A 144179-nucleotide genomic window follows, 5' to 3' on the forward strand; every position below is an offset into this window, starting at 1 on the left:
CCAACTACAAAGATACTTCTCCCTTAAGGAAATTGTGGACACGTTAGCCAAACATGCTCTGAAACATAAATAAATCATGGACATTACACTCAGTAAAACTGAAGCCAAAGGAATAATCAAAAGAAGCATAATTAAGGAGTGGCAACACAGTTGCGATACAGGAAACACAGGACGACAACTTTACGCATTACAGCGAGAAGTGTTCACAGTGAGGACAGCTAGAAGGAGCACTAAAGAGGAGAACAGCTTAACAAGGCTGAGAGTAGGACATACCAGACTTAATAAAACACTGCACTTCATAAAGAAATCTCCCTCAGGATTATGTGAGCACTGTCAAGTATAGGAATCAGTGGAGCATGTCATTTCTCACTGCCAAAAATACCGTTGAGAGTGAGAAAGAGTAAAGAGAGAAATCAGGAAGCTTGGAGGGAAATAACTGAGTCTTAAACATGTATTGGACATTGGGTTAGGGAGACTAGTCCAATATTTGAAATAAACTGAGCTTATCAATAGAATTTAATTTACAGTGAAGTGTATTCTTCTTCTTTCTTTCATATTAAGTGGATAGATGATTGTAGTCCACCCTCCAACACAGTAGGTGGCGGTAATTCATTTTAACGCTGGTTGCCACCCGCCGTAAAACCAACGAAGAAGAAAAAGCCGTGCAGTGGAAGTAAACAGTACAGGCACTATTAGCGTTAGCTCAGCTCTCTGGATGTATGAAACTAGCAGGGAAACGATGTTGTAGTCGTTGCGTGGATGAATATTTTACTTCTAGTTAAGCAACAATGTCTTCAGTTGAGGTTTTTAGAGAGTTTGTCAACGAGCGACTAAATGCTGCTGCTGAAGAAATATTCGGAGTTTTCCAAGAAGCTGTCGTCGAGTACGAGGCAGAGATCCATCGTCAGCGCAGACTGCTGGATGTCGTTTGGAAACCGGAAATAAAGTTACACAGGATAGGTGTGTAAAACGTAATAACACAAAACGGAGGAATTGTATGTATATTTAACCCCATGTGTTTTAATAGGTTACGTTACTGGTACTAATTTGCTCGCATGTCTGCAGTAGTATCCTATTCCTTTTGTTCTCTGTCCCTCCAGAGCTCCCACAGCAACATGTCTGTAAGGAGGAGGAGGTCCTCTCTGACCAGCAGCTCTGTATTCAGGAGAGGAACTCCAGTCTGGACCAAGAGGACCCAGAGCCTCCACAGATTAAAGAGGAGCAGGAGGAACTCTGCACCAGTCAGGAGGGAGAGCAGCTTGTACTGAAGCAGGAGACTGATACCTTTATGTTGACTCCTACTGTTGAGGAAAGTGACCACCAGCTCCTCTCTCACAACTCTCATGTAGCTGAGAGCCAAGATCAGAAAGGAGGCAAGCATGGAGACTCAGGCTCAACTAGAACTGCAGAGCCAAATGAACAGAGTCTACATCACGAAAGCACAAGTCACAGTAACAATGTAGACAACCCTCACCTGTCAGAGATGCACTGTGATACTCACACAGGTAAACAGCCTTTCAAATTTGACACATGTGGAAAAGACTTTAAGTATGAATCATCACTAGAGAGACATCTGAGAAGCTGTTTGCGTGCAAAACATGAGGGAGAGCTTTTAGTATTCGTAGTAACTTGAAATGCCACATCAGATGCCACACAGTTGAGTAGCCATATTCCTGCAACACGTATGGGAAAAGATTCACTCACAAATCAGCATTGACGTCTCATCATACAAGAATCCACACACGTGAGAAGCCATATTGAACTCAACTTCATTTATATTGCACCTTTCATACATACAGTACATTCATACATAGCGCCCAAAGTGCTTCACAGAGCAACACAGCACAGACAAGAAAAATTAAATGTATGCAACAATAAATATATTTTTTCAGTCTGAAAATGACAACAATAAACAAATGCATGTTAAAATAAATTAAATTCACCCGAATAAAAAGCACAAAAGACAAAATTAGTATGAAAAACAAATTTTAAGACTTAAAAACTAAAGAAAGAATGACACGGCATCTTAATGTTGAGAAACATTTAGAAAACATTTCCGATATGAGTCACTTGACTGTCCTCATGAGAACGCACACATGTGAAGCCTTTTACATGGAAAACATGTGGAAGAGATTTCATAATGTGGCTTGTTGGTTCACATGAGGTGTGTACAGCTTTTATAAGTTTGATAACAAACAGAGGAATTAGATTTATAAATAATTCCATGTGTTTAAATATAAACTGGTATTAATTTGCTCCATTGTCTGCATTTTGTTACTTTGCCACCACAGTAGTATCTTATTCCTTTTGTTCTCTGTCCCTCCAGAGCTCCCACAGCAACATGTCTGTAAGGAGGAGGAGGTCCTCTCTGACCAGCAGCTCTGTATTCAGGAGAGGAACTCCAGTCTGGACCAAGAGGACCCAGAGCCTCCACAGATTAAAGAGGAGCAGGAGGAACTCTGCACCAGTCAGGAGGGAGAGCAGCTTGTACTGAAGCAGGAGACTGATACCTTTATGTTGACTCCTACTGATGAGGAAAGTGACCACCAGCTCCTCTTTCACAACTCTCATGTAGCTGAGAGCCAAGATCAGAAAGGAGGCAAGCATGGAGACTCAGGCTCAACTAGAACTGCAGAGCCAAATCAACAGAGTCTACATCACGAAAGCACAAGTCACAGTAACAATGTAGACAACCCTAACCTGTCAGAGATGCACTGTGGTACTCACACAGGTAAACAGCCTTTAAAATGTGACACATGTGGAAAAGACTTTCAGTATAAATCAAAACTAGAGACCCATCTGACAATCCACACAGGGGAGAAGCCGTTTGCTTGCAAAACCTGTGGGAAAGTTTTCAGAAAAAATAGTTACTTGGTAATGCACATGAAAATCCACACAGGTGAGAAGCCATATTCTTGCGAAACATGTGGGAAAGGATTTATTACGAAATCAACATTGATCTGTCATATAAGAATCCACACAGGTGAGAAGCCGTTTGCATGCAAAACATGTGGGAGAGCTTTCAGAAATAATCGTTACTTGGTAATCCACATGAAAACCCACACAGGTGAGAAGCCATATTCTTGCAAAATATGTGGGAGAGCTTTCACAAATAATAGTCAATTGGTAATCCACACAAGAATCCACACAGGTGAGAAGCCATATTCTTGTAAAACATGCAAAAAAGAATTCCAGCGTAATTGTCATTTGAAAAGCCACATGAGAACGCACACAGGTGAGAAGCCATATTCTTGTAAAACATGCAAAAAAGAATTCCAGCGTAATTGTCATTTGAAAAGCCACATGAGAACGCACACAGATGAGAAGCCATATTCTTGCAAGGCGTGTGGGAAAAGATTTAATCAGAAATCATCATTAAACTATCATATAAGAATCCACACAGGGGAGAAGCTGTTTGCGTGCAACACTTGCGGAAAATATTTCCGATGTAATAGTAACTTGAAAGTCCACATGAGAACCCACACAGGTGAGAGGCCATATTCTTGCAAAATATGTGGGAATGGATTTACGAGTAAATCATCATTGGACTATCATATAAGAATCCACACAGGTGAGAAGCCATATTCTTGTAAAACATGCAAAAAGAAATTCCAGCGTAATGAAACCTTGAAAGTCCACATGAGAACACACATGGGGGAAAAACTAAAAGGAGTTTGACACTCCTGACTTCAGGGTTACACTCTGTAATAAGTGTTGGATCATATACTATTTCTCCACACTAACTCAGCAATGAGGTCATTGAGGTTATTTCTTCGTTAGAGGAAGGCTGTACGTCTGTTTTGGGTTATTGGATTGCAATGGGATAGTGCTTTTGATCACCTGAACGTACAGGTGTAAATGCACCTGTAATGGAGGATATGGCTGGTGGGATGCTGGACTTCAGAAGCTCGCGCGTAATGCATACTGGTACATGCAGGCAGTCCCTGCACGGCTCCGCGAGCAGGAGAACTCAGCTTTAGGATTCAGGGGGAATCTATTGGCAGAAATGGAATATAGTATTCATAACTATGTTTTCTTTAGTCTACAATCACCTGAAACTAAGAATCGTATGTTCATTAGATTAGAATGAGCCCTTCATATCTGCATGTGGAGTGTGTCCTCTTCCACTGATTTAAATTTGTTTTGTAAATGCATTTGTATGAACATGGAGATAATGGTTTGTGTTGTATTTCATTCCAAGTAATTACAATAAATGAATTTACTTCCCTTAAAGATCTCATTTATATCTCAAGCCTAATTTCTATTTCAGTTCTCTTGTATTTCAGTTATTTTATACATAGAAATACACAATCAAAGAAGTTGCAACTACACGGGCCATGTAAGTACTGGCTGCATATTTATGTACAGAGAAATTAGCTAAAATTGTAATTCAGCTATACCAGCTTCCTCTCTGGGAACCATCACCTTATCGTGGTGGAGAGGTTTGTGTGTCCCTATGATTTTGAGAGCTGTGTTGTCTGGAGCCTAGTGCTCCTGGTAGGGTCTCAAGGCAAATTGGTCTCAGGCGAGGTGCCAGACTAAGAATGGTTCAAAAAGGACTTCATGAAAAAAAGGGAAAGGAAAGGAGAGACCCTGCCCGGAGGAAGCCCGGTGCCCTCGTCTGGAGCCAGGCCCAGAGGGAGGGTCCGACAGCGAGCACCTGGTGGCCGGGTTTGCCACGGAGCCCGGTCGGGCACAGCCCGAAGAAGCTACGTGGTGCCTCCCATCCATCCATCCTGTGGGCCCACCACTCATGGGAAAAACCGCTGGGGTCAGGTGCGCTGTCACACGGGTGGCAGTGATGGTCAGGGACCTCGACGGACCAGACCCGGGCAGCAGAAGCCGGCTCTGGGGACATGGAACGTCACCTCTCTGTGGTGGAAGGAGCCGGAACTAGTGCGGGAGGTGGATTGCTACCAGTTGGATCTGGTGGGGCTTACCTCTATGCACAGTCTTGGCTCTGGAACCATACTCCTGGATAGGGGTTGTAGTCTATTCTTCTCCGGAGTTGCCCAAGGTGTGAGGCGTCGGGCCGGGGTGGGGATACTTACTAGCCCCTGGCTGAGCGCCGCTACGTTGGAGTTCACCCCAGTGGACCAGAGGGTCGCCTCCCTACGCCTTCGGGTTATGGGGGGGGGAAAACTCTGACTGTTGTTTGTGCCTATGCCCCAAACCGCAGTTCGGAGTATTCGGCCTTCTTGGAGACCCTGAATGGAGCCCTGCGGGGGGCTCCGTATTCTTGCTGGGAAACTTCAATGCACACGTGAGTTGTTAGACTTCTGTGCTAGTCATGGAATGGCCATAACAAAATCCATGTTCGAACATAAGGATGCTCATAAGTGCACGTGGTACCAGAGCACCCTAGGCCAAAGGTCAATGATCGATTTTGTAATCGTATCATCTGATCTGAGGCCGCATGTTTTGGACGGGTGAAGAGAGGGGCGGAGCTGTCGACTGATCACCATCTGGTGGTGAGTTGGATCAAGGGGTGGGGGAAGACTCTGGACAGACCTGGTAAACCCAAACGGGTAGTGCGGGTGAACTGGAAACGTCTGGAGGAAGCCCCTGTCCTGGGGATCTTCAACTCACACCTCCGGCGGAGCTTTTCAGACATCCCTGTGGAGGTTGGGGGCATTGAACCTGAGTGGGCGATGTTCAAAACCTCTATTGCTGAAGCTGCGGTGATGAGCTGTGGTCTCAAGTTCTTAGGTGCCTCAAGGGGCGGTAACCCTCGAACACCGTGGTGGACCCCGGTGGTCAGGGAAGCCGTCCGACTGAAGAAGGAGTCCTTCCGGGTTATGTTATCCGGGAGGACTCCGGAAACAGTTGCAGGGTACCGAAGGACTAGAAGGGCGTGTCAGAGGCAAAGCAGCGGGTGTGGGAAAAGTTTGGAGAAGCTATGGAGAAGGACTTTCGGTCGGCACCAAGGTGCTTCTGGAAAACCATCCGGCACCTCAGGAGGGGGAAGCGAGGACCATCCAAGCTGTGTACAGCAAGGGTGGGACCCTGCTGACTTTGACTGAGAAGTTTATCGGCCGGTGGAAGGAGCACTTTGAGGAACTCCTGAATCCGACTATGGTAGAGACAGAGCTGGAAGCTGATGGGGGATCGTCGTAAATTTCCCTGATGGAAGTCACTGGGTTAGTCAAACAACTCCACAGTGGCAAAGCCGCAGGGGTTGATGAGATCCGTACAGAAATGCTGAAGGCTTTGGGTGTTGAGAGGCTGTCTTGGTTGACACGCCTCATCAACATTGCGTGGAAGTCTGGGACAGTGCCTAGGGGTTGGCAGACCGGGGTGGTGGTTCCCCTATTCAAAAAGGGGGACCAGAGAGTGTGTGCCAACTACAGGGTTATCACACTTCTCAGCCTCCCTGGTAAAGTCTACTCCAAGGTACTGGAAAGGAGGGTTCGGCCGGTAGTCGAACCTCTGATTGAAGAGGAACAATGCGGATTCCGTCCTGGTCGTGGAACAACGGACCAACTCTTCACTCTCGCAAGGATCCTGGAGGGGGCCTGGGAGTATGCCCATCTGGTCTACATGTGTTTTGTGGATCTGGAGAAGGTGTATGACCGGGTCCCCCGGGTGATACTGTGGGAGGTGCTGCGGGAGTATGGAGTGAGGGGGTCACTTTTGAGGGCCATCCAATCCCTGTACGCCCAAAGCGAGAGTTGTGTCCGAATACTCGGCAGTAAGTCGGACTCGTTTCCAGTGAATGTTGGCCTCCGCCAGGGCTGCGCTTTATCACCAATCCTGTTCGTGATTTTCATGGATAGGATATCGAGGTGTAGTCGTGGAGGAGAGGGGTTGCAGTTCGGTGACCTGAGGATCTCATCGCTGCTCTTTGCAGATGATGTGGTCCTTAAGGCATCATCGGTCTGTGACCTTCAACAGTCACTGGATCGGTTCGCAGCCGAGTGTGAAGCGGTTGGGATGAGGATCAGTACCTCAAAATCTGAGGCCATGGCTCTCAGCAGGAAACCGGCGGATTGCCTACTCCGGGTAGGGAATGAGCCATTACCCCAAGTGAAGGAGTTCAAGTACCTCGGGGTCTTGTTCGCGAGTGAGGGGACGATGGAGCGAGAGATTGGCCGGAGAATCGGAGCAGCGGGGGCGGTATTACAGTCACTTTACCGCACCGTTGTGACGAAAAGAGAGCTGAGCCAGAAAGCAAAGCTCTCAATATACCAGTCGATCTTCGTTCCTACCCTCACCTATGGTCATGAAGGCTGGGTCATGACAGAAAGAACGAGATCACAGGTACAAGCGGCCGAAATGGGTTTTCTCAGACGGGTGGCTGGCGTCTCACTTAGAGATAGGGTGAGAAGCTCAGCCATCCGTGAGTGACTCGGAGTAGAGCCGCTGCTCCTTTGTGTTGAAAGGAGCCAGTTGAGGTGGTTCGGGCATCTAGTAAGGATGCCACCTGGCCGCCTCCCTAGTGAGGTATTCCAGGCACGTCCAGATGGGAAGAGACCCCGGGGAAGACCCAGGACTCGGTGGAGAGATTATATCTCCTAACTGGCCTGGGAACGCCTCGGGATCCCCCAGTTGGAGCTGGCGGATGTGGCCCGGAGAAGGGAAGATTGGGGTTCCTTACTGGAGCTGCTGCCCCCGTGACCCGACCCCGGATAAGCGGTAGACGATGGCTGGATGGATGGATTATGATAGATGATGTTTGCTCTCAAGTTCAGGGCGATATTGGACGGTCACTGTTTGCTGATGATGGGACCATGTGGAAAAGAGGAAAGAACAGCAATCATATTATGGGAAAAATACAAGAGGCAGTTAATGTGGTTGAAAAGTGGTCATATTCGTGGGGATTCAAGTTTTCAATAGAAAAAAATAAAACTGTATTGTTCACCAGAAAAAGAGGGGTTGATGCACAGATAAAAATGTATGGACAACGGATAGAACAAGTGAAAGTTTTCAGATTTGTAGATATGTGGTTGGATGCAGAGCTAACATGGAGTGAACATATTCATAAGATAAACACCAACAAGTGTAAAAAGATATTGAATGTAATGAGATGTCTAACAAGATCAGATTGGGGAACTAGCAGGTGCTAGCTTGGTGGTGATGGCCTAGTGGTCTAGTGGTACGGCTTCCAAACAGAATTCCAAACAAAATTGTGAGTTCAAAACCAGCCCTGCCACCCTGAGCAAGGTACTTAACTGTCCCTGTAGTTAGTTCACTGTAATTCGCTCTGGATAAGAGCGTCTGCTAAATGACCTATAATGTAATGTAGCAGATAGGTTATAAAAAACATTTATCATCAGTGTTAGATTATGGGTGTGTTTCTTATGGTTCAGCTGCAAAAACGTCATTAAAAAAGTTGGAGGTGGTACAAGCTCAAGGTTTGAGACTTTGTTGTGGTGCTTTCTACTCCAGTGTCTGCTCTACAGGTTGAGATGGGTGAAATGCCGTTACCTATTAGACGCAAACAGTTAATGATGCACTACTTGACAAATGACACCCACATCAAACATCTGTGCAAGACCTCCTTCTACTACCTCAGATGCAAAACTCCGCCCCACAGTACTCGTCCACGCCTTTGTCTCCTCAAGGTTGGACTACTGTAACATCGGGATTCCAAGCGGGAGCCTTCAAAAGCTCCAATATATCCAGAACAGCGCCGCTAGGATCCTGATGAGGGTGCAAAAATATAATCACATCACACCCATTCTCCACTCCCTCCAATGGCTTCCTGTCGCATTCAGGATCGAATACAAAATCTCCCTATGCTTGGCTTGGAGGGAAATAACTGAGTCTTAAACATGTATTGGATATTGGGTTAGGGAGACTAGTCCAATATTTGAAAGAAACTGAGTAATTTACAGTGAAGTGTATTCTTCTTCTTTCTTTCTTTTTAAGTGGATAGATGATTCTAGTCCACCCTCCAACACAGTAGGTGGCGGTAATTCATTTTAACACTGGTTGACACCCGCCGTAAAACCAACGAAGAAGAAGAAGCCATGCAGCGGAAGTAAACAGTACAGGCACTATTTGCGTTAGCTCAGCTCTCTGGATGTATGAAACTAGCAGGGAGACGATGTTGTAGTTGTTGTGTGGATGAATATTTGACTTCTAGTTAAGCAACAATGTCTTCAGTTGAGGTTTTTAGAGAGTTTGTCAACGAGCGACTAAATGCTGCTGCTGAAGAAATATTCGGAGTTTTTCAAGAAGCTGTCGTCGAGTACGAGGCAGAGATCCATCGTCAGCGCAGACTGCTGGATGTCGTTTGGAAACCGGAAATAAAGTTACACAGGATAGGTGTGTAAAACGTAATAACACAAAACGGAGGAATTGTATGTATATTTAACCCCATGTGTTTTAATAGGTTACGTTACTGGTACTAATTTGCTCGCATGTCTGCAGTAGTATCCTATTCCTTTTGTTCTCTGTCCCTCCAGAGCTCCCACAGCAACATGTCTGTAAGGAGGAGGAGGTCCTCTCTGACCAGCAGCTCTGTATTCAGGAGAGGAACTCCAGTCTGGACCAAGAGGACCCAGAGCCTCCACAGATTAAAGAGGAGCAGGAGGAACTCTGCACCAGTCAGGAGGGAGAGCAGCTTGTACTGAAGCAGGAGACTGATACCTTTATGTTGACTCCTACTGATGAGGAAAGTGACCACCAGCTCCTCTCTCACAACTCTCACGTAGCTGAGCGCCAAGATCAGAAAGGAGGCAAGCATGGAGACTCAGGCTCAACTAGAACTGCAGAGCCAAATGAACAGAATCTAAATCACGAAAGCACAAGTCACAGTAACAATGTAGAAAACCCTCACCTGTCAGAGATGCACTGTGATACTCACACAGGTAAACAGCCTTTCAAATGTGACACATGTGGAAAAGACTTTCAGAATAAATCAAAACTGAAGAGACATCTGACAATCCACACATGTGAGAAGACATATTCTTGCAGAACATGTGGGAAAGCTTTTAAACTTTGTAGCAACTTGACACGCCACACAGGTGTGAAGCCATATTCTTGCAGAACATGTGGGAAAGCTTTTAAACTTTGTAGCAACTTGACACGCCACATCAGAACCCACTCAGGTGAGAAGCCATATTCTTGCAGAACATGTGGGAAAAAATTTGGATTTCATAGTAACTTGACACGCCACATGAGAACCCACACAGGAGAGAAGCCATATTCCTGCAACGCTTGTGGGAAAAGATTCACTCAGAAATCAGCATTGACGTCTCATCATACAAGAATCCACACAGGTGAGAAACAATATTCAACTCAACTTCATTTATATTGCACCTTTCATACATACAGTACATTCATACATAGTGCCCAAAGTGCTTCACAAAGCAACACAGCACAGACAAGAAAAACTAAATGTATGCAACAATAAATTTAATTTTGTATTCTGAAAATGACAACAATGAACAAATACATGTTAAAATAAATTAAATTCACCCCAATAAACAAGCACAAAAGATCAAATGAGTATGAAAAACAAATTTTAAGACTAAAAAATGTAAGAAAAAATGACACGGCACCTTAATGTTGCAAAACATTTAGAAAACATTTCCGATATTTCTTCCTTATAAAAATACAAATTCTCAATGTCCACAATTCTAGGTTTAAATCAAAAGATTCATTTTATTTTAAGTATTAAATCAGGGGCAAGGCATACAGCTTAAATTGATTAAAATCACATGTAGAATTAATATCAAAATCAATTAACTTAACTGCTGTGGCTATTTGATCTACTTATCGTTGGGGAGAGAGGGAGAGATATTGGATCGCTGGCCTTGAAGTCAGTCCATGTCAGTCGTCCATTTGCAGAGTGAGTATAGAAAAACTCTGAAGATTCAATTTGTAAATCTAAGTTGTTGGGGAAATGGTTACTCCTATCCTGTCCTTTGTTCAGCAACTTGGATCACTTTTTCAGAGTCCTCTCGGTGATGAAGTCCTCACTTCTCTCATCTCGGGTGAAGACGCAGAGGAAATAACCCCGAACTTGTGTCTCATGGCTTCTTATATAGGCCCCTTGGTGTCCCCGCCTCTGCTCATGCCTTTTTAAGGCTGCATACTGCATTATACCCTAGTGAGTTACTTTCAGAATGTTCTAAAATCTATTACCATGCACCCATTATATGTGCTTTTAAAGGGCGCTTTTAAAGGGGTTTTTAAGGGCGCTTCTGTACTCTAGAGTCTTCTAATATCTATTTCTCATATATCTGCTTTAGGCACCCACTATGCACACATTGTGTAAGGGCGCTTACTATTTGCGCGTTCAAGACCACATATTATGTGTGCTCCTAGTGAGTTATTTTCAAAACATTCCACTCAACATATTATCTGTTGTTTACTTTAGCAAACGGCATGTAAGTCTTAGCACACATCAATTCAACTTAATTAATTCACACAAAAGCGCATCACATTTTATACACTTGAGTCTCTGTATTTTGGCTTTGGTTACATACTTTATCCTTCTGTTCAGTACGGAAAGGTTGAGCGATGAAAAGGCATGCTGATTCTCAACCTACTTGACAATAGTCACTTGACTGTCCACATGAGAACGCACACATGTGAAGCCTTTTACATGGTAAACATGTGGAAGAGATTTCATAATGTGGCTTGTTGGTTCACATGAGGTGTGTACAACTTTTATAAGTTTGATAATAAACAAAGGAATCAGATTTATATCTAATTCCATGTGGTTAAAATATAAACTGGTATTAATTTGCTCCATTGTCTGCATTCTTTTACTTTGCCACCACAGTAGTATCCTATTCCTTTTGTTCTCTGTCCCTCCAGAGCTCCCACAGCAACATGTCTGTAAGGAGGAGGAGGTTCTCTCTGACCAGCAGCTCTGTATTCAGGAGAGGAACTCCAGTCTGGACCAAGAGGACCCAGAGCCTCCACAGATTAAAGAGGAGCAGGAGGAACTCTGCACCAGTCAGGAGGGAGAGCAGCTTGTACTGAAGCAGGAGACTGATACCTTTATGTTGACTCCTACTGATGAGGAAAGTGACCACCAGCTCCTCTCTCACAACTCTCATGTAGCTGAGAGCCAAGATCAGAAAGGAGGCAAGCATGGAGACTCAGGCTCAACTAGAACTGCAGAGCCAAATCAACAGAATCTACATCACGAAAGCACAAGTCACAGTAACAATGTAGACAACCCTAACCTGTCAGAGATGCACTGTGATACTCACACAGGTAAACAGCCTTTCAAATGTGACACATGTGGAAGATACTTTAAGCATAAATCATCACTAGAGAGACATCTGACAATCCACACAGATGAGAGGCCGTTTGCATGCAAAACATGTGGGAAAGCTTTCAGAAATAATAGTTACTTGGTAATGCACATGAGAATCCACGCAGGTGAGAAGCCATATTCTTGCAAAACATGTGGGAAAACATTCATTCGGAAATCAGATATGAATTATCACAAAAGAATCCACACAGGTGAGAAGCCGTTTGCATGCAAAATATGTGGGAAAGTATTTACTTATAAATCAACATTGAACTCTCATACAATAATCCACACAGGTGAGAAGCCGTTTGCATGCAAAATATGTGGGAAAGTATTTACTTATAAATCAACATTGAACTCTCATACAAAAATCCACACAGATGATAAGCTGTTTGCATGCAAAACATGTGGGAAAGTTTTCGAAAATAATAGTCAAGTGACATACCACATGAGAACCCACACTGATGAGAAGCCATATTCTTGCAAAATATGTGGGAATGGATTTATGAGGAATTCATCATTGGACTGTCATATAAGAATCCACACAGGTGAGAAGCCGTTTGCATGCAAAACATGTGGGAAAGCTTTCTCAAATAATAGTAACTTGGTAACTCACATGAGAACCCACACAGATGAGAAGCCATATTCTTGTAATACATGCAAAAAAAAATTCCAGCGTAATGATACCTTGAAAGCCCACATGAGAACACACATGGGGGGAAAAGGTGCATCACTGCAGCACAGAGGGTCCAGAGATTAAAGAGTAACAGGAGGAACTAAAAGGAGTTTGACACTCTTGACTTCAGGGTTACACTCTGTAATAAGTGTTGGATCACACACTATTTCTACACACTACCTCAGCAATGAGCTCACTGAGGTTATTTCTTCGTTAGAGGAAGATTGTCCGTCTGTTTTGGGTTATTGGATTGCAATGGGATAGTGCTTGATCACCTGAACGTACAGGTGTAAATACAGCTGTGATGGAGGACATGGCTGGTGGGATGCTGGGCTTCAGAAGCTTGTGCGTAATGCATACTGGTACATGCAGGCAGTCCCTGCACGGCTCCGCGAGCAGGAGAACTCAGCTTTAGGATTCAGGGGGATCTATTGGCAGAAGTGGAATATAGTATTCATAGCTGTTTTCTTTGGTCTATAATCACATGAAACTAAGAATCGTATGTTCATTAGATTAGAATGAGCCCTTCATATCTACATGAGGAGCGTATCCTCTTCCACTGAGACCACCATGTTGTCTCTTTAGTATCCCAGAACAGACGAACAAAACTCTGGCTCTAGAAAGGGTCTTTCCTGTTTTTATGTTACCAGAAGCCACTGTAGGTTCTCTCAACACTTGGAAAAGGAGGTCAGTGGAGGAGTATTCAGTTAGTTGCACCTGCAGTTAATATTGTAACTGACAATGATGAACAAACTGTTTACCAAGATGAATGTTACTGCATTGTATGCAACTTTTTAAACAACGACACTGAGCATGGATGATTGTAGCAACACTGTTAATATAATTTGTTATTCTGCTGCATTGAAGACTGACTGACAGAACATATTGCTGGAAAGGCCAGAAGATATACAAGCTTAAGGAGAACGTATTCATATCACACATGTTAGTTACCATGGTAGAATGGTGCATCACATTTTATTTATTTATTTTGTAAATAATGAATGTGTGTGTATACATTGTCTTAAAGAGATGCTATCAAGTAATTTATTTCTAAATGCTGTAAACATGTTGTGATTTAAAAAGTAATAATCTGATCAAATGTTAACATTCATTCATATTTTCTTATTTGTTTTTTCAGTTTAAATTTTTTAAATGCATTTGTATAAACATGGAGATAATGGTATATGTTGTATTTAATGCCAAGTAATTACAATAAATTAATTTGCTTCCCTTAAAGATCTCCTTTATATCTCTCGCCTAATTTCTAGTTCAGTTCTCTTGTATTTCAGTTATTTTATACATAGAAATACATCAAAGACTTTACAACTACACGGGCCATGTAAGTACTGGCTGCATATTTACAGTTGTGGTCAAAAGTTTAAATACACTTGTAAAGAACATGTATGTCATGGCAGTATTCAGTTTTCAATAATTTCTAAAACTCTTATTTTTCTGTGATAGACTGATTGAAGCACTGTTGGAAAAATATTCTTAATAAAGCCACAAAGTCAGGATCCAAATCAAATAAAAGGGTTTAATCAATATTCTTGCAAGAAGGAGCTGAGTTTATACATACAAAGGATGATCAAACTCACACACAGCTTGTAAGACTGTCGTGTTTGCTCAGAGAAGTAACTGTCCTAGCCCTAGTATTTATATGCATATATCAAAGGATCAGGTATCAGATGCGCTAATTCAATAGACTCAGCTATCAGACGTGCTAATTCAATAGACTTAGCTATCAGACGACTTCATGAAAGAAAGGGAAAGGAAAGGAGAGACCCTGCCCGGAGGAAGCCCGGGGCCCCCGTCTGGAGCCAGGCCCAGAGGGAGGGCCCGACAGCGAGCGCCTGGTGGCCGGGTTTTCCACGGAGCCCGGTCGGGCACAGCCCGAAGAAGCTACGTGGTGCCTCCCGTCCATCCATCCTGTGGGCCCACCACTCATGGGAAAAATCGCTGGGGTCGGGTGCGCTGTCACTTGGGTGGCAGTGATGGTCAGGGACCTCGACGGACCAGACCCGGGCAGCAGAGGCTGGCTCTGGGGACGTGGAACGTCACCTCTCTGTGGGGGAAGGAGCCGGAACTTGTGCGGGAGGTGGATCGCTACCAGTTGGATCTGGTGGGGCTTACCTCCACGCACAGTCTTGGCTCTGGAACCGTACTCCTGGATAGGGGTTGGACTCTATTCTTCTCCGGAGTTGCCCAAGGTGTGAGGCGTCGGGCCGGGGTGGGGATACTCACTAGTCCCCGGCTGAGCGCCGCTACGTTGGAGTTTATCCCGGTGGACGAGAGGGTCGCCTCCCTACGCCTTCGGGTTATGGGGGGGGGAAACTCTGACTGTTGTTTGTGCCTATGCCCCAAACCTGCAGTTCTGAGTATTCGGCCTTCTTGGAGACCCTGAATGGAGTCCTGCAGGGTGCTCCAGTAGGGGACTCCGTAGTCTTGCTGGGAGACTTCAACGCACACGTGGGAAACGATGGAGACACCTGGAGAGGCGTGATTGGGAGGAAGGGCCTCCCTGATCTAAACCCGAACGGTCGTTTGTTGTTGGACTTCTGTGCTAGCCATGGAATGGCCATAACAAACACCATGTTCGAACATAAGGATGCTCATAAGTGCACGTGGTACCAGAGCACCCTAGGCCAAAGGTCAATGATCGATTTCGTAATTGTATCTGATCTGAGGCCGCATGTTTTGGACACTCGGGTGAAGAGAGGGGCGGAGCTGTCGACTGATCACCATCTGGTGGTGAGTTGGATCAAGGGGTGGGGGAAGACTCTGGACAGACCTGGTAAACCCAAACGGGTAGTGCGGGTGAACTGGGAACGTCTGGAGGAAGCCCCTGTCCTGGGGATCTTTAACTCACACCTCCGGCGGAGCTTTTCAGCCATCCCTGTGGAGGTTGGGGGCATTGAACCTGAGTGGCGATGTTCAAAACCTCTATTGCTGAAGCTGCGGTGATGAGCTGTGGTCTCAAGGTCTTAGGTGCCTCAAGGGGCGGTAACCCTCGAACACCGTGGTGGACCCCGGTGGTCAGGGAAGCCGTCCGACTGAAGAAGGAGTCCTTCCGGGTTATGTTATCCGGGAGGACTCCGGAAACAGATGCAGGGTATCGAAGGACTAGAAGGGCGGCAGCTTCTGCCGTGTCAGAGGCAAAGCAGCGGGTGTGGGAGAAGTTCGGAGAAGCTATGGAGAAGGACTTTCGGTCGGCACCAAGGTGCTTCTGGAAAACCATCCGGCACCTCAGGAGGGGGAAGCGAGGAACCATCCAAGCTGTGTACAGCAAGGGTGGGACCCTGCTGACTTCAACTGAGAAGGTTATCGGCTGCTGGAAGGAACACTTTGAGGAACTCCTGAATCCGACTAACACGCCCTCTATGGTTGAGGCCGAGCTGGAAGCTGATGGGGGATCATCGTCAATTTCCCTCATGGAAGTCACTGAGGTAGTAAAACAACTCCACAGTGTCAAAGCTGCAGGGGTTGATGAGATCCGTCCAGAAATGCTTAAGGCTTTAGGTGTTGAGGGGCTGTCTTGGTTGACACGCCTCGTCAACATTGCGTGGAAGTCTGGGACAGTGCCTAGGGGTTGGCACCGTTGTGATGAAAAGAGAGCTGAGCCAGAAGGCAAAGCTCTCAATCTACCGGTCGATCTTCGTTCCTACCCTCACCTATGGTCATGAAGGCTGGGTCATGACCGAAAGAACGAGATCACGGGTACAAGCGGCCGAAATGGGTTTTCTCAGACGGGTGGCTGGCGTCTCCCTTAGAGATAGGGTGAGAAGCTCAGCCATCCGTGAGAGACTCGGAGTAGAGCCGCTGCTCCTTTACGTTGAAAGGAGCCAGTTGAGGTGGTTCGGGCATCTAGTAAGGATGCCACCTGGGCGCCTCCCTAGGGAGGTGTTCCAGGCACGTCCAGCTGGGAGGAGACCCCGGGGAAGACCCAGGACTCGGTGGAGAGATTATATCTCCTCACTGGCCTGGGAACGCCTCAGGATCCCCCAGTCGGAGCTGGAGGATGTGGCCCGGAGAAGGGAAGATTGGGGTTCCTTACTGGAGCTGCTGCCCCCGCGACCCGATCCCGGATAAGCGGTAGACGATGGATGGATGGATGGATATCAGACGTGCTAATTCAATAGACTCAGCTATCAGACGTGCTAATTCAATCGACTGAGGACTATTCTTCGATTGAGCAGTTCAACTCCTGTCCCCTGCTATGTTTAACAATTAGCATTTCCTGTATTTTCCTATCAAGCACACACATACATACCAGATTTTTGAAGTTTGATTATTTTATGAATTTATTATGGGTCTTCTGAAAATGTGACCAAACCTGCTGGGTCAAAATGTACATACAGCAACATGAATTATTAATTGTGGTAACGTAGAAAGTTGTGTCAATCAAATGAGCTTTGTAGTATGGCCTCTTAACTTCTTGTGAGTGATTATGATTGACTACAGCTGTCAATACATTTAAATAGTGCTCATTAGATAAAATCATTAGACTCAGCCACAAACGCTACAATGGGAAAGTCAAAGGAGCTCAGTATGGATGTGAAAAAGTGGATCGTTGACTTGAAAAAGTCAGGAAAGTCACTTGGAGCCGCTACAGGTCCCAAGATCAACTGTACAAACAATTGTTTGTAAGTATAAAGTGCATGGCACATTAGTGTCACTGCCACGACCAGGAAGAAAACGCAAGCTATCATCTGCTGCTGAGAGAACATTGGTCAGGATGGTCAAGATTCAACCAAGAACCACCAGAAAGCAGGTCTGCTATAAAGTAGAAGCTGCTTGAACACAGGTGTCAGTGTCCACAGTCAAGCGTGTTTTACATCGGCATGGGCTGAGAGGCTGCCGTGCAAGAAGGAAGCCCTTGCTCCAGAAGCGGCACCTTAAGGCTCGACTGAAGTTTGCTGCTGATCACATGGACAAAGAAAAGGCCTTCTGGAGGAAAGTTCTGTGGTCAGATCCAACAAAAATTTAGCTTTTTGGCCACAATGACCAGAAATATGGTTGGAGGAGAGAAGGTGAGGCCTTTAACCATAAGACCAAGCCTACCGTCAAGCATGGTGCTGGTAGTATTATGCTATGGGCCTGCCCTATCTTATTGTGTTTCTTTTAAATGCACTGTAAGGCGACCTTGGGTGTCCTGAAAGGCGCCTCTAAATAAAATGTATTTTTATTATTATTATTATTATCTATACAAAAACAAAAAGGTTATTCTCAATCATTGTTTGCCCTATCTACACCAAAACAATATCTTGGAAAGATGCTTTCAGCTTTTATGGCATAGCACCGAGTCTGCCTTGGTGAAATTGTGCAATGACCTGCTCTTCTCTATCAACTCTGGTGATTGTGCCATACTGATTCTAGTTGATCTGAGCACAGAGTTTGATACAGTGGATTATGACATTTTAATAGACAGTCTCCACTACAGGGTTGGTGTTGATGGCACTGCCTTGAGCTGGTTTGCGGCCTACCTCAAAAATAGAAGCATGGACAACTTTTCTTCTGTGTCCCACAAGGTTCTATTCTTGGTCCTATTTTTTTCTCCACGTACATGCTTCCCCTCAGCCAAATCATGGAAAAATACAATATGACCTTTCACTGTTATGCTGATGACACAGCCTTATCTCCCCCTCAAACCAAAAGACCGGTCCAATCTTGTGAGTCTCAAGTTGTCCTTTTTGCCCCCCTTGAATCTATCAAAGTGATTAACAACAATCTTGGCAACCTGTCCACCCTTGTCAAACCCAACGTCAAAAAACTTGGTGTGATATTTGAGTCCGCCTGTAAGTTTGACAATCCGGTCAATGCAGCAGTTTTTTTCAGCTTGGCACTATTGCCAAATTCAAGCCATTTTTCTCATCCAATGATCTTGAGAAAGTCATCCACACCTAGACTTCTGCTGTTTGTGTATAATGCCGCAACGGGTCAGGGCCCCTTCTATATTGACCGTGACTTTTCTATTGCAGCCCCTAGACTAGGGGTGCCCACACGTTTTTGGCTTGTGAGGTACTTTTAAAATGACCAGGTCACAGTAATCTACCTGTATTAGAAAATGCAGGTGCTGTCTGAGGTCTATGCGACTCCGGAGACAGGGGAAGCAGCTGCACCCCCCACTCCTCCCTCGGCCACCCACACGCCGCTGCTGTGCCCACTACACGATCCTCCCGCTGGCACGTCACAATGTCCACCAGCGCTTGGCTCTGCTGCTGCTGTAGGGCTCCGAGTGGAACTCTGTCATCCCACTTCCGGAGAGAGTTTCATGGATTGGGGTCTAACTAAGTAAAATAAGCTGAGTGAGAGTGAGAGAGCGAGAGGGGCTACTAGAAGAGATTGTTCGGCTCACCAGTGCCCTCTGCTTTACTGGTGACCCCTGCCTTTAACTGGACATTGACATGTTCTTAATTTGGTTTCTACCTCAAATCAATCCCGTAAACTTCTTATTTATATCAAAGCATTTATTAATGTGATATGACCGCATAGAAGATATATCCAGCTGAGGACAATTCAGCGTCACCGATACACGGATCGCATTGAAGCAGGTATTGTCTCTTGGTTTCACTTGAACTGTGTCGTCTCAAGTTTCTCTCCTATTGGTTGGCTGAGATCATGTCCGGTTGACCCCGTTAGCGTGCAAGCGTGTCCACGCCTCCTGGCGCAGATGTCTTCCTTCCCCTTGTGGAGGGGAGTACCTCTAGCATGTATTACACTAATATTTCTTGACCTGAACAGTGAATACATTCAGTACATAATACTTCTTTTCAGTAGTACACAAATACATATAGTAGTTAACCATTTCAAATTGTAGTAAAACAAATGCATATTTATACATTCAGGAGTTAATTATATCACAAATTCCCTCCTTACACAACATTTATGGTGTGTATAATACCCAGTGTATAATAAGGCACAGTGTGTTACGATAGTACAGAGCGGACCCAGGCGCAGAACACAGACGAATGGACTTCAAATGAGAGTTATGAGGATTTAATAGTAGTAAGGCAGGGAGGTGAGAGGTGCTGGAGAATGAAGGGGATAAGCAGGCAGGCAGGGTAGCAGGCAGGCAGGCAGAAGGCTGGTTCTGAGTACACAGAGACAAAAGGTTAGAACTGGCCCAAAAACACAGAGCTACAAAGATTGTGTGAGAGCAGTCTGATGGCAACTACCACTTGACAAACAACAATCTGACGATGAGTGGAGGGAAAAGCGGAGGAGATATAATGTTGAGTGGCTGATTAGATAGGAGGCAAGTGGGCTGATGGCAATGAGGACCAGGTGTGCAGGTGGAGCTGTAGAGGGAGGCAGACACATCCATGCCACAGACACGCCCATGCTTCAGGCACACAAACAGAGGGCACAGAAGGGGAAAGACAACAATACATGTATTATGGTATGGCTCCGGCCGTAACAGGACCCCCCCTCTCAGCGGTTGCCTCCAGGCAACCTACCAGGCTCGTCGGGATATTCCCAGTGAAAATCCCGGATGAGGGAGTGATCCAGGACGAGACGGCAGGATATCCAGCAGAGCTCCTTTGGACCGTATCCCACCCAATCCACGAGATACTGGTACTCACGGCCTCGACTGCGCACATCCAGCAACCGCCGGACAGTGTAGGCCGGATGGTCGTCAATGACCTGGGATGGAGGAGGGGGAACGGCCGGAGGGCACAATGGAGTAGTTGCCACTGGTTTTAGCAGGGAAACGTGGAAGGTGGGATGAATTCTCATATGGACCGGGAGCTTGAGCTTGAACACAGATGGGTTAATGATGTGAGAAATCTCAAATGGACCAGTGTACCGGGGCGTCAGATTCCTGCTTCCGGCTTGGACTGAAGGAACCTTGATGTCATCCTCCTGGGATGGGAACAGAGGTGGTTGATAGCCAAGGGAGCACTCAAAGGGGGACAATCCAGTAGCTGCACTGGACAAGGAATTGTGTGCATATTCAATCCATGGAAGTTGAGTGCTCCAAGTAGCAGGGTTGTTGGCCGTGACGCAGCAAAGCACAACTCCTAGGTCTTGATTGGCCCGCTCAGTCTATCCATTGGTTGGTCGAGAAGGCGACCTCTGCCTGAGGAGACCAGGAAAAAAGACATAGGAGAAGTGAGAGAGGCGCTGCAACACGGCTGTAGTCCCAGATGAACCGGCGGTAGAAATTGGCAAAGCCAAGGAACCGCTGGAGCAGTTTCCGGGAAGACGATCTGGGCCACTCCTTCACCGCCAGGATCTTCTCCAGGTCTGTCTTCACCTGCCCACTCTCAATGATGTAACGCAGGAAGCGAACAGAGCTCACGTGGAACTCGCATTTCTCGGCCTTGGCAAATAGTTTGTTCTCTGGAGAACCTGCCTAACATGGTGGGTGTGCTCTTCAAGATTCCGGCAAAAAATCAGGCTGTCATCAAGGTAGACAAAAACAGTTCTGTTGAGAAAATCACGGAGGGCATCATTCACCCGGGCCTGGAAAACGGCGGGGGCGTTGGTCTGTCCAAAACGCATGACCAGATACTCAAAGTGGCCAAGAGGAGTGTTGAATGCCGTCTTCCATTCATCGCCCTCACGAATGCTGACTAGATGATAGGCGTTTCTTAAATCCAGTTTACGGCGTTCGGTAGACAGTAATTCATCCCTCTTTTGTGGATCGTTGTTTTTGATGATTGTAGGAAATCTAAAGAATCATTTTTCTGGGTCACGAGTAGCGTTATTACCACAATTATACACTGCGCACAAGGTTGCCATTTTCTTTCAATCTTAGACGTTTAAATACAAAGAACATTACGAAGCGTTGCAGCAACTCACACGTGAACGGCCGCCGTCTTGGTTGTATATACCATCCAACATGGCTGAATTCCGGGTTGGGAAATAAGCGTGACGTCACATGCACACGATCAATAAGTGATGTTCGCCAGCAAGACAAATCGTCCAAGCACAAGCACGCCAAGATGCACACAAACATACACTGTCAATGGCTTCACGTGTGACAAGAACTGTGTCGGCAGACCAAGTGACCAAAGCTGAGGAAAAGATGTCGATGCTTTGCACTAAAAACAATGTAGCCTTCAGCTTCTGCGGTGATTTCAGTCGCAGTGTAGCGGACATGTTTCCCGACTCTGCCATCGCAAGGAAGTCCTCGTCGGGGGAAGCAAAAGACACACAAATCATCAATCATCAAATAAATTGATGATAACTCATCAAATAAAATACATAGATCTTATAAACATGTCTGTACAAGTAATACATACATTAAATAAACATGTATTTCCTGAATGTATATGCCCGTCCCTTATGTGTTTAGGTTTACATTGGTGGCTGAGAGCTGTTAAGATATGGGCGGAGAAAATCCCTTATTTTGAAATTCTAATGTTGACAGGTATGGACTAGCGGGGCTTTCAAACAGTCCATCTCAGCATTAAAAGGGTCGACGAGGAATGTAATCTGTGACCTTTTCAGCTGTAGATCATGGAACCGGGTCGTAAAGTTTTCGTGCAGGGTTTCAACCAATGTTGCATTTCGACTTGTCCGCTTGCTTTTAGCAGAGGGAAAATGCGCTAATTCTCCCTTTTTGAAGAAGTGTCTTAAACAGTTTCAGTTTGTTAACAAACGCAAATACACTTTGCAGTAGGTCAGGCAGCATTTTTATATGAATATGCGAGTTAGCGAGGGAGAGAAGACGGAGAAAGGGAGAGAAACACAGACGAAGAGACGAGTGAGCAGCAGACAGGGAGAGAACAATAACTACTCATGGCCTCTCCAAGAAGAGAAAAGTCAACAGAGCATTCAACCCAGAATGGACAGATTCCATCATGTTCCCACTGGCAGCACAAAACCTGTGTCTCATATGTTCAGAGACCGTGGTGCTCATTTAAAGTGGCGATGTGAAACGCCACTATGAGGCAAAGCACAATGTTTTTGACCAAACATACCCACTCAAGTCTGAACTGAGGGCACAGAAAATAATACTTTCTTTATCAGATTTGACAGTCAGCTGTTGATGACGTGCAGACGTTGATACAGCTACTAGACTACTTCAATATATCACACTAATTCATAACGCAGGTTACACATTATGATGCTCCGGACCTTTGCTTGAGGACATTCTCTCTAACTGGACCTTGTAGAAGTTTAGTTGAATACCCCTGCGATAGATTATTCTAGTCCACCTTCCAACACAGTAGGTGGCGATAAATAATGTTAACGCTGGTTAACACCCGCCGTAAAACCAACGAAGAAGAACATGAAAAAAAGAAGAAGAAGAAGAAGAAGAAGAAGAAGAGGCACTATTAGCGTTAGCTCAGCTCTCTGGATGTATGAAACTAGCAGGGAGACGATGTTGTAGTCGTTGCGTGGATGAATATTTGACTTCTAGTTAAGCAACAATGTCTTCAGTTGAGTGTTTGAGAGAGTTTGTCAACGAGCGACTAAATGCTGTTGCTGAAGAAATATTCGGAGTTTTCCAGGAAGCTGTCGTCGAGTACGAGGCAGAGATCCATCGTCAGCGCAGACTGCTGGATGTCGTTTGGAAACCCGAAATAAAGTTACACAGGATAGGTGTGTAAAACGTAATAACACAAAACGGAGGAATTGTATGTATATTTAACCCCATGTGTTTTAATAGATTACGTTACTGGTACTAATTTGCTCGCATGTCTGCAGTAGTATCCTATTCCTTTTGTTCTCTGTCCCTCCAGAGCTCCCACAGCAACATGTCTGTAAGGAGGAGGAGGTCCTCTCTGACCAGCAGCTCTGTATTCAGGAGAGGAACTCCAGTCTGGACCAAGAGGACCCAGAGCCTCCACAGATTAAAGAGGAGCAGGAGGAACTCTGCACCAGTCAGGAGGGAGAGCAGCTTGTACTGAAGCAGGAGACTGATACCTTTATGTTGACGCCTACTGATGAGGAAAGTGACCACCAGCTCCTCTCTCACAACTCTCATGTAGCTGAGAGCCAAGATCAGAAAGGAGGCAAGCATGGAGACTCAGGCTCAACTAGAACTGCAGAGCCAAATCAACAGAGTCTACATCGCGAAAGCACAAGTCACAGTAACAATGTAGACAACCCTCACCTGTCAGAGATGCACTGTGATACTCACACAGGTAAACAGCCTTTAAAATGTGACACATGTGGGAAAGACTTTAAGTATGAATCATCACTAGAGAGACATCTGACAATCCACACAGGCGAGAAGCCGTTTGCATGCAAAACATGTGGGAAAGCTTTTAGAGTTCATAGTAACTTGAAATGCCACATCAGATGCCACACAGGTGAGAAGCCATATTCCTGCAACACGTGTGGGAAAAGATTCACTCAGAAATCAGCATTGACGTCTCATTATACAAGAATCCACACACGTGAGAAACAATATTCAACTTAATTTATATTGCACCTTTCATACATACAGTACATTCATACATAGCGCCCAAAGTGCTTCACAGTGCAACACAGCACAGACAAGAAAAACAAAATGTATGCAGCAATAAACAAATGCATGTTAAAATAAATTAAATTAACCCGAATAAACAAGCACAAAAGGCAAAATTAGTATGAAAAACAAATTTTAAGACTTAAAAATTAAAGACAAAATGACACGGCACCTTTTAGTGTTTCGAAAACATTTCCGATATGATAGTATGACTGTTCTCATGAGAACACACACGTGAAGACTTTTACATAGAAAACATGTGGAAGAGATTTCATAATGTGGCTTGTTGGTTCACATGAGGTGTGTACAACTTTTATAAGTTTGATAACAAACAGAGGCATTAGATTTATAAATAATTCCATGTGTTTAAAATATAAACTGGTATTAATTTGCTCCATTGTCTGCTTTTTGTTACTTTGCCACCACAGTAGTATCCTATTCCTTTTGTTCTCTGTCCCTCCAGAGCTCCCACAGCAACATGTCTGTAAGGAGGAGGAGGTCCTCTCTGACCAGCAGCTCTGTATTCAGGAGAGGAACTCCAGTCTGGACCAAGAGGACCCAGAGCCTCCACAGATTAAAGAGGAGCAGGAGGAACTCTGCACCAGTCAGGAGGGAGAGCAGCTTGTACTGAAGCAGGAGACTGATACCTTTATGTTGACTCCTACTGATGAGGAAAGTGACCACCAGCTCCTCTCTCACAACTCTCATGTAGCTGAGAGCCAAGATCAGAAAGGAGGCAAGCATGGAGACTCAGGTTCAACTAGAACTGCAGAGCCAAATCAACAGAGTCTACATCACGAAAGCACAAGTCACAGTAACAATGTAGACAACCCTCACCTGTCAGAGATGCACTGTGATACTCACACAGGTAAACAGCCTTTAAAATGTGACACATGTGGAAAAGACTTTCAGTATAAATCAAAACTAGAGACCCATCTGACAATCCACACAGGTGAGAAGCCGTTTGCATGCAAAACATGTGGGAAAGCTTTCAGAAAAAAGAGTTACTTGGTAATGCACATGAAAACCCACACAGGTGAGAAGCCATATTCTTGCGAAACATGTGGGAAAGGATTTACTCAGAAATCAACATTGAACTCTCATATAAGAATCCACACAGGTGAGAAGCCGTTTGCATGCAAAACATGTGGGAAAGCTTTCAGAAATAATCGTTACTTGGTAATCCACATGAAAACCCACACAGGTGAGAAGCCATATTCTTGCAAAACATGTGGGAGAGCTTTCACAAATAATTTTCAATTGGTAATCCACACAAGAATCCACACAGGTGAGAATCCATATTCTTGCAAAACATGCAAAAAATGTTTCCAATATAATAGTCACTTGACACGCCACATGAGAACCCACACAGGTGAGAAGCCATATTCTTGCATAATATGTGGGAGAGCTTTCACAAATAATAGTCAATTGGTAATCCACACAAGAATCCACACAGGTGAGAAGCCATATTCTTGTAAAACATGCAAAAAAGAATTCCAGCGTAATTGTCATTTGAAAAGCCACATGAGAACGCACACAGGTGAGACGCCATATTCTTGTAAAACATGCAAAAAAGAATTCCAGCGTAATTGTCATTTGAAAAGCCACATGAGAACGCACACAGATGAGAAGCCATATTCTTGCAAGGCGTGTGGGAAAAGATTTAATCAGAAATCATCATTAAACTATCATATAAGAATCCACACAGGGGAGAAGCTGTTTGCGTGCAACACTTGTGGAAAATATTTCCGATGTAATAGTAACTTGAAAGTCCACATGAGAACCCACACAGGTGAGAGGCCATATTCTTGTAAAATATGTGGGAATGGATTTACGAGTAAATCATCATTGGACTATCATATAAGAATCCACACAGGTGAGAAGCCATATTCTTGTAAAACATGCAAAAAGAAATTCCAGTGTAATGATAGCTTGAAAGTCCACATGAGAACACACATGGGGGAAAAGCTGCATCACTGCAGCACAGAGGGTCCAGAGATTAAAGAGTAACAGGAGGAACTAAAAGGAGTTTGACACTCCTGACTTCAGGGTTACACTCTGTAATAAGTGTTGGATCATATACTATTTCTACACACTACCTCAGCAATGAGGTCACTGAGGTTATTTCTTCGTTTCTTCGTCTGTTTTGGGTTATTGGATTGCAATGGGATAGTGCTTGATCACCTGAATGTACAGGTGTAAATGCAGCCATGATGGACATGGCTGGTGGGATGCTGGGCTTCAGAAGCTCGTGTGTAATGCATACTGGTACATGCAGGCAGTCCCTGCACGGCTCCGCGAGCAGGAGAACTCAGCTTTAGGATTCAGGGGGATCTATTGGCAGAAATGGAATATAGTATTCATAACTATGTTTTCTTTAGTCTATAATCACCTGAAACTAAGAATCGTTGTGTGTTCATTAGATTAGAATGAGCCCTTCATATAAAACATAAGGAGCGTGTCCTCTTCCACTGACTTACATTTTTTTCGTAAATGCATTTGTATGAACATGGAGATAATGGTATGTGTTGTATTTCATTCCAAGTAATTACAATAAATTAATTTACTTCCCTTAAAGATCTCATTTAAATCTCTCGCCTAATTTCTATTTCAGTTCTCTTGTATTTCAGTTATTTTATACATAGAAATACACGGGCCATGTAAGTACTGGCTGCATATTTATGTACAGAGAAATGAGCTAAAATGGTAATTCATCTTCACCAGCAGCAGCATGCTGATGGACCAGCATCATTAATGGGAACTAGCTGGTAGACCAGCACCGCTGGTTGAGAGAGGTTTTCTAGCCCTCTCACAGCGTACATTGATTTAATACTTTTTATTAGAGAATGGGACGAGGGATGGGGATGAACCTGTGAAGTCTAAACCGCCTTTGAAAAAAAGATATCCAAAATTACATCTGCAGTAGAAAAAGTGGTAGAATGAGAATTCAAACCATCAATTCGGACGATTATCCCAGACACAGACACCAGACCTCAGTGATGCGGGCTCCCCGCAAAGCTCTTTGTGAAGTGTGGTGTGTAATCTCTGGAATCTCCGCTCTCTGTGGTACAAACTGTTGTCGGATTATACTGATATCCCAGTCAAAGTGGCTCTCATCAACGCAAGATCCATATCCAATAAGACTTTTATCCTCTTGCTTATTTCTTACTGGTGAAAGACATCTGGCTTAACACTGGTTTTTCAGTAACCCTAGACCAAGGGTGGGGAACCTTTTTCCTATAAAGGGCCATTTCTTTTTTACAACATCCTTCGAGGGCCGTACTAATTATTGAACTCATAACCTCTGCAAAAGGTTTTTAAGACGCAGCCCATTCATTTCACCTTTCTTCTATGCTGTGCAAAAAAGCAACTTTTTTTTATCCATGTATCTTTCTGTTTTATCAGAAATCAACAATCCTTTATTAGTCCCACAACGGGGAAATTTATCTTGTCACAGTAAAATAACATATGAAGTGTTATTTTCATATGCATATTCATCCGCAGACTTCAGTTCCCGCTGCCGGACATCCGCAGACTTCAGTTCCTGCAACCGGACCTCCGCAGACTTCAGCTTCTGCTTCCGGACTTCCACAGACTTCAGTTCCCGCTACCGGACCTCCGCAGACTTCAGTTCCCGCTGCCGGACCTCCGCAGAAGCCCCCTGCCGGACCTCCACAGACTCCCGGTATCCTGAGCGGCTCCTCCGGCCCCCAGTACCGGCCTCCAGGGTTCCTCAGTAACAGCAAGGAGGGCAGTCTCAGTTGAGTGGCCTGCTTTGAAACCAGATTGGTGCGGATCAAGAAGGTTGTTCTGGTGAAGGTAAGACAATAGTTGATAAAAGACTGCACGTTCAAGTGTTTTGGAAATAAATGGGAGAAGCGAGACAGGTCTGTAGTTGTTCACTTCAAAAGGGTTGAGTGTGGGTTTCTTTAGGAGAGGGTTCACTGTTGCCACTTTAAGATTCTTTGTAAAGCAACCAGTTGTTAAGGAAGTGTTGATGAGATGGGTGATAAAAGAAAGAAAGTCAGGAGCCATAGACTGGAGAAGGTGAGAGGGGATAGGGTCCAGAGGGCAGGTGGTAGGGCGAGCTGAGGAGAAGAAGAGGACGTTGTGCCGGGACTGAGCTGCGGGCTAGGAAGCGACGCTATACAGGACTGTCTCAGAAAATTTGAATATTGTGATAAAGTTCTTTATTTTCTGTAATGCAATTAAAAAAACAAAAATGTCATACATTCTGGATTCATTACAAATCAACTGAAATATTGCAAGCCTTTTATTATTTTAATATTGCTGATTATGGCATACAGCTTAAGAAAACTCAAATATCCTATCTCTAAATATTAGAATATCATGAAAAAGTATACTAGTAGGGTGTTCAACGAATCACTTGAATCGTCTAATTAACTCGAAACACCTGCAAGGGTTTCCTGAGCCTTGAAAAACACTCAGCTTGGTTCAGTAAACTAAATCACAAGTATGGGGAAGACTGCTGATCTGACTGCTGTCCAGAGGACCATCATTGACACCCTCCATCAGGAGGGTAAGACACAAAAAGAAATGTCTCAAAGAGCAAGCTGTTCACAGAGTGCAGTTTCAAAGCACATCCACAAAAAGTGTTGGAAGGGGGAAATGTGGCAGGAAACGCTGCACAACCAAGAGAGATGACCGCAGCCTTAACAGCATTGTGAAGAAGAGTCGCTTCCAGAATTTGGGGGAGCTTCAAAGACAGTGGACTGAAGCTGGAGTCCAGGTATCAAAAGCCACTGTTCACAGACGTGTCCGGGAAATGGGCTACAATAGCCGTATTCCCATGGTCAAGCCACTTCTGAACTCAAGACAACGGAAGAAGCGTCTGACTTGGGCTATGGAAAAGAAGCACTGGACAGTTGCAGAGTGGTCCAAAGTCCTCTTTTCAGACGAAAGCAAGTTTTGTATTTCATTTGGAAGTCAAGGCGCCAGAGTCTGGAGAAAGGCTGGAGAGGAGCAAAATCCAAGTTGCTTGAAATCCAGTGTGAAGTTCCCACAGTCAGCGATGGTTTGGGGAGCCATGTCAGCTGCTGGTGTTGGTCCACTGTGTTTCATCAAGCCCAGAGTAAATGCAGCTGTGTACCAAGAGATTTTAGAGCACTACATGCTTCCGTCTGCTGAAAAGCTCTATGGAGATGAGGAATTCATTTTCCAGCATGATCTGGCACCTGCCCACAGTGCCAAAACCACCAGTAACTGGTGTACTGACCATGGCATTACTGTCCTCGATTGGCCTGCCAATTCCCCTGACCTGAACCCCATAGAGAATATGTGGGGTATTGTGAAGAAGAAGCTGAAAGACACCAGACCCAACAATGCTAATGAGCTAAAGGCCGCTATTGAAGCATCCTGGGCATCCATAACACCTCAGCAATGCCACAGGCTGATTGCCTCCATGCCACGCCGCATTGATGCAGTAATCCGTGCAAAAGGATTCCCAACCAAGTACTGAGTGCATTAATGGACATTTTCAAATGTTTGATTTTGTTTTGCTGTTATAAATCTTTTTTTTTTACTTGGTCTGAGGAACTATTCTAATTTTTTGAGATAGGATTTTTGAGTTTTCTTAAGCTGTAAGCCATAATCAGCAATATTAAAATAATAAAAGGCTTGCAATATTTCAGTTGATTTGTAATGAATCCAGAATGCATGACATTTTTGTTTTTTTTAATTGCATTACAGAAAATAAAGAACTTTATCACAATATTCTAATTTTCTGAGACAGTCCTGTAGACCTGTCCTTCTATCCATCGTAATGGGAAATAAGATGGACGAGCTAGCGGCGCTGACCCTGCACCAGAGGGAATACCGGGGTCTGTAGCATCATGGTATTCACTAACGCCACATTGGACGGTTTTCATCTGATACGGCATGAAAGGAAGAAAGAGAGTGTTAAGAGGAAAGGAGGAGGTCTGGCTGTATTTGTGAACGATAGATGGTGCAATCCTATCACACATCACTATTAAAAAAAGTTTGCAGTGGGGACGTTGAGCTGTTGGCATGCGGCCATATTATCTGCCGTGGGAATTCTCGCATGTTATCGCGATAGTTATCCTATATTCCCCCTCTGCTCACGCTGATGTGGCTTGTGAAGTCATCAACTCCACTGTAAGCAGGCTGCCGACACAGCACCCAAACGCCCTCCTTGTGATCTCTGGTGACTTTAATAATGCCTCTGTTTACACCACTCTGCCCATATTCAAGCAATATGTCACATGCCCCACCAGAGACAATAAAACACTGGACTTACTGTATGCCAACACCAAGGAGGCATACAGCTAATCACTTCACCCTCCCCTGGGTGGATCAGATCACAACCTGGTACACCTCCTGCCTGTGTACAAAGCCCTTGTATGCAGACAGCCAGTGACCACACGCACGATGAAGAGATGGTCTGCAGAGGAGGCCCTGCAAGACTGCTTTGACTCCACTGCGTGGGATGTGTTCACAGACTCTCATGGGGAGGACATTAACAGCCTTACAGACTATCACGGACTATATCAACTTTAGTGCGGATAACGTCGTACCCACCCTGACTGTATGATGTTTCCCAAACAACAAACCTTGGATACTGTGAATTATTAAACCTGGCTGTGTATACATTAAGTACAATACAGGGAAATTGGGGACATGTAAGGGGAAGAGGTTGAGTAAGGCAAGCTAAGGTCAAGGAGGAGAGTGACTAGAGTGCATCAACAAGGGCAGACAGATAGTTGAGACATTATGATCTCAAAATATGTTCCCTGTACAAAGGGAACGGAAGCAAGCTATTAACAAACAAATGTTAACTTCCTCTTTTATGCAGCATGCTATGACAAATAGAGGTTAACTTCCTTTTTTTTTGCAGCCTGAAAACTAATTCCATACTAGGTGAAAAGTTACAGTATATCTCAAAAGTGAGTACACCCTTTAGATTTTTGCAAATATTCTGTTATATCCTTTCAGGGGATAACATTATCCTACTGAAACTTTGATATAACTTAAAGTAGTCAGTGTGCTGCTTGAATAACAGTATAGATTTATTGTCCTTTGAAAATTACTCAGTACACAGCTGTTAATGTCTAAACAGCTGGCAACAAAAGTGAGTACACCCCATAGTGAACATGTCCTAATTGTGCCCAATGATGTTGTTTTCCCGCCCTGGTGTCATATGACTCGTTAGTGTTACAAGGATTCAGGTGTAAATGATAAGCAGGGCTGTTAAATTTGGTGTTTTGGGCACAATTCTCTCTGAATGCTGGACAACATGGCACCTCATGGCAAGGAACTCTCTGAGCGGCTGAAAAAAAGGATTATTGCGCTTCACAAAGATGGCCTTGGCTATAAGAAGATTGCCAACACCATGAAAATGAGTTGCAGCACAGTGGCTAAGATCATACAGCGGTTTTCCAGGACAGGTTCCACTCGGAACAGGCCTCGCCAGGGTCGACCAAAGAAGTTGAGTCCACGTGCTCAGAGTCATATCCAGAGGTTGGTTTCCAAAAATAGACGTGCGAGTGCTTCCAGCATTGCTGCAGAGGTTGCAGAAGTGGGATGTCAGCCTGTCAGTGCCCAGACCATACGCCGCACACTGCATCAAATCGGTTTGAATGGCCGTCGCCCCAGACAGAAGCCCCTTCTGAAACCGATGCATAAGAAAGCCCGCAAACAGTTTGCTGAAGACAATGAATCCAAGAACATGAGTTACTGGAACCATGTCCTGTGGTCTGATGAGACCAAAATAAACCTGTTTGGGTCAGATGGTGTCCGGCGTGTGTGGCGGCACCCTGGTGAGGAGTACCAAGACAAATGTGTTTTGCCTACAGTCAAGCATGGTGGTGGCAGCATCATGGTCTGGGGCTGCGTGAGTGCTGCCGGCACTGGGGAGCTGCATTTCATTGAGGGACACATGAATTCCAATATATACTGTGACATCCTGCAGCAGAGCATGATCCCCTCTCTTCGGAAACTGGGCCGTAGGGCAGTTTTCCAACATGATAATGACCCTAAACACACCTCCAAGATGACAACGGCCTTGCTGAAGAAGCTGAAGGTTAAGGTGATGGACTGGCCAAGTATGTCTCCAGACCTAAACCCAATTGAGCACATGTGGGGCATCCTCAAGAGGAAGGTGGAGGAGTGCAAGGTGTCCAACATCCGTGCGCTCCGTGATGTCGTCGTGGAGGAGTGGAAGAAGATTCCAGAAGCAACCTGTGCAGCTCTGGTGAATTCCATGCCCAGGAGGGTTAAAGCAGTGCTAGATAACAATGGTGGTCACACAAAATATTGACACTTTGGGCACAATTTAGACATGTTCACTATGGGGTGTACTCACTTTTGTTGCCAGCTGTTTAGACATTAACAGCTGTGTACTGAGTAATTTTCAAAGGACAATAAATCTATACTGTTATTCAAGCAGCACACTGACTACTTTAAGTTATATCAAAGTTTCAGTAGGATAATGTTATCCCCTGAAAGGATATAACAGAATATTTGCAAAAATCTAAAGGGTGTACTCACTTTTGAGATATACTGTAGGTACCAGAAGACAGAGGGATGGAAGAGAAGTGCCAAGAGGCGTGGATACGCCTGTGCACCATCAAAGGGCTAACTCGTGTTAGCCCTCATCGACCAAAAGGGAGAAGAAGTGTTTGAATCATGATTGAAATAGACAGACTAACTACTTGAATGTGGACTGTGGACTGGTGAAATAGAACGGACCTCATGAGTCTTTGTAAACTTAGTAACCTACTATATCATCTTTAATTAATCTTCTTGTATTATAACTGAAAGTCTTTTTATAATTTTTACTATCCATCTCCTGCACTCCACAATAAATACATGACAATAGATCCTGAGATAAAGGCTCTCCTCAAAGACAAAAAGAGGGCCTTTAGATCAGATAACAAGGAAGAGCTGATGATTGTACAGAGGGAGCTAAGGTGGAAGATCAGAGAGGGAAATAACACCTACAGGAAGAAGATGGAGGAGCAGCTGCAGCAGAGGAATGTCAGCGGTGTCTGGAGAGGCCTGAAAATGATCTTTGGGTACAAGGAGCCAGACTCTCAGCCCAAGGGGGACCTAAAGTGGATGAATGACTTGAACACCCTCCCTCAACCCCCAGCTGTCAGCTACTTCACACATCCACTCTGTCTCCTGCTTTTCCACCGACTAACTCCCTCTGTGTCTTGGTTTTTAGCTTTATGTTGTAGTTACTGTAAATTTTATATTCAGTTTAAAGAAATTAAAGAGCCTACGAAATGATAACCATGAAATTCTACTGATGATAGTAAACGCTATTTGTGGTGTAAAATGATGTGTTATTAATGACACTATACCTGCAGTATTTAATAAATCACGATTTATTATGTCGCCCACCGATGTTGACATCGGCGCTACCGGAAACAGCCGACGCCGTGTTCTGACGTCACAAGTAAAACACAGTCCACCAGTTGAATACACAGACAGCACGGCAGACGTGGCGATGTCGGACTCTGGCTTGAATATTTCGACAGAATCGAGTGACAGTGAGTCATCACTCGTTACACTTTCAAGAAGAGGAGTTTATTGAAGAGGATGCCGGTGTCGTGGATTTAGATCATGCGGGCAAGTTTAACGTGGTGGAAACAGACCAGCTCGAGACACAGAATTCAAGATGGAGATACAGCGAACATGCGGATGATGGTGATGGTGATCCTGGATTTGGCGGAGATCCTCTGCGGCAACAGAACACAGACAGGTATATACATTTGACTATAGTTCATAGAACTTCCCAATAAATAGTAAATACATCATAATAAAACGTAACATTATCCTCGATCGTAAATAGATCACAAGCTATCCTATATCGATTCGATAGCTTGGTTTCCTTGAATTGTTATGGAACCCGACTAATTGTCCGCAAATTGCTCGATAGCTAAATATTCAATTATTTCTCAACTTAGACACATCGACGTCTGTAAAGTAGTGATGGCGAGATGAAGCTTCATGAAGCATTGAAGCTTTCCATCCAATTGGTTCACTCATGGGCCGAAGCTTCATGGTGCTTCATTTGCTCTACTGCGCCATCAAGTGGACAATAAATGTAAAACCGGCAGAGTGATTATAATGGCATGGCTTAGGTGTGTGAAGTAGTGATGGGCAAATTAAGCTTTTGTGAAGCACTGAACCACTTCAGCCAATTGTTTCAAAAATGGGTTCATTACTCAAAGCTTCTGGCGAAGTGCAAGGTTGCAGTAGATTTAAAGTATCTTTGCCTTGAAAATTCTTTGACGCACACATCTAAGATGTATGAATATCATGTTCTATAAAAAATAAAGATTGATGATTGTGTGTGCGTGTTATTGAGAAGAGAGTGCTGGGGAAAGAAATGTGGGCTTTTTACGCCTCAAATAATAGTACAGTTTAAGATTGGATGAAGGGGAATGACATGCAACAAATGGCCACTGCGGTAAGCCTTTGAAAGTGGGTCGCCTGCTCTACAAGCTGCGCCACCGGGGCTGGTCTTTACTATATGGGATGTACATTATTCTTTCAACAGATTTAGATATGGTTTATTTACTTGCTCACAGAGAAGATGATGCTGGCGTGCATAACAATTGTTTCGCTAGTTGGCTGGCTCCATAATGATCCAATACAAACACAATACCAACAACTCAACAGCAACAATGCATACTACGACAACAACCCACAAATTTGCTTGCAATTTTCTTAATTATGAGGGGGCTCAATTGCGGTTCGCTCCCGCTTATATTTCGAATCGCACGTCAAACCCAGGAACCTGTTCCTGAATCAGTCACGTGGTACGGCAGGCTTCGAATGTCTCTGCAGACCCCGGCCGTCTACATGCCGCCTCTGCAGACCCCGGCCGTCTCCCTTCCGCCTCTGCAGACCCCGGCTGTACCCCAGCTGCCCCTCAAAATCCCAGCTGTTCCCCAGCTGCCCCTCGACTGCTGAGTGGATATGGGACTTCGAAAGGTTCCTCATCAACATTGTCTTGGCACAAAGTGTAGAGTCTCGGTCAAGAGTTCAGTAACATACTCTGCAAAAAATATGTTTTATAATCAAGAATTATATATTATATATATATTATATATAATATATATATGTGTGTATGTATGTATGTATGTATGTATGTATGTATGTATCTTACATATCAATATTGAAATATTATGATGCTGACCTTTGGAACAACCAACATGGATTGGAACTTGCAGTCCAGCTGACCTGACACGTGGTCAGCCTGCATGGACTTATGGTGTATCCGTGGAGAGGGATCCGTCTGCACAGCAATTTCATTCTCACATGTCTGAAATGTACAAAACACGACTTTACTAATAAATCTTTCAAACCAGCTCAGCTCTGCCGCCTCTGCAGACTCTGGCCTGCCGCCTCTGCAGACCTCGGCCGTCCGCCTGCCGCCTCTGCAGACCCCGGCCGTCTCCTTGCCGCCTCTGCAGACCCCGGCCGTCTCCCTGCCGCCTCTGCAGACCCCGGCTGTTCCCCAGCCGCCTCTGCAGACCCCGGCTGTTCCCCAGCTGCCCCTCGAGGCCCCAGCTGTTCCCCAGCTGCCCTTCGAGGCCCCATCTGTTCCCCAGCTGCCCCTTGACACGTGGTCAGCCTGTATGGACTTGTGGTGTATCCGTGGAGAGGGATCCGTCTGAAATGTACAAAACACGACTTTACTAATAGATCTTTCAAACCAGCCTGAAATTTTATTACACGTTTATATATGTAAAATATCTAATAACATTCATAATAAAAGATGTGGTTGTGAGAGCAATGATATCAAATCACACCCACATCAAACATCTGTGCAAGACCTCCTTCTATTACCTCAGGAACATTGCAAAACTCCGCCCCACAGTACTCGTCCACGCCTTTGTCTCCTCAAGGTTGGACTACTGTAACACTCTCCTCATCAGGATTCCAAGCGGGAGCCTTCAAAAGCTCCAATATATCCAGAACAGCGCCGCTAGGATCCTGATCAGGGTGCAAAAATATAATCACATCCCACCCATTCTCCACTCCCTCCACTGGCTTCCTGTCGTATTCAGGATCAAATACAAAATCTCCCTACTCACCCATCAGTGCATACATGGAAATGCTCCTCCGTACCTCAAGGAACTCCTCCCTCAACAAACCTCCACATGCAACCGCCGCTCCTCTAAAAAAAGCTTGCTCCACCCCCCCAGGACCAAGCTCCACAGCATGGGCAATCGGGCCTTCTGCTCAGCCGCTCCTCACCTGTGGAATTCCCTCCTAGAACACCAGAACTCCTTCAAAAATATATTATGTCTGTTGTTGTTTTTGTCGTTGTCCTTCATTGTAGCGCCTTGAGATTGCTTTTAGCTTGGAAAGGCACTTTACAAATAAAATGTATTATTATTATTATTATTATTATTATTATTAAATCTTCAAAGGCATTCTGAAGATCGACATCCAACTACAAAGATACTTCTCCCTTAAGGAAATTGTGGACACATTAGCCAAACGTGCTCTGAAACACAAAGAAATCATGGACATTCCACTCAGGAAATCTGAAGCCAAAGAAGGAGGAGCACTAAAGAGGAGAACAGCTTAACAAAACTGAGAGTAGGACATACCAGACTTAATGAAACACTGAACTTCATAAGGAAACCTCCCTCAGGATTATGTGAGCACTGTCAAGTAGAGGAATCAGTGGACCATGCCATTTTTCACTGCCAAAAATACTGTTGAGAACGAGAAACACAAAAAACAGAAATCAGGAAGCTTGGAGGGAAAGAACTGAGTCTTAAACATGTTTGGACATTGGGTTAGGGAGACTAGTCCAATATTTGAAATAAACTGAGTTTATCAATAGAATTTAATTTACAGTGAATTGTACTCTTCTACTTCTCTCTTTTTAAGGGATAGATTATTTTAGTCCACCCTCCAACACAGTAGGTGGCGGTAATTCATCTTAACGCTGGTTGCCATCCGCCATAAAACCAACGAAGAAGAAGAAGAAGAAGAAGCCATGCAGCGGAAGTAAACAGTACAGGCACTACTAGCGTTAGCTCAGCTCTGTGGATGTATGAAACTAGCAGGGAGACGATGTTGTAGTTGTTGCGTGGATGAATATTTGACCTCTAGTTAAGCAACAATGTCTTCAGTTGAGTGTTTTAGAGAGTTTGTCAACCAGCGACTAAATGCTGCTGCTGAAGAAATATTCGGAGTTTTTCAAGAAGCTGTCGTCGAGTACGAGGCAGAGATCCATCGTCAGCGCAGACTGCTGGATGTCGTTTGGAAACCCGAAATAAAGTTACACAGGATAGGTGTGTAAAACGATGTATATTTAACCCCTTGTGTTTTAATAGGTTACGTTACTGGTACTAATTTGCTCGCATGTCTGCAGTAGTATCCTATTCCTTTTGTTCTCTGTCCCTCCAGAGCTCCCACAGCAACATGTCTGTAAGGAGGAGGAGGTCCTCTCTGACCAGCAGCTCTGTATTCAGGAGAGGAACTCCAGTCTGGACCAAGAGGACCCAGAGCCTCCACAGATTAAAGAGGAGCAGGAGGAACTCTGCACCAGTCAGGAGGGAGAGCAGCTTGTACTGAAGCAGGAGACTGATACCTTTATGTTGACTCCTACTGATGAGGAAAGTGACCACCAGCTCCTCTCTCACAACTCTCATGTAGCTGAGAGCCAAGATCAGAAAGGAGGCAAGCATGGAGACTCAGGCTCAACTAGAACTGCAGAGCCAAATCAACAGAATCTACATCACGAAAGCACAAGTCACAGTAACAATGTAGACAACCCTCACCTGTCAGAGATGCACTGTGATACTCACACAGGTAAACAGCCTTTAAAATGTGACACATGTGGAAAAGACTTTCAGAATAAATCATTACTAGAGAGACATCTGAGAATCCACACAGTTGAGAAGCCGTTTGCATGCAAAACATGTGGGGAAGCTTTCTTAAATAATAGTAGTTTGGTAATCCACATGAGAAGCCACACAGGTGAGAAGACATATTCTTGTAGAAAATGTGGGAAAGCTTTTAGATTTTGTAGTAACTTGACACGCCACACAGGTGTGAAGCCATATTCTTGCAGAAAATGTGGGAAAGCTTTTAGACTTTGTAGTAACTTGACACGCCACATCAGATGCCACAAAGGAGAGAAGCCATATTCCTGCAACACGTGTGGGAAAAGTTTCACTCAGAAATCAGCATTGACGTCTCATCATACAAGAATCCACACAGGTGAGAAACAATATTCAACTCAACTTCATTTATATTGCACCTTTCATACATACAGTACATTCATACATAGTGCCCAAAGTGCTTCACAAAGCAACACAGCACAGACAAGAAAAACTAAATGTATGCAACAATAAATTTAATTTTGTATTCTGAAAATGACAACAATGAACAAATACATGTTAAAATAAATTAAATTCACCCCAATAAACAAGCACAAAAGATCAAATGAGTATGAAAAACAAATTTTAAGACTAAAAAATGTAAGAAAAAATGACACGGCACCTTAATGTTGCAAAACATTTAGAAAACATTTCCGATATTTCTTCCTTATAAAAATACAAATTCTCAATGTCCACAATTCTAGGTTTAAATCAAAAGATTCATTTTATTTTAAGTATTAAATCAGGGGCAAGGCATACAGCTTAAATTGATTAAAATCACATGTAGAATTAATATCAAAATCAATTAACTTAACTGCTGTGGCTATTTGATCTACTTATCGTTGGGGAGAGAGGGAGAGATATTGGATCGCTGGCCTTGAAGTCAGTCCATGTCAGTCGTCCATTTGCAGAGTGAGTATAGAAAAACTCTGAAGATTCAATTTGTAAATCTAAGTTGTTGGGGAAATGGTTACTCCTATCCTGTCCTTTGTTCAGCAACTTGGATCACTTTTTCAGAGTCCTCTCGGTGATGAAGTCCTCACTTCTCTCATCTCGGGTGAAGACGCAGAGGAAATAACCCCGAACTTGTGTCTCATGGCTTCTTATATAGGCCCCTTGGTGTCCCCGCCTCTGCTCATGCCTTTTTAAGGCTGCATACTGCATTATACCCTAGTGAGTTACTTTCAGAATGTTCTAAAATCTATTACCATGCACCCATTATATGCGCTTTTAAAGGGCGCTTTTAAAGGGGTTTTTTAAGGGCGCTTCTGTACTCTAGAGTCTTCTGATATCTATTTCTCATATATCTGCTTTAGGCACCCACTATGCACACATTGTGTAAGGGCGCTTACTATTTGCGCGTTCAAGACCACATATTATGTGTGCTCCTAGTGAGTTATTTTCAAAACATTCCACTCAACATATTATCTGTTGTTTACTTTAGCAAACGGCATGTAAGTCTTAGCACACATCAATTCAACTTAATTAATTCACACAAAAGCGCATCACATTTTATACACTTGAGTCTCTGTATTTTGGCTTTGGTTACATACTTTATCCTTCTGTTCAGTACGGAAAGGTTGAGCGATGAAAAGGCATGCTGATTCTCAACCTACTTGACAATAGTCACTTGACTGTCCTCATGAGAACGCACACATGTGAAGCCTTTTACATCGAAAACATGTGGAAGAGATTTCATAATGTGGCTTGTTGGTTCACATGAGGTGTGTACAACTTTTATAAGTTTGATAATAAACAAAGGAATCAGATTTATATATAATTCCATGTGTTTAAATATAAACTGGTATTAATTTGCTCCATTGTCTGCATTCTTTTACTTTGCCACCACAGTAGTATCCTATTCCTTTTGTTCTCTGTCCCTCCAGAGCTCCCACAGCAACATGTCTGTAAGGAGGAGGAGGTCCTCTCTGACCAGCAGCTCTGTATTCAGGAGAGGAACTCCAGTCTGGACCAAGAGGACCCAGAGCCTCCACAGATTAAAGAGGAGCAGGAGGAACTCTGCACCAGTCAGGAGGGAGAGCAGCTTGTACTGAAGCAGGAGACTGATACCTTTATGTTGACTCCTACTGATGAGGAAAGTGACCACCAGCTCCTCTCTCACAACTCTCATGTAGCTGAGAGCCAAGATCAGAAAGGAGGCAAGCATGGAGACTCAGGCTCAACTAGAACTGCAGAGCCAAATGAACAGAGTCTACATCACGAAAGCACAAGTCACAGTAACAATGTAGACAACCCTCACCTGTCAGAGATGCACTGTGATACTCACACAGGTAAACAGCCTTTAAAATGTGACACATGTGGAAAAGACTTTAAGATTAAATCATCACTAGAGAGACATATACGAATCCACACAGGTGAGAGGCCATTTGCATGCAAAACATGTGGGAAAAGATTTACTCAGAAATCAGCATTGAACTATCATATAAGAACCCACACAGGTGAGAAGCCATTTGCATGCAAAACATGTGGGAGAGCTTTCAGAAATAATGCTCACTTGACAGACCACATGAGAACCCACACAGGTGAGAAGCCTTTTGCATGCAAAACATGTGGGAAAGTATTTACTTATAAATCAACATTGAACTCTCATACAAAGATCCACACAGATGATAAGCTGTTTGCATGCAAAACATGTGGGACTGCTTTCAGAAATAATGCTCACTTGACAGACCACATGAGAACCCACACTGATAATAAGCCATATTCTTGCAAAATATGTGGGAATGGATTTACGAGGAAATCAACATTGAACTCCCATATAAGAATCCACACAGGTGAGAAGCCATATTCTTGTAAAACATGCAAAAAAAAAATCCGGTCTAATGATAACTTGAAAGTCCACATGAGAACACACACAGGTGAGAAGCCGTTTGCATGCAAAACATGTGGGAGAGCTTTCAGACATAATAGTAACTTGGTAACTCACATAAGAACCCACACAGGTGAGAAGCCATATTCTTGTAAAACATGCAAAAAAAAATTCCACCGTAATGATAAATTGAAAGTCCACATGAGAACACACATGGGGGAAAAGCTGCATCACTGCAGCACAGAGGGTCCAGAGATTAAAGAGTAACAGGAGGAACTAAAAGGAGTTTGACACTCTTGACTTCATGGTAACACTCTGTAATAAGTGTTGGATCACACACTATTTCTACACACTACCTCAGCAATGAGCTCACTGAGGTTATTTCTTCGTTAGAGGAAGATTGTCCGTCTGTTTTGGGTTATTGGATTGCAATGGGATAGTGCTTGATCACCTGAACGTACAGGTGTAAATGCAGTTGTGATGGAGGAAATGGCTGGTGGGATGCTGGGCTTCAGAAGCTCGTGTGTAATGCATACTGGTACATGCAGGCAGTCCCTGCACGGCTCCGCGAGCAGGAGAACTCGGCTTTAGGATTCAGGGGGATCTATTGGCAGAAATGTTTTTACGTTACCGGAAGCCACTGTAGGTTCTCTCAACACTTGGAAAAGGAGGTGAGCGGAGGAGTATTCAGTTAGTTGCACCTGCAACCTCACCGCTAGATGCCACTAAATCCTACACACTGGACCTTTTTAAGGGGAAAGTTAATGTAACTGACAATGAACAAATTGTTAACCAGATGAATGTTACTGCATTGTATGAAACTTTTTAATTGAACAACGATGACACTGAGCATGGATGATTGTAGCAACACTGTTAATATAATGTGTTATACTGCTGCACATTGTTTGAAGACTGACTGTGACAGAACATATTGCTTGAAAGGCCAGAAGATATAGAAGCTTAAAGAGAACGTATTCATATCACACATGTTTGTTACCAAGGTAGAATGGTGCATCACATTTTACGGTTTGTAAATAATGAATGTGTGTAAACATTGTCTTGAAGAGATGCTGTCAAGTAATTTATTTCTAAATGCTGCAAACATGTTGTGATTAAAACAAAAATGTATACCAATCAAATGCTAACATTCATTCATATTTTCTTATTTGTTTTCTTCAGTTTAAATTTGTTTTGTAAATGCATTTGTATGAACATGGAGATAATGGTATGTGTTGTATTTCATTCCAAGTAATTACAATAAATGTATTTACTTCCCTTAACCTCTTAGAAGGTGGGTGAATTTTTCCGAAAATACCTACGAACGACATACCCAAAGTAAATTGAAAGCTGCTCTTCAATCATTTGCACCAGCTGCATGATTTTGGTCTCATTCAAAAGATAACTCTCTTATTGTTCTTGCAAAACAGTGAAGAATCACTCCAAGTGCTTCTGGCACTGAGTAATAGTGGTCTGAATATACTGAATTTGAAGAAAATACACTCCATCTGAAGTTTGTTGTTTAAAAAGATGTCTGAAGATGGGTATAGCTGATAGTCCAGAGCTGAAATACAAAATAGAAATATAGAACCAAGTGTTATCAAGTTCACCACCAAATTTCAGATAAAAAAGGGTTAAAAACTTAATTTATTAGACAGGTTTGTCTAAGAGTAACACCAGGTGTACACCAACTGTGCAATATGTACATGTACATATTATAATATTTATTATTATTATTTTTTTTTTTGTATTTATAAAAAACTATTATATACCCATATTCCCTGTTAGTAGTAATCACACAGAGTAAGTGAAGTATAAAGACATTTTTTTTCTAATATTTGTATGTTTTTTTGTATTTCTTTTGTACAATAAATAAATATTATTTTGGAAATACATTTTATTTTGAAAAAACAAACCATGGGAAGTGACGCATCTAACGAAAGAGGTGCACATTTCCTTTACGATGCGCGCGCCACCAGGACGTGGGTGGGCACTTTCTTATCAAGTTGACACTCATTGGCTCATGAAGGTTCTAAAAGACCCATCGAAGCTCCGATTGGCTCAAATGAAGTGTCAATCTAATGCTGAGAGCCCGCGCTAAAACCAGGACGTGTCTGTACCATGATCAGCGCACGACATATTAAGTTATGACTGTTTATGATCACACAATGTAAAAATCGATCAGCTGATTTCACAGATTGCAACACCTGTTCATGGACTTTTATCGTTGTGACGATGTTCACAGTGGATATCTTTTCCCCGGAAACGAACGTGTGGACCTCTGGCAATGCCTTAGGAGCGTCTTTTTCAAAATATTGCTGAAAAGAGGATATTTATGAGGCTTTATAGGTAAGTGGGCTCAAAGTTATGATTTTGATTTTGAGTGTACTTGCTAGTTTGAGGAGCTGATTGTACCGCTTTTGTGATTTCAGAACTCAAATGTCCATGTACAGGCGCAATAAAACACCTGATGGGCCCGCCGGCGGGCCCGCACACTCTAAGAGGTGATCTCCTTTATATCTCTCGCCTAATTTCTATTTCAGTTCTCTTGTATTTCAGTTATTTTATACATAGAAATACACAATCAAAGAAGTTACAACTACATGGGCCATGTAAGTACTGGCTGCATATTTAAGCACAGAGAAATGAGCTAAAATGGTAATTCAGCTTCACCAGCAGCAGCATGCTAATGGAACCGGCATCATTAATGGGAACTAGCTGGTTGGCCAGAACCGCTGGTTGAGAGAGGCTTGCTAGCCCTCTCAGAGCGTACATTGATTTAATACTTTTTATTAGAGAATGGGACGAGGGGTGGGGATGAACTTTTGCACAATTTTTTTATTTGGATGCAAAAAACAATAAAAATGAAGACATCCAAAATTACTTCTCCAGTAGAAAAAGTGGAAGAATGAGAATTTAAACCATCAATTTAAAAATCACATTCAATTTTATGCCACTCCTTTGAGACCAGGTATGCCTTTCTCCGGCTGATTATCCCAGACACAGACGCCAGTCCTCAGTGATGCGGGCTCCCCGCAAAGCTCTCTCTGAAGTGTGGCGGTGTAGTCTCTGGAATCTCCGCCCTCTGTGGTGCAAGCTGTTGTCGGATTATACTGATATCCCAGTAAAAGTGGCTCTCATCAATGCAAGATCCATATCCAATAAGACTTTTATCCTCTTGCTTATTTCTTACTGGTGACATAAATCTAGCTTAACACTGGTGATCTCGCTCCACTTGTTGAACTCTGTTCTAACAATTGTAACTTTTGTATAACTCCTAGAACCTCCAGCCATGGCGGGGGTCTAGCCACTGTGTTTAAGAAACATTTTAACTGCCATATACTGAACGCTGAACATTTCCCAAGCTTCGAGGTTCAATTAATTAAAGGAGGTTGGGTCAATCCCCTTTTAATTTCTCTTGTGTATCGTCCCCCAAAAGTAGGACTTTGTCACCCAAGTTGCAGACTTCCTCTTAAACACATTTCCCAACTTTGATCGACTTATGATTCTTGGAAATTTTAATATTCATGTCTGTTGTCCTGCTAAGTCTCTTGTAAGTGAATTTATTTATCTGGTTGAGTCTTTAAATCTTGCTCTGCTTTCCACCGGATCTACTCACAACCTAGGCCCTCTGTTGACCTAGTGTTAGCGTCTGGTTTTCTGATCTGCAATATGGAAATAATTGATGCTTATCTTTCAGATCATTGTGCTGTTATATTTGATACATTACAGTTAATTTAGCTGACGCTTTTGTCCAAATCGACTTACAATAAGTGCAAACAATCATGAGGATACAACTCCGAACAACAAGAATCTTGTAAGTGCATTGGCTTCAAATTGGTTTAATTATTTAAGTGCAATAGAATAGCTTCAAAAAAGCCAAATGAGATGACAAGAACCTGGACAAGTACCTGCGTCACATTCTGAGTCAGTCGGGGACGTATCCTCCTGATGTTATACAGAGTATGTCTGTAGGAGTGGGTTGTTGCAGCAATGTTGGCACTGAAGGACAGTTGGTCGTCACACCCAACCCAGGAGCCCATGTTGATGGTAAGGTCTTGAATGGGAGAGCAGTTCCCCAGAAGGAAAAGCTGTTCGGTCTTGTCAAGGTTGAGTTTCAAGTGGTGTGCGGCCATCCACTGAGAGATGTACGCCAAACAAGCCGAGATCTGTGACTCTACCTGGTTTTCAGATCTGGGAAAAGACCGAATCAGTTGAGAGTCTGTGGTAGGAGAAGCCATGAGAGTGAATGACAAAGCTGAGTTAGTTAGTGTACAGAGAAAAGAGGAGGGGACCCAGGACGGAGCCCTGAGGAACCCCAGTGGTGAGTTGGCGAGGGTCCGACCAAGACCCTCTCCAAGTTACCCTGTATGTGCAGTCCTGTAGGTAGGATTTGAGCAGGGAGAGAGCAGAGCCTGAGTCTCCCATTTATTGGAGGGTATAGAGGAGAATCTGGTGATTCACTGTTTCGAACGCAGCAGAAAGGTCCAGAAGGATGACACCAGAGGAGAGTGAGGCTGATCTAGCAGTGTGAAGTTCCTCAGTAACAGCGAGGAGGTCAGTCTCAGTTGAGTGGCCTGCTTTGAAACCATATTGGTGCGGATCAAGAAGGTTGTTCTGGTAAATGTAAGAGTTGATAAAAGACTGCACGTTCAAGTGTTTTGGAAAGAAATGGGAGAAGAGAGACAGGTCTGTAGTTGTTCGCTTCAGAAGGTTTGAGTGTGGGTTTCTTTAAGAGAGGGTTCACTCTTGCCTCTTTAAGAGACTTTGGAAAGCAACCAGTTGTTAAGGAAGTGTTGATGAGATGGGTGAGAAAAGAAAGAAAGTCAGGACCCATAGACCGCAGAAGGTGAGAGGGGATAGGGTCCATAGGGCAGGTGGTTGGACAGGCAGAGGTAACAAGAGTTAGAATTTCATTAGGAGAGAGGGGGAGATAAAAGGTAGAGTGGGGGAAAGTGATGAGGATGGTGAGCAGCTGATGTCAGTTGATAAGTTGGAAAATGAAGAGCGGATGTCATCTATTATGAAAAAATTATCAGAGATGTGAAGCGGGGTTATGGAGAGGTTAGAGGTAGAACAGTTTCTAGTGAGTATGAAGTCAAGGTTATTGCCAGCTTTGTGAGTAGGTGGGGACAAGGAGAGAGCACTAGAATATAGGAGAGATAATAGCTCTGTTGACTTCTCTGACTGGATGTTGAAGTCACCAAGAAGTACGAGCGGAGGCCATTTTTCAGGGATGTTAGACAGGAGAACGACCAATTTCTTCTAGAACCTCCCCTTAAGGACCTGGAGGACGGTAGAGAACAACAATGTTTAATGTAACCAGCTCAGTTACAGTGATGGCATGAAACTTGAAAGACGAGTGGGTCAAGTGTGGCAATGGATAAAGAGAAAAACTCCATTTGGGGGAGATCAGCAGACCAGTGCTTGCCTCCTCTGCCAGTGTGTCTGGGTGAGTGGGTGAAGGAGTAGGCTGTTGAGAGAGCAGCAGGGATGGATGTGTTATCAGGTGTGATCCAAGTCTTAGTGAGAGCAAGGAAGTCAAGGGATTGCTGAGAGGCGTAGCCAGAGATGAACTCGCGAGTAGCTGACCGGCAGTTACACAGGCCTCCTGTGATGATGTGTTGGGTATGGGAGGAGCGGGGGGTACATACCACAGCAAGCAAAACGAGATACTTAGCCCAGTAGTGTTGTTTGAGCACTTCCACTTATACTCCTGCAAAATACTCCTTTATCTTTGTCTTCCAAAGTCTTCGTCTGATGAGGCTGCCACTGGAGCTGCTGCTCCAAACACATGCTGTTTCCTTCAATTAAGACTTGATTACTTGGGTGGCTACAGCTGTGTTAGCCACACCCACTGTAATCAGTCCAGCAAATGGCCCTGACAGATGGCTAACAATTGAAACTCAATCAGCTATCAAGACTTGTAGTAAACAAAGAACACTCTCCACAATCAACAGCTCTCTGGCCACTGGTACCGTTCCAGCCACTCAAAACACAATTTAGACCCAATTTTAGTAATTCCAGACCTATTTCTAAACTTCCCTTCCTTTCAAAGGTTCTCAAGTAGGTTATTCTAAATCAACACCAAAACAACTCTTGGAAAGATTTCAGTCAGGTTTTAGGGCATACCATAGCCCAGTATTTCTTGGTGAAATTGTGCAATGACCAGCTCTTCTCTATCAACTCTGGTGATTGTGCCATCCTGATTCTACTTGACCTGAGCATGGAGTTCGATACTGTGGATTATGACATTTCAATAGATAGTTTCCAATACAGGGTTGGTGTTGATGGCACTGCCTTGAGCTGGTCCACGGCCTACCTCAAATATAGAAGCTTCTCCATCAACATGGGCAACTTTTCTTCTGTGTCCCACAAGGTTCTATTCTTGGTCCTATTTTTTTCTCTACGTACATGCTTCCCCTCAGCCAAATCATGGAAAAATACAATATGACCTTTCACTGTTATGCTGATGACACACAGCCTTATCTCCCCCTGTAACCAAAAGACCGGTCCAATCTTATGAGTTGTCGATATAAAAGTTGAAGTCGGAGCTTGAATGTCGAATCAATCCAGTACACTTCTAGTTTAAATCAATATATTTATTAACGTGATGTGACCGCATGGAAAATACACGCACAGCTGTGGACAATTCGGTTTCACCAATACACAGACCACATTGAAGGAGTTACTCTGTCTCTCAGCTCTACCAAAATTGTGCCGTTTCACACGCCTTACATTTTCCATACACTCTTCCGGGGGGCATTGTCCTCTCCTTTCGGGTTGGCTGGGGTTAGGTCCGGTTAACCCCTTGTTGGCGCATGAGCGTGTCCACGCCCCTTAGGGCGGATGCCCCTTCAGGAAGGGCCTACTTGTAACATATTCACAGTAACATTTCTTTCCCTGAGTAGTAAATACATTCAGTACATTGAATACTTTTCCAATAGTACAACTAATACAATCAGCAGTTGCAGCCGTACAACTTCACTGTTAACCATTTAACACCGAATGTGTTTGCAACGACACATTTTGCAAGCAAAACTTTGGATTACCGTATTTATGTCAAAGTTTGCGCAATTGAAGAGATTTCAACGGTTTCAGAAAGCTGAGACTCTGAGCTTTACAGCATATATCGACTCATTACAGTAACTTCACTTACGGCCCTCCCGGAATCCTGCGAAACAGTGCCTTTGTTCTGAGCGAATATACACACAGCGCTGGAGAAACACAGACTACACCGCAAATAAATAGAGCTGGAAAACAGCGGATTTAATTAAAATGGAAGCAAGACTGTATGTAAATCGACACTTGTATTGCATGGTGACTTGTTTAGAACAGTGTACCAAGTCTGTAAGGTTGTACTAGGTGTGTAATTGTACTTTATATGCGTAAATGTGCGCGTCTTCTTCAAGTAGCCTGCGTCCTAGCAGAGGCTGTGTGCAGGCTGGAGCTGGAGAGGAGGAGGTGTCACCAGAGATCACGAGGTGTCACCAGAGATCACATTCAGGCCTGTAGAGGGAGCTGTGCGGATGCTGGATGATCTGGTGATGCTGTCAGACACAGAAGCCCCTCACCACATCACACCACAAGATGGCAGACTGAGGCAGAGCCCAATGATGGACCCCAGGTGTCCAACCCCCTCTCGATATGGGAAAGCCAGCACCAGGTGACATTTATTCCCACTTTGATGCTGCAGTTTTCAAACTCCTCTGTGAATACATAAACAAGAATGCAGCCAAAAGCCTGGAGAGAGGGAGAAAGTTCATCTGGACTGAAATAACTCCAGAAGAAATGAAGTCCACAGGCATGTTGCTGTACATGTCAGTTTTGGACCTGCAGAAAGATGAACCACTTTTGGTGTAAGCAAACCATTTTCCATGTGCCATTCCCTGCCACTGTCATGTCCCCAGATTGTACAGGACAGTTCATGGCCATTTGATCTAATCTTCATATGAGTGACCCAGAGAAAACAGGAGCAAGAGGAACAGTCACTGGCAGTACCACCAAGATCTCTGCATGTGAAGGGACACTCAGAGAGGAGAGAATTACCCTGTGTGGGGAAAAACGCCTGGACATATTTTCCATTTTATGGCCTGTTTTTGCAGATGTAAGAGTAAAAGACTCAAAACCTTTACTGGAAATAGTTGTATACATTTCAAACTTCAAATGTAACATGCTAAATCTCTTATTCATGTACAATTGCAGTGTTTTTTGTTCACTAAACCACTAAACTCAAATTCCGCTTTTGTGTTTCTCTTCATTTTACACTGTTATTACACTCTCATAACATGCAATAAATTGTAAATGACTGCCAGATATGGAAAGTTCCAGATATTGTTGGAAAATGGACAAAAGCACTTACTCACAGGACATTTTCTGACCTTTTTATAGTCAAAATAAGCAAAAAAGTCCAGGCGAAAATGTTGAGGCTTTTTAGGCTTAGGTGTTAAAGGGTTAAGATTCTGTATTGACTTCAGGTACCTCAACAGCATCTCGAAATTTGATCCATATCCGATGCCAAGAATTGACGAGTTGCTGGAGAGGGTCGGAAGAGCAAAGTTTATCAGTACTTTGGATCTGAGCAAGGGTACTGGCATTAGCACCGGAGGCCCAGCAGCTGACCGCCTTTACCACACCTTATGGATTATTCCAGTTCCGGGTGATGCCATTCGGTCTTCATGGTGCGACTGCAACATTCCAGAGGCCCATGGACCAGGTCTTGCGTGAGGTTTCAGCATTCTCGGCAGCATACCTGGACGATGTGGTGATCTTCAGCCATACTTGGGAAGAGCATATGTCCCACCTGCGACAGGTCCTCCACCACATCCGGGCTGCTGGGCTGACCATCAACCCCTGTAAGTGTGTCTTTGCCAACAGAGAAGCTGAATTACCTGAGATACATCATTGGAGACGGAGTGATCCGGCCGCAACTGAGTAAGGTGAAAGCGATTACCTCTTACCCCATACCAACCACGAAAAAAGGGGTGACGTCCTTCCTGGGGCTCGTTGGCTGGCATCGCAAATTCATCCCTCAGATGTCAGAACAAGCAGCTGTCTTGACCGACCTCACAAAGGCATCCGCACCAGCAAAAGTCCGATGGAATGAGGACTACAGCGGAGCCTCCAAGGACTTGAAGCAAGCGATTGGAAGCAAGTCAGTTCTTCAGAGCCCCGATTTTGATCAGCCGTTCACCCTTCAGACAGATGCTTCCGGGGTAGGCCTTGGAGCTGTGCTGTTGCAGGAGGTTGAAGGTGAGCTGAAACCTGTTGTGTTCCTCAGTCGGAAGCTGCTAGACAGGGAGACTCGGTACTCTACGATTGAAAAGGAGTGCCTGGCGATGAAGTGGGCCATCAATTCCCTGAGATACTACCTGCTGGGGCGGCAGTTCACCCTGGAGACGGATCATCGAGCTCTCCAGTGGCTGCACAAAATGAAAGATGCAAACATGCGTATCGCTGGATGGTATCTTGCTTTGCAGCCGTACAACTTCACTGTTAACCATTTAACACCGAATGTGTTTGCAACGACACATTTTGCAAGCAAAACTTTGGATTACCGTATTTATGTCAAAGTTTGCGCAATTTGAAGAGATTTCAACGGTTTCGGAAAGCTGAGACTCTGCGCTTTACAGCATATATCGACTCATTACGGTCACTTCACTTACGGCCCTCCCGGAATCCCGCGAAACAGTGCCTTTGTTCTGAGCGAATATACACACAGCGCTGGAGAAACACAGACTACACCGCAAATAAATAGAGCTGGAAAACAGCGGATTTAATTAAAATGGAAGCAAGACGGTATGTAAATCGACACTTGTATTGCATGGTGACTTGTTTAGAACAGTGTACCAAGTCTGTAAGGTTGTACTAGGTGTGTAATTGTACTTTATATGCGTAAATGTGCGCGTCTTCTTCAAGTAGCCTGCGTCCTAGCAGAGGCTGTGTGCAGGCTGGAGCTGGAGAGGAGGAGGTGTCACCAGAGATCACGAGGTGTCACCAGAGATCACATTCAGGCCTGTAGAGGGAGCTGTGCGGATGCTGGATGATCTGGTGATGCTGTAAGACACAGAAGCCCCTCACCACATCACACCACAAGATGGCAGACTGAGGCAGAGCCCAATGATGGACCCCAGGTGTCCAACCCCCTCTCGATATGGGAAAGCCAGCACCAGGTGACATTTATTCCCACTTTGATGCTGCAGTTTTCAAACTCCTCTGTGAATACATAAACAAGAATGCAGCCAAAAGCCTGGAGAGAGGGAGAAAGTTCATCTGGACTGAAATAACTCCAGAAGAAATGAAGAAGTCCACAGGCATGTTGCTGTACATGTCAGTTTTGGACCTGCAGAAAGATGAACAACTTTTGGTGTAAGCAAACCATTTTCCATGTGCCATTCCCTGCCACTGTCATGTCCCCAGATTGTACAGGACAGTTCATGGCCATTTGATCTAATCTTCATATGAGTGACCCAGAGAAAACAGGAGCAAGAGGAACAGTCACTGGCAGTACCACCAAGATCTCTGCATGTGAAGGGACACTCAGAGAGGAGAGAATTACCCTGTGTGGGGAAAAACGCCTGGACATATTTTCCATTTTATGGCCTGTTTTTGCAGATGTAAGAGTAAAAGACTCAAAACCTTTACTGGAAATAGTTGTATACATTTCAAACTTCAAATGTAACATGCTAAATCTCTTATTCATGTACAATTGCAGTGTTTTTTGTTCACTAAACCACTAAACTCAAATTCCGCTTTTGTGTTTCTCTTCATTTTACACTGTTATTACACTCTCATAACATGCAATAAATTGTAAATGACTGCCAGATATGGAAAGTTCCAGGTATTGTTGGAAAATGGACAAAAGCACTTACTCACAGGACATTTTCTGACCTTTTTATAGTCAAAATAAGCAAAAAAGTCCAGGCGAAAATGTTGAGGCTTTTTAGGCTTAGGTGTTAAAGGGTTAAGATTCTGTATTGACTTCAGGTACCTCAACAGCATCTCGAAATTTGATCCATATCCGATGCCAAGAATTGACGAGTTGCTGGAGAGGGTCGGAAGAGCAAAGTTTATCAGTACTTTGGATCTGAGCAAGGGTACTGGCATTAGCACCGGAGGCCCAGCAGCTGACCGCCTTTACCACACCTTATGGATTATTCCAGTTCCGGGTGATGCCATTCGGTCTTCATGGTGCGACTGCAACATTCCAGAGGCCCATGGACCAGGTCTTGCGTGAGGTTTCAGCATTCTCGGCAGCATACCTGGACGATGTGGTGATCTTCAGCCATACTTGGGAAGAGCATATGTCCCACCTGCGACAGGTCCTCCACCACATCCGGGCTGCTGGGCTGACCATCAACCCCTGTAAGTGTGTCTTTGCCAACAGAGAAGCTGAATACCTGAGATACATCATTGGAGACGGAGTGATCCGGCCGCAACTGAGTAAGGTGAAAGCGATTACCTCTTACCCCATACCAACCACGAAAAAAGGGGTGACGTCCTTCCTGGGGCTCGTTGGCTGGCATCGCAAATTCATCCCTCAGATGTCAGAACAAGCAGCTGTCTTGACCGACCTCACAAAGGCATCCGCACCAGCAAAAGTCCGATGGAATGAGGACTACAGCGGAGCCTCCAAGGACTTGAAGCAAGCGATTGGAAGCAAGTCAGTTCTTCAGAGCCCCGATTTTGATCAGCCGTTCACCCTTCAGACAGATGCTTCCGGGGTAGGCCTTGGAGCTGTGCTGTTGCAGGAGGTTGAAGGTGAGCTGAAACCTGTTGTGTTCCTCAGTCGGAAGCTGCTAGACAGGGAGACTCGGTACTCTACGATTGAAAAGGAGTGCCTGGCGATGAAGTGGGCCATCAATTCCCTGAGATACTACCTGCTGGGGCGGCAGTTCACCCTGGAGACGGATCATCGAGCTCTCCAGTGGCTGCACAAAATGAAAGATGCAAACATGCGTATCGCTGGATGGTATCTTGCTTTGCAGCCGTACAACTTCACTGTTAACCATTTAACACCGAATGTGTTTGCAACGACACATTTTGCAAGCAAAACTTTGGATTACCGTATTTATGTCAAAGTTTGCGCAATTTGAAGAGATTTCAACGGTTTCGGAAAGCTGAGACTCTGCGCTTTACAGCATATATCGACTCATTACGGTCACTTCACTTACGGCCCTCCCGGAATCCCGCGAAACAGTGCCTTTGTTCTGAGCGAATATACACACAGCGCTGGAGAAACACAGACTACACCGCAAATAAATAGAGCTGGAAAACAGCGGATTTAATTAAAATGGAAGCAAGACGGTATGTAAATCGACACTTGTATTGCATGGTGACTTGTTTAGAACAGTGTACCAAGTCTGTAAGGTTGTACTAGGTGTGTAATTGTACTTTATATGCGTAAATGTGCGCGTCTTCTTCAAGTAGCCTGCGTCCTAGCAGAGGCTGTGTGCAGGCTGGAGCTGGAGAGGAGGAGGTGTCACCAGAGATCACGAGGTGTCACCAGAGATCACATTCAGGCCTGTAGAGGGAGCTGTGCGGATGCTGGATGATCTGGTGATGCTGTAAGACACAGAAGCCCCTCACCACATCACACCACAAGATGGCAGACTGAGGCAGAGCCCAATGATGGACCCCAGGTGTCCAACCCCCTCTCGATATGGGAAAGCCAGCACCAGGTGACATTTATTCCCACTTTGATGCTGCAGTTTTCAAACTCCTCTGTGAATACATAAACAAGAATGCAGCCAAAAGCCTGGAGAGAGGGAGAAAGTTCATCTGGACTGAAATAACTCCAGAAGAAATGAAGAAGTCCACAGGCATGTTGCTGTACATGTCAGTTTTGGACCTGCAGAAAGATGAACAACTTTTGGTGTAAGCAAACCATTTTCCATGTGCCATTCCCTGCCACTGTCATGTCCCCAGATTGTACAGGACAGTTCATGGCCATTTGATCTAATCTTCATATGAGTGACCCAGAGAAAACAGGAGCAAGAGGAACAGTCACTGGCAGTACCACCAAGATCTCTGCATGTGAAGGGACACTCAGAGAGGAGAGAATTACCCTGTGTGGGGAAAAACGCCTGGACATATTTTCCATTTTATGGCCTGTTTTTGCAGATGTAAGAGTAAAAGACTCAAAACCTTTACTGGAAATAGTTGTATACATTTCAAACTTCAAATGTAACATGCTAAATCTCTTATTCATGTACAATTGCAGTGTTTTTTGTTCACTAAACCACTAAACTCAAATTCCGCTTTTGTGTTTCTCTTCATTTTACACTGTTATTACACTCTCATAACATGCAATAAATTGTAAATGACTGCCAGATATGGAAAGTTCCAGGTATTGTTGGAAAATGGACAAAAGCACTTACTCACAGGACATTTTCTGACCTTTTTATAGTCAAAATAAGCAAAAAAGTCCAGGCGAAAATGTTGAGGCTTTTTAGGCTTAGGTGTTAAAGGGTTAAGATTCTGTATTGACTTCAGGTACCTCAACAGCATCTCGAAATTTGATCCATATCCGATGCCAAGAATTGACGAGTTGCTGGAGAGGGTCGGAAGAGCAAAGTTTATCAGTACTTTGGATCTGAGCAAGGGTACTGGCATTAGCACCGGAGGCCCAGCAGCTGACCGCCTTTACCACACCTTATGGATTATTCCAGTTCCGGGTGATGCCATTCGGTCTTCATGGTGCGACTGCAACATTCCAGAGGCCCATGGACCAGGTCTTGCGTGAGGTTTCAGCATTCTCGGCAGCATACCTGGACGATGTGGTGATCTTCAGCCATACTTGGGAAGAGCATATGTCCCACCTGCGACAGGTCCTCCACCACATCCGGGCTGCTGGGCTGACCATCAACCCCTGTAAGTGTGTCTTTGCCAACAGAGAAGCTGAATACCTGAGATACATCATTGGAGACGGAGTGATCCGGCCGCAACTGAGTAAGGTGAAAGCGATTACCTCTTACCCCATACCAACCACGAAAAAAGGGGTGACGTCCTTCCTGGGGCTCGTTGGCTGGCATCGCAAATTCATCCCTCAGATGTCAGAACAAGCAGCTGTCTTGACCGACCTCACAAAGGCATCCGCACCAGCAAAAGTCCGATGGAATGAGGACTACAGCGGAGCCTCCAAGGACTTGAAGCAAGCGATTGGAAGCAAGTCAGTTCTTCAGAGCCCCGATTTTGATCAGCCGTTCACCCTTCAGACAGATGCTTCCGGGGTAGGCCTTGGAGCTGTGCTGTTGCAGGAGGTTGAAGGTGAGCTGAAACCTGTTGTGTTCCTCAGTCGGAAGCTGCTAGACAGGGAGACTCGGTACTCTACGATTGAAAAGGAGTGCCTGGCGATGAAGTGGGCCATCAATTCCCTGAGATACTACCTGCTGGGGCGGCAGTTCACCCTGGAGACGGATCATCGAGCTCTCCAGTGGCTGCACAAAATGAAAGATGCAAACATGCGTATCGCTGGATGGTATCTTGCTTTGCAGCCGTACAACTTCACTGTTAACCATTTAACACCGAATGTGTTTGCAACGACACATTTTGCAAGCAAAACTTTGGATTACCGTATTTATGTCAAAGTTTGCGCAATTTGAAGAGATTTCAACGGTTTCGGAAAGCTGAGACTCTGCGCTTTACAGCATATATCGACTCATTACGGTCACTTCACTTACGGCCCTCCCGGAATCCCGCGAAACAGTGCCTTTGTTCTGAGCGAATATACACACAGCGCTGGAGAAACACAGACTACACCGCAAATAAATAGAGCTGGAAAACAGCGGATTTAATTAAAATGGAAGCAAGACGGTATGTAAATCGACACTTGTATTGCATGGTGACTTGTTTAGAACAGTGTACCAAGTCTGTAAGGTTGTACTAGGTGTGTAATTGTACTTTATATGCGTAAATGTGCGCGTCTTCTTCAAGTAGCCTGCGTCCTAGCAGAGGCTGTGTGCAGGCTGGAGCTGGAGAGGAGGAGGTGTCACCAGAGATCACGAGGTGTCACCAGAGATCACATTCAGGCCTGTAGAGGGAGCTGTGCGGATGCTGGATGATCTGGTGATGCTGTAAGACACAGAAGCCCCTCACCACATCACACCACAAGATGGCAGACTGAGGCAGAGCCCAATGATGGACCCCAGGTGTCCAACCCCCTCTCGATATGGGAAAGCCAGCACCAGGTGACATTTATTCCCACTTTGATGCTGCAGTTTTCAAACTCCTCTGTGAATACATAAACAAGAATGCAGCCAAAAGCCTGGAGAGAGGGAGAAAGTTCATCTGGACTGAAATAACTCCAGAAGAAATGAAGAAGTCCACAGGCATGTTGCTGTACATGTCAGTTTTGGACCTGCAGAAAGATGAACAACTTTTGGTGTAAGCAAACCATTTTCCATGTGCCATTCCCTGCCACTGTCATGTCCCCAGATTGTACAGGACAGTTCATGGCCATTTGATCTAATCTTCATATGAGTGACCCAGAGAAAACAGGAGCAAGAGGAACAGTCACTGGCAGTACCACCAAGATCTCTGCATGTGAAGGGACACTCAGAGAGGAGAGAATTACCCTGTGTGGGGAAAAACGCCTGGACATATTTTCCATTTTATGGCCTGTTTTTGCAGATGTAAGAGTAAAAGACTCAAAACCTTTACTGGAAATAGTTGTATACATTTCAAACTTCAAATGTAACATGCTAAATCTCTTATTCATGTACAATTGCAGTGTTTTTTGTTCACTAAACCACTAAACTCAAATTCCGCTTTTGTGTTTCTCTTCATTTTACACTGTTATTACACTCTCATAACATGCAATAAATTGTAAATGACTGCCAGATATGGAAAGTTCCAGGTATTGTTGGAAAATGGACAAAAGCACTTACTCACAGGACATTTTCTGACCTTTTTATAGTCAAAATAAGCAAAAAAGTCCAGGCGAAAATGTTGAGGCTTTTTAGGCTTAGGTGTTAAAGGGTTAAGATTCTGTATTGACTTCAGGTACCTCAACAGCATCTCGAAATTTGATCCATATCCGATGCCAAGAATTGACGAGTTGCTGGAGAGGGTCGGAAGAGCAAAGTTTATCAGTACTTTGGATCTGAGCAAGGGTACTGGCATTAGCACCGGAGGCCCAGCAGCTGACCGCCTTTACCACACCTTATGGATTATTCCAGTTCCGGGTGATGCCATTCGGTCTTCATGGTGCGACTGCAACATTCCAGAGGCCCATGGACCAGGTCTTGCGTGAGGTTTCAGCATTCTCGGCAGCATACCTGGACGATGTGGTGATCTTCAGCCATACTTGGGAAGAGCATATGTCCCACCTGCGACAGGTCCTCCACCACATCCGGGCTGCTGGGCTGACCATCAACCCCTGTAAGTGTGTCTTTGCCAACAGAGAAGCTGAATACCTGAGATACATCATTGGAGACGGAGTGATCCGGCCGCAACTGAGTAAGGTGAAAGCGATTACCTCTTACCCCATACCAACCACGAAAAAAGGGGTGAAGTCCTTCCTGGGGATCATTGGCTGGTATCGCAAATTCATCCCTCATGTCAGTTTTGGACCTGCAGAAAGATGAACAACTTTTGGTGTAAGCAAACCATTTTTCCATGTGTCATTCCCTGCGACTGTCATGTCCCCAGACTGTACAGGACAGTTCATGGCCATTTGATCTAATCTTTATATGAGTGACCCAGAGAAAACAGGAGCAACAGGAACAGTCACTGGCAGTACCACCAAGATCTCTGCATGTGAAGGGATACTCGGAGAGGAGAGAATTACCCTGTGTGGGGAAAAACGCCTGGACATCTGGAAATAGTTGTAAACATTTCAAACTTCAAATGTAACATGTTAAATCTCTTATTCATGTACAATTGCAGTGTTTTTTGTTCACTAAACCACTAAACTCAAATTCCGCTTTTGTGTTTCTCTTCATTTTACACTGTTATTACACTCTCATAACATGCAATAAATTGTAAATGACTGCCAGATATGGAAAGTTCCAGGTATTGTTGGAAAATGGACAAAAGCACTTACTCACAGGACATTTTCTGACCTTTTTATAGTCCAAATAATCATAAAAGTCCAGGCGAAAATGTTGAGGCTTTTTAGGCTTAGGTGTTAAAGGGTTAATTACCGGCAAGGGAAGTCCAACCTGGTAGCCGATTGTTTGTCCCGGAGTCCCATCTGTTGAGGTACTGTGATTCCAGGGGAGAGGGAAAAGGAAATGTAATGAAGGTGATCCCAGTAGCCGTCTGGTCTTAGTCTCCGTTACGTTTGTGTAGCTCACAACCATATACTTGTTTTTCATATTATGCACAGAAGACACTTACCTGTTCTCTCCTGTCTCCAACTCCCAAGAACGGATGAAGTGAGGGGATGGTAAATGTATGCGTAGTAAATTTTGTAGCCACATAGTAGTTATTTTTACATAATAATTATTGTTTGTATTAATGAATTCATGTTGAATATTTAGAGTTCATGTTTATTATTTCTCGATTTAGCTTTCATCACTAACAGTTCCTTATTCCCCACATCATAATTATTTTCAGCTGGTGTTAGCTTACGTGACAGGTAGGCACACGGATGCATCTTGTTGTCCTCCGCAGACCTTTGCGACAGGACCCCCCCAATGCCCTCATTGGAGGCGTCGTCCTCGACCACAAACTGGCGTAGAGGATCCGGGATGGTGAGAATGGGAGCTGTGATGAACCTCTCCTTGAGGCTCTGGAAGGCAGTGTCGGCCTGGGGGGTCCATCTGAAGAGAACCTTTTGAGGAGGTAAACACATGCAACGGGACTGCAACCAAACTGAAATTTCGAATGAATCGTCTTTAGAAATTAGCCAACCCTAGGAACTGCTGAACCTTCTTTCTCAAGTCCGGTGTCGGCCAATTGGCTACCGCACTGACCTTGGCAGGGTCCATCTGAATCTGGTTCGCCGTGACGATGTACCCTAGGAAGGACACAGATTCTGCGTGGAACTCACACTTTTCCGCCTTGACGTATAACTGATGTTCCAGTAGTCTCTGTAACACCTGACGAACATGGTTAGTATGCGTGCCTGAGTCCGGGGAAAAAATCAAAATGTCATCAAGGTATGAATATATTCAGGAATTCCCTCAGAACCTCATTTATAAAGGCCTGGAATACTACTGGAGCATTGCATGGTCCAAAGGACATTACTCGATACTCATAGTGTCCACTAGGTGCATTGAATCCTGTTTTCCACTCATCCTTTGATTTGACTCATCCCCCTCTTATCCTAACCAAATGATAGGCGTTTCTTAAATCCAACTTGGTGAACACTTTAGCTGACTAAAGTAGTTCAAAGGCAGAGGAGATGAGTGGCAAATGGTAACGTTTTTTTACCATGATGTCATTTAGTGGTCAATGCATAGTCTCATCGACTGTAACGAAGGTGATCCCAGTAGCCGTCTGGTCTTAGTCTCTGTTACGTTTGTGTAGCTCACAACCATATACTTGTTGTTCATATTTTGCACAGACGCATGTATTAATTTGTTTAAGGAAGACACTTACCTGTTCTCTCCTGTCTTCAACTCCCAAGGTCCGCGGCTGTAAAGACTATATAAGGCTGCTCTTTGGGAAATTGAGGGGGAGTAGAATGGCCTCAGACATGAATGCAGTCAATTGTGACCACTGGTTTGTGACACTGTATATATATATATCTTGTAAATAAATGCCCACGTTTGTGGATTGCTTGATCTCCTGCCTCTGCCTCCTTGCTTATGGTCTGGACCGCTCATGGTCAGCCTAACAGCGACCCATCTTTTTTATCCACAAAAAAAAAAAAGGAGGGACGAATGATCCCCGCTTTGAGCAAGGAAGAAATGTATTCGTCCATCGCTGCTCTTTCTGGCCCCGAGATGGAATATAATCGCCCTCTCGGAATGGGCGCCCCTGGCAGCAGGTCAATTGGGCAATCGAAGGGTCGGTAAGTGGGTAGCGACATGGCTTTGGTTTTTATTAAAAACCTCTCTTAAATCATGGTAGCAGGGCGGTACTCTTGATAGGTCAGGATAATTCCCTGCACTTACATAATTTACATCAGGTAACTGAGTGATGGGTGGGGAACGACAAGAAGTGTTACAATTCTTTCCCCAGGCCTTAACCTTTCCCACACACCAGTCTATGTGTGGATTATGTCTCTTTAACCACGGAGAACCCAGAATCACAGGGTGCAGAGCAGAGTCAAATAAATTAAATGGCATCTCTTCCGTGTGGTCTCCATTCACGGTGATTTGAATGGGCTCCGTGCAGTGGTTGACTTTAAACAGCAGGCGGCCGTCTAAGGCGCTGGCATTAATAGACCTTGCTAACGGAATGGTCTTTGATCGTAACCGCTTCGCTAACCCTCGGTCCATGAGACTTTCATCAGCCCCCGAGTCAATTAACACCCCCTGGTCTATGGCCTGATTATTTACGGAGAATGTTACCTTGGTTACTGGGCGAGGAGGGAAGGTTGTGGACTTCTTGCTCACCAGCGCCCTCCTCATGGCTGGTGAGTCCCTCCTTTTCGCGGACAGAAAGAGAAAGGATGAAATCTGGTATGTACTGCTAAAGCATTTAGGACATTTAGCATCTAGGAGGTTGCTAGGTTTTTATAACAAAGTATAGAAAGTGGGACAATTACCAAAGGGTTGGAAAGCGGCAGTGATTATTACTATTAGGAAACCAGGCTTGGACCCATCCAGTCCAATGAACTACAGGCCAATAGCTCTAACATCACACAGAGGAAACATAATGGAAATAATGTGTGGAGACTCTTGTCCACAGTCAGGTATAAGGATGACAGAGAGGAGGTGCAGTGACACACACAGCTTTACTTGCCACTGCCTTCAGGCTCACACAGTTAACGGTACTTTCCAGTCACAGCTGACAGGTCACTCTCCTGTCTGCGGCTCTGCGCTCTGCTGCTCTGCGGCTGTCCTGCGGCGTTGCGTCGTGGCTCAAGGAGGGATCTCCGTCTACTCTGGAACCCAGCCTACTGCAAGAGAACAGAACCAGGCCATCATCATGCATTTATTATGTGACTGATTATCTGATTCCGTTCAGCTGTCTGGCCTCCAGCTGGGACACTCCTGTCTCTCCCCAGCAGCCGGCGCCTTAACCACACCCCACTGCCACATAATGATTTGCATAAAAAGATTAAAGATTTTTTATTTGATAGATTTATACAAGTCAGAATTGGGACAGCCTTATTATAAATGTATTTGGTAGAAAAGGGTACTCCTCAGGGCAGTATCATTAGCACAATTCTCTTTTCCGTAATGATAGATGATGTTTTCTCTCAAGTTCAGGGCGATATTGGACGGTTGTTGTTTAGTGATGATGGGACCTTGTTGAAAAGAGGAAAGAACAGCAATCATATTATGGGAAAAATACAAGAGAAAGTTAATGTGGTTGAAAATTGGTCATATACGTGGGGATTCAAGTTTTCAATAGGAAAAACTAAAACAGTATTGTTCACCAGAAAAAGAGGGGTTGATGCACAGATAAAGATGTATGGACAACAGATAGAACGAGTGAAGGTTTTCAGATTTTTGGGTATGTGGTTGGATGCAGAGCTAACATGGAGTGAACATATTCATAAGATAAACACCAACAAGTGTAAAAAGATATTGAATGTAATGAGATGTCTAACAAGATCAGATTGGGGAACTAGCAGGTGCTAGCTAGGTGGTGATGGCCTAGTGGCCTAGTGGTACGGCATCCAAACAGAACACTAAATGATTGTGAGAACAATACCAGGGCTGCCACCTTTGTACCCGTGAGCAAGGTACTTAACCCTGAGTTGCTCCAGGGGGACTGTCCCTGTAGTTAGTTCACTGTAAATCACCCTGGATAAGAGCGTCTGCAAAATGACTTGTAACGTAAAGTAATAATATTGTCATTTCATTTCATTTGAATTGTACGTTGTATAATCTCGAAATGACAATAACGTTTTTTGATTGATTTGATTGATTAATGTAGCAGATTATATTTTGAGGCTTGACGGAGAGATGGACCTGTAATGTAATGTAATAATAATGTAATGTAGCAGATAGGTTATAAACCATATGTATCATTGCTGATTAGATCAGTGTTTCTTATGGTTCAGCTGCAAAAACTTCATTAAAAAGGTTGGAGGTGGTACAAGCTCAAGATTTGAGACTGCTTTCTAAGCTACTCCAGTGTCTGCTCTGCAGGTTGAGATGGGTGAAATGCCATTACCTATTAGACGCAAACAGTTAATGATGCACTACTAGGCAAATCTTCAAAGGCATTCTGAAGATCGACATCCAACTACAAAGACACTTCTCCCTTAAGGTAATTGTGGACTCATTAGCCAAACATGCTCTTAAACATAAAGAAATCATGGGTATTCCACTCAGTAAATCTGAAGCCAAAGGAATAATCAAAAGAAGCATAATTAAGGAGTGGCAACACAGTTGGGATACAGGAAACACAGGACAACAACTTTACGCATTACAGCGAGAAGTGGTCACAGTGAGGACAGCTGGAAGGAGCACTAAAGAGGAGAACAGCTTAACAAGGCTGAGCGTAGAACAATCCAGACTTAATAAAACACTGAACTTCATAAGGAAACCTCCCTCAGGATTATGTGAGCACTAGCAAGTAGAGGAATCAGTGGAGCATGTCATTTTCTCACAGCCAAAAATACTGTTGAGAAACATTAAAAAGAGAAATCAGGAAGCTTGGAGGGGAATAACTGAGTCTTAAACATGTATTGGACATTGGGTTAGGGAGACTAGTCCAATATTTGAAATAAACTGAGTTTATCAATAGAATTTAATTTACAGTGAAGTGTATTCTTCTTCTTTCTTTCGTTGTAGTCCACCCTCCAACACAGGAGGTGGCGGTAATTCATTTTGACGCTGGTTGCCACCCGCCGTAAACCAACGCAGAAGAAGAAGAAGAAGCCATGCAGCGGAAGTAAACAGTACAGGCACTATTAGCGTTAGCTCAGCTCTCTGGATGTATGAAACTAGCAGGGAGACGAGGTTGTAGTAGTTGCGTCGGTGAATATTTGAGTTATAAATAAGCAACAATGTCTTCAGTTGAGGTTTTTAGAGAGTTTGTCAACGAGCGACTAAATGCTGCTGCTGAAGAAATATTCGGAGTTTTCCAAGAAGCTGTCGTCGAGTACGAGGCAGAGATCCATCGTCTGCGCAGACTGCTGGATGTCGTTTGGAAACCGGAAATAAAGTTACACAGGATAGGTGTGTAAAACGTAATAACACAAAACGGAGGAATTTGATGTATATTTAACAGCATGTGTTTTTATAGATTACGTTACTGGTACTAATTTGCTCGCATGTCTGCAGTAGTATCCTATTCCTTTTGTTCTCTGTCCCTCCAGAGCTCCCACAGCAACATGTCTGTAAGGAGGAGGAGGTCCTCTCTGATCAGCAGCTCTGTATTCAGGAGAGGAACTCCAGTCTGGACCAAGAGGACCCAGAGCCTCCACAGATTAAAGAGGAGCAGGAGGAACTCTGCACCAGTCAGGAGGGAGAGCAGCTTGTACTGAAGCAGGAGACTGATACCTTTATGTTGACGCCTACTGATGAGGAAAGTGACCACCAGCTCCTCTCTCACAACTCTCATGTAGCTGAGAGCCAAGATCAGAAAGGAGGCAAGCATGGAGACTCAGGCTCAACTAGAACTGCAGAGCCAAATCAACAGAGTCTACATCACAAAAGCATAAGTCACAGTAACAATGTAGACAACCCTAACCTGTCAGAGATGCACTGTGATACTCACACAGGTAAACAGCCTTTAAAATGTGACACATGTGGTAAAGACTTTCAGTATAAATCAAAACTGAAGAGTCATCTGACAATCCATACAGGTGAGAAGCCATTTGCATGTAAAACATGTGGGAGAGCTTTCAGAAATAATAGTTATATGGTAATCCACATGAGAACCCACACAGGGGAGAAGCCATATTCTTGTAAAATATGTGGGAAAAGATTTACTCAGAAATCAGCATGGAAACGTCATATAAGAATCCACACAGGTGAGAAGCCGTTTGCATGCAAAACATGTGAGAGAGCTTTCAGAAATAATACTCACTTGACAATCCACATGAGAACCCACACAGGGGAGAAACCATATTCTTGCAAAATATGTGGGAAAAGATTCACTCAGAAATCAGATTTGAAATATCATATAAGAATCCACACTGGTGAGAGGCCATATTCTTGCAAAATATGTGGGAATGGATTTACAACTAAGTCAACATTGAACTCTCATATAAGAATCCACACAGGTGAGAAGCCGTTTGCATGCAAAATATGTGGGAATGGATTTACGACTAAGTCAACATTGAACTCTCATATAAAAACCCACACAGGTGAGAAGCCATATTCTTGTAAAACATGTAAAAAAAAATTCCAGCGTAATAGTAACTTGAAAGCCCACATGAGAACACACATGGGGGAAAAGCTGCATCACTGCAGCACAGAGGGTCCAGAGATTAAAGAGTAACAGGAGGAACTAAAAGGAGTTTGACACTCCTGACTTCAGGGTTACACTCTGTAATAAGTGTTGGATCATACACTATTTCTACACACTACCTCAGCAATGAGGTCACTGAGGTTATTTCTTCGTTAGAGGAAGATTGTCCGTCTGTTTTGGGTTATTGGATTGCAATGGGATAGTGCTTGATCACCTGAACGTACAGGTGTAAATACAGCTGTGATGGAGGACATGGCTGGTGGGATGCTGGGCTTCAGAAGCTCGTGTGTAATGCATAGTGGTACATGCAGGCAGTCCCTGCACGGCTCCGCGAGCAGGAGAACTCAGCTTTAGGATTCAGGGGGATCTATTGGCAGAAATGGAATATAGTAATCATAACTATGTTTTCTTTTGTCTATAATCACCTGAAACTAAGAATCGTTGTGTGTTCATTAGATTAGAATGAGCCCTTCATATCTACATGAGGAGCGTGTCCTCTTCCACTGAGACCACCATGTTGCTTCTTTAGTATCCCAGAACAGACAAACCAAACTCTGGCTCCAGAAAGGGTCTTTCCTGTTTTTACAATACCAGAAGCCACTGTAGGTTCTCTCAACGCTTAGAAAAGGAGGTGAGCGGAGGAGTATTCAGTTAGTTGCACCTGCAACCTCACCGCTAGATACCACTAAATCCTACACACTGGACCTTTTTAAGGGGAAAGTTAACGTAACTGACAATGATGAACAAACTGTTAACCAAGATGAATGTTACTGCATTGTATGCAACGTTTTAATTTAACAACTATGACACTGAGCATGGATGATTGTAGCAACACTGTTAATATAATGTGTTATACTGCTGCACATTGTTTGAAGACTGACTGTGACAGAACATATTGCTTGAAAGGCCAGAAGATATAGAAGCTTAAGGAGAACGTATTCATATCACACATGTTTGTTACCTAGGTAGAATGGTGCATCACATTTTATTGTTTGTAAATAATGAATGTGTGTATACATTGTCTTGAAGAGATGCTGTCAAGTAATTTCTTTCTAAATTCCGCAAACATTGTGATTGAAAAAAAAATGTATACCAAACATTTTTTTTGTAAATGCATTTGTATGAACATGGAGATAATGGTATGTGTTGTATCTCATGCCAAGTAATTACAATAAATGTATTTACTTCTCTTAAAGATCTCCTTTATATCTCTCGCCTAATTTCTATTTCAGTTCTCTTGTATTTCAGTTATTTTATACATAGAAATACACAATCAAAGAAGTTACAACTACACGGGCCATGTAAGTACTGGCTGCATATTTATGTACAGAGAAATTAGATAAAATGGTAATTCAGCTTCACCAGCAACAGCATGCTAATGGCCCAGCATCATTAATGGGATCTAGCTGGTTGGCCAGAACTGCTGGTTGAGAGGCTTTCTAGCCCTCTCAGAGCGTACATTGATTTAATACTTTTTATTAGAGAATGGAACGAGGGGTGGGGATGAACTTTTACATTATTTTTTTTATTTGGATCTAAACTGCCTTTGAAAAAAACAATAAAAAATAAGACATCCAAAATTATATCTGCAGTAGAAAAAGTGGAAGAATGAGAATTCAAACCATCAATGTAAAAATCACATTCAATTTTATGCCACTCCTTTGAGACCAGGTATGCCTTTCTCCGGCTGATTATCCCAGACATAGACACCAGACCTCAGCGATGCGGGCTCCCCGCAAAGCTCTCTGAAGTCTGGCGGTGTAGTCTCTGGAATCTCCACCCTCTGTGGTGCAAGCTGTTGTCGGATTATACTGATATCCCAGTCAAAGTGGCTCTCATCAATGCAAAATCCATATCCAATAAGACTTTTATCCTCTTGCTTATTTCTTACTGGTGACAGAAATCTAGTTTAACACAGGTGATCTCGCTCCACTTGCTGAACTCTGTTCCAACTATTGTAACTTTTTTCAGAACTCCTAGACCCTCCAGCCGCGGCGGGGGGCCTAGCCGCTGTGTTTAACACTTAAACTGCCATATACTGAACGCTGAACATTTCCCAAGCTTCGAGGTGCAATTAATTAAAGGAGGTTGGGTCAATCCCCTCTTAATTTCTCTTGTGTATCGTCTCCAAAAAATATGACTTTGACTTCCTCTTAAACACATTTCCCATCAACTTCTGATTCTTGGAAATTTTAATATTCATGTCTGCTGTCCTGCTAAGCCTCTTGTAAGTGTATTTATTTATCTGGTTGAGTCTTTAAATCTTGCTCTGCTTTCCACCGGATCTACTCACAACCTAGGCCCTCAGCTGACAGTAGTGTTAGTGTCTGGTTTTCTGATCTGCAATATGGAAATAATTGATGCTTATCTTTCAGATCATTGTGCTGTTATATTTGATACATTACATTACAGTTAATTTAGCTGACGCTTTTGTCCAAATCGACTTACAATAAGTGCAAACAATCATGAGGATACAACTCCGAACAACAAGAATCTTGTAAGTGCATTGGCTTCAAATTAGTTTAATTCTTTAAGTGCAATACAATAGCTTAAAAAAAAGCCAAATGAGATGACAAGAGCCTGGACAAGAACCTGCGTCGCATTCTGAGTCAGTCGGGGACGTATCCTCCTGATGTTGTACAAAGTGTGTCTGCAGGAGCGGGTTGTTGCAGCGATGTTGGCTCTGAAGGACAGTTGGTCGTCCAGTGTCACACCCAGATTCCTTGCAGTCCGAGTCGGGGAAACAACCCAGGAGCCGATGTTGATGGTAAGGTCTTGGATGGGAGAGCCGTTCCCCAGAAGGAAGGTTGTCAAGGTTGAGTTTCAAGTGGTGTGCGGCCATCCACTGAGAGATGTCTGCCAAACAAGTCGAGATCTGTGACTCCATCTGGGTTTCAGATCTGGGAAAAGACAGAATCAGTTGAGTGTCATCTGCGTAGCTGTGGTAGGAGAAGCCATGAGAGTGAATGACAAAGCTGAGTTAGTTAGTGTACAGAGAAAAGAGGAGGGGACCCAGGACGGAGCCCTGAGGAACCCCAGTGGTGAGTTGACGAGGGTCCGACAGAGACCGTCTCCAAGTTACCTTGTATGTGCAGTCCTGTAGGTAGGATTTGAACAGGGAGAGAGCATAGCCTGAGACTCCCATTTCTTGGAGGGTATAGAGGAGAATCTGGTGGTTCAGTGTTTTGAACGCAGCAGAAAGGTCCAGAAGGATGACACCAGAGGAAGGCAGTCTCAGTTGAGTGGCTGCTTTGAAACCAGATTGGTGCCATCAAGAAGGTTGTCCTGGTAAAGGTAATACAAGAGTTGATAAAAGACTGCTCGTTCAAGTGTTTTGGAAAGAAATGGGAGAAGAGAGACAGGTCTGTAGTTGTTCACTTCAAAAGGGTCGAGTGTGAGTTTCTTTAAGAGAGGGTTCACTCTTGCCTCTTTAAGATTCTTTGGAAAGCAACTAGTTATTAAGGAAGTGTTGATGAGATGGGTGAGAAAAGAAAGAAAGTCAGGACCCATAGACCACAGAAGGTGAAAGGGGATAGGGTCCAGAGGGCAGGTGGTTGGACAGGCAGAGGTAACAAGGGTTAGAATTTCATTAGGAGAGAGGGGGAGATAAAAGGTAGAGTGGGGGAAAGTGATGAGGATGGTGAGCAGCTGATGTCAGTTGATAAGTTGGGAAATGAAAGCGGATGTCATCTATTTTTTTTACAAAGTGGTTGACAAAGTGAGATGTAGGAGGGAAGAAGGAAAGTGGTGGGCAAGGAGGGTGGAGAAGCTAAAATAGAGTTTCTTGAGGTTGGAGAAAGAGAATTACAAATGTTGTTGGAAGAAAGCACTTTTTGCTTCAGAAATAGAGGAAGAGAATGAAGAGAGAAGAGTTTGAAAGGTCAGGAGGTTGTCAGGGTGTTTTGATTTCAACCATTTTCTTTCAGCTGCCCGTAGGATGGTTCTGTCACCACATACTGAGTCATCCAAACGGAGCAAGAGGGGACTGGCAAACCTGCTGCAAGGAGAGAGGACAGAGGGAGTCCAGAGAGGAGGACAGAGTAGAGAGGAGAGTGTCTGTGGCAGAGTTGTCAAGCATGAGTGAGAAGGAGTCAGGTGAAGGAAGGGCCGAGAGGACAGCTGAAGCAAGAGAAAGAGCGAAGGTTATGGCGGACAGGTACAGTATTTGGGGAGATAGGTTTGTTAGATCGGGAGAGAGGAGGATATGAAAAACTATCAGAGATGTGAAACAGGGTTATGGAGAGGTTTGAGGTAGAACAGTTTCTAGTGAGTATGAAGTCAAGGTTATTGCCAGCTTTGTGAGTAGGTGGGGACAGGGAGAGAGCACAAGAATATAGGAGAGATAATAGCTCTGTTGACTTCAGTGACTGGATGTTGAAGTCACCGAGAAGTACGAGGAGAGGGCAATTTTCAGGGATGTTAGATTGGAGAACGACCAATTTCTTCGAAAGAACTCCCCTTAAGGACCTGGAGGACGGTAGAGAACAACACTGTTTAATGTAACCGGCTTAGTTACAGTGACAGCATGAAATTCGAAAGACAAGTGGGTCAAGTGTGGTAATGGATAAAGAGAAAAACTCCATTTGGGGGAGATCAGCAGACCAGTGCCGCCTCCTCTGCCAGTGGGTCTGGGTGAGTGGGTGAAGGAGTAGGCTATTGAGAGAGCAGCAGGGGTGGATATGTTATCAGGTGTGATCCAAGTCTCAGTGATAGCAAGGAAGTTGAGGGATTGCTGAGAGGCGCAGCCAGAGATGAACTTGCGAGTAGCTGACCGGCAGTTACACAGGCCTCCTGTGACGATGTGTTGGGTATGGGAGGAGCTGTGGGGACAAACCACAGCAAGCAAAACAAGATACTTAGCCCATTAGTGTTGTCTGTGCACTTCCACTTTACTCCTTTATCTTTGTCTTCCATAGTCTTCGTCTGATGAGGCTGCAACTGGAGCTGCTGCTCCAAACAAATGCTGTTTCCTTCAATTAAGACTTGATTACTTGGGTGGCTACAGCTGTGTTAGCCACACCCACTGTAATCAATCCAGCAAATGGACAAACAAAGAACACTTTTAGAACACCAATTAAAAGCAAATACACTTTAACTTAGTAAACAATATTCTCAGAGTTTAGTAGAAGATCTTCCAAGATTCAGATGCACACTTTCTCTGTCTTTTTCTCCAACTAAGCTTCATCTCACCTCACTACATTAACTCTTTGACTCAAGGTTGAGGACATTACAATGAACAACCTCCCCCCACACGTGACCTAGCTGTCTTGGTGGTCTGTTCGTCCAAATTGGACTGTTTCCGACCCATCACCCTCCCTTACAGAGAATGTTTCCTCCATGAAACCTACTACCTGCCCCCTTGACAGTGTCTCCACTGCCCTTCTGAAGGATGTCTTTGACATTACTGGCCCCAGCATACTCTCCACGATCAACAGCTCTCTGGCCACTGGTACTGTTCCAACTTGCTAGAAACATTCAGTGGTCCAGCCACTCAAAACTCAATTTAGACCCAATTTTAGTAATTCCAGACCTATTTCTAAACTTCCCTTCCTTTCAAAGGTTCTCAAATAGGTTATTCTCAATCATTGTTTGCCCTATCTACACCAAAATAACATCTTGGAAAGATTTCTGTCAGGTTTTAGGGCATACCATAGCACAGTCTGCCTTGGTGAAATGGTGCAATGACCTGCTCTTCTCTATCAACTCTGGTGATTGTGCCATCTTGATTCTACTTGATCTGAGCACGGAGTTTGATACTGTGGATTATGACATTTTAATAGATAGTTTCAATGATCTTAAGAAAGTCATCCACACCTAGACTAATGCAACTCCCTGTATACTGGGATCAGTCAGTCATCCCTGTCCCACATGCAAGTGGTCCAGAACGCCGCAGCCAGGCTTCTGACAGTTACCCGGAAGAGGGACCATAATACCCCCGTTGTGGCATCTCTCTACTGGCTGCCAGTGCGGTTCAGAATCTTTTTAAGCTTCTGCTGTTTGTGTATAATGCCGCAAATGGGTGCTTAGTGCTTAGTTCACTCCTGTCCTCTCCTCCGCTCTGCCTGCTGGGCTCGGAAGGACACTATCCTCCCGCTGGCACGTCGCCATGTCCACCAGCGCATGGCTCTGCTGCTGATGTAGGGCGGCGGTGCCCTCCTGCAGTGCAGCCAGACGCTAGAGGACCAGCCCCAGCGGGCTCTGCGAAGTTCCCTCCTCTGTGAAGTTCCCTCCTCTGTCATGCCCCTTTCAGGCACCAGTTGTGGAGGACTCCTGTCTACAGTCAGGTAAATTACGGAAGGAGATGAGGGATGGGGCAACAAGCAAGCTTTAATGTCAACAATGATCACAACAGACAGGAGCTTCTCTTGCTCTGCTGCTTGGCTTCCTCGTCTGGGACACAGCCTACTGCAAAAAGGAACAGAACCAGGCCATCACCATGCTTTTATTATGTGACTGATTACCTGATTCCGTTTAGCTGTATGGCCTCCAGCTGGGACCCTCCCAGCTCTCAGCAGCCGGCACCCAAACCACACCGTACTGCCACAGCAGCCTAATGCAACGCCACCCTTTTAACCATGACCACAATAATACACATGTTATTGAATTTCCAGATTTCTGACAACGGCACCAAAAATTGAGCATCATGAATTCCGTGAAGCTAGAAATTATGGCAGGGTTTTTGTATTGGGCGTACCAGTACAATATAATGCAGACCAGTCCAGTGAAATGGCCACTGGGTGTATTTTGCCTGAAGACCTTTTTAAACAACTACATTGCCTTCAATTACATCTTAAGAGTCTTGGTACCATTCATATGCAGTGTTCTTATATAATTATACATCTAAGGGCAAATTCAAGCCCAAATAGTGAAATTGAGCTTTAATCCAGTTCCTCTTAGCACTGATCATTGGAAATTTAAAAGAAAGAAAATTAATTACAGCTTTTAAGAGTCACACAGCTGATGTCCCAGTTTCACCTCCTCTCCACAGTCTCCTGTTCTTCTATTTTCCCGGCCTTTTATTCACATCTTTACTCTGCCGCTTCTCTGCCCCCTTGCCCCTCTCCTGTCTAACTAATTGTCAAAGTTCTTGTTAGCTTTACGCTAAAATATGTCTCTCTGCAGCAAAAGCCACCCAGTGATATGGAAAGCACCCTCAGTCAGGATTATACCGCTGATGAGAATGAGTGAGTAGATGTGTGTGTGTGTTGAGGAGAAATCTGCTCCTGAATTTGTTGTTCACTGATGCGTTCTCCTCCCTCCACCTCCTTCTCTTTAGCTCGACAATTTCTCGGCTTTCCTAAAAATCGAGCCTTCTTTCTCTTGTCCACGTTCCAATCACATAAACAGTGATTTGCATTCAAACATCCCAGGTATTAAGAAAACTGATTTCACAACATTAATAGACCCCTTAAAAATGCCCACTTATTTCCTCCACAAATTACTTCCCATAATCCTAATCAACTAAACCCGTCTGCTGATTGCTCCCTTTCTGCGGGGACAAATACAAATGTTTGGAATCAATACGAGCACTCTTGGCCTACCTGTAGGATTGTTGGGGTAACAGCCAATAGCAGCGGGCCGACAGGCTGTAAAGGGTTGATAAGCATTTCTCATTATTGAACCCCATTCACATATCTGGCAGCCACACACGCACATGTGCACGCGTGCACACGCACACACAAACACACACACACACACACACACACACACACACACACACACACACACACACACACACACACACACTCTCTCAGAGTAATAGATGTCCTCCAAACCATATTCCCATTGCAACAATAGATATAAATAAATTACATTACAGGTGATTTAAATAAGTAAATCATTGGTGTGTGCATCTATTGACTATGCATGTGTGTGTGACAAAACAGAAAGCATCTGGAAAGCAACAAACTGACACCTAGGAATGACACAATAACAGGAAAGCCTGCTTATACTGCAGTAAATACCAGTTTGATAAAGCTCATAATTGCTTGCTGTTGTCGCCAATAGACGTTTGGGTTCTCAGTGGTCATTTTTGAGGGCAATATTTGTTATCAGACAAACACAAACATTCAGTGTCTATCAGGGAATGTTGGCGTGTTTGTGACAATGTTATGAGTTGCCACAAGCAAATGCATGTATGCAGTTCTTGCGCCTGATGCTACAGAAAGTCATGCAGCCTAATAATAATAATAATAATAATAATAATAATAATAATAATAATAATAGGTATTATTTGTATAGCACTTTTCATACAAGAATTGCAGCCCAAAGTGCTTCATAGCAAAAACATAACAATTAGTACAAGGACAGAATAAGAGCATTTACAGTACAATAATCACAGTGTAGATGTAAATGAGTCTGAAGTACCATTATAAAAATAACCAAATTAAAATAGCAGATAAAATAGCAGATAAAATTGCAGATAAAATTGCAGAATTAAAATTGTATAAAAATAGCAGAATTAAAATAGCAGATAAAATAGCAGCCTTTACACATTCTTTGACATTTTCATAATCCCTTTGTCTGTACTTTCATCTATATTTGTCTTTGCAAATGATCCACATACTTTCTTCCTGTCCCTGTTATCTGCTACCTTCTCCCATAACATAAACTGTCTTTTATGTTCTTCCATTGTTTTCAACGCTTCAGATTTAATCTTTCTCTCTGAGATTACTTTTTCCTCTTGCTCTCTCAACCTTACTTTTAACTTTCTTACTTCCTCAACACTAAATGATCCTCCTTCAGGAAAACCAAGTTTAAAAATGTATGAAATCATTTAAATTAGTTTAAAGTGGCTAAGATAAAAAATATATAAAATATCACCATTTTACACTAAAGTAAAGAGATATGTTTTTAGCTTACTTTTGAAGATATTGAGCGAGTTTGCCTCCCTAATGTCTGGAGGTAAAGTGTTCCATAGCTTTGGTGCATAATTGCTAAAGACTGCATCCCCAATTTTCTTTTGGATGTTTCTGGGAACATTTAATAAACCAGTAGTGGATGATCGTAATGTTCTTGGGGGCACATAGTTTATTAAAGAGTTGACAGTGTAACTTGGTGCGGTTCCGTTTGGCGTCCTCAGATGTTCAGGGAGAGCATTCCACAGTCTGGGAACGGCAGAGCAGAAGGCACATCTCCCATGGTTTTGAGCTTGGTTCTGGGGGGAAGGAGGAGGTTAGCCTTTACAGAACGGAGGTTTCTTGTGGAGGTTTGCGGGGTGAGCAGTTCTCTGAGGTAGGATGGAGCATTTCCGTGAATGCACTGATGGGTGTAAAGGGAGATTTTATAATCAATCCTGAGTGAGACTGGGAGCCAGTGCAGTGTTTTGAGTATGGGTGTGATGTGTTCGTACTTTCGCACTCTCATCAGGATCCTAGCAGCGCTGTTTTGGATGTATTGTAGCTTCTGGATGTTTTTGCTAGGAATCCCGATGAGAAGTGCATTGCAGTAGTCAAGTCTGGAGGAGACAAATGCATGGACAAGCTTTTCAGCATCTGACAGAGAGAGTGTGGAGCGGAGTTTGGCAATATTTTTGAGGTGGTAGAAGGAGTTCTTGCATGTTTGTCTGATGTGGGCCTCAAAGGTCAGGTGAGGATCCATTTTAACACCCAGATTGGTGACTGTTGATGAGAGTGGAATGTTCTGACCGGAGAAGGTGATGCAGGTTATGGAGGAGGACTGGACCTGATGTGGGGTGCCAACTAGAAGGGCTTTGGTTTTTGAGCTGTTTAATTGGAGGAAGTTGTGCTTCATCCATGCCTCTATCTCCTCCAGGCAGGTGGTTAATGTGGATGATGGCAGAGGTGCAGAGGGGGTTGGGTTAGTTCTGATTTAGAGTTGTGTGTCATCAGCATAGCAATGGAACGATATTCCATGCCGATTGATGACACGACCAAGGGGTGACATGTAGATGTTGAAAAGAGTGGGGCCCAGGACAGATCCTTGAGGGACACCACAGGTGACACAGTGTGTTTGTGATTTTGACACTCCCAAGGTGACGTGCTCAGTCTTCCCAGTGAGATATGAGGTGAACCAGTTTAGGGCCGAGTGAGTCCAATTGTGGAGTGAAGACGGTTGAGGAGGATGCCATGATCAACGGTATCAAATGCTGCAGTTAGATCAAGGAGGATGAGGAGAGATGGAGATCCGGCGTCAGCTGTCATCAGAAGATCGTTGGTGACCCTAACCAGGGCAGTTTCTGTACTGTGGCCTGGGCGAAAACCAGACTGGAATTTTTCAAAGAGGTTATTGAAGTTGAGATGGTCCTGAATCTGAGTGGCAATGATGAATGATGTGAATCACAATGACAAATGTAGATACACAAGTATGTCAGCCTTTATATGGCATATTGCAAATGTTACTGGGATATACTATATATACTAAGGAAGCTCCAGTATCACTTTTCCCTCTTCCGTAACAGATTGTAAAAACATGGTATTGGCAAGTTTTTGTCTCAGTACTGATACAGGGTGTGATACCATTCTACCTTTTCTTTTACTAATTAAGAATTCAAAGATTGCATTCATCTCTATGAGGATCTCGTCTGGTCCCAGAGACCTCTAAATCACAGCTCACATCTGATTTGTTCAGTGGTCCTTATGAAACAGATAGCGAGAAACAAAATGCCAATTCTATCTGATAGTGTTTCGTCATTGTAGAAAAAAACACACGTTACTAATAACATTAACGATGAACCGATCTATTCAAGTGTCTCAGTATGCCATGAGAGTGTGACTGTGAGCCAACATGCACAACACCAGAACCCCGAAACTGAAGCAGCAACATGGAATTCAGCCATCATTCATTTCCTTTTTACACCTGTGCTTTTCCAACTGTGACATGTCAACATTTCTTCCTTGAAAAAGGCGACTGGTGATTTGATTCATTTGGTAACATTTTATAATTACAATAATGATAAACATACATTGGTACTTAATTAAATGTATTTTATTGTTAACAATGAAAAGATCATTAAAAAATGTACAAATTATTAGTAATGCTATAATTTGTGTAATTTTTTCATTTGTCTTTTGTAATATGAAATAATAAGATCAATTATTTATTGTATCATAGCTGAGAAGATATGATACAATTACTTTCTGATTACATTCGTTTTTTGATGTACTTAAAAAAAGAAATTAACATTTGAAGAGTCAGAGCTCTTCTTTGATTTTGCGTGACGTCAGTTAGAATTGGTTAGGTCAGAGCTATTTCTTTTTAAAACACAAAAATGTGAAATTATCAGCTCTCTTATCGGTATCGGCCATGAGAAGCAGGTAATAATCGGTTATAGGAAGAAAATAATCTATATCATGCATCCCTAGTTTTAGTTTTTCCATGTTAGGTTTCAGTATTTGTGTTTTTGTTTGATCACTGTTCTGCAGTGGGTAGGCTCTGTCAGAAAAGGTGATGTCACATGCTTGCACAATTTAGCAACATTTGAAATAAAATGTGAGGGTTGGGGTTTCTAGCGTATATATCTTTCGTATAAACTCTTAGTAAGTAATAACTATGGAGGTTTTTTTCAAACTGTATTATTTATTCCTATTGTCTTATTTAGTAATACATATGGAAGGTGATAATGCAATGCTTAAACCACATTTTCAGGGGCTTTATTGGTTATTTTAACCACATGTAAGTATGTGAGACTAGACCTGGAGTCCTTGAAAATCCCTGAAGCTCAACAATTTGAGCCTCGGCTTGTTCATTCTGCACAGTGAGAGAGAGAGAAGGCTACAGTTGTGAGGGGGTTGAGACCATTGTTCGGGTAAAGTGAGACAAATGAGACCCTGGAGAGTACTACTTAGCCACTCATAAAGGTCAGATATGGAGCCACACCAATGGATGCTAATCCTGACCCCGGGGACTGTGTGCACACGCGTCTGTGGATGCATTTGTTTCACAGCCCTGTGACATTTAAACCTGAATGAGCATACAATCCTGAGTGTACGTGTTTGTATGACAATTTGGCTGGAAAGCAGTGGGCTTTGGTGCCAACAGAGGTTTAATTATAAATGGCCTTGGGGGCAATTAAAACATCAGAGGCTATTGTCTCATGTTGACAACTCCAAGCAGTTAATACTGTAACAATTTTGATTATGCTGTTTAACATACTTTTAGATACTGCAGAATGCTTTCTATGAATTAAATAAAACACTTTAAAAACCTGCATTTGTTATAATATAGTATTTCTTATATAAAATAATGTTTTTAGTATTATGTTCTCTACTAAGATTTCACCTTAAAGCAGATATCATTATGAGGCACCACTGTACGTCAGCCATTATGTAGGCTAGTCACACACTCTAATTGGTACTGTACTAATAACACACTGGCAGGCTGAAAACATCCAATCCTTTCCCCTTGTGTTGGAGCGTTAAGCTCGTCGGCAGGTCACACTGATTGGGGTCCCTGAGAGCCGGTGAGAATGCAATTTGTGAGTTTTAGCTGAATGTTGTGGAGATAAGGACTGACGGGTCACAGCAACAGTTCAGCACAAGTGTAATGAGCAGAGAGGAATTCACAATTATGTTAATGCATGTGTCTTTTGTGTACGTGACAGAGACAGAGACAGAGAACTGTGCAAGTCCTTACTATGATTAATGCCTTCGCTGGTCATACTGCACCATTCTTGCTTTAGAGAACATTAAGTTTCTCTTAAATATAGATATTCAGTTTTTATGCGTTCTAATAACCAAAGCCAAGTTCTCCTGGTAATATCTTCAAAAGATAAACCGTAAAACTGTTCATGACCTTTGCAGAAAGGCTCGGTGGACGCAGAGGAGAGACCCGGGATAATTCTAGAGAACAATGAGCACACATTCTGGCTTGAACCTGTAAAACTCATGCGAAAGTCATGGATGCAAGATAATAAAGACAGAAAGCATAATAAAGAATCTATTATTTTTAGCTAAACGTTGACCAGTTTAATCCAGACCGAAACATCTCAACAAAGACATGTGTGATCCCCAGAGGATAAAGTCTACTGACTTTCGTTTAGCGCCACATGAGGTTAACATTTGTCACTTTGAGGGAAATTTCTCATGTACTGGATGGCCATTAAAATTTGTACCGACATGCATGCCATCTTTAGAATGATTTATAAAACTTAAGACATTCCCATCACCCATCCTCAGTAAATAGTATAGTATATATTGTTGATAATTATAAACAGCTTCAAGCCACTTAGAAAATGCAATTTAAAGCAGCCATTTATACAAGAGGGTAATGTAGTAAACAGAATTAATAAATTGCTTCAAAGATTTTGATAAATTATTTATCCTTGAGAATAACCACCTGTCACACAGACGAACAAGTCTCCTCAAAATGAGGGAATAACTCCATCTTGTGGTGCAGAGAAGAAGTGCCAGTTCAATGATGGTGGTGAATAACACAATGTCAAACAGGACATTTGACTACATGATGCGAAATGCAAGAACACAGAAGCCCTGCAACATAAAAAGGTTTTATGTTCATGTTGTTTTGACGCTTCTTTCTTTCTTTCATCTACTTTACCCCCTGAAGCATAAAGTACCATAAAATGAAGAGATGTGACAAAAACAGTCAAACACACAGGTAACTTTAATTCAGGGACTGCTTTAGGAAAGAACAGCTACATCGTTACTAAATGAAACATTTAACCTGAACAAAACCCTTTTTTCTTTGAGTAAAAATATCACAAAAAAAATAAAATATTTAAATTAAAAATCAAATTAATCATTAAAAAAAACTGAGTTGATGGCAGCTGTGCTGCAGAATTGTGACATGTACAGTTAATTCAAAATTACTTTTATTTAAAAATGGACCGCTATGAAGTTGGTACCAATGTAGCAGATATATTTTTAGGAATATAAAAAAAGACATTAAATAATATTAGGATTTTTTACGACCTCTTACAAACATTTGTTGAGTCGTGCAAAAAAAAAAAAAAAGACTATCTTTGCTTTGAACCTTTCATTTAAAAAAACCAAAGTACTACAATATAATGCAACTTAACATGACGTTTTTTTTTGTTTTTTTTTTTAGAAATTCAAAATCTGACTGACAAACTGACAATCAGCTTCTGTAAATGTGAGCTCTTACTCCCCGTTACCTTCATCCTCATCAGCCTCCTTTTTGTCCTGTGGAACATTGTTGTCATTGTCATCTTCGCCTTTCTTCTTCTCTTGTTTGTTTGTCTCCTCTGCATCGTTTTCCTCCTTCTCCTCGTCTTTATTTGTATCCGTTTGTGCTGAATTCACATCAGGCTTTGGTGTGTCCTCTTTGACTACTTCCTGGACATTGTACTTTCTATACAGTGTATAGTCTTTTACCACACTGATGCAACACACAGCCTTGATGACCTCCACAATGATTGTCAGTTCTGGGTTGGTCAAATCAACCTTGTTCTTAGGGTTGAGCTTCCCCACGAGACCTGCAATGGTCAAAAGGTGAAATCATCCTTTTTATTTATTAATTTCATCAGACATTACGATCAGACCAGCAGATAAAAGAGTCTAACACTACCTGCAATTGATTTGATGATTTCGTCTCTCTTGTTGTGGCTGCTGTTGCGGGCCTTGAAGGCGATCTGGTAGGTACCACAGTTTGGGGTTTTGAACCAAGGCTCCAGGAAAGTAGTCAGGTACTTCACCATGTCATCCTGGAAGGCCTTGCATGTTCCAGATACCTGGATGAGACCAAAAAGGATAAAAAACACTGCGGACAACAGTTTGAAGACTAAATTACTTTACCGTTTTATTTATTTTATAGTTGCAGTTGGAGCTATAGTTGTCACTATATCCTGACCGTAGTGCATTAAATAGATAATCTGTGAAAACAAATCATGTTCCTCTGCCTCCACCTAGTGCTGTTAATGACATTCGCAAGATTGCATGGCGCCCAAAGCAAAACAACCAATCAGAGCAGAGGAGCCTCTAACGCACTCACCGCTCTTTTGACGTTCTCCGATCAAACCGTCAAACTAGGCAGCGCCGATTAAATATGGATCGACATTCTGTTCCTGTATCGCCTATTTCTCGTCTGAAATGTTTGTAATGTTTGCAATAAGCAAACAAAATTCAGAACTTCTTTCTATACTGTTAAATCACATGTATTATATTAAACACAGATAGTAAATTTGAGCTTCTCACTGGTAGCATCCGAAGGATCACGCGAGACTTTTTCTTCTTGGTTGTGTGGAGATCAGACAGGATGTGATGAACCAACTTGTCAGACTCTACGACAAAAACAAAAAAACAAAATTGTGGCCACAATAATACTGAAAGTTTAAAATCACATCAATGATTTGTTCATTGACAACAGGGCGTACCCAGATTTTGAGTTTTGATGAAGATGACATTGTTTGCTCCGCTGTCCAAAGCCTGGAAGCGCCTCTCCTGTTTAGCTCCAGATGCTTTCAGCTGTGCCACTTCCTTCTTCAGCGCTACATCCACATCTTCTTCATCCGCTTCCTCCCCTTCACTGCTGCTCCCGTTATCATCTTGCAACTGTGATAATGAGAGGCATGTTCAAGGTTCAATGTGTATCCCGAGCTACCTGCTCCAAACAAATAGGGGGAAGTATTTCACCTCTAAACTGGGTCCATACGATCTTTAATGTTCATATTTTAGTTATATTTATTGTATTCTTTATATTGTGTATTGCATTTGCTCCTGTGTAACTGCAGCAACAGGGAGTCTGCAGTTCCCCCGGTGCTGTGGCTGAACTCGAGCTAACTGTTAACTGAAGCTAAGCCGTTTTCCCCACGACTGCTGACTCGGAGAAACATCCTCCTGGCAGCTGTGAGGACGAGGCGATTTTCTAGTTTCTACCACTTTGAATCCAATAAACAAACTATAAAATAGACACAGAACATGGCTGTAATGTACTTCTTCTCTCTGTACTGAGGGCAGACTGGAGCTACACTGACTCACTATCACCTCTAGAGGAACACGTGGTATTGTTTGGTGTTGAAATTTAAAGTTCATCAGTGTGTCCACATAATCCTCTTTTATCAGACCATTTTTTAATAACTTTTGAAGTCCTGTTACTGGACTACAAGCCAGTAGGCAGAACATCCTACGCTCGATGTTTATCTGAAAGTGCTGTGAATAAATTTAAGGAAGTGATTCCATCAGCACTTAATTCAATACCAGGACTCAATATCAATATAATGGAGGACTCCAATGCTAACTTTAGTCCCTCCCAAATTAATCATCTCGTTGATAGCGCTGCAGCCTCACTGCGAATAACACTCGACTCTGTCGCTCCTCTAATGAAGAAGATCATAAAACAGAAAAAGAAAGCTCCATGGCTTAATTTACAAATCCACAAACTAAAACAAAACAAAAAAGTCGAGGACTTGAAAGTAAATGGCGTTCCACTAAATTGGAAGAATCTCGTTTAGTCTGGTTAGATCATCTTAAAACGTATAAGAAGGCTCTCCGTAATGCCAGAGCAGCTTATTACTCTTCCTTAATAGAAGAAAATAAGAACAACCCCAGGTTTCTTTTCAGCACTGTAGCCAGGCTGACAGAGAGCCACAGCTCTACAGAGCCTTCTGTTCCTATATCTCTCAGTAGTGACGACTTCATGAGCTTCTTTAACCATAAAATTATAATTATTAGAGACAAAATTAATCTCCTCCTGACCTCAATTGGTAATGACTTCAACTGTTGGAATTTTAAAAACATCTGTAACTCCTGAAATATATCTAGACTGTTTTACTCCAATCACCCTTAACCAACTAACTTCAACAATCTCATCGTCTAAGCCATCAACCTGTCTTTTAGACCCGATTCTAAACTGTTTAAAGAAGTTTTACCCTTAATTAACACTTCGTTATTAAATATGATCAACCTGTCTCTATTATCTGGCTACGTACCAAAATCCTTTAAAGTAGCTGTAATAAAACCACTTCTTAAAAAGCCTGGTCTTGATCCAGAGGTTTTAGCCAACTATAGGCCGATATCTAACCTTCCCTTTCTCGCTAAGATCCTTGAGAAAGCAGTTGCAAAACAGTTGTGTGACTTTTTACATAATAATAGTTTATTTGAGGTTTTTCAATCTGGATTTAGAGTTCATCATAGCACAGAGATGGCACTGGTGAAAGTTACCAATGACCTTCTATTGGCATCAGACAAAGGACTCTGTTCTTGTCTTGTTAGACCTCAGTGCTGCTTTCGACACTGTTGATCAGGACATTCTACTACAGACACTGGAACATTGTGTCAAAAGTCAAAAATATGAAATTTGCAATTATATAAAACAACCAATTCTTCAAATTTGACAAGGTGAAACTAGCTAAATGTTGACCATTTTTGGTTGAAAGATTGAATCAAATCAATTCATCCAAACTGTTCATTACTTGTTGTACCAGTTTGTCAGAAGTCAGGAAGTTCCTGGCTAAACACTTTGAGAGAAGTAGTGGGTGTTAACAGATAAAGGGGCCATTACCAGTTTAACTCAAGACTTTTTTTATTTTGCACTGTCCGCCAGTAAACAAGCTTGTTTACAAAGCTTTGGACCTTATTTTAATCTGATTTTAATTTAGAGTAATATTATAGTCTCAGTTTTTAAAGCATTAATCATTGTTTTTAACATTATGTTTTATCCTGGGTGTTTGTTTTATTCTATTCGACTTTTATTTTTAACATTGCAATGTTTATATTGTTGTAACTTTTTAGTATTGCAAAATTGTATTTATTGTTGTATGCATTTCAGATTTTTTATTTTTTTAAAGCATTTTGGGTTGCATGTTTGCACGAAAGGTGCTATATAAATAAAGTTGAGTTGCAACGTGCAACTAAAAATAATAAAATATGCAGTTTAGTTTTCACTTTCCCACTACTGCAAGGGGAAGTTCACTTGCTTCAGTTTGCACAGTAACTTAAGAGCAGGGCTAAAGTAAAACAGGTCTTGGATAAGTAACGTCATACCATGATATTAAAAGTGCTTCTGGACTCACCTTCTCGGGCCCATAGAGCAGGTCGGCGTACTCATTGAGCAGATTGAAGGCCTCCGCGGTGCACTTCCTCTCGTTCATGTTGCATGTGATGAGGATCCCCTGCATGCCCACCTCCAGCTCCCGGGAGCCCTTCCACCGCTTGTTGTGGTGGCCGGACGCATATCGCTTCTTGCCCCGTTTCCTCAAATCGTTGGACACGGCCGACATGTTAGCAGATACGCTTTCGTACGACTCAAAACCTTTGCGTTTCAGCTCAACAGCAGCGCGCTACCTTGTTGTTTTGGTGACTCCCCCTCGGCTTTATTAGCCGTTAGCTTAGCAGTTGAGGCTTCAGGGATTTTAAAGCTGCAGTGACTACAATGTGAAAGCCTAAATGTATGTTCAAATGAGCTGAAGCTGTTTCAGAGGACCGACGTTTCATTCAGTCACAACATAGCACGTTTTTTGGTTGCCCGTACGGCGTGGGAGGAGGGACAAACGTCTTGGACGTTTCGCGAAAAAAACTGTTCGCTTTTGGATTATTAGCAATACATACTGTTAACTCCTAAAAACTGTTAGTGTATATAAGTACTGGACTTAAATATACTATTTAGAATTAGTTGTACTTTATATTTGTCTATTTACATTTTATACTTTTACTCCACATTTTTTAAGTCAACATTGTACTTTTGACTCCACTACATTTATTTTAAAGGTTTAGTTACTTTGCAGATTAACGTTATTTATACATAATACAAATCAATTAAGAAATGATTACATAGCACTTAAGGTTGAGCTACACCGCAGAATATAAATTAAATATAGGCCACTACCAGCTGCAACATTAGTCATGAAAACATTAATGCATTACTAATAATAATCCAGTAATACAATATATACATATACATATATATAAATATACATACATATATATATACATACATATATATACATATATACATATATATATATATATACATATATATATATACATACATATATACATATATAGGAGTCTGAAATGGATAATGCATAATCCAGTATTTTTATTTCAAGAATATTTTGATGCTAATACTTTGAAATATTAGAGTATTTCTTCCACCAATTATAACTGTGATAGATAAAAACAAGTCAATGAAAATACAATGAAACAGTCACAATTAAAACGGTCTCTTTATCATTTTATTCAACATTTCATTTGATCTCCAAATTTCCAAAATTACATATTTACTGAACAATTCATAAATAAATTGATTCATGATTGGTCGCTGTCTAAAATATATGATCATATTAACACATTTCATTAGTTAATTGTCATTTTCATTAATGCTCATTACACTTTAAAAAGCATAACTAAGTTTAACGAAACAGCCTAACATTAAAAATAATTTACTTTATTACAGAAATACAATGAAGCAGATTTTTTGGGACATTTTAACTTGATAAAAAGAAATTAATTATCTAAACACCAATAATACATTTAATTGAGCATTCACTGTCAATACAATTACAGCTTGGATTTGTACTGCTGTATGTAGTTCATTAAACGAGATCTCACGTTTTCAAATGTAAAATTCAGATTTTACTTTTCTTGTTACATAAAGAGGAGAACCCTCTTTTCCAAAAGTCACTAAATCTAGTGAGGAAGTCACCAAGTTGGCAACACTGACAGTCTGTCCCTTCAGGCCCCCCCAAAATAATCAGTATGAACGGAAAGAGTATTTCAACAAATATAAATGCAAAAAAGCTTTAATAGCTCTTTCTCAGTGTTGACCTCTGGGGTGGACGACGGCGCAGAGTTGAGTCGATCTGACAGAGTGAGACGGAGGAGCCGACAGCAGCAGCGGCCACTGAACTGCTCTTCAACAGAGCCGACTCCCACTTGAAGAACTCGCAGCCCTTTTGGATCCTGCCTCCGCTGCCCGACCGGCGGACCGGGCAGCAGAAAAACCCTCGCCCGTGGTTTGGACCACCGTTGGATACGAGCTGACGCTTTGCACGACGTCCACACGCACACAGCGGGGATGTGATCCTCTGTCCTCCTTTTATTGTCCCAGAAATGGAGGAATTATTGTTACGTGAGGAGAGCACTCTGGTCGTCAAAGAGGAGAGGACATTCTTGGAGCAAAAAGAGCCACATGAGGAGGGACGGGAGGGTTTTGGTGGGTCAGTGTAGATGGTGAAGGAAGATTTTGGAGTCTCTTTGTGCTTTGGGTGTTGTGTAACGACTGCTTTGGGCCTGGAAAATAAGGTATAAGGGGTGGAGGTCTTTTCTGGGATGAAGGGTTTGTGCCTTAATAGAGAGGGTGTGTTTGTTTCACAGCTCTTATGAGACACATAAGACTTTCCTTGTACTTGAAGTCCTGTTTTGTGCTGATTTGATTTGGAGTCCCGAGTCACTGTTTCAGGCACAGCAAAAGTATTGTGCTCGGAGATCGTTGAATGCTGCCTTTCATTTAAGTGATTCGACACTTTAATGTGGGATGTCTTCTTTGTAGGTCGACACGTCGTTGATGACTCACTGGTCATCTTTTGAGTTTTAAACTTGTTTTCAACACTTTCAGTGTTTTCTCTTATCTTGTCCCTTAATGTGACCTGACTGCCTGCTGAATGTGCATCATCAGGCTCTTCCCACACAGGACACCCGCCGTCAAATTCTATACTGACCCCATCATCACCATCATCATCATCCCCCTCCAACACCACATCATCATATGAACCACACCGGTCCTCTGTTTCCACTAAAAGTTCTGCAGCTTCCTCTTCGGAGGGCAGGTTTGGCTGAGGCAGATTTGAAAGGCAGCCCAGAGTACTAGAACACAGCACAAGGCTGTTGTTATTATTGCGCGGTGAAGGACAATTTATCATAACTGAAGAGGAAATATTAGCGACAGCCACTGCTGTATCGGACCTCCTGCTGCACCCCCATTGTGGCGTAGTTGTACCATTCAGCAGTGTCTTTGGTGAGATCAGGCTCTGACAGATTTGAGCAGAACTTGCGTTTTCCTTTGTGTTTAAATACCTTGTTATGTTCTCTGAACATGATTTTATCTGACATGATTTGGGAGGAATCTCGGATGACGAGGGTTTGTTTGTGGTAGTTGCGTTTTCGGCGCTGGATTTTTCTTTTTTGTCGTCTGCAGTTGTGTTTCCAAACATGGGTTTGACCATTGATGGCGTCTATAAGAAGATAAGATGAGAGATATAAATCAGTAAAATATCACATTTTCCTGATTTTTCTTGAAACTGAAATCAAATAAATTCTGATAGAAGTTATTGGTGCTACGATGTAAAGTCCTGTTGAGCTGCACGTTTACTTATCTTTCTCAGTGTCATTGTCTCAATATTTACTTCATATTTAACGCAGCGTTAAGCACAAATGTCTGAAAGCTAACAAGCTAACCAAGTAAAGTTCATAAATATCAGTGTTTATGATTTGCAACAGTCCAGTTATATATTTATTTATATGAAAAAGCTTTACAACAAATTTTAAAATATGTACATGTAGAATTTCATTTAGTCATCATCCATCCAACAGGTTTTGCTCGGCGAGGCAGAAGGGGGGCCGGGGGGGGGGGGGGCGGTTTAGGAGTTGGGATGCATCTTTGGACGACAGCCACTCACCTTCTCCAGGCTCCTAGTGATCTTCATCACACACCCATCCCTCATCATCCTCGATGCCAAATGAGCTGTATTACGGGAATCATCCAAACCTGAGGAAAGAGGAAGAACAGGATCAGATGAAGTCTATTTTCTATGTACTTTTATTTTGACAAAATAACTTTTTGTTCATACCAGAATGTTCTCTCCCAGAAAACTGTATTCCCAAATCTTGTAGTGCTCCATTCAGGCCTTTGGGTTTCCTGTCGTAAAACAGCTGAACCATACGAAGAAAGAGTTAATCACAACATGAGTAGAAATGATTAGGTGTTGTCCAAGTGATTAGTTAATTATTAAAACGTTTTATCAGTGAATATTTGGTGAAAGTATTTTAATTGACTAATTTACTGCCTTTAGTAAAGTATTTCTTTCAGGTTACAGCTTCTTACATGTGATGATTTGCTGCTTTTCCTGCTGACATGTCATTAATATTGAATAACTGTGGCTTTTTAGACAAAATAAGCAAATTAAATACTTTTGTTTTTTTGTAATTATGGGAATTTGCCATAACTACAAAATGTAATTCAGCCAGAAGCATGAGTGAGAGCAGCGGTATAAAGACAAAGCTAATCAGCTTCCACTTACCCTGTAGGTGCTTCTCAGGTCTATCCAGCTGTTGAGCACATCAGGTTTATGGAGCTGCTTGCGTTTACACTCGTACTGCAAACAAACTCCGAGATCCCAGTCTGATACGCAGATGGAGACATATTGCAGTTAGCAAAGTGTTTTAGCAAAACTTCTCAAACAAGGTGAAAACAAACCATGCTATTGTGGTAAGGCAGTTTTTTCACTGCACATAATGCAACAGTCCCATATAATTCAGTGTTGTAGTATTTGAAGACAAAATTAAATTCTAGTTGACGCTCTTGTCTCCTAAGCAGGAAATATCCTCACTAACTGAGGCAGAGGACGATTGTGATGAGATTATAAGTTGTAGACCAAAGCAATTGACTTTTACCTGACCATGTGACGAAGGTACATCGTTTTTGAGAAGGTGAAGGTGCAGAAGAACTCTGTCGACTGTTGAAAAAGACCACACCCATCTGGAGCTGCAGGTTTTGCAGCCAGCGGTTGAACCTGGAAAGACAGATCTGAAGGGGGATCCCTGCCTCCACTTGCATCTGTAAGACAGAGAAACGAAGCTGTCAGATATCATGTTAAATGATATACAGCACCAGAAAGTGCATCAGTATGTTGGTAGCAGTGTATTTACGCCCATACGCAGACACCTGTTTGATCCCCGTCAGCGCTGTGCAGAACTCGGACAGAACGGGGCGCTCTTGGGGTTGAACATAAGTATGAAACTCAGACTCGACCTCCCCTGTGGACGTGTTCAGCAGAACGGCAGGAAACTCAACTGCATTGCAGGAAGAAAGGAAGGAGGGACATAACAAATGTTATCAGCATTAAGGGTGAAAAAGAATAACGTGAACATATAAAAAGGGCTACTTACTAATTTCCTGGCCATAGTTGTTTTTCTCTCTCCAGCAAGTTGACTCAAAATCAATAACAATCAGGTATGCAAATATTTGATCTGAAAGAAAACAGACAGTATTAGTCCAGAGGGAAAGTGAACTGACAAGGGGGATAAAGTCTAAACATGAACTCTCTGAATGCATATCATCATTACAAATAATCCTGCTTACTTGATAACAATGATTTCTTTGACCCATTAGATGACTGACTCCGCTGCCTCAATAATCCCAGTTCTCTGTGGAGACGGGAAGGGATTCAAAAGCCTGTTAGAAGTGCAGTAACATAACAGGCATTGCTTCTCGAGTATGTATGTAAATATACAATTAAATATGTGCCTAAAAATATTACTTTAAATTTGTATTATTATTTATTTTAATGTGCTACTTTTGTGGGTTTTGCCCACCTGATGTTGCCCACCTTGCATGTTTGAATGTACGCACTTTGCACTGAATTTCTTATTGTCAAAATGTGTAACGTGCAATTTGTGCAACAAAAAAGGGCAGTAACGTTAAACATTAACTGTATTGACTTTAGCCCAACATGTTGTTGACAAGTATAAGTGATAGTAGCCTACACACACTACTACTACTACTACTACTACTACTACTACTACTACTACTACCACTACCACCACTACTACTATTGCTGCTACTACTACTACCACTACTGCTACCACCACTACTACTACTACCACTGCTACTACTACTACTACTGCTACCACCACTACTACTACTACTACCACTACTACTACTACTGCTACCACCACTACTACTACTACTACCACTGCTACTACTACTACTACCACCACTACTACTACTACCACTGCTACTACTACTACTGCTACCACTACAACTACTACTGCTACTACTACCACTACCACTGCTACTACTACTGCTATCACTACAACTACTACTGCTACTACTACCACTACAACTACTACTGCTACTACTACTACCACTACTACTGCTACTACTACTACTACTACCACTACTACTACTACCACTACTACTACTACCACTACTACTACTACAACTACTACTACTACCACTACTGCTACTACTACTACTACTACTACCACTACTACTACTACTACTACTACTACTACTTAAAAGTATAAAAGTACTGCTGACCATTAAACACAAACAGGTTAAATTGTAAAACAATATTCAAGCACTCGATGTAACACAAATATAACCTAGCTTTGTCTTCCCAGTTTGTTGTTTACGTTAATATGTTTAGCTAACGCTAAGGGCTCGTGGTTAATCAGTTACTTACCTGGCCAGTTTCTTTGTAGACATATTGTGAGCTATTACTTGATTCGGGCGAATAACTTTACCCAAAAAAGGGTCTTAGTTAGAATACGCAGCAAAAATCGCGCTGCTTTCTTTTTAAATGTTCATCCATCAGTCTGAGCTTGATTAACTGGGTCTGCTAGTAGGTGAAATCAACTTCAGAAACAAACCATCGATCACAGAAGAATGGCGGAGTTTATCGAAACGGCACGAGCGACATTTCCGGTTTTACCGTCTACTCGCCAAAACAAAAGCATGAAATACTGCATCCCATATACAACAACACGAATGAAAAACATTTATATGCCAATGTAGTGTCAGTCTGATCTGTATTATGTAATTATGTCATATCTGTAAAATATATAGACATTTTTAGCTACATTTACTGACTGAAATATATTATATAGTTTATACATTAGTTTATTTTTTAACGTTACAAACCGGATGTAGTACTAGTGGTTTTAAACTTTATATCATAAGTTTTAACGTGGAGAAGTGCCCATGTGTTTTTAGCATCTACCAATGGTGAACAAACATGAATTTGTAAACTGCAGGACCAATAACATCTGGTATTTACCTTTTCTCATTCTCGTTACTATTCCGACACGTATACCCAACTTATAAATACTCCTTAATTGTAATTGTATATGTCTAAAATATAGGTTTTAAATGTTAGCTTAGCTAGGTGTGTAGATGTTCTAGTGTTACTTGGCACGTTAAGCATCTTTGTATACCTTTACAAGCTCAGATTTCATGTGGAATACACTGGATTCAATCTTCTGATAATTTATTAAATGAAAGCTTAACCCTAATTTATTTACCTGACAGTTGCAGCACAAATAAACCAAACACATCATCATACAGTCCCAACATATGCTTTTAATGCACACATCTCCTCATAATGGGATAAAGTAGTCACCATTTACTTATCCCAATAATCACTGTGTTGCCTTTCAGCTAAAGTAATCAAAGATAATTAAAATCACCAACATGTTATTTTAAATATTCCAAAAAATATGCAGTGTTATTTGTACAATCCTACCTTGTGAGGGGTTACAGATGATCAGTCAACCAAATAGTTGCAGGTTGGGCTGGGTATTGTTTGTATTTTTCCCATACTCATGCCGAAAGTATTACTTGCTTCAGTGCCTGACGTTGAGGGTTTTACTGTAAATAATATTTTCTACAAACAATTCTCTCTTTCTCGTCCCCATTCTGTTATGGGGTTTACCTGCAGAATTACTTCAAATAAATGAAAACTACAATAGATTAAAGTTATTTACTGAAGATGGATAAGACGGATGTACCTGGGTTGACCGGATGTCATTAAAATAAATATCTTTCTCTGTTTATTTTGTCTTAGTAGCACAAAGCAACAATACTCTCAAATACAATTTAAAATGAGGATTTAAACGAGCAAATATCTGATTACATAATTAGTTAACAACATTTAAAGCATAACTGACAGTTTTTGATATTCAAAATTATGGACACATTTTGATCAGTACTACTACTAGTTGGCTAAACACAGTGCTCTTAAGTTCTACCTTCATACAATAAAACAATACAAACTTCCACAGGAACATGTGTAAATCTGAGACAGACATAAACTTCTGCTTAAACGCTACAGTTCGAGATTTGATGTCATTTTTAAATGTCTTTTTTCCCCCAGTAAAAACATGAGCTTGAACACGGAGCCCTCGACAGCAGAGGCAACATGCAACAGAAGGAAAAGAAAGAACATCGCCTCCACAGCACACGAGGAGGCCAAGAGATTAAAAACTGTGCAGGGAGCAGAGGAGACGCAGGACTGTGGACGTTCCTCTCGCTCACCCAGAATCTCTGTGCTGCTCGACCGCCTTCAACAACCAATTACACCGAGTGAGCTGACAGAACTGCTGCATTATGCCGCTCTGGGGAAAACCGGTGGCATTAAACAGCCCAGGTAATGGCTGTGTAGTAACATGTTTAACAGCTTTCATCAAACAGCTCTCTGTAATGCACCTTTAACCCTGTCCCTGTGCTCTAACTATAATCTAACTGATCCTTTTTAAAGTCTACACCACTTATACTTTTCAAGTCTCAGTTTTCTTTCTTTACACCCCCCCCCCCCCTTGTGTGTCTCCTGTAGTTGGTGTCGTCTGCACCATCAGAAGAAGGTTAAAGCTGTGAATGTGGTGATCGTGGAGGGCGTGACCCAGAGTCTCTTCTACAAACACTACGTCACCCTGCGACACCTCAGGACCAACTACACCACTGTAGGTGTCCAGAGGGATGTGCATGTGCTTATTTAAAGGGGGAAACTACATTCACGGTGTCAGTGTTGGGCCTGATGTATAGCGAGGCTGATCAATTATCGGTCGATAATGGGAAATCTATATATTAATGTATTATTCCGATAGCGAAATTATAGCGTGTTGTCGCCGTGTCGGCGTTTTCTAATGTATTTTATTAGAAAAAATGTGTTTTTGCTCTAAGCAGGTAATTGGCGGTGATGGCTAATTGCTGAAAAACAATCCATATTGTGCAGTTAACACTAATAAAAACAGTTTTTAAACTTTGTTTCATCCGGCTGGATTAGAGACTCACCTTCACTGCATCATCTACCGACCTGGCGTCAGGAATCTTCAGCGGTGAAGTTTCTAAATCGGACGATCCTTCTGTTTCCCAAAGACACAACGGAAGCAGTGAATTGCACAAAGGTGAGAATCTCATGTGGATATGTTCTGAGTGTGTGTGTAGACCTGCGCAATGTATAACAGTAATCCTCAGTACAACAGGAAACTATGTGTAGACTTTGAGTTTGGTAGCAAAAATGAAGATGTTGCCCAAACGACTTCGTCATTTCCTGATTATTAAAGGCTGCTGTAGAATTACAGTGAATTAAAAAAAATGTCCGGAACTTATTATGAAAGCCTTATATCCACATTTGTTTTGACTTTAATTATTGTAATGTAATTATTCTCTGAATGCTCTAATATTCATCCCCAGAGTATCATCACATTATTATATTTTGGCTTTTAGTCAAAAAATGATTATATATCTCAGCAGTTTGTTGTCACTCAGTGTTGTTGCTCTTGTTATTAATTGTGTGTGTGTACGTGTGTGTGTGTGTGTGTGTGTGTGTGTGTGTGTGTGTGTGTGTGTGTGTGTGTGTGTGTGTGTGTGCTGCAGCACTGAGGATTCACCCAGTAATCGGCAAGTTTGGGACTCAGAGGAAAGGACTGACGGCGTATGTTCTCCCCGCGGAGGAGCTGATCAAGAGACACTACCCTGTCAAAGGTGAGTGGCTTTACACTCTGCACCCCGACTGTCTGACACACGTATCGTATGTTATTGTTTTCCAAAAGCTATGAGCTTTATATGAGCTGGGTTTATGTGGACGGAGTCTCACTCTCTCTTAGTTGCCGTCTTTGTGATCTAATATCTCACTTCTGTTCTTGTTTCCTTGAAACACAGGAATGCCCGGCTTTGAGGAGTTTGTGTGCACAGACTGTGTCGACTGCTTGACTGACAGCAGCCCTCTGTTTGGACTTGACTGTGAGATGGTGAGATGCTCTCAGTTATATATTTAATTCCTGCTTTCTATTGTAGAATCCAGTTTCAAACAGTCAATACTGCAGAACATACTGTGACAGACAGACAGGTACTATTATCCTGATATTCTCTCTCGCGATGTGTTTATGGTACTCCGATTTTACACTTCCGTCTTAATTATATTATGAATAGTGTCAGAATTTTGATTATTATAGATATAACTTAGTGTATTAGTAGCTGGTTGCTTTTCTTAGCATCCTGTAATGTGGAGCTAATTGCTTTTGTAGGCAAGAAATGTGTGTTTTGAGTTATTGAAACGTTTTCAACAGTTAATCCGTTCATGTTGCGCTTCAGTGTCTCACAGAAAAGGGATACGAGTTGGCTCGTGTTTCTCTGGTGGACAGTGATGGGAAATGTGTGCTGGACGATCTGGTGAAACCTCAGAACCGAATCCTCGACTACCTCACCAGGTACACACACACACACACACACACACACACACACACACACACACACACACACACACTGGTATGTTAAACAACATCAATTAGCTAGTGTGTTAAAATGCTAAAATAATAATATTTCTTTTGCCCACGATGCTGGGTGCCTTCTGATAGGTTCTCTGGTATCACTGCAGCGATGTTGCAACCAATCACAACGACCCTGCGCAATGTTCAGGTGAAGCTCAGGGCGTTGTTGCCGAGCAACGCGGTTCTGGTGGGACATTCTCTCAACAACGACCTCATCGCTCTGAAAGTGAGTTAACGCTGACATGACGATGTATTTATCAGGACACGTTTGTTCTTGAGTTAAATTATATTTCTTTTGTTTGAATGTATCTGAGGCTTTCTTTACGTTCAGCAGAAACATGCCTTCACCATCTTTACTGATCTGTAGATACTTTAAGTATTTCCATCTTATTATTCTTTATTCTTCTACTCCAGTACATTTTAAGTTTAAGATACTAACTACTTTTCAGGTTAACATTTTACTTGACTTGTGACTCAAAATAAATAAATCTGTGTCTCCCCGACACTTCAGATTATAACGTTTATTTAATTTAAATAGAATTTTAAATGTGGGACATTTACTTGTACAGGTCCTTAGTACTTTTTCCACTACTGAAGAGGCTTAGTTACATAAAAAGACAATTATGCCGTCAAACAAGTTGAATGAGTTTATTCCCTTCATGCCAGCAATCACTTTGAGAGAGATATCCACAAACACAACGTTTTCTATAAAAAGTTAAAGTTTTACCCTCATTGTGTTGTTTGTGTCTCCTGCAGCTGATCCACCAGCATGTGATCGACACCTCACTGCTGTACAGGAGAGAGTTTGGACAAAGGTTTAAACTGAAGGTCCTCGCTGAGACAGTCCTGAAGTAAGTTCTCTGTCTCTGTCTGTCTCTGTCTGTCTGTCTCTGTCTGTCTGTCTGTCTGTCTGTCTGTCTGTCTGTCTGTCTGTCTGTCTCTGTCTGTCTGTCTGTCTGTCTGTCTGTCTGTCTGTCTGTCTGTCTGTCTGTCTGTCTGTCTGTCTGTCTGTCTGTCTGTCTGTCTCTGTCTGTCTGTCTCTGTCTGTCTCTGTCTGTCTGTCTGTCTGTCTGTCTGTCTGTCTGTCTCTGTCTGTCTGTCTGTCTGTCTGTCTGTCTGTCTGTCTGTCTCTCTGTCTCTCTCTGTCTGTCTCATCACGTCTAATAATTAAATGTTCTATTTGTGTCCCAGTCGGCAAATTCAAACTGAAGAGAAGATGGGTCATAATCCCATTGAGGACGCTGTTGCAGCCCTGGAGCTCGCTCAGTACTTTATAAAAACAGGACCTCGTCAGGTAACACATCGCCTGCACACACGCACACACACACACACACACACACACACACACACACACACACACACACACACACACACACACACACACACACAGTTGATATAATATTTTTCTGTGTACGCTCACTGTCAGGTTGTAGAGCTTCATCTACAGGAGCTGTGGGGATACACGATACTGGAGGAGTCCTCCGACTGTGAACCTGCACCCACACCGAGTCTCAGGTACGACACATTATAAATCTGTTTCGCTCTTTGTATCCGTTACACCTGACAACGTTAACTCAGACCATGTCCACACTAACGTCATCTTGTTGCGCCATCTTTACTCTGCACGGGAGGATTGACGCCACCTACTGCTTATATCGATGAACCCCAATAATCACAAACAGTAGTCGATGGAAACGAGCATTCATTCGCATCTTTTACTTTGAATTCGGCTAAAATCTGCGATGCATTTCGATGGCGTTACTATTACAAGGAATCTGCTCTTCACTCACAATGTGGAACTCGTCTCAGCGCACATTCTGCTGCTGCTGTATTTGACAGATTCGCCGTCTTTATTTCTCGTGCAGGTTTGCTGACGTACTCCGGACACTCGGCCGGTCTGTCGCCTTTTTAGGAAGGCGTTCTGACATCGCCCTGGATCTGTCCAATCAGCAGTGGCACAACTCTGACAAAGAGGTGAGAGGTTACCTGATCAAACACTCCAAATCTGTTTTTTTCAATGTGCATCGATCTGTTTCATTTGTGGTGCAAATACAGCAAGTGTAGTTCACTTCCTCTCGTCTCCTTCAGGCGTTGGCCTCTTTCCGGAGACAGAACAAGCGTCCGTTCCTCTCAGTGCTCCAGTTTTCTTCCCTGTCGGACCATCTGAAGAAGTGCTGCCGTCATCGGGAGCACCAGAGGGTGAGGCATTTATTCACATCACGAGACATTGAACGTGTCGTTTTTTGATGCTCTGCTTAACGTGTTTGTTTTTCCTGCAGGTGTGTGCAAACCTTCGGGATACGTGTGTAGTGTTCGCCGGGCCGTTCCCTGCTGCTTTCTCCGAGAGGGAAGTGAGGCGGCTGTTTAGTTGCTGTGGACCGGTTCGAAATATCAAAATCTTGAACGCGACTGTCAGGGTATATCTCACCTGCATGATGCTTTATTTTACATTGAATTAACTACTTATAACCTGTATTTATGTCAAACATACCTCTTAAGATATGATATGACTTCGTTGTCCTCTCTTGTCTGATGTGCTTTTTCAATCGTATCTGTTTTCTGAGAATGTTTTGTCTCCAGGTTCATGCAGAGGTAGAGTTTGAGCGGCTGGAAGGAGCGCTGCTGGCTTTAAACACTTTGAATGGACTTGACTTGCAGGGACAGTCCATCAAGGTAACTCTCTTCCCCTTTTTATTTTATCTGTTCTTAAAACATTTTTATTCATGAAAGCTTTTGGAAATGTTAGATATACAGTTTAAAGTTATTCCGAAACCTTTGTAGACTTTTATCTCCAACATGTTTTTTTCGTGGTTAACTTCTTTTAGGTCCAGCGTCCTGTTAACGAGTCAACGCTGGACGTGGATCTGACTCTCGAGGCTTTGATGTGCGACCACACCAGTCACCTCTACGCTCTGAAATCAACCTCCAGCATTGCTGAGGGCATGCGCACTTCTGCAAGGGTCAATGGACATACGTCGGATGCCAAATGTTCCGTTGTCACTTCTGTTAAAACAGTAAACGGTCAACGGGCGCAGGCAAAGTCTAAACTGTGTGAGGAGACGGTCAGAGAGACATTTGGTCACTTTGGTACGGTGGAGAGAGTCGACCTGCTCCCCAAAGCTGGAAAACACACAAGACATGCATATATAAGTGAGTAAAAAGCAATATTAGTCGTCAGGCAAGGAGTTTCTGTGGGTCTCTAACAAAACTGTGTCTCTGGTCGACAGAGTTTGAGAGCTCAGAGGGCAAACATGCAGCTCTCAGCTCCTCTGAGGATCTCAGGAAGGAAAACTACTTTGTCTGTCCATCGCTAACTCCACCCCACTTACCCTCCTGGGCTGCACTGACATCACCCGTCACCTCGGTGGATCCTGACATCGAAGACGAGGAGAGGACCCACATGCGCACGAGCTCTCAGGTAAAGACAAGAGGGTGTTGACTCCACTTAGTGACACATTCCTAAAGTCACGGTTTTTAGAAAAAGGAGTCAATCCCAGTGAAAGGTGCTCGGCCTCTCTGCGTGTCTTTTCCTTAGTCAGCATGCGAACACACTACAGTGAAGCACAGCTACGTACAGTCTGACAAACGGAGTCGGATTTAAAAGATGGCCACCGTTACTTTCTCTCTGGTGCCATCCCCTCGCCAAAGTTTGATTCTTTTTTTTTTGTTGCCCCACAAGTGGAGAGACCCAATTCTTATTGGGTATTCATAGAAGCGTCCTTTCTTAAGTCTTAAATTAAGATTCCAAATTACAAAAGCAAATACTAACGAAGCAAATCTTACTTCATCCCGTTTATCTCAGGTTAGGGAGTTCCTAAATCCAACATCACTGATCCACTTGTATGTCTGTTACCTAGCAACCAACCTTTCTCAACTCTAAGACTTTGATATGTAATCTATGCAGGAGCAGGAGGTGGATCTGGTGATGGGGAAGCTGGACCGTCGCCTACAGAAGCTCTTTACATTTCTCCCAGAAGGCACCTTGTCTGTGGTCGTGCTGCTCGGACACACCAGGTGAGGACTGTGACGACGTCTGAGAAACATCAGCTACCAGATTAAAGATGTCTAAACCTTCTCTTCTCTTTCGTAGCGCTCGTGGCGACCTTCCTGGTTTGTGCCTGATGGAGGTCAAGCGAGGGTCTTGAGGAGAAGAGTGGGAGGGATTAGAAACCTGCACTATAAAAACATCTGCCAGTCCAATGATGCCTCCTCCTCTGTGGATTAAGTGAAATCAATCAAGATAAATCGAATAATTAAAAAATAAATCACCGCAGACTAAAACTTTCCTATTTGGCAAAATGGATTTAAAAGGAAAGTCAAATACAGAACTTGTAAAGTATTTTTTAAGGCCTGGAAATAATTAAAGCTTCAAATTAATCTTTGTATTTTTGTAATTAATATTTGCCTTTCTGTACAAAATGATTTACTTGTGATCAGATACAGTTTGTTCTCCTGGTTCTACAGTCTCCTCTTCATTAAAGGAGACTGAACCCCAAGACGGAGAGTTACAAACATGTCAGTTATTCATTAAAAAGTAATTTTACCACGACTACTTTTAACTAGCAGTATTTACCGTACAGGATCTAAGCATTTGGGCACTGTACTATTACATTTATTTTAATATTAAACGTCTTTTCGTTGTTATTCCGTGAATAATATCTATTTCACAAGACATTTTGTTCCATGCATGCACAATACCAGGATACTGAAACAAATGTTCAGCCATCGCACGTTTTTATATTTCTGACACGTGCGCTTTCTCTGGTGACGAGTCAAAATATCTGTGAAAAAGGACGGCGGTGTTACATTTACGTGGAAGTCAAACTGTGTGCTGAGACTAATTGGGGATGGTAGACCTAAGTGTAAACATCTTGAAACAATACAAGTGTGTATACACACACACACACACTGATTACCTGTTGATTACTGTAGTCATTGCAACAGGACTTAAATCAAATCATATATTCACTTGTGTAGTAATAATAATATGAGCCGTGTGTCTACAGTCAGACTGTCGTGGGTGATTAATATATGAAAGCAATTCTGCTTACCGCTATAAATGTTTTAAAATAATTTATTTGCTTTCAAGTCTGTTTTACACCACCGGGGGTTGTAGCTGAAAGAATAAGATTAAAATATAAATATGCACATCATAATTTCCCTAAGAGGATGAATAAAGCATCTTATTCATTTAATGGAATAAACAAATGTAATTATAGGAAGTGGCAGTGATTCATTTTATTTACACTTCAGAGAGTTACCAGCTGCCCTTCCTGCATTCAGCCGTGTTACTTTCACTGTTTAACTTCCTCATGTCTAATATTGTACTTTACGCTAAGTTTGTTGAATATGACGCTCTGCTGCTGAGTTTGTATATTAAATATCCACATGTGAAGTGCACTGAGATGAGTTTAGGCTCAGAAAAGACCGAACACAGAGATACTAAGAAACAGTCTTTAATTTTTTCCCTTTCCAAGGAAATATTTTAAGTATTTTTTTAAACTTTGTTATACAAAAAGGTATACGTCTTCTTAACGTTTACACCAGAACATACTTTGACATTGTTGCAGGTCGACAGTTACAAAACATTGAACACAAAAAAAGGGTAAAGGACAACAATTCTGTACAAAAAGGAACCAAAGCACCTCTCATGAAGGATCAAAGTGCCACCAATAATAATCACATTGTCATTGATAAGCTTATACATGTTCATAAAACTGGGGAAGATGACAGAACCTTTTAAAACAGAAAAAGAATATAATTGACTGCATTAAAATACTAAATAGCCCAGACATTGTAAACTACAGAACCTGTCGGTGGCATTTTATCTCCCGATGTATGAAACGGAGTCAGAGGGTAACAAAGACTGCAGAAAGTGTACATCCCCCTCACATGCACACACACAAAATATAAGACTGATGGGAGGTGAGCGTCTTTAAAAATGAAGGATTTCATAGTGACAGCACAGCTGAGGTGGCAGAGTCAAGCCTCGACACAGAATAAATGAACATTTCTGGAGTTCAGACTTTAAGATTATAGTGAAGAATGTGTGCGTTTACCCAGAAGAGTTTCCCGCTCCTCTGACATTAGATCAAAATATGGCAGCTGTCGTTATGGCTTGTGTTCTTTGTTCAGTCAAGAAGCTCGGCTGGTAGCGTTGGACACGGGATTCACAGCTGTTGAATGAAAAGATTAATTTAGGGCGCGCGCCACTCATCGATGTACAGCAGAGCGCCCCCCCAAGTGCTGAGGAAGAGACTCTGAGCAGGAGCTCATCGTGGGACATCGGCCTCTCCACTCCTCACGTCTCGCTACCAGACTTCTGGGACTTCAAACAGCGACGTTGTAGATTCAGTCTCTGTACGAGAGAGAGAGACAGGGAAGGATGAGAAGAACCGCAGCTTCAGTATCTTCATTTGTTAATCCTGAAGTCTTAACAGTTGGTACAGTTAAACCTTCAGCTCAGTTTATTCCCTTTGTTTCAGTCACATGTAGAAAACAGTTATTTGTAAGTTGGGTTACATCATTCCACTAGTCCACGTTACCATTACATGTTCTACGACAGCATTTATAAAAAGTGTTTAACATTCTGCACAATTTCAAACATCTGTACTTTATACCAATGCATAGACAAGAGTCACATCTATACAAGAGCCACGCTGATGCAGCATGCTGAACTTCACTACTCTAAAACAAATGTCTTAATTGTTTTTAATGAAACAAGATTAAACCGGCAGAAACTGAGTTTTCTTGGAGGCAGCAGAAAATAAGTTGTGAACACAACGCTGACATATCACCACTTTTTAAGTTGCTTTGTATACATGGCAATGTAGGTTGCCATATAAGAGGATACATGGTCTGTCAAAACAACAGGGCTCAACGTCAAGCAAAAACATAAAGACTAAAACAGTTACTACAGTTGATAAATTAAACATAGGCCTGACCTGCTGACAATTTTATTCTTGTTTAGGGTGCTGATCAAATAGGAAATATATATTTTGTAGAAGTGTTTTCCAGGCTGGTGGGACTTTGTAGTGTCGACCTGATGGCAGTAGTTTGATGGATTGGTGGCGGGGCTGAGATGCATATAAAATTATTCTTCATGAATTTAAAACCACTTTAGTTTTGCCTCTCATTTCCTTCTGGGAAAACATGTTCTGAGTTTTGACACTACAGTTCCCTTCATGCCTTGGGTGATGCAAGCGAGTCATCTGTAAGCTTGGATTACTTTTGATCCTGAAGAAAACGTCTAAATATGATGATTATGAAGCAAGATCTGAAGTTTTGAGGGTTGTTTTTCCACCCAATGATTTCTTGACATCAACCCTCTTGTTGACGTTAACAAGCCCTCACACTGACAAACGCACCTTTAGACTTTTTCTTGTTCTTTTGACCTTTCCTCCCTTGGACTGTCGGGGCTTGTTGCCAGGTGATCGTCCCCTCTGTGTCGTTGCCTTCAGGACTGTCCTCATCAGGGATGGGACTCGACCCCGCCGAATCTGATGCATCTCTGCAGGGCGCAGCAATCGTTAAGACTTTAATCACAGCAACCAAAAACTTAAATGATCATCTTCATTTTACTTACGCCGTCTTTAGCCATCCTTCTGAGGTCTTGCTCTCGATCGCTTCTGCATTGGCCTGTCCACTTTTGTCTAGGACACACAATGACAACCAGTGCATGACAACCGAAGTCTGATATACAGCGCGCACACACACCTTAACATCCCATTTTCAGTCGCAATTTCCTTATAGTCAAGGACTCAACACGGCATAGTTTGAGACACGGATCAAGGTGAATTATTGTTATACTTTCTGTTGGCGGAGACGCATGCAGACAGTGGAACGTAGCCCGTTTTACAAGGTTAAAGTAAAACAAATAACTTTCATTTCTATTCTTGTACAAAATATATAAATGTAAGCACTTTCAAGGCCTTGGCTTTTTATCCACAAAATCACAAACCTTCAAAGACCAGTGGGATCCCTGTGAACAGGCTTTTTACTTGTATTTAATGTTGCAAAATGAATAATGTCTTACATGCATAGACTTAATTTAGTTTTAGAATTTGCTTCCTCAATTGAAATTAAATTCAAAACTATCCAGAAACAATGTTGAAAGGAAACGGTTGTCCATCATGCCTGTATCCTTTCTGCAGCAGGTGGCCAAAAATACAATAACTCTGATGTTAAATAAATGACACGGCCTTCTTTGATTTCGTTAATCTCATCGGTTGTGATGATTATTCACAGCCGGCCCTCTCCCTCAGGGCCTGCCTAATGTTATCACACGGCAGCAGGAAAGTACTTCTGCATGCGTTTACACACCATCAGTTTTCATCTTCTTGCTGCCTGTGCTATCCGGGTACGAGTAGTTACTCCAGCCGTCTGTAATTGGAGGCTCTCCGGCCCCCAGCTCTCCCTGAACGGGACTGATGCTGCGTTTCCTCAAACCCCTACAACAATGAGAAAGAAAATCCACACATGCATCAATATAAATAGAAACTGCATACGTGCAGAAACCCAAGGCAGGGGGTTAAGGCACTGAATGTTATGTTGAAAATGCAGCGTATATCAGAACTGGTGTACCTCGGATATCCAAAACCAGCAGACGTAGCGGGGGTGAAAGAAGGCTTCATCCAGCCGTCCTCTCCCCAACTTTTGGGTGTGTGATCGACCTTGTCCTTGTCCTGCAGCCTCCCCTTGATGTACTCTGCATAAGTCTGGATCCTGTAACTCTCTGCATAGCGGCTGGTGTTCATCGCTGCGTGACGAGACAAAGACGTTAACAGAGTGCATCGACGTCTGTCAGTCTGGTGCGTATTCAGCTGGGGGCGTTAAACTTACCTATCTGTACCTGGTCCGTCTGACTTAGGGACACAAATGCTGACATGTCGTCTATCCAGGAAACCTGGATGTTTCCTGAGGGGATCATTGAAGGAGAAAGTGAGTAATAAACAATGGGTCATACCGTGTACGTGCAGAAATATCAGGGAAAATCACATCTTACCAAAGGCACTAAAGAGCTGGTAGAGGTCACTAGTCTTCCATTCTTTTGGGAAGGTGACATACAGGACATGGTCCCTTTTAGGTTGCACTGTAGGAAGGAGAAAGGAGGAAGGGGGAGTGAGGATAGTTCTGATTTAAGATGAATCAAAAGATGAGACGTTAACAAGTTTAAAGCCCTGGTATGAACGTATTTCCTTCCTTATAACACTTTCACTTCATCCCTGCTTTAGTAATGTTTCCTTCAACATTACCCCCACCAATCTGGCAGCAGGAACATGCATCATGTGTCCACAATACAAACAAAAACCCTCTCGTAAAAAACAGTGCTACTAGTGTTCTTCACAAAGTACATTCAAAGTTGGCTAAATGACCATTCATGTAGTCAATAAGACAATCCGGACATAAAGGCCTGAGGTGCTACATTATCTTACAATCTGGTCCCGTGAGGTTGAGGTAGGGAATATCGATTATCCTCATCAGGAAAAGCCTTGAAAAGAAAGAAGAAGCATTATAAAACAACATTTTTAGAGTTCATGAAAACACGCAGCAAATACAGTAAATCTAAGTGCATATCTTACTTGTTGAAGAAAGGATCAATAAGTTTGGAGCGAGCAGAGATGTACGGTTTGGGGGGAGTCAGAAAAGAGCCTGTAAAGAGAGTCGAGCAGACCACGTCAAACATGCATCTAGACTTTGTTTTGTTTTTTGCAATCAAGATCGGTGAGATTGTGCGAGTTACCCAGGTAGTTGGCCATTGAGATGAAACAGAGGCCAGTGATGTAGGCGTCGTACCCAGCCTCGTGGAGCTGTTCCTGGGCTGTGTTATAACTGTGGAACCCCGCCGCAGTTTCTGACAAACGGTAAAAAAAAAAAAGAGAACAGTGTTGCAAGTTGTTGCAGGGTGAGTGTTTCGGCCAAACGTTTGTGTGTTTACTCACCAACTTGTGGCGACTTGAAGGGGCCCTCTTTCACCCGTTTCTCCAACTCTGCCAGAGACGTGTTCGTGATCAGCTCCTGAAAAGGAAAAGTAAAAAACTTTGTCACTTTTATACATAAAAAAAAAAAAAGATCCAACCTTGAATAAAATGTGGAGGTACTTTGAGGCTACTTGTTTGCTTGGTGCTCCGACACGTGATGCAACTTGAGCAAAGACTCTGCTTTTAGAGTCATCTTGTGAAAAGGCCCCAACTAGTTTCAATCTAGAAAGGGCCGAGTACCTAACGTGCGTGAACTTTGATAATGTCCAGTTAACATGGAGTGATTTAAAGTGTATTCTTTATAACACCTTCCTCAAATCACCAAAAACAAAAAATGGGTGGCCCTGGTAATCTACATTTTTATTAAATTGCACATATCAAAACACGTCATTATCTTGTGACGAAAAAGTCTCGCATGAATAAGAAACATGAAACTAAATAATCAGCGTGTGTAAAAGAGCATTTACCTTAAAAGGCTGAGTGGAAGCCATCAACTTTGTGTCCAGAAGTCTGCAAAGTGGATAAATAACCAATAATGTAAACAAAAAAAGACAAACGCATCTGTTGTGAAGACGAGTAAACTAATTTTGCAAAGCAGATGAAGATTACCTTGGGAAGACACACATTGTGACCTCTTTAAAGTCTTGAAGATCCTGAAGGAAAGAGCATTGGCACAAATTCAGAAACATTGCTTTGCAATAAACTGGTATAAAAAGGCTCCCCGTATGATACAAGTGTTTCACCTCTGGCAGAGGGCAGTAGAACTGGTGGATGGTGTGCATCACATCCAACAGCATGTTGTGGCCAACCACTAGTTTACCCTGTGTGTCGAATAAATGGGTTGAAGGTACACGTTACATTTTCCAAAACAAAAGATAAATACATAACTTGGACTTAGCGACAGAAAGATTCCATGTTCGTGCTAAAATGTCCAGTAAAGATGCAATGAAACACGAGTAGTGTATTCCAACTCTTAAAATAGTCAATGTAAAATGCATTTTTTTTTTAAGAATCAGAGAAATTCAAACTTTACGGCTCAACGGCAAAGAAGTTGGTGTTGACTCACAGATTTAGAGATGGCATGGATGACCCTGGAGAAGCCAACGGCATCATTTAGCTCCTCCTGTTTGGGGGTAGAGTGCGTGTGGCTAAAATATTAGGATCAGAAACTAGTGCATGTGCAATGTTTTCCAACATGCCTCACAATTAAGACAACGTTTTACTTCCATGTCCATCTTGAACCCAAAGCTCACCTGCTCTCTCTCCTGTTTCTGCTGTTCCCTCCTCTTCCTCTCCTCATCGTCTACTTTGCTGACCTGGATGTATCGCTCCTTCTGCACACAATAAATGTTTTACATTTTCTATACAAAAAAGGGCCACAATGAGTTTAAATAAAACATGTTCTTACCTTTTCTGTTTCCACAGTTTCCACATGAAGTCCCTTAGGAAACCTGTGAAAACAAGACAAATGTTAATCTTCAAGCAAACACAAAAACTATAGTAGCAGATAGTGCTGAGGGACACTCACTTCCAGTTCAGCGTCTGGTATATCAGCTTTCTCTGAAACCTGATGAGGAAATACAAGTACAGCTGGTAAGACAATACAAAATGTACATGATAAATTCAGTGTAGGTGTGGTATTTTGGAAGGAAGAGTTAATATTACCCAGTGCATGGCTCCAAGTCCAAAGTCTTTACGGAGTCAGTGAAGAGAGCCTCAACCTTCCCTCTGCGGGGAAAACAGTAGACATGATCAAGAACTAGCTAGGTTCATGCTCGCCGCAGTGTCCCTGGTGCAAGAGACAAATGTCGTGGCCTATTGTGCCGCGGCATTTGGCCTGTGAGTCAATGGTGGGGTCTCCTTCCATTTGCTCGTGCCCAATAGACCCCCAAGGAAAGGTAACCGGGGGGGTAAGCCACCTCAGCATGAAAGAAGCAACTACCACCATGCAATCCAAATCCAAAACCCTGTCTGCACCCATTGCTCTTCATGACATTGTGTGAAACAAGAACCCCATTCTGACTTCAGTGTACACGTTTTACACAAACAAGTACTCCATATGTACAGTAACACTTACATCACCCTGTTGATGTATTCTTTGTGTTCCTGAGGTACGTGTGCGGGGCCTTTGGAGGACGGGGAGATGAAGGACTGCGTCCCTATACCATTGGCATGTTGATTTCTCCTCTCCTCCGTCTGCTCCCTCAGCTGGGCTTCCTCTTCTTGGTTTAGGTATGGGATTCCTTTAAACGGAAAAGTCTCAATGTTATGTCCGTCTAGTGACCTGAAGCTCTTGGATGGCTCTACACAGTCACTGGCCCTAGACAACTTCAAAGACTACTGGAAGATGAGAAAGCAATTTGTTGAGAATAAATTGAAAGATTGTTTTCTTGCATTAAAAACAAAAAACACAAGAACTTTACCAGCATTGGGAAATTAAAAGATTTGTAAATAAAAGTGATTAACAATTAGTTTTTGCAGGCTTCCCTAAACACTGACTGGCAGACTCTGAAAACACAGACATCTGCAATGGTTACTCTTTTTTGTGATTCACCACTAAATGTTGAACTATCCCCAACTTTTAGTTTTGCTGCAGGATCAAAGCGACCGTGTTTTTTGCGTAAAGTCACCTTGGCTTCTACAAAGACTACCCAAAAAATAATACTGAATTGCCAGTTTGTGGGCAGCCATTCAGGAAGTCTGGGGGGAAAAGTTAGTGAAAAAAAGACAATCACAAGTCTGAGTAAGTGCAAGCGGCCCGGGGCCGGTTTGACCCGACCCAACCCAGAGGCAGAGTAATGTTTGTAAGTTTTACACACCGGTGGTAATATCAATGTTTCAGTTCTGAATTTATAATGTTCCCTCTTTACTGAAAATCCTTTTTAACATACTGAAGAACTTGGCATAAATTAACTATAGAATGAAAAGAAACCGTCACTCTGCAGTTTACTCACCATTACAGAACACCTTGTTGAAGTCAAATCCCTGACTGGCCAGGAAGTCAATACTGGAACTCTGAAAGTTGTAAAAATAAATCATATTTGTCATTCAAACAAAAAAGGCAAACAGGGTTTCATCTTTTTATTTGTTTTTGAGCCGACTAGGCATCTTCAGGAACCAAATCATTTTTACTATTTAACTTTGTGTCACTTTTAAAACTCATTCATCTCGGCTCACACTGAAGCAATCCACAAAAACCAGAAGAGCAGCGCTGACTTACTTGACAGATGAATTTTAAGTCCGGGGACGTCCTGTTGAACGGTTTCGGGAATACATAAAAATTAAAAGGCTTTATGATATACCTGCAGAGATGGGAAAACAGGACGTAGAAAAATGAGGGTTACTGAAATCATTCCACGTGCTGAGAGTTTATTACAACAACATGCTTGCAAGCTGGATCACTTCTATTATCTGCATCTAGTTGTAAAATGTTTACGCCTAAAACCCAACCATAGCATAGTGGGATACCTCTGTATGAACCACTTTACTTGAGTAGATAAAAAGGTTAACATTAAGACTTAGTGGGCTGGATTAACATTCTAAAACAAAATGTAAAACTAGGGGGCAGCAATTAACCCCATGTTTCCCCTCATAAGGTCCGTTGATACTTTGCTAGAGTTCTGTATAGTCCGGGAGATAGTGGTTCTAATTGGAGGTACACCATCAGGAGATGCAAACCAGGCACATGTTTAGGGCACCCATATTGGCACATTTTGCAAGGACAATATAAAAACCTTTAAACCTCCCATAAGTCACTATACAGTAGAGTAGCGCAAAAAATAATTAAATTATCAATTTTCTTTTTCCTCAAAATAATAAAAAACAGACATGTGACATGTGTTTTGAATGTGCAGAAGGTTTTCTGAAACACACCATTAAAGTCCAGGGGTTTCTAAATGATAAAAATAATAATAAATGCATCCTTGGCATGAACAGGTGCTACATCCACATTTAAAAAAAAGTTGCTTCCCCAAACAAGACACAAAAGAGGATGAACAGTATGTGTACATGCGTGTCGACTCAGCAGGGATAACAATACATGAGAAGATTTTTAAATATTTGAAACAAAACAAAAATGTTGAGACTTGAATTGTGACCTGCCACCTGAATTTTGTGATTTCCTTAACATAAATAAAAAAAGACATTTCCACCATGCATTGGTGCATTACACTTGGGCTTCTTTGCTTTGGGCACCCAGAGTCTAGAATCGCCTCTGCTTCCAATTTCTCCCAAATGTCGATGTCAGAATTAAAGTTGTGTATTTGTGAAGCAGATGTGACTCACTTTGAATTTGTCTGGTCGTACGTGAATGTACATAATCCAAACTGGAACAGCAGAAAGTCCATGGAGTGCTGGAGAACAGAGATAACATGAGATAACATGAGATAACATGAGATAAACTTTGACTATGGAGGGAAAGCAGGATGCTGTAAAAACGTGTGCAATAACTTATCAAGTCTGCTAACCTTTTTAAGCTTCGTGTATCTCTCCTCCGGTGTGTCCAGCCCGTTGGTGAGTGCACTGACATTAGGACCATCGCTTATTCCTAAGAAAAAACAAAAACATATCATAACATAGGCTATATTCACAGCTTTCACCATTCCAATTTCTGCTAAAACTCTTAGTTACCTGAAAACTCTCCATCGATGGCAAGGAAGTCAGCCTCCTCTATCGCGCTGTACACAGTCTTTAAACTGTCTTTATAATCTGCGAGGGGAAAAAAGGGAAAGTGTTTTAACATCTAGAGCAGCGTTGTGAGGGAAACGTGTTAGCCAGCAGAGGGGCGCATAACCCGGAGCCTTGCGTGCAGCTACCTAGCTAGCTAGCTAGCTAGCAGCACACAAAGCTGAGGAATTAAAGAGTTTTGTCCGTTTGAAATATTTATCAGGTCACTACTTTTGTGTGCGTTATCAAGATGTATATAGCGAGATAAAAATCAAGTGAGAAAAATGTGGCTGGCTACTTACTTTGGCGTGTCACCTCCATCCCTGCACAATGACTGAACCCGGCTGACAGCTAACGTTAGCTATCCTACGTCAACTGGCTTTTAACCGTTTCACAAACACTTCCGGTTGCGCCGCCGCCGCCAGTTGACAACAACCGTTGGTGATTTAATCATAATAGACATGTTTAGATTTAATATTTGAAATGACATCACCTATAGTAAATACATCAGCGTATGTATTATAGTACATGTTGTCTGCTATAGTTACAGTTATAGAGATGTGTTATTTGATTTGATTATTTAATATTTTTTTAATATTTTGAGGTGCGTTTTACCGCAGCAGCTTTCTTTCTCTTGATGTTTTCGTTTACATTTAAGCATGTTTATAAAACTACCTCTCATTTAACCAAGCTAACAGAACATTAAATAACATTAAATGCATGAAACAATAGAAAAACATTGAGCTTTTCATACACCTGTATTTTATATTATGTGTAGCCTATGTATATCGAAGCTCATAATGACTTTATTATAATGATAATTTAACATTTACAATGAAAATGTAATTCCACTATAGCATTATAATTTTCCATATATGTAGGCTATGTGTTATTTGAGTAATATTTTAAATGCAATAATTCAATTTGCATTTTCATTTTCACATACTGGGTGTTATATGACCATATTAAAAATAAAAAGTACAGTGCACATATTACAGATAATTAAATTTTTTAAATATAAGTGTAGTAGAAACAAAGTAACCTGGTTTTTCCATTTATGCAACTAATATTTAAGTCAAAATGAAAATGCTATTTTTTAACAATTTTAAAATGAAAACTGCTTTTGACATTTCATTTTCAAAGACGTAACCTGCGTTACAGTGGTATTCAAATGCAATAAGTGAAACAGCACACCCAGTCTATTGCGTTTACATGTCACCACACTCTTTTGGTGTCTTCAGTTACTACGTTGTACTTAATTACTGAATTTTTTATTTTTTACTTCCTTGCCTGCAAGCAGAATTTGCAGCTCTTGCTGTGGATCGTGGTTGGATCCATAAACTGAAGTTCCTGATGTGATTTAAGGTGGTGTCTCTGAAGTCCGGCTGACGACACAGCTGCCACCGAGTTTCTAAGAGGCAGTGCAGTTTCTGTATTTAATATCCACAGTTTGTATTCTAAGATGAACATAAAAAAGTATTTTTCACAAGAAAATGTCTTCACAGTGAATGTAGGGGTGAGATATTCTCCTCCATTGAAGTGCAAAGATGACATTTCTAAAAGTACGGACAGTAGGAGTTTTTCTTTTTTTTTAATGAAGGGAAGCAGCTTTTATGTCCAATGGTTTATCCAGGGGTGTAATTTTGTAGAATTTGTTTTGACAGTATTTTATATGAAATAAGCTGCATTCTGCTTGCTTTTGTTTGTTTGTATTTTATTATTATTATTATTATTATTATTATTATTATTATTATTATTATTATTATTAATAATAATAATAATAATAAATTATATTACCTTGTGGGCTTGGATGTATACAGGCTACACACTCTCTCTAGATTATTATTATTATTATTATCATTATTATTATCATTATTATTATTATTATTATTATTATTATTATTATTATTATTATTATTATTATTATTATTATTATTATTATTATTATTATTATTATTATTTCAAGATGAGAACCAGCAGAATATAATTAAATAATCTGCAGGCAAGTTCAATATCATGCTATAAAAAGATCTCAGAACAAACAAAACCAAAAAAAAGGAAGGAGGAGGAAACAAAGATATATAAATACATAGAAAAAGTAGATTACAGTAGAGCACATCATGGCGATAAATACTTACATAAGTGATAAATGACAAGGCAAATTAAACAGATTTAATTATATATGGTTGATGAGTGGACGTGAGAGTGTGTGTGTGTGCTGAACTTTAACAGGGTGCACTTGAATCGCAATTGATGCCTTTATTTTTGAATGACCTTTAAGGTGTCATTTCAGATTTACTGCTGTTGTGGTTTTTCAACCCACACCCTCTGCGTCAGAATCTGTGATGTGTTGCTGAAAAACTGCAACTCCAGCTTGTGGTTTTAAGGTCTGTTACACATGCTTTCACCTCAAACAGCTGGGCTTTATAATTTTATATAATATAAGTTTATAATCTCTGTGCAAACATTTCCCTAAAAATGTTTTCCCACTCATTTCTCCATCAGACTTCTGTGCACTGTTCTGGTGGGTGAGTCAGAGTGATGAGACACTCTCTATCGCTCGACTCCATCAATCTCAGGAAATCAATTTCTCTAAATTACTTCTGCTCTTTGTTGAGCAGTGAAATTAGTTAGAGTGAGAAACTTTTAATCTTTAAAAAAGAAAACATTTTGTGCCTTTAATCAATCGACCAAACTTTATTTATATAGCCTAACATCAAATTACACATTTGTCTCAGGGGGCTTTACAGACTGTACAGCATACGACACCCTCTGTCCTTGCACCATTGCAGGGTATTGTTACAACATAGACAGTACGTATGACAAAAATGATCATATATTAGAAAGATGGATCCAGGATGATGTCAAAACAGCTTCCCTGAGCCTCCAAAAAAATATTAACGTGGGCGTCAGGCAGGACCAGGGCATCAGGCGCAGCCACGATTCATGATCCAGACTTAACCTTTAATAGTGGCAACCTGCCAGATAAGAGACACAGAAACTCCGGACGCTGAGTTAGTGACATGCATTTAAGGGGCATGAATGCAGACAGATAGAGAGGGAGAAGAGAGGGGAGAGGTGTAAGTCCCCCAGCAGTCTAAGCCTATAGCAGCATAACTAGAGGCTTTATCAAGGCAAACCTGAGCCAGCCCTTACTAAAAGCTTTATCAAAGAGGAAAGTCTTTAGCCTATTCTTAAATGTGGAGAGTGTGTCTGCCTCCCGAACACAAACTGGAAGCTGGTTCCACTGGAGAGGAGCTTGATAGCTGAAGGCTCTGGCTCCCATTGTACTCTTAGAGACTCTAGGAACTACAAGTAACCCTGCAGTCTGGGAGTGCAATGCTCTAGTTGGTTTATAAGGTACTATGAGATCTTTAAGATATGCTGGAGCCTGACCATTAAGGGCTTTGTTTTAAATTCTATTCTGGATTTTCCGGCAGCCAGTGCAGAGCAGCTAACACAGGAGGAATATGATCTCTTTTCCTAGTTCTTGTCAATACACGAGCCAAAGCATTCTAGATCGACTCTTAAAGGAGATATTTGGGCAGTCTGATAACAAGGAGTTCCAGTAACTGAGACAGGATGTGTCTTATTTTTAAAGGACATAACCTGATCAAAGATAACGCAGAGATTCCTTACGGTGGAACTGGAAGCCAAATTAATGCCATCCAGAGCTTCTATGTCTTTAGAAAATGCATTTTGAAGGCGTTTAGGGCCAAGTATAATAACATCAGTTTTGTGTGTGTTTAGTATTAAAAAGTTGCAGGTCATGCAAGTTTGTATCTCCTTAAAAAATACTTAAAGTACAAGTACACTGTTCTTAAGTCATTTTAGATACTTATACTTAACTTGTGTATTTACATTTTATGCTACTCATCTTTTCCACTACTTTTATCTGATAGTTTTAGTTACCAGTTACATTGCAGAACCTTTTTTATTACAAAATATTATCAATTAATATATTACAATCATCAATCACTATCAATTAATATAATACAATAATTATAATACAATAAACATTATTCTGAAATAGGTCACAGTAGCTGCACTTTTGTTTTTAGTAGCTTATGTATGTGATGCTTATACTTTTGTACTTTTACTTGAATATAATTTTGAATATATCTCTATATCTATATATACACAGAAGTACGCATTTAAAACAACCTAAGAGATAGAGGATACAAAAGAAGTGTTGGGAGAAGAAAACACTGAATTTGTCAGAAAAGAAGCCTATTAAGTATCAATGATTGTTAAAATAAAAATATAAAAAAAGCAATAAGTTCCTGAAAATAACAAGAAAATTGATCTCTGATGTAATATTCACAGGAAATCTGCTCAAAATTCAACTTATTCACTCGTTTTACACAAACCTTCTGCAGTTATTCACTTTTGGGGTTAATTGTACAGTTTATCATTCTGTTACTTTAATATGAAATATCCATAAAATACATCATCAGCGTTAGTCAGGGCTCGTCAGTTTACTCAATGACAGAAAAGGTTGGTCTACACTAAAGTTGTGGTAGCTGTTGCTATAAGCAGTTATTGTGACACAAATATGTCAATTTAAGATTTATTACTACACATTTCTTTACTTCCTTCTTCCGCTGTGTAGCTGAATTCAATTTTAATCCACACTTTGGAGAAACATCAAATAATACTGTTAATACAGATTCTAACTTCAGACATCCTATCGCTCATCATTATCGAGCCTGCATTCCCCTGCTGCCTGCTCTGATTTGCTGTAACACAATTAAGCAGTGCCAAAATCACAGCTTTCAGTGGGGGGAAAAAAGCTTTTTAATTTGGATGTCATAGCTGTCATTACACCTGCCAAGGGACTGCAAATTAGCCAAGATGGCAAAAGTGGCACATTTACAGAAATGTCTATTAATGTGCACTGTCCCTGTAACTTTAAAGTGTACAAATAAATACAAATATTCCAAAGTTAGGTTTGCAAAGTTATGTTTCTTGAACTGTATCTTCTTTATACACTCATACACAAATTGTTTTGCATTTTACACCTCTATATATTTACTATTCTCTTAATGCATTACTACATTCCTGTTTACGTTCAGTTTAATACTTTGAAATCCCTGTTTACTGTACAAATATGCAAATGTCACTAATTTATTTTAGACTGTATATTTGTTTTATATTTAACTTCTGAACTATTGTATGTCTTACATTCTCCTTTTTATTGATTTAGTAGTGACAAACAATGTAAATGAGTAAAAAGAAACTGGAATTTAGACGAAATAAAACAAAACAAAATGAAGTAAAAATAACAACAACAAAGAAAACGAAAAAAGAAAACATAGATCACAATATTATTGTTACTATAAATATGCAAACCAGTTGTTGTTGTTGCTAAGGGTCGTTATGTTGGGCACACATGTGTATTAGTGTGTGTATTGTAACTGATAGAAAGAAACAGGGAAGACTAATGTAATAATAATAATGTATATAAATATATAATGACTATATAGTATAATAATAAAATATCTAATATTCATAATAATAATTATAATAATATAAAGAAGAAGAAGAAGAAGAAGAAGAAGAAGAAGAAGAAGAAGAAGAAGAAGAAGAAGAAGAAGAAGAAGAAGAAGAAGAAGAAGAAGAAGAAGAAGAAAAGAGGGGGAAAACAATCAAGTTAGCACCCCTGGTCACCTTCCATGGCTCCATTAATACATATTTAATGAGAATTGTTAGAGGAAGCCAAGATTTTCATTACCAACGACTGCTTCTCCGTAATTCTTGTGCACATGACATTAAAGAAGTTGAACTTGCAACATCTGCAACATGCTTTACATCTGTAATCAAAATGAAACACCACCACAGGAGGGCGCTATACTCCACAATGTCAGATGAGTTGTTATCTTGCTTTTAGACAGTCCCTCCCTTCTTTCCTTTTCACACACACACACACACACACACACACACACACACACACACACACACACACACTCACACACACAGACACACACACACACACACACATACACACACACACACTCACACACACACACACACTCACACACACACACACACACTCACACACACAGACACACACACACAGACACACACACACACACACACACACACACACACACACACACACACACACACACACACACACACACACACACACACACCTGCATTTGGATGTATGAGCTCACTATGCAAAAGCTCTTTGCTCCCTCGTTTTTTTTCAAAGTACATTATAGCTTTTACAGTCGAAAGTAGCGCAACGGGGAAGTCACTGACTGGGCAGAGTCAGGAAGTGAATGAAAGAATGAAATTCAGTCAGAGTGAGGGATGAGTGCTGGGATAGAGAGGAAGTAGGGGTGGGGTGAGGGGGAGAAGGGGAGCTGCAATTTAAGGTAAAAGCAGGCTGAGTGGAAACCATTAGCATCTGTCCAGTAAGTGAGCGTTTTCATGTGTGTGTGTGTGTGTGTGTGTGTGTGTGTGTGTGTGTGTGTGTGTGTGTGTGTGTGTGTGTGTGTGTGGTGTTTGTTTACTGATCCAACTAGTGGGCAATAAAGCTTTTTTAGAGCAGACAAAGACATTTCAAAGAAGCAATATATGTTAGTGAAAGAAGCCATCAGGAAGGTTGGATGAAGGTCAAAGGGGACAGAAGGCCGGAGGTTTGTAGCGCAGCAGGTGTAGAAGAACAAAAACAAAAAAAGGACACTGGACGCAAAACTGAAGGAGAACAGGTGAAAAAAATGAAAGAAAGACTCTGATTGTAATGTCACAGTTAGTGCTTCAATAAATATTTTCTCAACATAAAAGCGTACACACACACACACAGACACAGACACACACACACAGACACAGACACACACACACACAGACACACACACACACAGACACAGACACACACACACAGGGGAGCTCACATTTTTGTAACCTGCTCAGACAGTCGTGTTATTGCTCTCCTAATCATGCGTGAGATTAGGTGGCAGCACACAAGGAAAAACCTGCTGTTGACACGTCCTATTCCATTTCATCACACACACACTCACACACACACACACGCACACACACACATGCACACACGCACGCACACACACACACGCACACACACACGCACACACACACACACACGCACACACACACACGCACACACACACGCACACACACACACACACACACACTCTGTTTTAACTGGTCCTCAAGTGAAAAGAAAGTGATTTGTTTTCAGGCCAAACAGATGAATGAATAAGTGTGGTTTATCACTCTACAATTGGAGGGTGGGGATGTGAGAGGAACAGAGACATGGCTGTGAAAAGGATAAAAGTTTTTGAGAGTTGTGGAAGTGTAACAGATAAGTAAGAACAAAGAATAAATTGATGGCAATTTAGGGAGAGGAGCTTTGCCGGCTGCCTCTCTCTGGTCTGGTTCTTTGTTTAAAAAGAACTTGTGGGAGGATGAGGGGTTTACTGGGATGAAAGGAAGAGCTGGAGTGAACCTCAGCTGCGGAGACAAGGAGGAGGAAGTCTCACTTTCAGAGGTGAGATTCATGAAATTCGTGCCAGCCTTTTTCCATCACCAGTGTACAGAAATGGCTTCATTTGTTATTTTAGGGGCTCTAAATTTATCACACATGATCAGCGCTGCAAATTCTGAAAATGACTCTTCAGCTGTCACCGGGTTGCCCATTGTTTGCTGTTGATGCGACTGAGATCTCAAAACAAACACATATGTACAGAACTGGGATCCAAATTTTACTTGGTGAGTTTGGCACGGGCAAATTCAACAGCTCACAGGCGCAGAAGGATGACAGAGACTCAACAGTCAGAACACAGGGCGCACGAGAGACAGCCGACACTGCACAATGCTTCATACACACTTTATACACACGATTAATAAACATTTACAGTACATGCGGTAAAAACAGTAAGTAATGCATAGATTAAAAATGTAATTGCACAAATTGGTTACTAGTAATGAGGAACCTTCGGAGGATTATCGCCTGACTGTGCAGTTCCTTCGCTCTTCAAAGCATTTTAGCGTCTTTAAGCTCATTATTTTGGTTTTACATCTCTTTACAACACTTTACTGTTTTGGTTCAGTCTCACCGCTCTCATCAACGTTGTTTGCAGATGCAGATGATAACAGTGAATAATCCACAACCTGGTCAGCTAACACACAACGTTAGCGACTATCTGGTGAACGGAGCATGTAACAGCTAAAGAGACAGAAATATACCTCAGGAGATCAAAGCAGAGCTAAAGGGAGAGTGAATATTGGATGAATGTTGCGTTCATATGGATTCAGGCAGACGGACAACACCTCCTGGACGACAAGGGAAAACGTCTGACTGATGTCAGGACTGCAAAATGAAACACGCATGACAATTGTGACAGTTTTTAAATACACAATGTTCTGGTAATGCATGTATCTCGGTGGGATTTCCAGCTCTGATCATTCTGGGTGTTGTTGCACAAAAAGTATTAGCTTCTCGTTGTCCGAATAAAGTTATAACATTTTAACTTTGGACGGCAAAGATGTTACCGTTCCTCTCTGCCGTAATCACCAAATTTTCTGAATTCATGGTAACGCACATTCATCAGGTGAAGACAAACAAAGCTTTAAATAAATGCTAATGTTGCTCTTTATCGGCTGGATGTGTAAACCTTTATTAAATTAAATTGAATAGTGTCTAACTGTAATGTTGTGTTTACAGCTTGTTGTGCAGCTTACCCTGAACGTGGACTTGTTAGCTCATGTAAGCGCTGCAGGAGAAAGTTCCCAGATGTTTTTCCTCATACAGAATGTGTCAATATCTGATTCGTGGCAATGCGACTTCAGTCTCAACAGTCATGAGTCAACTCACTGCTAGCGAAACCCAAAATGGATAACAGGATCATTTGGCTGCAATTTCAAGGCCAAACCAAGAGCTTTAAACTATCTTTAGAATCTGAAGATGTGGCTGGATAGCATTTTATACTGACACGTTTTATGCAACAAATTGATGTGTTATGATGCCGTACAGATTCTTCTGCTTTGGAATGCAGGTGTTAGCAGTTGTTCTCTCTCTGTGGTACATATGAAACACAGGCGTCAACATGGGGATTTGATTGACTATAACTTCTAATAGAACACACACACACACACACACACACACACACACACACACACACACACACACACAGAGCTGAGTTTTGGATGATGATAATCTCAGCCTGTGATGGCATTCACTGCCACAGAAATTTTATGAATCACTTCCAATTTCCCAGTCCTCTGACTTGATAGGAGGCAGTTACCATACAGTTTCCTAAAAAACTGCCTTTGTAAATCCCATTTTAATGTCCAATACCATGTCTAGCTGCAAGATGCTGCAGCCTAGAAAGATACATACATAGATAGATAGATAGATACAGATATATATATATAGATATATATCTATATATATATATATATATATATATATATATATATATATATATATATATATATATATTTATATATATTTATCTATCTATCTATCTATCTATCTATCTATCTATATATATATATATATATATATATATATATATATATATATATATATATATATATATATATATATATATATATATAGATAGATAGATAGATAGATAGAAAGATATATATATATATATACATAGATAGATACATAAATAGATACTAGTTAGATAGTTAGATAGATACATAGATACATAGATATATATATATATATATATATCTATATATATATATATATATATATATATATATATATATATATATATATATATAGATAGATACATAAATAGATACTAGTTAGATAGTTAGATAGATAGATAAATAGATATATAGAAAGTTAGGCCTTTTTAACATCTCTGTATTGTTGTTTCTCTGTCTTTCATCACTCAGCTAAGATAAAAAACATGCACTTTCTCTTTTACACGTTCAGTATCTTTCAGGTACACACACACTGATGCATGCAATGTAACCCATCCTTACCAATGTGAAATCCATAACTTTCACATGTTGTAGCCACAGGACAGCAAACAAAGTCCTGGAGCATCTCGGGTCATGTTTGGTGTTTCGCTATCAAGCATATAATCGACCATCCAGGTCACTTAAACCTGTATTGCAGTTGATTCTATTAGAAATCATATTTTCACAACAAGAATTTACAATAGCGATATAATTGCAATATGCATAGAAAGTCAGTGAGTCAGATTCATCTTTGACTTTGTTTATTGTGTGTTTTGTCTCTTTTTTGGCAAATTAATTACAGTCATTTGAGTTTGAGGCATTGGGGCAGACAAAGAGAGAACTGAAAGAAACAAGAAGCACTGGATTATCTACATCATAGGTCTTCAACAGGGGGTCCGCGGAGGTACTGCAGGGGGGGGGGGGGGGTCGCAAAATTGTTTGTAGATAAAGCAAAAAAAGACTATATATTTTCCGACGCTAGCGAGTCTATCCCTGTGTCCACTGCTTCTGCCGAGCGGTCATTCTCGGCCTTAAAGCGAATTAAAACTTATGGCAGAAATGCTGCTGGACAGACTCGGCTTTCAGCATTAGCCTCCATGTCTGTAGAAAAGGACTTATTGGTGGAACTGAAACGCACAGATAAACTGTACGACAGTCATTGAAGTCTTCTTGAGGAAAGAAAGGAGGATGGATTTTGTGTTCAAATAATCAGTTGTTTTGGTAACAAGCATTTTGTTTATATATATATAAAATATATAAAATGTTTGATACTTCTGCAAGAGATGTAGAGATGTGTGTGGCGCACTGGCTCAGCTGTGCAGTAACAGTACTCAAGGAGACTTGTTAAAATGTTTGGGTTTAACCTTTATCAAAGTGGACATTCAAGGCTCGGAATACACTTTCACCACTGTCGCAAATATATCCTCATGAACAAATGCACATTATTTGTTTGTTTTCTTTTATTTTCAGTGAATAGTTTTTGTGTCTTTATTCTTTATTGTCACGTTTCTTAAATGAAACTGCTTTAAGTGCGACAATGCGCTGTTTAGTGAACACACTTGTTAAAGCTCACATACTTTTAGTGGACTTAATAAAACTTTGTAGACTAATCCCTTAAAAGCTCCTTTTATTTTTAAGTGTTGACAGTATCCTAGCGATCTTAAAGCTGGTAGTTTAACACTCTTAATTGTAAATGCAGATTTATTGATTATAAATGCTTCGGAAATATTAATATAACTCTGTTGTACTTGACTATGTTAAGGTGATGCAACACCCGGTTATACTACGTTTCTGTTTAAATGTATAGTTTCTAGAGCCATGGCGTCATAATGATGGTATTAAGAGGTGGAATAATTCAGGTAGGACTGTGTAGGACATCACTGAAGGCCTAGGTGTGAAATGCACGGCCCGCCACTGACTCCTAACCACCTCCCCAAGTAACCCTAGCACCTAACCCTGACGCCCCTTTACTACCACTTCCCGTCGTTGCACAGGGATAATCTTGACACCATTGCATTTGCAATGCCTAAACATGGGGGGGCAGGACTTGGTTTCAAGTATCTACGACCTTTCATAGACACTTGAAGACGCTGAAAAACTAGACTGATGAGAGCTGTGGAAGTGAATCAAAACAAATGTGGGCCAGAAAATCAAAACAAGGAGCTGAAAGACGATAAAATGTTCAGGGAGCTGAGGGAAACAGAAGAATTGGATGATAATTCGTGGTAATTTTGTCACTACAAGCTTCTCTTTTAACACATAAATGCATCACATTCAACGTTAAAAGTGCAGCTTTAACTGTTTACTTGATGATTTTTTACATAATGACATAATAGTCTAGTCTAACTCGATTGTACCAGCTTGAAATATTTTAGCATTTTGAAGACACATTTTGGTACTTTTTAATAAATCAGTTCAATGGTTTTCAAAAGGGTGTGGTTTTAAATTGTTTGTTTATAAAAAGTATTACTGTTACACATCGTGGTTCTGTCTCTGTAGCCAAGATTCAAAACTTAAATGGCGTGTTTTTCTATTTCCACAGAAATTAAAAGAAAGAAACGTCTCTGTGTTGCCACTTCATTTAACTAAAAAATGGCTTTCAGGCACTGCTGGATCTAAATGTCTTGTCCGTTCACACTGGATGGACCTTATTTTATCCAAAAAAACAACATTTGAGACAAACTAGTTCACTTTTTTAAATTAAGGAAAATAATACAATATATTGGCCTATATGTAGTTACCATTAATTAGTGTAGTGTATTATATATATTTTTAAATATCTTTAACGCAAATAAAAAATATTAAATAAACAATAATAACTTAATTAACATTAACATTTGATTAGTGACAAACCAAAGCAAATGTATACCGCCCAAAAAGGTGCTTATTATAACCATTATTTTTTACAATTCTCATTAAATGTATAAAATGAAAATGAAAAGAAAAAAAAAAGATATATGTATATTATATATTTCCAAAACGTCCCAAACTAAAATTCACAGTTTTATATTTGTCAATCATCTTATTTCTAATTAAATTATGTAAATTCACTCAATAACCCTGTCAAGGTAAACTAGAGAATAAATCTTCACAAAAATAAATCTCATCTGACATAATATATACATGCAATATATATACAATATAATCCAGTGCAGCAATTCCATGAATTTTATCCTCAAATATGTCGAGTTGAATCAACATGTGATAGAGCGCCAAACATTTTCACAGTGAAAGCTGTTAGAAGCTTGGTGGGGCAGGGATTACTTGCACAGGAAGTTGGCAAACTACTGTAGCTAGTGAGCAATCGCTAACATGCGAGCCAGCTCTCCAAGCTATCTGGCTCAGTTAGCTAGCTAGCTAGCTCAACAATGGGACAATAGATTGACGCACTTTATTCAGGGGAGACGTCGACTCCTGTCTTATAAATATCTGCAAACCATGTCGAGCGGTTTCTACTACTGCAGAGCAACAGCTGATCTAATATGTTGTTCTAGCTTCTGACTCTGTTCCCTCAAATGTCAGCAGTGTCAAGATCATTTATTATCTCTCCATCTCATTTGACGTGAAGTGGCATTACAAGCTCAAAGACAAACTGATTATAAATGTCAAAACAGTAGGAGTTTTTAATAAGGAGTATGATATGTGTTGCATTAGATTGCACAGGTATATTTAATTAAAAGGTAACTGGCTTTTCCTGCAGTTGTGGGCCCAATAACCTCCGTAATCCATTTACTATACAGATACTATGTAAATACTATAGACATCTGGCTCCAAATACACAACATGTAGCACTGGAAACTCACATTCACTGTATGTATTTACAAGGACTGCGACCAGTGTTGGGGAAGATAAGAGAAACAAGTACTTCACATTGAAGAAGAACAACAGCAAAGCTATGGAGAGATCTAGTTTATTTAATTACAGCTACTTAGAAAAAGCAGTTCAAAATACTTAGATCAAATTGTCAAAAGTATATGTGATACAAAATTATAGAATTTATTTCAAAAAGTGCCCAGTTCACAGGTCATACATACAAAAAAATAAATACCCCACCAGAAAAAGAAAAAATATTATATATATAGAAAAGCGTGCAGGGCTGATCAATAACATTAGTAAATAAAATGGTCAATTAAAATAAATAATTAATTTCCTTTTAATTGCTTACTACACAACACATTGGCAAAAAAAAGAAGTAATTTAACTATTTGAATCACTATGCAAATATGAATTTAGTCAAACTACTAGTTTAATAACATGTAGTTCACTACTCGCCAGCACTAGCTGCAACAGCTGTCTTCCATCCTTTGGCTACTTTGTGCAAATCTCACTTTGATCTGTCCTTTCTGTGGCTGTATATGAGCGCTGATTCAGTTATCCCTCATGCATCATCAAGCAGCTGGATTGCTGTATGTGACGCAATATGCCAGAAAACTCTGTGAGTCATAGTTTGATAGAGGCATGTCTAAAGTGCCCTTCAATAATGAGATTGAATCATCCATGTCTTTAATTCAAAGCTATGACCTTATTTGGGTTCATTTAATTTGAACCTGATGTTTACGTGGCAATTTCTTACTCGAAGGATATGGTTTTAATTGGATTCATTGTCATAATATTGTCCATTATACCTTCACATTGTGGGCGAGGATGGTAACCAACTTATCAAGGTGGGTGGGCTTGTGTATGTTTGTGTATGAGTCAAAGCGAGAGAGAATCCGCCTTAATGAAGACGTGTGTTGTGTGTTTGAGCGGTGGCTTAATGAAGCCGCTGATGCTCATAAGTCTAGATGTGTGCTTTGTGTATAGGCTTGTGTATGCTATGTAGCACATTATCTTCAGCTAGTGCGTGGGCAAAGCATGAGAGTGACACAAATACACTGTGCATTATTTATACAGAACCAGTTGTTGCAGGCAGCGGTATATAAACACACACGTATGGACGAGTACCTTCCCACACAGTGCATTAGTTGACCATGATGTCAGTCAGTCCATCAGTCAGTCGCTCGGTTAGTTGAAGAGTCACTTTGATGTCACTCGCTTCATCAGTTTGGCAATCACACTCACTTTTTTAAGTTGTTCTAGTGGCATCGGCATGGTGGTTATCAGCCTCGTGAATGTGGGTCCGAAGGGGCCTGCGACACCAACTAGTCAGATTTCATCATCTATTCAAATGGTTGTTCACTAAAAGAAAAACTTCAAAAAGACGACACCGACCTCTAGTTAACCACAACGTTAAGTTTTATTTTCACTTCACAATCATAGTTATTTTAACCTAAAACATGTTTTCTGAATCTAAAGAAAATAACTTGTTTGTTTGTTCAAAAAATGTACGTGTCACTTTCACATAGTAGGTGCAGTTTTGCACGTCTGATGCATCACAATGGTTTTAATAACCACTGGTAAAGCCTATTTAATGGTGGCAATGTTGGTCAGTCAGTCAGCTCCTCCTGAAACAGCTATTGAATATATAGTCATGAAATTTGGTACAAATATCCAATTTTAATTCCTTCTGTGATTCCCCTTACTTTTCCTTTATCAGGTGAACGTTTTCACATATCTTGTGAAATATCTCAAGATCTATTGAAATGGATTGAAAATTTGACACACAGAAGAAATGTCTCAACAACTATTGGACGAACTGCCATGATATGTGGTACTGACATCCATGTGCTCCTCAGGATGAATTGTAATCACGTTTGTGATCCTCAACCTTTCCCTCTGGTGCCATTATTTCTTCAAAAAGGTTCCCTATATTTGATAACTGCAAAACTAATGACATTCCCACCATCCTCAGACGTAGTTCATAAAGAGCTAATTGGCAAATGTAAGAATTGTTAAAAAAAAAAATGTGTTATCACCAATGTGCCTAAGTGGACATTTCTGTGTGTTGTGAAACATGAGACAAGAAAACAGCTACCTTTGATGAAAGGTTTGTTGTCAAAAGGAAGAAAGAAAAACTAAAAGAGAAACTCAAACTTGCATTATTTAACACGCTGTTTGACTGCTAAGCCATCTGCAAAGAGTGCAGTAGAGAAACACCAAAAACAATGACTGCTTATGATCACAATGGTGATAGAAGGCACTGAGATAGGAATTAAACAATTACATTATCTGCAAAATAGATCACACACTCCATTTCAAAGAGATGTATTTATTAAAAAAAGTCTCGGGTCTTGTTACATCACTGTGTTTGGTGTCCTTTCATCACCTCCTCTGCTTCTCCCTCGTAACTTTCTTCCTCCTCACTCCGTGTTATCAACCTGTCTTTTAGCATTTATATATTATGATCCTCCCTTTCACTTTTCTCTTTAATCTCAAAATCTGCCTGTCTGTCTCAGTCAGTGTCCTCAAGTGTCGCTGCTCAGCCAGCTTCTCAGCCAGCTTCTCAGCCAGCTTCTCACGTGAAGCCTGAATTACACTGTATGTCTGCGTCATGGTGTGAAGTGGACATTCATTCTCTAATGGCTTAAATTAGATTAATTTACTTTATGAATGAAAGACAGAGCTGCAATCAGCGTAAGCAGAAGGCTCAATGTAGAAAGGGTCTGGTCTTCAGTCGCTTGATGAAACTTGAAATTTGATTAAATAAATTCAACATTTAATATTTATGTAAATCCACTTAATACACCATAATCACCATTTGTAGCTAGGTAGCTCGCTAGCTAATGTATGAAGATGACATCCTCGTATATAATCCCATCTATACAGCGCTGATTGTTTATCCAACTTTTGAAAGGAGAGGACTTTAGATGAACTTTAAAACAAGCGAACATAGGCAGCTTGGTGACATATTCAATGAAAAGAATGATGTTTTAAAAAAAATCCTTTCTGTTATATATATATCATCCATCCATCCATCCATCGTCCACCGGGATGTCTGAAAAGCTCCGTCGGAGGTGTAAGTTGAAGATCCCCAGGACAGGGGCTTCCTCCAGACGTTCCCAGTTCACTACCCGTTTGCGTTTACGAGGTCTGTCCAGAGTCTTCCCCCACCCCTTGATCCAACTCATCACCAGATGGTGATCAGTCGACAGCTCCGCCCCTCTCTTCACCCGAGTGTCCAAAACATGCGGCCTCAGATCAGATGATACGATTACAAAATCGATCATTGACCTTTGGCCTAGGGTGCTCTGGTACCACGTGCACTTATGAGCATCCTTATGTTCGAACATGGTGTTTGTTATGGCCATTCCATGACTAGCACAGAAGTCCAACAACAAACGACCGTTCGTAGCGGTAAGCCCCACCAGATCCAACTGGTAGCGCTCCACCTCCCGCACTAGTTCTGGCTCCTTCCCTCACAGAGAGGTGATGTTCCACGTCCCCAGAGCCAGCCTCTGCTGTCCGGGTCTGTTCCGTCGAGGTCCCTGACCATCACTGCCACCCGTGTGACAGCGCACCCGACTCCAACGGTTTTTCCCATGAGTGGTGGGCCCACAGGATGGATGGATGGGAGACACCACGTAGCCAGGCCATCCTTCCGGGCCTGGCTCCAGATGGGGGACCCTGGGCTTCCTCCGGGCAGGGTCTCTCCTTTCCTTTCCCTTTCTTTCATGAAGTTGTTTTGAACCATTCTTAGTCTGGCCCCTCGCCTGAGACCAATTTGCCTTGGGAGACCCTACCAGGAGCACTAGGCTCCAGACAACACAGCTCTCAGGTTCATAGGGATACACAAACCGTACACTCCACCACGATAAGGTGATGGTTCCCAGAGAGGTAACCATATATATATATATATATATATATATATATATATATATATATATATATATATATATATATATATATATATAATAAATCCAGTTTGGTGCTATGATTTCTTATACCTTCCAGTACACTATAGATCAGAAGATCAGCTCCGAAGTGTCTGAAGTTAAAGTGTCCGTACTGAAGTACGATGGAGGCCTGAAGCGAGATGCTCTTTGTGCCTCTGCTTTTCCGTGTGCTCATAATTCATCTTCCTCTGTGACGCTGTGCTATGAGTTCAGACAAGCATTCAATGGAAACAATACAGGACTGTTTAATAGCGGCAGTCAAGAACACAGGAACAAGAAATCCTGCCAAGAAAAAAACAACAACAAACAGGAGACAATAATTTATCATTCAGGCCCCCCCCCCTACACACACACACACACACACACACACACACACACACACACACACACACACACACACATTTAATCTCACACGGCCTTGTGGGAGGATTCAGAGGTAGCTTGAGTTTAGCCTTGAAGGGAAAGAAAAGGGACGATGAAGAGAGAAAGGAAATGAGAAATAATGAGATGGGATCATGTGAGTGTTTGGGGCTGCTCTCAGTTTCTAATATGACGACAACAGACACATACACACACTTAAACACACGTAAACACACATTTATGACATGACATGCACACACTATACATATAACTTCCCTCTTCGTGGTTTGTTTTCATGTTGTTGTAGATCTACTCTGTGATCGTGTTCATGTGTGTGTGTATTTAAATTATTTTCATGCAAATGTGTAAACATTCACATAAAGAGTTTATTACACACATGCTCAGGATTGATAACGTGCTGTAAACGGACAGCCAACTTATCGTGGCCTTGACATGCAACTCGGAGACGAGCAGGAAATGAGATTGTGTTTTACTGGCATGTCAAACAGCTGCACACACACACACACACACACACACACACACACACACACTCACACACACACACACACACACACACACACACACACACACACACACACACACACACACACACACTCACACACACACACACACACACACACACACACACACACACACACACACACACACACACACACAGGAGGAAAAATCTCATTTGTATCTGTGAGCTGAAATTCAACATTTGCTTATTAAAACCTCTGTCAGAAATGTAATGCGATATACAGTGCACAATTTGTCATCTCGCAGACTGTGTAAAGAGAAAATTATCTTTTGCTGTCAAATGTTTATTTTTCTGCGTGTGGGCTTGGATTGCAACTTCTATAACAGCAGATTGTCTTATTTGTCTGCTCCCTGTCACATTGTATTTATTTTTTTTGTAATTCTGCAACATTTCTCTTCGTTTCATTTTGGCTCGCTATTTGCTTCAATTCTATCTCTCAGTGGATTTAATACATTTAGTCCCCTTCTGCTTGAAACAATGTTTTACATCCATTTTGCACTTGTAAATGTCTTTACAATTAATCTTTTCACAGCTAACCATTTAAGAATGAAATATATTAAAATTAAATACCTTTTTTGTACAAACTCTCTGATGATAACAGTTTATTTCTTCTTGTTTGTACACAGAAGGAATACAGAGATTAAAAGAGAAACAACAGCTTTGGTGCTGATTTCTCTCATCTCCTGAGATTCAGAAACCAAGATGCTTCTCAGTGTATGAAGTGAGAGCAGGGGGAAGGAAACCAAAGATTTAAGATTGTAGCTTCCCTGTTTGAGGAACTTTTTCAATATTTTGCAGTGGGATCCAGGTAAGTGCAGTTTAAATATAATTATCCACCAGGAACTGCATCACGCGGCTCACACGACTCGATAGCTCACTTTTGCACATGTTTGTGTTTCTAAACAATATATATTAATATATTTTCTAATACAGATTAATGAATGAACAGCGGCCAGTCGACTAAACAAACTGTAAACCCGGTTGGTAACCCCAAAGAATAGGACTCAAAAGCACAGTTTCAGACACAGGGGAAAATCCAATATACCAATCTTTACTTGCCAGAAACAGGTTCAGTCCACAGGTGATCAACGGGAGAAAGGCAAACAAATTTGACAAATGTTCAAGTTACATTGTTGCCAAAGCTAACTGACATATTAGTGAATAATTACGTTTTACACGAGAAACCTAAACAGACAATCAAAAGATAATAAAATACATCCAACGCTCCTCTCTACACGGATGTACGCAAACTTGATTAGAAACTTATTTACGTCAAAAACAAACGTAATCTTGGAGAAAATTAATTTCCCTCAAAATGTACTTGACAATGCAGTTCTGTTGCACGGGAATGCCCTTTTTTGGAGAGCAGGCTGTGAAGCTTACATCGATGCCAGAGGATGAAGATGTGTGTGTGAGAAATCTACAAACTAGACTTCCTAATTTTGCCAGCATCCGTATGAATTAGTGAATCACAAGAAAAGTAAAATGATTAATTGTCTCCGAGCCAATTAAATCAGTGCTTATTCTAGTCCACTGGGCACAGATATAACTCACAGCTTGAACCAATAATAGACACACTGACCGGGGCTGCAGGCCCAGGCCTCTCTTAATTATTACACCACTCATGCCTTTGTAGAGCCGGCTGAACTGTAGCCTGTGAGAAAACACACAAACACACACTCAGAGAGACATTTTTTAATTCCCCCCACACACACACTGCAATCCTTGTTCATAAGAGTGGAAGGTGAGCTACGCTGGGGGTTCACAAGTCTCAGAGCGAGCTGTTTCTCATCCCAGATGAGATGTTCAATCCTGGGCATCTCGTCCCCCAGCAGCCCCTCCTCCCATTACCCTCATGAAACAAGTCCATATATCCTTCCCTTGATACTTATAGCGTACACTGTCGCACTGTTTTGTACTATCTGCACATACATGCTCTTTACGTTTTCCTCTCATGCACAGGATCACGTTTAGATAATATAAAGATAAGATAAAGCTATAAATGATCTCAGGTCAGCGGTAGGTCATTAGGAAGAAGATGAAATCCTGTCTGCCGCTTTTTCTTATTTTAGATTATTCCTTGCAAATATATTCATGACATCCCCACATGGTATTATTGGTGTTTTCATATTATCTGCTGTTGAAGCCTTGGTAGTTATCCATCTTATAATTAAATAATTAAAAACTGCCTACACATTGAAAAAAAGGCTTTTAATATTATATATATAATATTTAATCACCTGGGAAATAAAGGAATTAATGCATATTAGACTTTGTGGGTTCTGCTTTGTTTTTGGTCAAATACAAAGCTTCTTTCCTCTCATGCTATTTTTGGTTTTCTTTGGCCCACAGACTAGCCACAGTAGCTGCTGCCCACCCTCAGAGCAGCCGCCGTAACAGTTCGTGAACTGGAGCGTGTGCGGTACCACATGTGATGCTGAATAGCAGGGTATGAATCTAAAAAAACCTTGAATTTATGTAAATTGTCATGCAGAGAAAGAGATGTGAGTGCCGATATGCAAATGCGGTGCTTTTGAGTATCAAACACGTCAAAGGAAGTCCCAGTCAGAATAGAAAAATGGAATAGAAATGAAATTGGCGAGCTGCAGTAACGAACCGTGCCGCTCCTTAACACACCAGCATGTGCAGTGATCATATATCGGATGCTGACTACCGGTAATGACATGTGTTGCATTTTAATGAAACCTATTTGAACGGCTGCTGATGTAAAATCCTTACGGCACGATGCAAATGAGGTACATTATCACATAATGCACGAGCAACAAGCATCAACACCCGAACCACAAAACCTTTTAACCCCATGTGTTAGGAAGTCCAGCCGTTCTGCCAGAGGGAAATTAACGTACATTTGGCCTCATGTTTCTGTCCACCTGACGAATGTACGTACAATATCCACTCTTCTTTTAGCTCTGGCTTTTCCCGTAGTGAAATATTTGGCTCTTCCGCTGCTAAATGTTCCACATGTTCACCAGCTCATCACTAACTCTGTATGTTGAGCTTTTAGAGCTTTCTTTTGCTTAAAACAGCCGAATGCTGCGTCTGGAAACAACACCGATGAGAGCCATGGGAGTGAACCAAAACAAGAAAGTTGCAGCAGTAAAACAAAAAAAGGTGAGCGGATGCTGAAACACGCCATAGAGCTGAGAGGAACGGCAGAGAATTAGTTCATCACTACAGCTCGTCCTGTGATCATTTATTTTGAAAATACAGATTAGTACTACTTTTCCTGAACCTTGACCCTCCTGTAGTCACCATGCACAATACATTGATCGCAAATGTAATCTGGAGGCAGTATGGTTGCGTCATATAGTTTCAGTTTTATTTGTTGAGATTTGGAGATATGTGCCACCATTGAGTGCGCTCTTCAAAACACTGAAAAAATGACATTTAAAAAAAGTCCCTTTCTTTGGTGCCTTCCCGCTGCGTCTCGAGTAATGTCTGATTTGCTCAGCCTTTAAAATATCAATCTCTGAGATGTCGAATCAGCGATACAACAGAGATGTATGGATTTTCATTTGTGCCTCTCAAAGTTGGAAAAAACAGAAACATCTTTACAGAAACAATATCTTAAACCGCAGACGTCACTGTGAGCCATTTTCATTGGAACTACTTTCTACACAATATTCTGTTTTTGTGATTAAGGTGAACCAAATAGTGACGACGTCATTTTTTAAACTGAAAGTTAGTTACTCTGAGCTGAAATGATCAGATGGATCATTTTGTAAATTGTAGGCTCCTGGTATTGTTCACCATGGCAAAGATCACCGATATCTTTGAAAGATTCTTGGATATTACAATCACAGGACATCTGCTGCTACTAATGCTCTCCTCGAGGACTCACGAGGACTGAATATTAAGGAATGAGTGGCCGTGGTGTGGATTATAAAAACACTTTATAGTTTATATTTAATCACAGCCGTGTCTGTACTAATATTATGACGCCTCGGGTTTACAGAGACGTGAGTGTTGATAGGGGAGAAAACAAAAGTGCGTCCACACCAACACTTTCATAAACAAAGTCCTGACACACACATGGATCATTTTAACCTCCATCTCAAACCCTGCAATCTGAGAAAAAGCCTCTTCACAGAAACTGTAAATTCCTGGATATGTTTTATGTTTCTTCCCTGTTAAAATGTTAACACAGCAGCCTGTAGCCGACTCTTTCATAACTGCATCCACAACTCAATCCATCTTCATATTCAGAGTTAGTGTGTTTGTGCACTGAGGTTTGTTGCAATCAGACAAGAAAATCTGTTTATACTTTCTCCAAGCTAAATTTCATGCAGCCGACATTTTTGTTTTCTCACAACTCCTGTTAGACAAAGATTCCTTTCAGTTTGCGTGTGTGTGTGTGTGTGTGTGTGTGTGTGTGTGTGTGTGTGTGTGTTTGTGAATGCCGTACGGTCTGTATGCATTGTACAGTCAAAATCAATAAACAGATATTAATCAGTCAGTCCTTTCAAGTCTAATTTGCTAACAATGCATCGTCCAAGACACACAAACAATGCTCAAAGGATCCACACGTTACAGAACAAGTCATTGATTATTATCTATCGATTTATACTTCAAAATGCACAGATGCAATATTTGCAGACACACACAAATTGGGGGCCTGGCGCTCCACATCCCTGCAAGTAATTTGTAGTAAAAATACATGCAGCAGCAGCATACAGCATAAGCCTCTTACAATGTAATTAACAAACAAACAGCACTCCCGAAGAAAATGTGACACGGCACATTTCTCTAGTGTTCCTCCCAAACACAAAAATAACCGTGTAGCTTTTGATAAATAAGCCTAATAAAACGAGTAAACACAGAAACACTGCGAGTTTGTAACAGAATGCGAAACAATTTGTGTGAACGTCGTGAAGAGAAACAGCGTAATCTGAAAAGGAGCTTTTCTTGTGTTACTTCAGGCTATAATGTTCATACTCTGCGGTTTATAGGGCAAGCACACTAATACAGCACGACTCCCAGACGGAGGTGGAAGGTGGTTTATACGGCTTTCTGCCTGATCAACCCTAAAGTCATAAGGACTTTTCTCTTATTATGTTTCTCCTCTGTTATTGTCTGCAGTGTGGGCCCGCTGTCGTGACCACTCTGCTGCACTGAAATGTGTTTTCTTTCTCTTTTCTTCAGTGTGGATTAACATCAGCCTCAGCTTTCCGAAGGGAATTTTCGAAGCCCGAACTCTGTTCCAACATCGAGCAAGACGTTCCTGCCGAGGTCTCGTCTCAGGGCGGAGCAAGAAATGATCTTCGCCATATTAAGCGTGGCTCCAATCAGCAGGGGTCATGTGTGATATCTTCAATACGGGCATTCCTGCAGTGTTACCTGCCGTGGGGAAATGGTTTCCTCCCGCCTCCCCTCTTTATGTATTGCACGTATCACAGTGCACAGGAAAGTCAGATTTATTTATAAATGAAAATGCATATTGTACATTGAGGCAAAGATATTTACATATAAGAAATTATTTAATTCTAATTGTAATCACACAATATTGATAGATTCATATCCTAATGCAAGGTTCGGGTAAATTGCATTTATATAATATAATAAAAATAATAATAATAATAGAGACAAGACACAGAAGAGATTTCATGAAACTGATTCATAAAGGGATCATTCCATAATTGAATCAGCATGCAGCGTATTGATTTTAAGATAAAAGTAAAGCCTGTGATGACTTTTTTTGACATTTTTTTCAGCTCCTCATATAGAAATCATGTCGTCAGATGTGAGTCTAGTCTTTAGAGAATAGGTGACGTGAACCTCTCTGCATTTCTGTCCAACAATTACAAAGTATCTGCCACTGAAGCTCAATTTAAACTGCTAAATTAAATAATGTATTTTTCTACAAATGTCTTCTAATGGCCAGTGAGACTCAAAGTGGCTTTTTAATCATAAGTGAATATGATAATTTTGCAAGCAAGAGTTACTGTGAACTGTGTCTCAGAATTACTGCACATTTAAAATAACCTTAAAGTTATAATATGCAACATTTCCACAACTATTTAACACAGAGAAATCCCATACATATTTAGATCTTGATGGTTTTTAAAATGACATTTTGTACATTTAATAGCATATCCTGGCATTGATGTTACCATTTTGAATTAGCAAATGATGCAAGATGTGCTACACTGCCAGTTTCAAACTGAGACAGGTGTTCATTTCCCTGGAACTGTCTCACCAGTGTCCACAGATTATTTGGATGTTTTCCAGCTGTAAGCATCCACTTAAAATTCAATTTCAAACTTTCAACTTTATTGTCATCCCCAAGGAAATTTGGTGACAGAAAAACAATGATGACATAAAAGCAAAATTAAGCGCAAATTCAAAATATGAATAATAATATTCAGCGCACACGTATCCGCATGTATCCACGCGTTCATGCATTACTGCATTAATGCACACACAACCTCACAGACACTCGACCTCGATGCCAGAGTTTCAGCCTCTTATAGGCTAAAAACTTTGTCCCCCAGAGGGTGGCCCGACATTATGGCCCGACCGACCGACAGAGCGAGTTACAGAGCTGCTGCTCACAGCTTATGAAGTGCAGCTGTGAACGTCTCTACATTAAGAGATTTCTTTATAGCCGTGTCTTTATTCTGAGCATGGTGTAGCAGCGGCCTGCAGGAAAGAGATCAAACTCCCTATGAAGTGTGTGAACAGGGCAGTTAGAAATCAGATGAGCTTCACTGATTAATAAAGTTTTGAAGCTGCACCTAGATGACCTCGCTGGCCAGCCTGTAATTTAACAGATTGAGGCAAACAAAGCAAGCAGTATTATATACATGTACAGATGCTAACATCTTTGAGAATAGTTGATATTGTCACTATTGCAGAGTGAACAGAAATCTGATTAGAAGTAATATGGAATATGGAATTGGGACACTGCTTTCTCAAAGTATCTTTTGTCCATTTTTGCTTCATTAGATTGACTGCGGCTGACTTGTGTCTTAAAACCCTGGAGGTGCATTATCGAGCTCATAAGCTTAAGTTCACAAAAGAGACACTTGTGCAGGATACGAGGATCGGACTGCTGGATTCAAACAAATTACTTAACCTGCTGGGAAAGGCTAAGAATGGTTCAAAAACGACTTCATGAAAGAAAGGGAAAGGAAAGGAGAGACCCTGCCCGGAGGAAGCCCGGGGCCCCCGTCTGGAGTCAGGCCCAGAGGGAGGGCCCAACAGCGAGCGCCTGGTGGCCAGGTTTGCCACGGAGCCCGGTCGGGCACAGCCCGAAGAAGCTACGTGGTGCCTCCCATCCATCCATTCTGTGGGCCCACCACTCATGGGAAAAACCGCTGGGGTCGGGTGCGCTGTCACATGGGTGGCAGTGATGGTCAGGGACCTCGACGGACCAGACCCGGGCAGCAGAGGCTGGCTCTGGGGACGTGGAACGTCACCTCTCTGTGGGGGAAGGAGCCGGAACTAGTGCGGGAGGTGGATCGCTACCAGTTGGATCTGGTGGGGCTTACCTCCACGCACAGTCTTGGCTCTGGAACCGTACTCCTGGAGAGATTGGTGGAGAGATTATATCTCCTCACTGGCCTGGGAACGCCTCAGGATCCCCCAGTCGGAGCTGGAGGATGTGGCCCGGAGAAGGGAAGATTGGGGTTCCTTACTGGAGCTGCCGCCCCCGCGACCCGATCCCGGATAAGCGGTAGACGATGGATGGATGGATGGATGCTGGGAAAAACAAACTCTGGCTGTGTTTCAGGAAAGAGTTTGAAGGATAGTGGAGCAGCGTGCGTTACTGATCATTAAAAGATCTGATGGAACATTCACACTTAACTACACTGGTTCTTTCCTTGACTAAACATGTAACCTTTAGCTATAAGTATCCTCTAGACTCTAGAGTCTAGAGAGACATATGTGTTAATCAACAGATAGAAAGGTGAGAGCCAAGTCATTCCCAAGATTCCTTTATGCGATTCTGTGTATTTCTGTGTGTGTGTGTGTGTGTGTGTGTGTGTGTGTGGGTGTTTGAGGGCAGCCGCAGGTAAAACCTCAGGGGGGTTATAAATGCAAAGCTAAAGAGCTTCTGTAAGCTAGAAGAAAAGTTTCCCTAAATGCTGATAAACTGCTTAGCCAGGGGTTTATTAGAGATTATTATTCACAAAGTAAAACTAGACATAAAGAACAATTTAAATAACACGAATCAACATATACCGTATGAGTCATTTAAAACACAGAACAGCTGACAAAGCTTTACATTTATTCAGCATATACTTATTTTCTACCCTTTCAATTTGCTTGTTTTAGCATTTTGGCCGACACACGAGGTGGAGCTCAGTACAACTGAAGGATGAACGAGACATTTTTAAGTGACCAAAATGTTACAATTAACTTTCATGAACTCATTTTCTCATAGACTTTTATACAATCGGACTTCCTTTTGCAACTAGAGGAGTCACCCCCTGCTGGATATCACAGAGAAGACAATTTGGCATTAGCTTGACTTTCACAGCTGGAGGTTGCCGCTTGGTTTGAGTATAAGGCAATATTATTAGTTTTAATCATTTGAAATAATATAATTCCTCCCACACACAGTTTGGGTCTCTGTTCTTGTATTTCTTGTCTTTTATTTGGTTGTATTAAAAAGTTCCCTGGTTAATATTTATTAATATGATAGTTGATAATGTTTGGTATACGCAATTCTGACACACACACACACACCGTCAGAATATTCAGGCAACGTTTGGACCAAATTATATTCAACATTTCCAGCAGACAAGTCCTGGGCTACCAGCACTGAAATTAAACAAAAAAAAACATTTTGAGTTGCTTAGGTTTCAGAGTTTTGTTGATTGCCGCCGGGAAGGATTTATTAAGGGCGGAGAATGATGAGTCTATCGCTGTCCCTTGAAGAAAGGAGCGTTTGGACAGGCTGGATGGGGATTTGCCTGAGGCTCTACCAGGAAACAGAAGGAACAGCTGTCCTTGACACATACACTGCACACAAATACCCGTGCAGGCACGCAGACAAAGACATGTACATGGACACCGAACGCATGCGCATGCATACACACTCAAACTAATCCTGTCTATTTTTGCCTGAGGGCATATTTTTGCAGAGAGAGAAGCTTTTCCACAGGACGGGCGCAGGAGATCCCACAAGGCCGAAACACAACTTCATAACTCCTGCACGGCACGACCACACGTTTCACACTATGTATGTTTTACATGGAAAGACTTTGTTCGAAGACAACTACTTGAATCCCGTTCTTTTATATCAATCGTCTCTCTATTTGTTTTATTTCTCTATTTAAATAACTCCAAAGCTGAAGAATCCTGCAAGGCTTGTTAACATAGCAAGCCATTAAATGGATTCATTTAAAACAGACACTGCTTAAATGGTCTGTGAACGGATAAATCAATGTTGCACACACATACACACACACACACACACACACACACACACACACACACACACACACACACACACACACACACACACACACACACACACACACACACACACACACACGCACACACACGAGGTCTTAAGGGAAGTGCTAAGGTGCTGGTGAGTTATGGCAGCCATTAGGTTTTCACATGGAGTGTTTCTTGCATATTGGTTGCTGCTGTTTTCACTGAAGCTGCTCGTTCCTCTCCTCCATCAGTGTTTACAGTAACATTAAAATGTCAAAGCAGCTTCTGGGTGACTTGTAACCACATGTCAATGTTGTGCGCCAACGTTTAAGACAACACAAAGAGACAATATAGAGCAAATCTTCAAAATAACAAGAAGAGTACGACAGGATTTTGGCATCCGGGAAGATAAAGTATACTATAAAACATGATAACCATCTCCATTACAGATGTAACATCCCGTACGATCTGATTCAAGCGGCTATCATAAAACCATTTAAGATGGCGAGGTGAAATCTTCAAAAATGTTTAAAAGGCTTTATGAAGACGTCTACGAGCTCGGGGAGATGTAAAAATAACTTTATGATGTGATGCAATATTTGTCAGCATCTGAAAGCAGATAATTAGTTTGTTGGAAAGATTCCAGTCTCAAGCCATCCTCCAATAATGGAGCCCAGAAACAACAACTTCTGTTGGAATATTTCATCTGATAAATCCTGATGCAAACACAGACAGCTGCTTGTTTCTGGGGATGGAAGTCTTATTTCGAGATTTGACCCTGAAAACTGAAGTCGCGTTGTCAAAACTCTTCATACAGTCAGTGAAACAGAAGTCTGTGTGGACAAAACCGTCAATCATTTGTTCATTTCTTTTCACACTTTTCCAAAAATCCATGAACTTCTCATTCATACGTCACCCCCTGCCACACTTTATATTTACTGTACATTTTTTTAAATGCCAACACACTGTTTTCAAAACGGTTAAAAAACAGTTTCTGCAGAAATCATGTTGAAATATAGAGAAAATTAGCAGAATATTTACAATAAAATGAAATGAAAATCTTTCCCATGCACCTTCACTAGACTTCAGCTGCTGCTCTGCACACCTGCATTTTACCTGTATTATATTATACTTCATATTGCTATTTATTTTCTTGGTTTATCTCATTTGTGTCCCATTATAAATATTAATACACCATTCGACGCTGTCACAACTGCTGTTGTTATGCTTGATTATAAAGTTCTTAAATCTTGAATTCCAAACACAGCTGCATTTCTTCTTACTGTAGTCTCTTTAACAGATAACAGGACACTGCTTCGCCATGATTATACGATACATGTTATACAATACAATGTATACAATGACATTTAGAAAAATACAATGTACAATCACAACCGATAACAAATTACAAATTACAAAAAATACAGAAATAACAAACAATAAGAACAATCAGACAAGAGGACAAAACGAAGGAATAAAAGAATAAACCCTCCCTCCCCCCATCCCAGGACACATGTTGGTTTGTTTTGTAATTATTATTGCAGCTCTGGGATTTTGGAGAGTTTCGGAGGTGAGATTAACTGATTGGCCAAGATGCATGATGAAGAGTTACTGAAGTGGTTTACTCAGTAATCCAGGTGGTAGGATATTTAGAAGTCAAATCTGGGAGGTCGTGACACACACAGTGTAGAAAATAAGAAAAAACTTTTTGTCTTTAAAAAAACAACTGTATTCTAATCTTTGCTTTTGCTCTTCAGACTTTTTCAAATATCCAGCCTGTGTTGGGAAAGGACGACTCTTGGAATGAACGGCTGACGTGCACGGAGAAGGCTCTGCTATGTATCCAAGGATCAGGCAGAACAAGTTCGGGGAAGTTGGGAACCAGTGCTCTTGAAAGTAAGGGGATTAGTTAAAGGGGATTTACAAACTGACAGGAAGAGGAGCAGTCTTCCTTTCCAAAGGTTCTTGGAAAGGTTTACTGCCAGATGCACCTGCTGATAATGTTTATTATAAAAAAGTGCAGGAATTCAAAAATTGCAACTTTCCTCTGACATCCGAGGAATATAAATACACATCTAATTTCAGCAGACCATGGGAATGTTCTTACTGTGCAACTTGCATCTCTGAACTACCCAAGTGTCCTCGATTAGAAGATACGGGTCAGGATACGAAAACTCAAACTATTCTAACGTATAACGTTTAGAAAGACAGAAAGTCCTGCATGAAACAAGGGACGAGTGTAGCACAAAGGAAGGAACAGTGACACCTGAGTAAAACACACACAAAACAAAGCAGAATGGAGAACAGGAAGAGGAGAAAATGGCTTTAAAAAGGAAATATTTAAATTCTAATAAACCGCATCTTCCCTCTGAAAGGAAAGCAGAGAGAAAGCACACGAGTATGACGAAGGAAAAGTACATTTGAAAGAATGCGAGTGGCAGTTTGTATGCAAACCAGCTGGATTTCCTACTCGGGTAGCCATGTGCTGCCAGAAGTGCTGATCCCCGGAGTGGCTATGATTGATTCTTCTTTTAATCTTCACCTTTTTCTGCCTGGATTTAACCCTCAATTTCTTTCTTCACTTTACTGGATAGTCTTATTAGCCCTGAGGAAGCGTTTACAGTAAGTCTCCTGATGTATTGCTCTCTCTCCTGCCACAGTTTTCATTCCCTACCCTGTTTCTGAACTGAGAAAATATAAATAATTTTATATATAACTTAATCATTAATAGGCTAGTTTTGCATTTGTCCATCCATCATTTATATATATATATATATATATATATATATATATATATATATATATATATATATATATATAGTCGTGTAGTGAGAGGAAATAGGGAACTGTACACACATTATAAGGCGGAGCAGAAAGTATTATAGTTTTATAAAAATGTGGCCTTTTCTTAAAGAATCCATTGTTAAAATAATGACTTTAGTGTCTGCAATGAGTGATTAAAGTGCACTTTGCCATCTGCAGAGTTCAACAATCATGTTTCTGTGTCAGATCTGACGTGTCAGATGCACAGAACCACAGAACACGAGGATCTTAACGCAGACCATTATTATTATATAACCGTGATCTTTACCAGCAGTAATTCCTCCATAAGTGCACATGTAGTTATCATAAAGCATCACATGTTTCCAAAAGAGTTAAATGAGTCTACAGCATCTTAAATTCTTCATGCTTTCAGTTATTTATGGTGAAACGAGTCGTACTAACTCGAAACTGTTTCAGTTTCATTATTGGCGCACATTCCTAAGCATTCTGTTGTTCTACAGTATTGTTGTGTGTAGTTTTATTTGTTATTGAATAAAAAACATTTTCCAAAAAGGTTTGGCATGTTTAATGTGTGTTTGTAATCCTGAGACGTTGAAAAAAAGTTTTGAACAAACCTCAAAATGGAAAATTGAATATTAACAAACAAATAATCAATCAGTCAAATATTCATGTCCAGCCCGACGACACATCCAAATGTTGGCTGTTGCTGACTTGCCTAAAGACAAGATTTAAAATGCAAATATAAATAATATTAAATCAGACTTTATTGTTTGTACTTATTATCATTTTAAAGAAGACAAAGTTAAATAACTGATCAGTGAAGCAGCAAATGAGTGGGCTTCATTCAAACACACACACACACACACACACACACACACACACACACACACACACACACACACACACACACACACACACACACACACACACACATACACACACACACATATCCTCTGGTGAATATGTATGAAAGTTGATGCTTCCTAGTGGGATGACAGACTGTTTTCAACCCTCTTTGATCTGGATGACTGCTCCTGTATCCCCCATCCCCCCCCCCCCCCCCACACACACACACACACAGACACACACACACACACCCACACACGCTCACACACACACGCACACACACACACACACAAAAACAAAAACACTGTCCCTTTGAACCCCGGCCAAGATTGTGGGTCAGGAGCACACAGTGTCCAAAACACGACAGGAAGTGGAGCCGGTCCATGTTGGAAAAAAACACATCAGCAAACTGTTGTTTACATGTTGGAGCGAGGGTCAGGGCTGGACACGGAGAGGCCGAGACGTGGAGGAGAGGATAGTGTGAAAGAATAACCGAGCCGAGGAGAGTGTGATATCTGTCAAGCCTTTCTAGTACCGTTGCAGAGATTCTTTGTTGAGGCTTGACAGTAAATGCAGCTAAGTATATTCTGCGTGTATGCACAGCTCGTGTGTATTTGAGCTACACTTGTGTGTGCGCATCCCTGCGAGTGTTTGTGCACTTTTTACTTGTGCGTCTGTATGTGTCTGTCTGTTGAATAGGCTTCTTGTCATTGACCTAAAAACAGTGTGAGAGCCTGCCAGTGTCGCTTAAATCCTCTTTTCTTCTCCATTCCCCCAGTCTCTGTCTTCTAGTCGGCGCACACACTCGTCCGTGTGTACATGTGTGAGTTACTCTGAGAGTGTGTGTGCGCACGCGTCAGTGGCTGTCTCTATTTAAACATCATACAGACTCACAAATGGCGTTCCTGCCAACAGAGATGAGAGCATACTGTTCACAAAGACTCTTACTCTCCCACTCTTTCTCTCCCACTCTCCCTATCTTCAGTCCCTCCTTTATACTTTGAGGTACCCAAGGGATATCATTAGTGTTATTACCGTATTGAGATAAATGAGAGCATGTGTGTGTGCAGCTACATACATGTGTGTCAATCGTATATAAACAATCTATGGTGTGAACAGCATGATGGAGGTGGTGCATGTCCAACAGAAGTGTTGGGTATAATTACAGAGCGAGATCGATTTACAGAAGCTGCTTTCAACATTTCAAGTGCTTTTTTCCTGCATCCTGCGACTCATTCGATCTCTCTTCCACCAATTTCTGTATACACATTTATTTGTGTGTGTGAGTGTGTTGTAGGCTAAACGAAAGGTAGAGTGATGTAACATTATCAAATCAGTCCTTAAGGGGTGAGGGTTAAGCATAATTATGGCTGCTGCTTTCATGTTTTCTCTCGCCTCGGCTAGTCGTCGCTGCCACCGCTGGCCTTTCGTTCCGTATCAAAGGAGACTTTGGTCCTCTGGGGCTACAGAGCCACACACACACACACACACACACACACACACACACACATACACACACACACACACACACACACACACACACACACACACACACACACACACACACACACACACACACACACTTTCATCAGGATTTTATTTGGCGATTTGCAACAGTTTTTTATGTTGATATTTCAATATTGCACACACACATCAGGATTTATCTTACATTTAAATGCATATCTATTAATATTTTAAGTTATATTCAGTGAGGTAAACTCAGATGTAGCCAACTAGGTTCCAACTGTTTTATTTTCAGGATCAATTCTTGCATGTTGTGTATGTTACAAACGGTACATCTTATAATGGATTTACGCTCCTGTAAGATTCCATATATCCTGCATGACTGTAGTAAATGCATGAAGTGTTCGCTAATACCCGCCAGAATATGCCGAGTGGAGCTTTTCATTCTCCTGCGGTAAATATCCATATGCAGGTTACGATAGCGTTGGCAGATTTTCCACAAGAAATTCATAGTAATTTTTGCAACAACAATGGGTCCTTTTATTTCAGGCAGCTTTTCATTTCTAGCCAACAACCGTCAATTTCCAAATCCAAAGCTTGACAGAAGTGCCGTGCATAGTTACGGTTGCTAAGCTATGATTGGAGGGTTGCAGGTCAGGGGAAGGGTTTAGCAAATTTATGTTTTTTTTTTTTTTTCAAGTCTTATATTTTGGATTTGAACAAATAAAACCGTGCAGCCCTGCTTTGCTTGAACTGTTACAGCCTCGTTAGATCGACACTACACGTTACATTAACACTACATAACTCGTACTCTGAACCTTTGCACCCTCCTCTCACAATTGTGCACATTTCTGCACAATAGTACCACTTTTAAAACTACACTTTAATTCAGATACACTGAACATATTTTTTCTAAATAATTCATCATATTTTTATTGTATTTATTTTGTATATTTATGTTTTTTTAACACATTTTTCACTTTATAATATTTTTTATATTAGGTCTTTTTATTCAATAATTGCTCTTATTTTACACTTTAATTTCTCTGACTGTGTTTATGTATCCACCAATACACCAAAGCAAATTCCTTGTATGCTGAAAACCTACTTAAATAATAAGTTCTGATTCTGATAAACAAATATGCAAAACAACAACAACAACAACACATTGTGCACAGGGTGACATTCCTAACAGCTGCATGGTGACAGAGGTCAAAAGTAACCCAACAATTACTTCCTTTTCACCTCCATCATCTTCTTCTCTCATGCTGTCAATCATCCTAAAGCCTCCACCTTTCAGTTTCTTCCCGCTCGTCTGAGATCCGTCAGTTTTTCGGTCTGTTGTTATGACGATACTGACTGTAGTGTTGTGACTGTGAAAGACATGATATCATAATTAAATCATATTATAATCAAAGTGCTCATACTATGTGTTAGCATACATATAGGATTATCACTGTATATACTCACATACAATATGTACGTGATTATATACTGTATGTATGTAATGACATCATACAGTGTATATTCATATATATTCACATATATATTAAATATGTAGAATGATGTTTTTGTAAAGTATTACGATAACTGTCACATAAATCACAAGTAAAATACAGGAACTAAATAAATTAAACAAACTAAATATATTAATGTTTTACGATTTGTTTGAAAATATTAAATATTGAAAAGAAACATCAACATTTACCAAATAATATATATAATTATTTATTAAAATTTTGGTTTGGATTGGTTTGGTTGAAGCTAAAAAGGGAAGTCATTTCCACGTAAAACTTTACTTTTGATTCGATTTTATTAAATAAGGCATCATTTAGGGAACAGGCTAAATGGGTTATTATACAGCGGTAAATGTTAAAGGGCCTACGAAGTGATAAACATGAATTTCTACTGATGATAGTAAATTCTATTTGTGGTGTAAAATGATGTGCTATTTATGACACAATGATCGCAGTATTTAATAAATCATGATTTAGTATGTCGATCACGGATGTTTACATTGTCGCTACCGGAAACACCCGACGCCGTGTTCTGACGTCACAAGTAGAAAACAGTCCACCAGTTGAATACACAGACAGCACGGCAGAAGCGGCAGACGTGGCGATGTCGGACTCTGGCTCGGATATTTTGACAGTGAGTCGTCAATAGACTCGTTGCACCTTCAAGAAGAGGAGTTTATTGAAGAGGATGCCGGTGTCGTGGATTTAGATAATGTGGGTTTAACGTGGTGGAAACAGAGCAGCTCGAGACAGTATTCAAGATGGAGACACAGACAGGAGCGAACATACGGATGATGGTGACGGTGATCCTGGATTTGGCGGCGATCCAGAACACAGACAGGTATATACATTTGACTATAGTTCAAAGAACTTCTCAATATATAGTAAATACATCATAATAAAACGTAACATTATCCTCGATCGTAAATAGATCGCAAGCTATCGATAGCTTGCTAGCGAGTCGATAGCTTGGTTTCCTTGAATTGTTATGAACCCGACTAGTTGTCTGCAAATTGCTCGATCGCTAAATATTCAATTACTTCTCTACTTGGACACATCGACGTCTGTAAAGCTTGATAACTTGATTCTTTCTCGAAGTTTCTGCGGTTGAGGTTCTATCGTTGTGTCTAATGTCAAACGTCATATATTACGAGCTGTATATAAAGCATTAGCTATTAGCTAACAAACAGACCGGAGGACAGCGCTGGTTTATAAAGTATAGTCTGTATACTGAGCGTCTTACGGCTGCCTATAGTAGCCCGGAACACTTACCAGATGTTCATGGAACTTACGATGTTGTAACTTTACGAGACTTACGTGAAACGGGTAACAAGTTGCTACTAGATAGATCCGACCTCCGTACGACCATAACAGGCTCATGAGCTGCTTACGAGCCTGTCGTCAAACACAGGCATATAAATAGTATGAAATTAAGATGACGTTAATATTGGCCTTTTTCTGGATATTGCATATTGTGTACATGTCCTCACCACTCTTCTTTTGTACATTTAGGTGTACATGTGAAAACTGTACAATTATGGAAGCAATTGAAGAGCTGCGCCAAGAAAAGGATCTCATGGAGGAACTCAATGAATATGAGGGACATGGTGCAAACAACCTGCAGAACAGGTCACGCAGGATTCAAATCAAAGTGTCTGGATGTTTGGGTGTTGCAGACAGCCTACCACAGGTATTCAAAGAGGGACAGACAACAAGCAGGTGATGCAGCCACGTAATGAGTAAGTTACTTGTGTAATGTGTAGAGCTCAGAAACTTTGATGTATTTATGGGAAGTCGAATGGTCACTCTGGCAAAGTTACAGAATACATAGATAAATAAGCAAATAAGGTTGAAGTGATTACCATTGACATGTATTATCTTGTATGTTACAGAATGTATCACTATGTGGCATACCGCCAGCTGGTGAGATTTTGTTGGGGAATACTTGGTAAGAACCGCAGAATGCCATCATGTGCCATTCAAAAGATCCACCAATTTATTAGAGTCAATAACAAAACACAATGTCAGTTCAGTGATTGAATCTGCTTCTATACAGCACAACAGCATCCCTCGTTTGGTTCTTCCACCGACTGCTGAGTGGATCTGGGACTAAGAAAGGTTCCTCATCAACATTGTCTTGGCACAAAGCGTAGAGTCTCGGTCAAGAGTTCAGTAACATACTCTACAAAAAATATGTTTTACAATCAAGCATTATATATAATATGTATGTATGTATGTGTGCCTGCATGGACTTATGGTGTGTCCGTGGAGGAGGATCCGTCTGCACAGCAATTTCTTTCTGACATGTCTGAAATGTACAAAACACGACTTTACTAATAAATCTTTCAAACCAGCTTGAAATTGTATTGCATGTTTATACATGTCGGCGTAAAGAAAATAGCTAATAACATTCATAATAAAAGATGTGGTTGAATTGATTGAGAGAG

The 144179-nt window shown here is 41.7% G+C and overlaps 9 protein-coding genes across 10 annotated transcripts; 6 read left to right on the top strand and 3 right to left on the bottom strand.

Moving 5' to 3' along the window:
* Positions 1 to 1280: 1280 nt before the first annotated feature.
* On the top strand, positions 1281 to 13998 carry LOC115006422 (oocyte zinc finger protein XlCOF19-like). The gene is made up of 2 exons (XM_029428671.1): positions 1281 to 1512; positions 12269 to 13998. Exons 1-2 carry the CDS (start codon positions 1289 to 1291, stop codon positions 12975 to 12977), a joined length of 933 nt encoding a protein of 310 aa, XP_029284531.1. The 5' UTR covers positions 1281 to 1288; the 3' UTR covers positions 12978 to 13998.
* LOC115027875 (zinc finger protein OZF-like) lies at positions 8855 to 26892 on the top strand. The gene is made up of 4 exons (XM_029461449.1): positions 8855 to 8996; positions 23171 to 23444; positions 23585 to 23908; positions 25094 to 26892. Exons 2-4 carry the CDS (start codon positions 23273 to 23275, stop codon positions 26323 to 26325), a joined length of 1728 nt encoding a protein of 575 aa, XP_029317309.1. The 5' UTR covers positions 8855 to 8996; positions 23171 to 23272; the 3' UTR covers positions 26326 to 26892.
* LOC115006396 (zinc finger protein 37 homolog) lies at positions 9099 to 11804 on the top strand. The gene is made up of 4 exons (XM_029428618.1): positions 9099 to 9270; positions 9411 to 10226; positions 10998 to 11059; positions 11773 to 11804. The coding sequence occupies exons 1-3, from the start codon at positions 9099 to 9101 to the stop codon at positions 11033 to 11035; spliced, it is 1026 nt and encodes a 341-aa protein (XP_029284478.1). The 3' UTR covers positions 11036 to 11059; positions 11773 to 11804.
* Positions 26893 to 37447: 10555 nt separating the features above from the next.
* LOC115006511 (uncharacterized) lies at positions 37448 to 40066 on the top strand. Its single transcript, XM_029428798.1, has 4 exons — positions 37448 to 37619; positions 37735 to 38139; positions 38453 to 38550; positions 39781 to 40066. The coding sequence occupies exons 1-3, from the start codon at positions 37448 to 37450 to the stop codon at positions 38521 to 38523; spliced, it is 648 nt and encodes a 215-aa protein (XP_029284658.1). The 3' UTR covers positions 38524 to 38550; positions 39781 to 40066.
* Positions 40067 to 40271: 205 nt separating this feature from the next.
* On the top strand, positions 40272 to 64953 carry LOC115005071 (zinc finger protein OZF-like). Its single transcript, XM_029426905.1, has 2 exons — positions 40272 to 40501; positions 63428 to 64953. The coding sequence occupies exons 1-2, from the start codon at positions 40285 to 40287 to the stop codon at positions 64552 to 64554; spliced, it is 1344 nt and encodes a 447-aa protein (XP_029282765.1). The 5' UTR covers positions 40272 to 40284; the 3' UTR covers positions 64555 to 64953.
* Positions 64954 to 78087: 13134 nt separating this feature from the next.
* On the bottom strand, positions 78088 to 82938 carry thumpd1 (THUMP domain containing 1). Its single transcript, XM_029428643.1, has 5 exons — positions 82472 to 82938; positions 79835 to 80012; positions 79656 to 79741; positions 79030 to 79192; positions 78088 to 78937 (listed from the first exon to the last, which is right to left on the bottom strand). The coding sequence occupies exons 1-5, from the start codon at positions 82676 to 82678 to the stop codon at positions 78603 to 78605; spliced, it is 969 nt and encodes a 322-aa protein (XP_029284503.1). The 5' UTR covers positions 82679 to 82938; the 3' UTR covers positions 78088 to 78602.
* A 751-nt stretch (positions 82939 to 83689) lies between these two features.
* Positions 83690 to 89029, bottom strand: eri2 (ERI1 exoribonuclease family member 2). The gene is made up of 9 exons (XM_029459671.1): positions 88862 to 89029; positions 87757 to 87821; positions 87564 to 87644; positions 87340 to 87467; positions 87069 to 87231; positions 86696 to 86796; positions 86246 to 86327; positions 86075 to 86163; positions 83690 to 85630 (listed from the first exon to the last, which is right to left on the bottom strand). The coding sequence occupies exons 1-9, from the start codon at positions 88882 to 88884 to the stop codon at positions 84200 to 84202; spliced, it is 2163 nt and encodes a 720-aa protein (XP_029315531.1). The 5' UTR covers positions 88885 to 89029; the 3' UTR covers positions 83690 to 84199.
* A 336-nt stretch (positions 89030 to 89365) lies between these two features.
* rexo5 (RNA exonuclease 5) lies at positions 89366 to 98308 on the top strand. The gene is made up of 19 exons (XM_029458679.1): positions 89366 to 89447; positions 90551 to 90823; positions 91010 to 91136; positions 91460 to 91580; positions 92053 to 92160; positions 92338 to 92426; positions 92770 to 92885; positions 93033 to 93171; positions 93702 to 93796; positions 94137 to 94239; positions 94372 to 94460; positions 94811 to 94919; positions 95034 to 95144; positions 95225 to 95362; positions 95526 to 95618; positions 95771 to 96095; positions 96173 to 96363; positions 96850 to 96959; positions 97036 to 98308. Exons 1-19 carry the CDS (start codon positions 89401 to 89403, stop codon positions 97088 to 97090), a joined length of 2439 nt encoding a protein of 812 aa, XP_029314539.1. The 5' UTR covers positions 89366 to 89400; the 3' UTR covers positions 97091 to 98308.
* Positions 98309 to 98385: 77 nt separating this feature from the next.
* Positions 98386 to 107975, bottom strand: parn (poly(A)-specific ribonuclease (deadenylation nuclease)). 2 transcript variants are annotated; one of them, XM_029460062.1, is made up of 26 exons: positions 107893 to 107975; positions 107555 to 107632; positions 107392 to 107471; positions 107210 to 107277; positions 106146 to 106227; positions 105880 to 105940; positions 105003 to 105168; positions 104591 to 104653; positions 104454 to 104492; positions 104334 to 104376; positions 104179 to 104256; positions 103992 to 104048; positions 103669 to 103746; positions 103535 to 103578; positions 103393 to 103435; positions 102887 to 102962; positions 102688 to 102798; positions 102527 to 102596; positions 102380 to 102435; positions 101950 to 102036; positions 101787 to 101861; positions 101529 to 101703; positions 101268 to 101395; positions 100531 to 100597; positions 100313 to 100455; positions 98386 to 99303 (listed from the first exon to the last, which is right to left on the bottom strand). In XM_029460062.1, the coding sequence occupies exons 1-26, from the start codon at positions 107909 to 107911 to the stop codon at positions 99257 to 99259; spliced, it is 2034 nt and encodes a 677-aa protein (XP_029315922.1). In that variant the 5' UTR covers positions 107912 to 107975; the 3' UTR covers positions 98386 to 99256. The 2 variants fall into 2 exon arrangements, with proteins under 2 accessions (XP_029315922.1, XP_029315830.1); XM_029459970.1 differs by having other exon boundaries at positions 104179 to 104259.
* Positions 107976 to 144179: the final 36204 nt, after the last annotated feature.

The sequence above is a fragment of the Cottoperca gobio genome, chromosome 1, assembly GCF_900634415.1.
Source record: "Cottoperca gobio chromosome 1, fCotGob3.1, whole genome shotgun sequence".
Taxonomy (NCBI): Eukaryota; Metazoa; Chordata; class Actinopteri; order Perciformes; family Bovichtidae; genus Cottoperca; species Cottoperca gobio.

Bases quoted from the DNA above. Each gene is read 5' to 3' on its own strand.
- LOC115006422 (XM_029428671.1), top strand. From the start codon at position 1,289: ATGTTGACTCCTACTGTTGAGGAAAGTGACCACCAGCTCCTCTCTCAC. The intron at 1,513-12,268 runs GCCTTTCAAATT...CACAGATGAGAG, and splicing joins GATACTCACACAGGTAAACA to GCCGTTTGCATGCAAAACAT.
- LOC115006396 (XM_029428618.1), top strand. From the start codon at position 9,099: ATGTCTTCAGTTGAGGTTTTTAGAGAGTTTGTCAACGAGCGACTAAAT. The intron at 9,271-9,410 runs GTGTGTAAAACG...CTGTCCCTCCAG, and splicing joins AATAAAGTTACACAGGATAG to AGCTCCCACAGCAACATGTC. The intron at 10,227-10,997 runs GTGAGAAACAAT...CTTCTTATATAG, and splicing joins TCATACAAGAATCCACACAG to GCCCCTTGGTGTCCCCGCCT.
- LOC115027875 (XM_029461449.1), top strand. From the start codon at position 23,273: ATGTCTTCAGTTGAGTGTTTGAGAGAGTTTGTCAACGAGCGACTAAAT. The intron at 23,445-23,584 runs GTGTGTAAAACG...CTGTCCCTCCAG, and splicing joins AATAAAGTTACACAGGATAG to AGCTCCCACAGCAACATGTC. The intron at 23,909-25,093 runs GTCTACATCGCG...CTGCAGAGCCAA, and splicing joins TGCAGAGCCAAATCAACAGA to ATCAACAGAGTCTACATCAC.
- LOC115006511 (XM_029428798.1), top strand. From the start codon at position 37,448: ATGTCTTCAGTTGAGTGTTTTAGAGAGTTTGTCAACCAGCGACTAAAT. The intron at 37,620-37,734 runs GTGTGTAAAACG...CTGTCCCTCCAG, and splicing joins AATAAAGTTACACAGGATAG to AGCTCCCACAGCAACATGTC. The intron at 38,140-38,452 runs GTAAACAGCCTT...ACGCCACATCAG, and splicing joins GCACTGTGATACTCACACAG to ATGCCACAAAGGAGAGAAGC.
- LOC115005071 (XM_029426905.1), top strand. From the start codon at position 40,285: ATGTTGACTCCTACTGATGAGGAAAGTGACCACCAGCTCCTCTCTCAC. The intron at 40,502-63,427 runs GTAAACAGCCTT...CTGTCCCTCCAG, and splicing joins GCACTGTGATACTCACACAG to AGCTCCCACAGCAACATGTC.
- thumpd1 (XM_029428643.1), bottom strand. From the start codon at position 82,678: ATGTCGGCCGTGTCCAACGATTTGAGGAAACGGGGCAAGAAGCGATAT. The intron at 80,013-82,471 runs GTGAGTCCAGAA...TCATTATCACAG, and splicing joins TGCTCTATGGGCCCGAGAAG to TTGCAAGATGATAACGGGAG. The intron at 79,193-79,655 runs GTGAGAAGCTCA...GGTCTCATCCAG, and splicing joins TGATCCTTCGGATGCTACCA to GTATCTGGAACATGCAAGGC.
- eri2 (XM_029459671.1), bottom strand. From the start codon at position 88,884: ATGTCTACAAAGAAACTGGCCAG. The intron at 87,232-87,339 runs GTGTCTGCGTAT...TCTGTCTTACAG, and splicing joins CGCTGACGGGGATCAAACAG to ATGCAAGTGGAGGCAGGGAT. The intron at 86,328-86,695 runs GTAAGTGGAAGC...CGTATGGTTCAG, and splicing joins ACCTGAGAAGCACCTACAGG to CTGTTTTACGACAGGAAACC.
- rexo5 (XM_029458679.1), top strand. From the start codon at position 89,401: ATGGTGAACAAACATGAATTTGTAAACTGCAGGACCAATAACATCTG. The intron at 91,581-92,052 runs GTGAGAATCTCA...TGTGTGCTGCAG, and splicing joins AAGCAGTGAATTGCACAAAG to CACTGAGGATTCACCCAGTA. The intron at 92,427-92,769 runs GTGAGATGCTCT...GTTGCGCTTCAG, and splicing joins TTGGACTTGACTGTGAGATG to TGTCTCACAGAAAAGGGATA.
- parn (XM_029459970.1), bottom strand. The intron at 103,747-103,991 runs GTGAGTCAACAC...TTCGACACACAG, and splicing joins TCCATGCCATCTCTAAATCT to GGTAAACTAGTGGTTGGCCA. The intron at 100,598-101,267 runs GTGTGTAAACGC...TGTGTGTCCTAG, and splicing joins CAAGAAGATGAAAACTGATG to ACAAAAGTGGACAGGCCAAT.